The following is a 106,605-nucleotide window of genomic DNA, read 5'->3' as shown; positions in this document are numbered from 1 at the left end:
TCGTGTGCATCGAAAGCAGCCTGTGTGACGCGTGTAGTTTTACCTCAGACAGCAGCGCTGCTCTGTGCGGTTTCTGTTGTAACTGTATCTTCATCCACGTTGTAAACAGCGCCTTCATTGCTGCATCGGCCCAGTTTTTACCTCTAACGCCGGCATTTGTGATTGTCCTGCTCAGCTCAATATAATCGCATTTCGGATTGGATAGTAATCAGCTGGTCTCGTATTAAAATACACTGATTTGAATGGAAACCTGCTTCAGTTAAATTTATATCGTTTTAATGCAAAATTCGGATAATTAATAAAGTTATGGTCCCGTTCACAATTTCACAATGCAATTTCCACGTGTAAAATGCATGCTGTTAAATTTCAGACTTCAGTCATACTTAGTACAAGAACAAACAATAGCAAGTTTACCAGCTACACACTTTTATTTTAATCGACCGAGTAGTTTGAACTGTTTATATCATTATAACTCATTACTTAGCCTAGACTTTTATAATATATATAAAGATGTGAGCTAGCGAAATGTAACAGTACATTTAAGGCTATAGATCGATATGACATTCAAACAATACAGAGACAATACTGTGAGTCCTGCAGTATGTGAGCTGTCTCGGTGCCCGAGTTTATTGTGTTTACTCTGTGTTTACTCTGTTTATTGTGTTTACTCTGTGTTTACTCTGTTTATTGTGTTTACTCTGTGTTTATTGTGTGTTTACTCTGTGTTTATTCTGTTTATTCGGTGTTTACTCTGTTTATTGTGTGTTTATTCTGTGTTTATTCGGTGTTTATTGTGTGTTTATTCTGTGTTTATTCTGTGTTTACTCTGTTTATTGTGTGTTTACTCTGTGTTTATTCTGTGTTTATTCTGTGTTTACTCTGTTTATTGTGTGTTTACTCTGTGTTTATTCTGTGTTTATTCGGTGTTTACTCTGTTTATTGTGTGTTTACTCTGTGTTTACTCTGTGTTTACTCTGTTTATTGTGTGTTTACTCTGTGTTTATTCTGTGTTTATTCTGTGTTTACTCTGTTTATTGTGTGTTTACTCTGTGTTTATTCTGTGTTTATTCGGTGTTTACTCTGTTTATTGTGTGTTTACTCTGTGTTTATTCCACGTCTCTCAGTCACGCAGTCTCTGGGGGCGGGGCTTGAGTTGCGTCACACGCTGACGCTTTCCACCAGCCCAGGGCCCGGCGCGGCACAGTTACATTTAGGCCGCATTAGGCCGGGTCGAAAAGCGGGATTAGTTTTGACCCGGCCCTGGGCCGGCTTAAATCTATGACCCCGTTCACATGCGGTCTTCGGTAATGCCATTCTGTCAGGCAGCACAAACAGAGCTATTTCTGCACTTCAGTTAGTCCAAAATGCTGCTGCAAGAATCCTAACAAAAACAAAAAAACATGAACACATCACTCCATGATTGGCTTCTCTTCACTGGCTGCCAGTGCACTACAGGATAGACTTTAAAGTGCTCTTATTAACATTTAAAGCACTTAAGGGACTGGCACCTCCCTACCTAAAAGATCTCCTTATCAAATACACTCCAGGTCGGCCATTGAGATCACAGGAAGCCGGTTACTTAGTGCTCTCTAAAATACACAAGAAAAGCGCAGGTGGTAGAGCATTCAGTTATAGAGCCCCGAAGCTGTGGAACGATCTTCCAGCCAAAGTAAGAGATTCCCCCTCTGTCTTAGCCTTTAAATCATGTCTGAAGACTCATCTGTTCAGTCTCTGTTTTTCTAGCCCATAGTGCCGCCGGTGTGCCATGGACATGCAATTGCACAACTGTTTTTGGAAATGTCCTGCACTGCATGACCAGTATCTGAGCATGACTGCCTTCTTGTCTTCCAGCAAAAGCCCCCTCCGAGGGTCCAACGAGGCACCTCGTCCCCCACCATGGAAGTCTGATGAGGCACAACCCACCCCAGAGGCACCTCACCACAGAGGGTCAACGGGGCATCCACACCCAAGGTCTGACGAGCCATCGCAACCCAAAGCCAGCGAGAGGCCTCCTCCAGAGGGAAGAGCACAGCCAGCAGCACTGATAAAGAACTTTCTGATTTCCTTGCTGCTGTAATAACTATACTGCCTGGAGGGGAGGCAAGCATTAGGCCTAGGCCCTAAGCCGTGGACCCCCAGAGATTCATTTTCTCCTACATGTCATCCATAGGAGTTTTTTGTTTTTCTCTCCTCTGTGCCTAAATGGTTTATTTACTTAAATGTTCACTCACTTTATTATAGATCATGTAAAATGTTTACAGGTCTATATTTTATTGTATTGTATTTATGTATTTTATTTTGCTGTACGTTTGTTGTATGTTTACCAGTCTGTAAAGCGCTCTGTGGCTACCCTGCGAAGGGCGCTATACAAATAAAAATTGATTGATTTCATTGACATATGAGTTAGGCCGGCCCAAATCTCAAGTGTGAGTGTTAGTTTGGTTTGCTTTTTTTTGTTTTGTTTTGAAAATTGTAAATTGACAATTGACGGTGTGGAAGAAATAGAATGCAGGCTGTCAGAATACAATACAATAAAATACTCAGGATTCTCATCTGATCATGTAAGTAAAAACAAAAACAAAAAAAGTTAAATCCCGAAGTTGACTTTTTTGTATCTATTTTCGGCATATCCAAGTGTTACCATAATGTGTGGTATCTTGCATGTGGTATCTCAGACATGGAAAATCTCCAGTGCAGTAAGAAAGTTTGGTAATTTTTTTAACATCAGCTAATTGCATCTGTCTGATGTGATTTCACACATTTTATGTTCTTAGAGGTAGCCTAACATGCAGACCGCAATAATGCTTCAAATCCAAGGAGTCAAGCGTTATTGACCCCATGACCAAGTTCAGTTGTAACAGTATACAGGGTCAAATGTATCAAGTTGTGATAATTCATAAAATAATATAAATATAAATATATTTAATTCAGAAATGAAAATCTTAATTTATATATTGTTCTATACAGATAATAAACTTATTTTTTTCCAACAACATTTAAAACAATGTGTATGCTTTATTATATTCCTTAGATTGCATACAATCTCATGCAATGCTTTGTACAATTAAATGGATATTAGAAGAAGTCAAAGGTTTTGTCTATCTTGGACAATAAATCAGTACAGATAGAGATATTATGGAAGAAATCAAAAGAAAAGTGATGATGTTGAAAGGAAAACTACCCATTTGCCTTAAGATAAAAGTATTTGATCAATGAATACTACCAGTACTCACTTACGGTTGTGAAACCTGGTCACTATATGCAAATATTTTACATAAACTGCAAATAACAAAGAATCATGGAATGATGCATGCTTGGAATAACAAGAAGAGATAGAAAACTACATGAATGGATCTGAGACGTTGAAAATAATTGAAAGTTACAATGCTAAAATGGCAATGGGCCAGAGACATTGCAAGAACAACAGATCAATGATGGACAAAGGAAGTGAAGAACCCTTTCTTAAAAGTAGTGAAGGAGGCACGGAATGAACAGAATAGAATCTTTATTACGAGCTCGTTAGAGCGACATTGCGACAATCCCATTTGTCAGACTCAAAGGTTTATACACTTTTGGTTCATGAGCTGGGAACTCCCGTCCAGAAACAGATGTATTCGTTATCTTCGGTACATGTCCAGGTCTTAAATTGGTTTGCCTTAAATTGACGTTAGCATTGTCTGTAGTTTGCCTAAATTAAAGTCAATTCAGTTCAGCTGCTGAGTTGGTGAAAGTAAACAGGTTGTAGAAGGGAGATTTTGTCTAGGACTAGCAGTAATTCTGTTGCAGGAGGAGCCAGGTGGGGCCAGTTAGGTGTGAATTGGGGGTAGGTAGACAAAAGCTACTTAAAGCAGCTGTTGAGAAAGAGCTTTGCTGTTTCTCGCTGACAAAAGTTAGGCAGTTGACTAGCAGCAGGAACCAAGAGAAGTATAAAGAAACAAACAAACAAACAAAAAGTAACATTTAGAAGCATGTGGCCACTACAGTGTCAGGTTTGCAGAATTCATTTGTGAACGTTGTCGGCAGGTTGAAATCCTAGCGATCAAGGTTCGTGATCTTGAAGCTCAGCTTGTCGATCTGCGCTGTATTAGGGATATAGAAGAATTGGTCAATCAGCCCATGAGAGAGATGGTGTGCACGCCAAAACCTAGGAGAGTTGAGACCTTAGAGCAGGACAGCGTAGACAACTGCTGGGTTTCAGTAGGTCGTAACTGCAGAAAAGGGCATGCACAACCCCTAGAGACACCCCAAGAGCTTGAATTGCTCAACAGGTTCCAACTGCTGGACACCGAGTTGGACAGTGACAGCTCAGAGGGTGATGGGGGGGGCAGTTGAGCTCCAGAGCACCATGGTGCCCACTCCCCCCAGAAGAAGGAGGTAGTTACAGTAGGAGACTCAATTCTTAGAGGCGTAGATCACACAGTGTGTATTAGTGACAAGGAGACCCGCATGGTATCTTGCCTGCCTGGTGCTCAGGTTGCAGATCTCCCTAAACTAGCAGACAGGCTACTGGCCAAAGCCGGGGGGAATCCACTGGTCATGGTACACATTGGAACCAATGACATAGGAAAAGGTAGGACAGAGGTTCTGCAAGACAAATTTAAAGAGTTAGGAACAAAACTAAAGAGCAGAACCTCCACAGTAGTTTTTTCTGAAATACGTGCCAGGCCAGGGAGACAGGCTGAGATTAGAAAATTCAACACATGGTTGAAATCCTGGTGTAGGGAAGAGGGCTTTAGATTTATGGAGCATTGGTCTTTCTTCTGGGATAGATGGGACCTGTACAAACTGGACGGTCTACATCTAAACAGAAGGGGGGCTAATGCATTGGGAGAGCGTATGTGCAGTGAAATTGATAATCATTTAAACTAGGAACCAGGGGCGCAGGGAGCTCTGACAATGGGAGATGTTCCACTAAGGAAAGAAAACCAAGGGAAACTGTCAGTAGGAAAGTCCTGAAATGTTTGTACCTCAATGCCAGGAGTATAAGGAACAAGATGTTAGACTTGGAAGCCACAGTGCAGAAAATGATGGGGATGAATACAAGTTGGAAGGATACACACAGTTTAGGAGTGACAGGCAAAATCGAAGAGGGGGTGGGGTAGCATTATTTGTGAAAAATGACATTGAGGCAGAAGAACTTGTATTAGATCCCAGTAACAGAACAGAATCTTTGTGGGTTAAACTTTTGAACAAGAGATCTGGAGGATTAGCGGTAGGAGTGTGTTACAGGCCACCAAACTCAGATGTTCAGAAAGATGCTGCATTGTACAGTGTAATCAGGACTGCATGTAGCAAGGATGTGGCTGTTATAACGGGGGATTTCAATTTCCCAAACTTAGACTGGGAAAGCCCAGATGGTAAATGACTGCTTTCTAACTCAATTTGTCAGGGAACCAACCAGAGAGAGCGTATATATTGACTTCATCTTTTCAAATGACCAAGATAGAGTCAGGGGAACAGTAGTTAGAGAACCAATGGCAAATTGTTATCACAATATGGGAAGCTTTGAGGCATTCTTTCAAAAAACAAGGTCCAAGTCTAAAACAATGGTCTACAATTTTAGAAAAGCAAACCTTGAAGGTATGAGGCAGCACTTAGAAGAGGTAGACTGGAGCACACTGGATACAGAGTTAGTTGAAAATGAATGGGTATATTTTAAGAATATACTACTTGAGGCTCAGGAGCAATTTGTACCAAAAAGTAGCAAATTGAGGAACAAAAAACACTGGCCAAAATGGTTTAATAGAGGTATGCAAAAAAATATAAAGAGGAAGAAAATGTTGTATAGCACATACAAAAGGGATGGTGAAGAATCAAAATACATAGAATATGTTGAGCTGCAAAGAGATCTTAAGAAAGGGATCAGGAAAGCAAAGCGGGAAATAGAAAGAAACATAGCTCTTGGAGCTAAAACCAATGCAAAGAGCTTTTTTCAATATTACAACAGCAAGTGGTCAATAAAGGAGGAGGTGAAACAGATAAAGGGCAGAAATGGAGGTATCTTGGAAAATGAACAAGATGTGGCAAATACTCTAAATGAGTATTTCACAGAGGTTTTTACAAAAGAAAAAACAGATGACATGCCACAGGTTGACAATCAGTCCAGTCAAACCCTAAGAGAGATCAGGATAAATGAGGAGGAGGTACTAAAGGGACTAACAGAACAACAAACAAATCACCTGGGCCAGATGGAATATTTCCAACAGTACTTAAAGAAATTAGGGAAATTATTTATAGGCCGCTAACTCGATTATTCCAAATGACACTTAGAACAGGGGATGTGCCAACTGACTGGAAGACAGCAAATGTCATACCAATCCACAAGAAAGGGGACAAAACTGAGCCAGGAAATTACAGACCAATCAGTCTCACCTGCATCACCTGTAAAATGTTGGAAAAATTATTAGACAGAAAATAGAGGAGCATCTCAATGAAAACCATATGCTTGGAGATAGTCAACATGGGTTTAGACGAGGCAGATCATGTCTTACTAATTTATTAAAAAAAATTGAACATGCAACTGCAGCTGTAGATCACGTGAAAGCATATGATATGATATACTTAGATTTCCAAAAAGCTTTTGATAAGGTTCCACACCAAAGACTGATCCTCAAATTGGAAGCTGTAGGCATTCAGGGTAATGTAAGTAGATGGATTATGAACTGGCTGATGTATAGGAAACAGAGGGTGTCGATTAGAGGAGTCGCTTCTAACTGGAGTGAGGATGTTAGTGGAGTTCCACAGGGATCAGTACTAGGGCCTTTGCTTTTTCTAATCTATGTTAATGATCTGGACTCTGGGATAGTTAACAAATTTGTCAAATTTGCAGATGATACTAAAATAGGTGGCTCAGCAGATACAATCTTGGCAGCACAGGCTATTCAGAGGGACTTAGATAATATTCAGTTTTGGGCCGACACCTGGCAAATGAAATTCAATGTGGACAAGTGCAAGGTAATACATGCAGGTAACAAAAATGTCCACTATAATTACACTATGGGAGGTACAGATCTAGATGAAGTAACGCATGAGAAAGACCTAGGAGTCTATGTGGACTCCTCACTTTCTCCATCCAAGCAATGTGGGGAAGCAATAAAAAATGCAAACAGAATGCTAGGGTATATTGTCAAAAGTGTAGAATTTAAAACAAGGGAAGTAATGTTAAGGCTGTACAATGCGCTAGTTACTGGATACTGTGTACAGTTCTGGGCACCACACTTCAAGAAGGATATCGCTGCTTTAGAGGCAGTTCAGAGGAGAGCAACCAGACTTATTCCAGGTCTGAAGGGAAAGTCCTACTCGGAGAGACTGAGGGAACTGAACCTTTTCACACTGGAACAGAGGAGACTACGTGGGGACTTGATCCAAGTCTTCAAAATCATGAAAGGCTTCGACCACATCAATCCAGATGAGCTTTTCCAGATCAGCAGAGACACACGAACCCGGGGACACAAATGGAAATTGGGCTTCAAGGCATTCAAAACAGAAAACAGGAGACACTTCTTCACACAGAGAGTAGTCACAATCTGGAATAAACTACCCAGTGATGTGGTTGAAGCTGAAAGTTTGGGAACATTTAAAAATAGTCTGGATAGGATCCTTGGATCACTTAGATATTAATGAACACCAAACGAGCACGATGGGTCGAATGGCCCCCTCTCATTTGTAAACTTTCTTATGTTCTTATGTTCTTAATTTAGAAACAGAAAAAACACAAACGAATGCTAAGAAAAGAAGTCAGCAAAACCTTATCTTGCTGACCTAGTTGAATTTGCTAGTATTTTTAATACTGATGTTAAGACAAAATCATTTCCGTTAATATTAATCATTATACTGAATGCATCCCAAGATATGAAAAAATAACTACCACATAAAAAATGGGAAGTGGACATAATAGACTTTGCAGGTATGATGTGGAAAAAAGAAGCAGTAGATTGATGCAAATGGAAACATCTTGGGGAGATCTTCATCCAGCAGTGGATTGATTTTGGCTGATGGCGATTGAGATATCGAATTCTCTCAAAGCCTGCATGTAGTTTGCAACAAAGCACCTGAGTGATCCTGCATAAATGACAAGACCAAATTGAAAAGTTGTGGTCTAAATGCCAAGTGTGACATTTGGCGCAGACCTGTCACAGTACATCTCCCAGTCAACACCATCCATATTGTCAAATTGTGGTGGCAGCTCTGGGGATGCTTCTCCTCAGCAGGGACTGGAAAGCTTGTTAGGACTGAAGAAAAAGTGAATGGAGCAGAGTACAGGCAGTACTACAGGAAAAAATGTTTCAGTCTGCTAAAGACTTAAAACTGGGGTGCAAATTAAATTATCCAAAGCACAAAGCCAAAGCTGCACTGGAGTGGCTAAAGAGTACAAGAGTCCTAAAGCAATCCCCAAGCAACTTGAGAGAACTTGTGCAAATCTGATAATAAAGAATGGGCAAAAATTGCACCATACCGGTATGCACAGTTGGCAGAAACAATACTTTATTATTTGTTATTTTCCCTTGACGGTGTTGAAGAGTGTGAATCTGAATTCACTAGGACTGAACTCCCGAAACCTGGCTCCAATATTTGCATTGACCTAACCAGTGTAAATCTGAACTTCCTTTGCATTCTGGTGGAACTGTGGGACAGCTTTTATTCCCAGACAAAGGAAAATTACCAGTGCATGAGGAAGGAGGCTCCCAAGAACAGACAATACAGAAGGAATGCCTGAGGCTGAAGATCTGTGCCTGGTGAAAATTCAGAATACATGGATCAGAGCCAGGGTAGTCTTTAGGAAAGGCCAGGAGTATGGAGTGTTCCTTCTTGATCAAGGATGAGCATTTACTGCCCAGCACTGTAATGTAGCCTAGGGCAGGAATGTCTTTTTCCGTCTCCCCCTGAAGCTGAATTCTGTGTGCTGGTTAACGTTATGCCCTTGTCTCCTAAGACCAAAATGCCACCTTTGGCTTTAGACTTAATTGAGACAACTGTGGAAGGGATGGTTAAGGATGTGCTGCTGTATCAAAGGACCATTATTCTTGACATTCCCAGCAGCTCCCAAAATATGTGTGAGATGGTAATAGCTACAAAGATTCCAAATGAAATGTTTAATCTTTGTGTGGAGTCCTCATTCGAGTCACTCACTGGGTCTAGAGCAATCCCAAAACCTCAAAGAACTTGCTCTGATATAAGAAATGTACCAGTAGAGACCCAGGTGACCTGCAGCAGTGAATAAAAGACAGAGCAAAGTTACATCTACACACAGCTACTGGCAGGAACAGTGAAGGCAGTATATGTCAAAAAGGTAGAAAAAAAACCTTCCCCAATTTTTTTGCCTGCTTAGCAATTTTTCTCCAGGGCTAAAGAAATTTACAAGGAAGATGACACAGCACTATGAACCAGGCCTATGCCACAAGAAGCCAAGACCTGACACTGTGGGCTCCCCGTGTGCTTCGAGAAGAAGTGATGGCAGGTGGTACAGATCAGTTTTACAGAAGGTCCTCGTCTCTAAGAATGTGGTGGAGGTGAAGCATGTGTGTTCTGAATAGATCGAATGTGTTCCAGTCGATTACTTCAGACAGCCGGCTAGTGAATACAACTCAATACCTTGTGTAACCTATGTGTGTTCCATACTTGCCTTAATTGAGCAGGGTGCTGGATGGTCAGTCTCTCAGACTGACAACCTGAAGTACTTACTACTGCACCAGACAGTGGACGTAAAGTTTCGATTGGGTAAACATAAATAACTTGTTTACAATGAAAGAGACACGTGCTGGAAACTGAGAACATGCCAGCAGAGAACGCCATTACCAAGAACACAATTGTTATGGTTTAAGAAACCGACTCAGACAACGTAATTCAGGTGAACTCACTGAGCATTTATTGACTCCCGTTTACATCTCTCCATATTATTATTTTATTATTACTTATCCAGGGCGATAATAACATAAGTGCAAAACAAAGTGCAAATACAGTTCAATAAAGGCATCAATCATTACACATTCAATGTACATAAAACATAGCAATTCAAAATACATTTTACAACTTCCAATTTACAATTTACACAGGCAAGTACAGTAAGTGAGGTCCTACATCCTGGAGGGTAAAAGCTAAGTGCTGTCAAGATGTAGGGTCACAGTCAAGGGCTACAGGAAAGGGAGCAAGGAGGAAACAAATCAAAAACGCAAGAAGCATAATAAAACTGTGAAGTGCTATCTGACGGGGGTAAAAGGACTAATATTATAAGTACTGTCTTAAAAGATGCGTCTTGAGTAAGCGCCAGAATGAGGTCAAGGACTCTGCTGTTTTGACTTCGGTGGGCAGGTCGTTCCACCATTTAGGGGCCAGGGATGAGAAGGAGCAGCTCTGGAGGAAGGGGAGCGGAGAGGAGGTAGAGTTAGTCTTCTGGCACTGGAAGAGCGCAGTGGTCTGGAGGGGATGTACGGAGAGACGAGTGTCTCAAGGTAGCTTGGTGCAGTGTGGTTGAGACAGCAGTAGGTGAGGGTCAATGTCTTGAACTGAATGCGTGCCGGTATCGGGAGCCAGTGGAGGGAGCGGAGCAGTGGAGTAGCCTGTGCGAATCGGGACAGAGAGATTACCAGACGAGCCGCAGAGTTCTGGATGAGCTGGAGCGGCGGGTAGTAGTTGCAGGCAGGCCGGCTAGAATTGCAGAGGATCAAGGAGTGAGTGTTGGGACAGAAAGTCAGAGAGCTGATGGTGGACCGCCTGCTCGAGAGTCTTTGAGAGGAAGGGGAGTAGGGAGACAAGGCGGTAGCTCTGAGGAGAGGTGGCGTCAAGGGTTGGTTTCTTGAGGAGTGGGATGACAGCAGCTTGTTTAAATGCAGAGGGGAAACAGCCAGAGAGGAGGGAGGAGTTGAGGAGGGAGGAGATGAAGGGGAGAAGATCAGGAGCGGTCACTTGGAGGAGGTGAGAAGGGAGAGGGTCCAGGTCACACGTTGTAGGTTTGTGACGTAGGAGGAGAGCGGTGTAGCGTTATGTTGGGTGTATTTGGATAAGAGCATTTGGGCTCTGAGCTGAAGCACTGATCTAAAGAAGACCTCTCCCCCCCCAAAGTTATCAGATTTCCTTAGCTCATCAGCTTGGAACTGGTTTGCATCAAAGTGACAGTTTTGGGGAGGATGGCACCGAGAAGAGGCCAAATAGTTTGGAATTCTTCTATGAGATGTCTGGAGAAAGGGGCCTGTAGGTGATAAAAACTCTTTGAAATGGACGAAAGCCGAAATCCCGACATAGAGCTACGAACCCGGGCCAACCGGCATTTCCAAAAGATGGCATGGATTGACATCAGTCATAAATCAAGCCCCCCTCCAATAGGACACTGGGGGCTGAAACCGAAATCCAATCTCAAGAACTCAGGAACCAATCACCTATTGATCTGACACACTATAAGGAACAGCGGACAGTCTTTCTCTCTCTCTCTCTCACCTGAACCAGAAACTCGCTGCCACAGCTCAACCTGTAGCTCTGTTGCCAGAACCGGAACCAGAAACCAACCAAGTCTTTGCCGGCAACAGAAGAGTTAAACTGGGAGAAGGAGATTGAGCCGTACGAAGAATTCTTTTAAAGGACTTTATTAAATAAAGAACTTTACAGACTGCGCTGCCCGCCTGTGTCCACCTGATCAGTGGAGTTTTACAGCTGGACAATTGACTAAGTCGACTGAATACGAAAGTGTCAGTCATTTAAATAGCTATTTGAGTCTTAAGAAACTTGACCCTTGGAACAAACAGGGCCCTGCTTTCCTCAAAGACTTTGTCTTCAAGTAACTACGGTGGAACCCTGCTTACAAAGAAGATTTTGTGCACAACCTTGGAGCCTTCAATCCAGTGGAAAATCTGTTTGGAAACAACTCTACTTTCGCGAAACCCCAACCTCCAGGTGCATCAACTTGAGTGGAAGTTCTTGGACAAAGCCGAACCGGACTGCCTTTATTCCCAACCACACGGACCTCGTGCCGTGTGCTGTTATCTGAGCCCGAAGCCAGAGAGGCCTCTCTGCGACGAAGTTCAGATAAGTTTAACAGTTTGGAGTTTGTGATTCATGACATTTGAGAAATCAATTAGAAATGTTAATCTGTGATTCATAACTCTAGAATGTGTAATATCATTTAGTTTTCTTAAATATAAATGTGTGTTGCATTAAACTGTTTTGTTGATAATTGTAGAAATAAAATCTGTCAACGCCGAGAAATATCTTCTCATTCCTGTTTAACTGTTTAGTCTGAAATTGACACAAGTTAATAGACATTAGATTATTGGTGGCCCTGCCTATCCTTAATCATTGAATAATAATCAGTTAAGGGAAATTGTGGTAACAAGTAATAATAGGATCTTTCTCGGCACCTAAACGTAAATGAGACTGATATATATATATAACGAGAAGTTACCTGACATAAATACTAACCTGCGTAGTTATTTAATGTCTGACTAATAATACTAACGAGAGACTCACCTTCGTCTTACTAACCGGTATTGTAGTCAATGTGTTTATAACCTTTTTTGTTTAACGATTTGTGTTATCATATGCGATCCCATGGTCTTTGATTTGGTCACGGAAGTGATTTGTCTTTGACTTGTTGATCTAGAGTTGAATTTTAATTAGTTTTTCCCTTTTGTATAATTAGTGTAGTGCTACATTTAGTCTTTGTTTTGAATACATTTTACAATTTATATCTTTGGAATTGGTGTCTGCATCCAATTATTACAGAAATTGAGTTCTACAAGATTCCAGGATTCGTGATAAGGTGATACTATAAATTCACTTCTTTAATTAAAATTTATAATTGTACCTTACACTACAGCGGAAACTTCAGTATCTGAGAGAGGTGAGAATGAAGAAAAGGAAGCTTGATCGGAGGGAGGTTTGGGTGTGATAGGAGAGGAGGGGGGAGTGTTGAAGAGCCTGCGGATGTCTGCAATCTTGGAGGAGAAGGAGGCAAAATCATCAGCAGTGAGAGATGAGGGAGGAGGAGTGGGAGGGGGGGCAAGGAGGGAGGAGAAGGTGGAGAAGAGTTTGCGGGGGTTGTTGACAGTGGATTCGAAGAGTGATTGGAAGTAAAACTTCTTGGCTGAGGTGAGAGAGGACAAGAATGTAGACAGTAGAGAGCGGTAGACTTCGAGGGCAGCTGGGAGTTTGGTCCTTTTCCACTTCTGTTCAGCGGCATGCAGACTAGTTCGGGTTGAGCGGAAAACAGCAGAGAGCCAAGGCTGAGGAGGGGAGGGACGGGCAGGACGAGACGTGGGAGGACAGAGAGAGTCAAGGGAGGAGGTGAGGGAGGAGAACAAAGAGGAGGTAGCACTGTTGACAGATAGATGGGAAAAACAGTCAATGGAACGTAAGAGAGTGAGGGCAGTGGAGGCAAGGGTGGAGGGGGAGACAGAGCGGAGATTACAGCGGAAGATGACAGAGGGAGTGGGTGGAGTGGGGAGGGAGGGGAGGAAAAGGGAGAAGGAGATGAAGTGGTGGTCCGAGTCCGAGTGTTGAAGGGGAGCAGCCTCTAGAGAAGATGAGGTCTAGCTGGCGGCCAGCCCTGTGAGTGAGGGGAGACGGGGAGAGAGAGAAGTTAAAGGAGTGAAGGAGAGGAAGAAGTCTGGCACAGTGGGAAGGGTTGGAGAGGTGGATGTTGAAATCTCCCAGGAGGATGATAGGTGAGGACAGTGAGGGGAGGGAGGAGAGAAGAAAGTCAAGTTTATCCAGGAAGGAGGTGAGTGGACCAGGTGGACGGTAGAGAACTAGAAGGAAGAGGTGAGAGGGAGAGGTGATTTCCACTGCATGGTATTCAAAGCTGTGGGTCGTGATAGAGGAGAAAGAGAAGGGGGGGACAGAGAAGAGGAGAGAAGGGGAGAGCAGGAGCCCAGTTCCTCCTCCCCGCCCAATAAGACGAGGGGAGTGGGACAGGACGAACAGAGAGGATAAGGCAGCAGGGGTGGTAGAGTTATCCGGGGAGATCCATGTCTCGGTGAGAGCGAGGAAATCCAGAGAGTGGTGGGAGGTGAAGGCGGAGATGAAGTCGGCTTTGTTGGAAGCTGAGTGGCAGTTCCACAGGCCCCCAGAGAGGGGAGTACAGGGGAGGGAGGAGGAGGGGAGAGGCAGAGAGATGAGGTTAGAGGGATTAGGGAAGCAATGGCGTGCAGCTGCACGCCGAGAAGACGGAGAGAGCAGGACAGGAATCGGAGAGATCATCATGGTTGCCTGTTGTTGCTGTGCAGCGTTTCCTCGCAGTCTTCTCCTTGCTGGAGTCCCGCAGCTAGAGTCCCTGCCCTTTGGAGATGGGGTACTTCGGAAGGGGGGCACTGAAGGCTGCTGGTGCAGAGGTGTGGGGGGCGATTAAATACGTCACCTGTAACTAATTAGGACAGCGCACACATGTGTTGCGTTGAATGACACAAGGTTGGTCAGGATGTCCCTCCCTCCCATGCAGGACTGCTAATAGCACAATTAATGGCCGCTTAATATCTGAATACAGACAAAGACAGTGCCAGACACATGCAATTACACTGAACAATAGCTCGTAGTAATGCTAAATAAATGCTAAATAATCACAGGCTACAGTGTAACGCTTCTGATTACAGACAGGACGTGTCGAGTCGAGTGTGCTCCGTAAGTTGCTAAATTCACCAACAAACAGTCGCTGCTCTTACTACAAAACATGTGCAAGATATATAATTCATAGCTAAACAACAAACCACGTAACCAATCAATGAAACTCTTAACTAAACTAGGAAATGCGCGATACTTAGCTGCGGCGACTTGAGCGACTTCTCAGCTGGCTTGTCCGAGTGTCCAGTTACCTCCCTAGCAAGGTAACTCTGCCGTCAACCCTGCACGCACACTCCCTTACCGCAACTAACGTTACCAACGCAGTAAAACACGCCAGTCGTAAAACGGAACAAAGCACATAACAAATAAACATAACAGCAATATCTCAGGGACCTCAGACCTCATTCAGAGAGGGAGCTCAGGGGAATTCCACTGTCCCATCCCAAGTGGTTTGGAAGCAATGCTGGGAACACTAGTGCCACAAACTCTAAAACTGCCTTTGCCTTTGCATATACCCGCAGTGCAAGTTTCAGGTGGAAAAGCTACAGCAGGAATGGAAACCAATTGCAGCTTCAAAGAGTATTCCAATAGAAGTATCATAGCGGTACATGTGGCACATAAAGGTACAACAAAACTGCAGTCACTGATGCATGACCCTGGATCCTGCGCTCTCCTTCTCCCAGCACATCACCACGCTGACGCGCACCTGCAGATTCTTCCTGAGCAACATACGCCGGATCCGTCCCTTCCTCACCGACTACTCAACTCAGCTACTCGTCCAGTCCCTGGTCCTCTCCCGCCTGGATACTGCAACTCCCTCCTGGCCGGCCTGCCTGCATCCACTACCCGCCGCTCCAGCTCATCCACAACTCTGCGGCTCGTCTGGTGTCTCTCTGCCCCGATTCACACGCTACTCCACTGCTCCGCTCCCTGCACTGGCTCCCGATACCGGCACGCATTCAGTTCAAGACTTTGACCCTCACCTACCGCTGTCAGTCTCGACCTCACTGCACCAAGCTACCTTCAGTCCCTCGTCTCTCCATACATCCCCTCCAGACCACTGCGCTCCTCCAGTGCCAGAAGACTAACTCTGCCTCCTCTCCACTCTCCTTCCTCCAGAGCCGCTCCTTCTCATCCCTGACCCCTAAGTGGTGGAACGACCTGCCCACTGAAGTCAAAACCGCAGAGTCCTTGACCTCATTCCGGCACTTACTCAAGACGCATCTCTTCCGACAGCACTTGTTATATTAGTCCTCTATCCCTGCTAGATAGCACTTCAGCTTATTATGCTCCTCACGTTCTTGATTGTTTTCCTCCTTGCTCCCTTTCCCATAGCCCCTGACTGTGACCCTACATCTTGACAGCACTTAGCTTTCAACGTCCAGGATGTAGGAAGTCTCTTACTGTACTTGTGTAAATTGGAATTGGAATTTGTAAAATGTATTATTTTGAATCGCTATGTTTTAGCTAAGTTGAATTTGTAATGATTGATGTCTTGTACTTCTCTGTATTTTTGCACTTATGTTGTAAGTTGCCCTGGATAAGGGCGTCTGCCAAGAAATAAACATAATAATAATAATAATAATAATAATGACATTCAGGAATACTATGCCACTTTTCCTGACCCTTATCAGGCTACCCAAGATGCCTGTGTTGCCCGGAATCCATTCAGTGAACTATTTTAGAGCCCTGATTGTGGAACTCTACCAAGGTAAAATGAACATTAACTGTGCTTAAAAGAAAGCTGAATTCAGTAACACAGAGAAATGCAAGCAGTTTCAAACATGTTCCTGATGCTAAGTTGCAAGTGGCACCATACCCAGTAGCCCGCAGGAGGGATATGCGTTCTTCCACAATGTCATATTACAGGGAAGTGCCTGCTACATGGTGCATTACCCATAGGGGTACTCTTGCACAGAGTAAATCAGAGGTGCTGTCCTCACAGCCTCTTGCTGAACAGAGGGGAAGAGGAACCCCCCGTGTCTCTGACTGAGCTGCATGAACAGCACAGCCTGAAAGACGACCGACCAGAACACCTCCGGAAGCTTTGGAGAAGTGGCAAGTAATGGTTTCCATCTTTAGCACCTGTCACTCATTTCAATAGAACAGGAGAGGAATAAGAAAGTTCTGCTCTGTTTTACCTGCAGAAGCCTAAACTAAATGTCCCTCATCAACTTCAAAACTGTACCTTGTCCCTTTGGTTATTTCCAATGACTGATTTTCATGTGCTCGTAAGTAGCAACTAATAATTAGCAGTACAATTATGTTCACTTAAAAATCTGTATTTACAGTACAGTAAAATACATATTTACTTTGTTTTATTTTGCACCTTCAGTTGTATTGGTACTTAAATATGCAAAAGTGTAAATCAATGGTTCGCAATCCTGGTCCTGGAGGACCCCCTGCCCTGTCGGTTTTTGTTCCAACTGATCTCTGAACCCTTCAGAGGTCATTGAACCCTTAATTGAAGTAATACTTTGTTTACATTTGACTGTTTAATTGTGTAACTAATAAAAAGTTGGTTCCTTAATAAGTTCCTTATACAATTTTATACTTAACTTAAAACCCATAAAATAAAATAATGTAAAGGCTCTGAATTAGAAAATTAATAGTTAAAAATTAAAAATTAAATTAAAATTAAAAATTAAAACCAGCAGGTAGGGGGTCCTCCAGGACCAGCGTTGAGAACCACAAGTCAACACAATAAGTCAGGTTTCATTTTTAAATATTGGTGATTACAGCATATTGCCTAAAAATGACCTCTATTTGTTGGGAGTTTTAGGGTAGTGATTTCAAATTGAGTATGATGCTATATGCCAGCCAACCCTGATCCTGGAAAGCCTCAGGGTCTACAGGTTTTTGCTCTATCCAGATCTTTAACTGCTTAATTGAACCAGTTGTGGGACTTATTTAGGCAAAATGTCCCTGTGTTCAAGGTATCCATTGATTGGTAATTTAGAGAGACCTGCAAAACCTGCAGGATTACATCTCTCCAGGAACAGGAGAGTAAATTGCATATTTAAATTACGATGTTCATTGTTCATCTTTCAGGAATTCTCAACTGCAAACTATGCCCAAGGTAAATGGAATGAGACGTTGATTCTGAACTGAATTTCACTCATGGTCATATTTCTTGGTACCACTCCTTAAACCCTGATGCACATCTAGTTTATGTTCTCCATATGAAATTCTGTGGACATCATAGACTAATTTCCCAACAAGGTGTTTGTGTGAGGAAAGTGTAAAAAAAATGGTTTTGCTTGAGTTTGGTGTATTCAGGATTTATGCATTTATTTATAGATTTATATATATATATATATATATATATATATATATATATATATATATATATATATATATATATATATATATATATAATTTTTTTTTTTTTTTATAATTTTGGTACAAATGATTCTCCATAGTCTTAACCTTGAGACATACATGTGATGCAATGACTAATAAAATGACAATAGAAGCATCCCTGAAGATGTAGATAATTTAAAAATCTTTCACACTAGGGTGGCAAGAAGAAAGATTGAGGTATTCTGAACCCAAAGAGCATCATTAAAAAAAATCATGAAATGTAAATGCATATTTTTAATTTTTAAAAAAGCATTTAACGGGGACATCTACAGTCAAAGGCAGAGGTTCTGACGCTAACATTACCTGGCATAAGGGGTAAATATTGAAGATTAAATTACTAAAATTCTAAAACTAGCAAGATTACTGAATGACACTGGGAAAATCACAAATGCCTGAGCCCTATATAAAATCTTCTCCAAAGCACTTGCAGTGCATTCTGTGAATAAAGAATAAGTTGGTCATAATATCTCCCCGTCCCCAAAAAGTTAGAAAAACAGACACTTGCTTGGTCCAAATTAAATTTCTTCTTTTCCTTTTTTTAATCCAAAACATTTTAAATACCACTGAACAGTAAAAGCAATACAAAAATCATGCAAAACTTTAAAGCATTTTTTGTTCCCCCTCTCTTCTTCCTTACACCAAAACACGCCTGAGTTACCTGGTTGAAAACTCTACTGGAAACACAGCATTTAGAAGCCCATCAGTAAAATACTTAAGTAGCAAAGTTGCCTTCAAAATTTTCTGTACATTTTATTACTAGTGAAAACCCACCCTCGTTTCTGGAAAGGTATTAGTACAGACTAAACCTTGCTATAAATGACACGATAAACTGGGTATTTTAAAAGGATTATTCCCCTTGGTCTTTTTCAACCTTTAAAACAGCCCTTCTTACACCATCAATCTGCCATCTCCTTCAATGGCATGAATATTCCATGTAGTTTTAAAACGCATGCCAACATTCACAAGATATTACAGAACAGTCGTTTATTTTCAGAAAACCCAAGAACACATACTTTGCTAAGTAGTTTGGTGTACAATCTGTTCACAAACAAAAAGCAAAAAACAAAACTCATTCTAATGTTGATGTTGACATGTCCTTGTCCAGATGTTCTGAAACCAATCAGAGATTTAAAAATGTTATCTTGACAAAGCTGATAGTTCCTTCAGTCATTACAAACCTTAGGCAGAGAAACAAAATGGAAAAACTGTATAAAATCAAATAGCAACATTTAGGCCCTTTGAAACTACTTTGTAAAACTTAAACAATTCTCTGGAGGCTGAACAGTCACTCTTGTACCACGGCCCAAATGCTTTTGTTCCACAAAAGCACGTCCATAAGGAAGGCATTTCATATAAACAATACATCTTCTTGGGTGTGTGAACGAACTGATTTAAAATGGAGACGGGGGGGAAAAAAAAGACCTCTCAAACATTGTCATTAAAGGAAAGGACTAATAAAACGTGGAAAAAGCAGGGATGAAATTAGGATCTTGACAGTAAGTATTTCCTGTAGAAAGATGGATGAGGCTATATAAAAAGGTGCCATCTCAGATGCTCTGATCAGGGTGCAGTGGTGTCCCGTTATCTGGCTTAGCTGGTGCATTCAGAAGCAGTCTGCTCAATAGATCCTCCCTCGGCTGCGATTCCCTCGGCCGCCCCAGCCTCTTCCTCGGCCGCCTCTGAATCCTCCTCGCTGTTCTGCGGGCCGACACACAAAACAGGGGTTTTCAAGACTAGAGCTCTTATCAAATGCAGTCAATTTCTGATTTTGCAGAAAGTGGGAAATCAGGTCTGTGATAATTGGGTTCCTTATGTTATGACAAACGAATCAGAGACCACTCACCCAGTGTTTGGTAACATAAACAGACTAAGTCTTTGTAAAATTATAAATCATACAAACGATACTTATAACTGTTGCATGAAACTGTCTTTCCTTACACTAGTCTTGCTTAAGTCAATTACAGAATGCACTCTGCGAATTTTAAGACATTTGGGGAACAAAAGCAAAAACATGGCTGACGATTCTCCCTAATGGCAATGTTCACAGTAACTGAAAATCTGTGCTTTTAAGAACACATATACTTTTGGGGGACATTTTCAGAGGACAACTGACTAACTTGCATTAGACTAGTCCAATATAGTTTTTTGCAACCGGCCCCTAATCTTGCAGAGCCACAGTGATATGGTCTTTATCCAAATGGTTAACATCCAATTGTTGAGCTAAAATTAGTCACCTTGCCAGTGTTCAGACTCACAAGTGGCTGATGATTCAGAGAGGCCTGTAAAACATAAGATTGTGGCTCTTAAACAGAGCTGCCCCTAACTGCCATAGACATACACTTACCATAAGAGAAGTTGCCGATGGTGGCACTGTACTTCCCACTTGGAGGGTTGTAGATCTGCCGGGCATCTCTCTTGGGCAAAGGGGATGGTTTCTTCTGGGGGGTGCTGGTGGTCATGTCGTCACTTGATGTCCGCTTATGACTGTGGAGAAGAGGGACATTTTTTAAATAAATACCATAGATAGTTGACAGAGCTCAAATTCACCCAACACCATTTTAATTAAATTGTCATCGGCTTTTAGGTAATGTTTTTAAGTTCTACATGAGTTTTTCAAGTGTACTGTATTCAAAGTCATTAGTTAAATCTGACATTTAAATTTTGCTCTGCTGTGTATGTACATTATAATATACCTTATAATATAATTGTCGACCAAGCTTCAATTTGAGACATAGCACTAACACCTACACCATTAACAAATCCTGCACAAAATAAACTAGCAGACATCCCTACCTCGCAGCCTCTGCCTTCTGCACTGGCTTCCACGACAGTGTCACGGTACTCTTGTATGATGGAGGATTGTGGAAGAGGTCCTTAAGGTCAGAAAAACACACATGAGAAAGTAGCCAATCACAAAGTAGCACTTCGAAACATTCCTATACCTCTCATCTTGTATGTAAATGTCATCCTGTGCAGATAATTATTTTTGTTTAAAACTCCTTCAGTTACCAGGACACTTCAAAGCTAGTGGTGTCAGTTTCACAGCATGTACGTTATGCGTTACAGCATAACATGACACAGATCAGCTGCTGTAGGTCAGTTACAGCAGATCCTGGACAAAAACATTTTTAGAGAGAAAGGAGCTCATTGTTCAAATAACATTTTCACTGTCAAAATGTGTCATTTCAGTTTGTGCAGCCAGAATCCAAACTGCATGAGAGGACATCCCTTATACAATAAGATACACCCTGAACATGAGAACATTTATTTTAAATAAAGATTTGTATTAAAGTCATTCATGTGAAAAAGCTATTGTGTAAGCAAACATTGCAGTGGAACAAGTCAATAGTAGAATCTCCTATAATTTCTAACAATGGCTTTTTTTTTTTTTTTTTTTTTTTTTTACCATTTTAGACTATACACTTAACTCAAGCCTAATAACTAAGCACAGAACTTTCCTCCAACAATTTTTCTATTGTGTACTAAAATCAGGGTTTGGGTTCCAATTCCCTTTTTCAGAATAATTCCCAATGGAGGGGCTGTACTGGATTTGGAACCGAATTGAAAAAGGAGTTCATAACAGAATTGGAACTGAGAAACTGGATTTGACCCCAACCCTGACTAAAGTAGATTTAATTTACATTTGTAAATATTTTTTTTTATAAAGTTTAGAGAGATAATTGGAAAATGCCATCTCTACACAGCCATGTAATTCTCTACTTCTATTGTAAATCCAGAACAGACACCATGGTGCACTACCAGTTCACCTTGTACCTGTACGGGCACAGCTACTACAGCAGCATTTCAAAACCCACAGACATCAGAAATTCTGCACAGTATGCCTCATATCCCTTTACAAAATATCAATTTACCACAGCATCTCACAAATATAAACCAGTTCAATGACAATGTCAACAGAACATGAAACATGTATACGCACTTACCTTTATTAAAACATTGATGTTGTTGGTAATCTTCAAGGCAACAACTTTAATTTTGTTCTGAGAAGAGAAAAAAAAAATGTATATTTTTTTAATTTCTAAAATGTCCATATGTTAGTAACTACAAAATAAAAGCTTTCCTTGTAGATTTCAGGATAAGTTGTATATAGGCACACAATCCAGACATGTCAACACACAAACACACTTTCATTTAAAAAGGACAGACCAGAATACAGTAACAACCCACTTAAAGGACTCCATCCATCTTCAGAAATAGTATCAAATGTAATGTTTTCAAATAGACAATAGCAAATCTAAAATCATTAGCCACCCACACAGATGGTTATGGAGCAGTGGTCATTACCACTCATATGGAGAGCCATGAATTCTGGCATCTTCTATTGTTCATAGAATTTGTTGCAACAAGGAAGAAGTATGATTCACATTAAGATAGCCTACCTCTTCTGTCTTGAGGGCATCTCCAGTCTTTCCTTGCAAGGCAACTCTTAACTGCCTGATATAGACCTGTAGTCCCCGTGCAAAGTACTGGAGTCTGTGGAGAGGAATTGGATTTGTTTTTGGGTGAACACTGTAATAGATCCCAGTGTTATAAATGAACAAAAAGTGAATAAATCCCCCACTATGGACAAAAATGTATACTGTGGCTACTGGACTGAATACCACATTCCTCCACTCGGGATTTACCTGATTTTGAAGTCTTTCAGTCTTTCTGCATTGATTTTGTCAGTGAGGAAGTCTGGGAGTTTCTTGCCCAGCTGATGGAAACCAAACAGAAGGCATTCCACATAGCTGAACTGGAGCTTGGGCTCTTCGGTACCCGCATTCTCCCCATTCTCAGCCTCTTCCGGGGGTAAGGGCATGTATTCCTAAAAGATGGCACATAGAGGAACATTTTATATAGAGTCAGGGCTCCCATACCCCCAAGAATCATCAAAATCTGAGAGGCCTTCCACAGCCACAGTTTGAAGTGCATTTTGGGTGATTTGGAGATATGTGAAAAGTAATCACACCAAGATGAGGATCAAACCAAACAGACCGAGGCTATGAAGGCTCACATAACAGATATTGAACAACTTTCCGGATGTTGGGAACATATTTGCTAGGTTACATTAGGGCTGAATTATACGGGGAATTGTATGTTGAAGCTAAAAATATCATACCAGAAGTTTATCAAAGAGCATTGTTAAATTGGCCTCCAGTTTGTCCATGTCACCACAGAATGGACTCATCTCTGCCAGCAGTTTCAAAACCTGCACAAAAATCAAGTTTACATTGATGGTTAAAACCATGTCCTTTTTAGGTTATTGAGCTTATGAGGTAAAGAGTCAAAACGTTTGTATGCCCTCGGCAAAAAATAGAACAGAACTTGAACTGACTTACCCAACAAATGTATACCCAATTCTTGACAACCTACTAAATTTCCCCCAAAATACATAATGACACCTGCTTCATCAGATGTTGCAATTCTAATGATTTAGAAGACGTAATTTTACACTATCAGTAAGAAATGCTACTCAACTCTTCCAGCTGTGTTCCAGCCCAAATAATTTTGCAATGATGAAAGACTCTTTAATCTCACTACTCCCTTTCCTTAACAAAAACAAGCAGAAGCCTCTCACCACTAATGAATATGGTGTAGAACTATACATTATACTAACCTCCAGCTGAATGTCCAATTCAGCAACAGGGCTGGTGAGTGTGCTGAGATTGGGAAGGACGTGCTCACAGAAGTAGGTCACAAACTTTGTGGAATGTACATTTTTCTATGGAAGAAAATAAGTTATTAGCCTATATACTTTTTTCTTCACCCCACCATTAACAGTAATTAGTCTCAGACTGACACCCGGAAAGTTTGAAAGTATATTTTATGAAAATTACCAAAGCTACAAATCTAAAATACAATTAAATAAAAAATGACATAACATCTAAGGAGAGAAGCAAAAGGAAAAGTGTTTCTTTAGGGAGCCAATTAAGTTGGCTGAATGAAATACTGGAAAAAAATCAGTTTTTCATTCTTAAGTGTTTAATAGTTTACTTCAGTTTGTCATCAAGAGAATCTATGGTAAAACAGATACATATATAGTTCTAAGACCCTTCTGCAAATACACAGATGTAAATATTTACAGCAAACGATCAATTGTAGAGAACAAAATTGTTAACGTTTAGCATCTCTTGAAGGTGGGATTGAGATAGAACGGGTCTTCTCTCAATTTGCAAACTTCGTTTCGCCCAAGCAAATTGCTGAGAAAAAGTCCCAGATTCAGAGATGCTGCCGGGAACTCCCTTCTGTTCTGGAAAATCTTTTTATATGTTTCATGCATTTTTTAAGTGGGTGTGTGGGGGCAGTGTAAGAAAGCAGGGGAGGTCCTGAGCACAAGGCACAGAAACCAGATGTGGTCTTACAGAGAAAAGGGGTACAGCCTGGCGAGTGCACTGCAGTAGCCGATCCACACTGTCTGTGTCGGCGGGGTTCAGGTGCTGCTCCAGGTAGGCCTGCTCTGCCACCAGCTCCACCAGCTGCTGCCGCCCACTGACAGTCTGCAGGTTCTTCAGCGCCGACAGGATCTTCATCAACAGAACAAATTCCTCACCAGTCACGTCCTCAAGCACCTGAAACACAGTATCGACCACATGCTCTTCACAAAAAGGAGCACAAATAATAGACGGAAGGAAAAAAACTAAAACAAGCCTATCTACACTGGGTTCGTAACCGCTTATATTTATGCAAGAATAAAGTGAAGTTGAAGATTGGTCCAAGTATGATTTACTTTATATGGGTTAAGTCAGATAGAAAATGTATACAAAAACTGCACCACTACAATATGATGCAAGTACTTACATTCAATTACATTTATACCACATAAGTAATTAAAACAATGTAGCCTTACGGGTTAATTCTGTGTCAAAGCTACAATATTTGCAAACCATGCAATTTACTTTTCACAAAAGCCACGCCCACCTTAGTTACTGTTGCTATGCCCGTCAAGCTGTGCTTCTCTGTAAGCGGTAACTACTGTAACAGCCAAGCATGGAGGGGAAAGTAGCACATTACCGGTCAGTAAGTGATTGTTTTTGGAGTAATACCTCCGCGATATCCTCCAGATCGAGGCAAAAGGGATTGCAATATGCAGTGGAAGGATATGTTCAGAATATTCAAATCAACAAGGAAGGGGACACAACAATAATTGAAGCACAAGCATACAGATCTCAAAGCATGAGAAACCCCATAAACTAATCCTAAAATGCGACCAGCACAGCCTTGCGGAGCAGACATGCTCTTGCACTGCTGGGTAAGTTTTGTTTATACAGCTATTATAGAAATCTTGTCAGTCAACATAATCCTATCAACTTCAGCAGAAAGTCACCTGTTAAAGTTAGGCCTATGAGCAGCTGCGTGTCCAGAAAATGTTCAACGGGGCCATCCTTTCATCACTGCTCTGACGGAGTGTTGTTCACTATAGTGGGGGTGGGGGGTGCTGATGGTGTTTCATTCTTGCTAGCGGGGGGGGGGGGGGGGGGGGGCTGACAGCATTCATAGGGGGGCCACAGGTGAGGCCAGCCTCATTTTAGGGGGGGCCATGGCCACCCCAGGCCCCCCCCCAGACATGCCCCTGCCTACAAGTGCCACGACGTAACAAGCTAATATTACAGGTAGCTAGCTATCTAAAATTAGTAGTAGCAAGTTAGTCATATTAATGGTCACGTTAGCATAAATAACTAACATCAGCAGTAGATAACATTGTTGTCCAAGGAATAATAAATAAATAATAAAAAATCCCCCCTCTAAACTTCTGGGGTACCTGCTGTCGGATTTCACCATTGTGAGCCTTAATGACGAAAACTTCACGGACCTTTAACTAGTGACCGTTTGCTAAGGTAGGATTGGACATGGCCCATTTGGGGGTGTAGTTTTGAAAAAGGTCAATTGCATTGTCTCAATGTAAGTTGACTCATCCAGCAAACAAAGGGCAATTCACAATATAACTTCGAAGACCACGGGGAACATCTATGGTAAAAGCTTTTTGTGTTGTTGTGGTTTAAAATTGTGCATTGTTAACATTATTAAGGGATTTAGACAAAGATAAAGCTCGATTTCAAGAGGTGGCGCTGAAATGTCAAGCTTCCAACACACTTCCAGCTCAAGTGCTGTAATCAGTAAGTCATGTATGCAGCCCTGGCGTCTTACCCTCTTGGACTCTGTGAAGATATAATCCTCCACTTCCTTTGTCATCACCTCTTCAGGCATGGTCTTCAGCTTGGTGGAGAGGAACTTGATAGCCCGTTCCCGGACAATATCTTCCCCTTGAAGGATCTGAGTAAACAAGCCTCCCAGAGTCCCTGTAGAGCATTAGAGACACGGGATAAAATGGCAGTCAGAGATGTGGGAGGACGATCAGGACAATAAAAGATTATGGTACTATCCCAGCATAAACTAAAACAAATAGATTGCACTCAACAATTCAATGCATTGCAAAGTTTTGTTATTGCAGGTCTTACGTGTCAAGGCCATTGTGTATGTGAGGAAATGCTCATAGGCAAATGTGCAAGCTATTCTAGCAGTTCCACAGACCATTTCACAGCTCTTAGTGCAATGCAGATATTGTAAACATTTCTGGAAGAACATCCACAGCTTGGATGTTAAGATAGAGTGTCTCAAACATTACAAAACTGGAGATTACAGACAAATCACTTCTCATAGTACTAATTCAACCATTATACCCTTTGAATACATTTTAACTAATAAAATAAAAAAAATTGTATATAAAAAGACATACCTTTGGCATCCATCTTAAATATGGAGAGCAGTGCATTATTTACCAGGTTGAATTCTGCAGAATCATCTGTTGGGGTAGGGGAAAAGGGAAAAAAAAAAAAAAGGTAGTTGGCATTTAAAAAGGAAAGCATATCGTGTCTGCAATTGAAAAACTCACCAAACAAGCATGCTAAAGCTACAACGGTAAACCTAGACAGCAATCAGTGGAGTCCTCCTACCAGTGACGTGCCATTGTTTGGAGGGCACATGCATGAATATTTTCAATAAATTCAAAATTCGTTGAATTCTTCACAAAATACTTCACGGTCTACAGGCAAATGTAATACCCAAAGACAAATGCAACTGTACAAGCACCTCACACAAGTAAGAATAAACTTATTCAACTTGAAGCTTATAAAAAAAGCATATTCCTCAAATCGCTAAATAGATCATTTCCACTGGTGGCCTACAAAGCATATTCATCAGGGAGGTGGACTATGCAGAAAACAAACAAAGGTGGAAAATCTACATAAATTTACTTTAAATTCTTCCAAAGGCAAAGAAATTAAGCATGTGGAAAGGTTACCACAGACAGCCAGAGGGTGTACCTGATTGCAACAGCTGTGTCAATATGTCCGCCACTCTGGGAAGATTCTCCCCAGTGGCAAACTGAGGGAGCTCCTTGATGGCCTGGCGTCGGATCTAAGGTGGGGGAGGAAAGCAAAAGAAAAGCAGGAGTGCAGTTAGTTCTGCGGATAACACATGCAGACATTTAGCATGACAAGATATCCATTTCAATTGTTGTAAGCAGGTTACACCCCCCTCCATTAGCCTCTCATTAAACATCCACAGCTTTGTCTGCAACCCATTTGCTAACAGAGCACTCATACTAAGCTTTAGTGCAGATGGTTTTACATTTTTCACGACCAGCACCGCACGTGCTTTAACATGCTTCCTGAAATTGCCTTCCCATACATTAGAGATGCAGGGGGGTGGGAGAGTGGGTTGTAGTTCTTACAGAGACATCTTCATCCTCACAGAGGTCAAGCTGTGAGTTGATGGCGGCATCAGCCAACTCTGGGAAACTCTTGAAGAACTTGGGGATAAACTGGGCTGCCAACCGCTTTTCCTTCGGACCGCCTTTCACCCCATCCAAGATCACCTGGTAAGCATCTTTGTGCTGAGGAAGGAAACAGTCATCACCATACAACACTTAATGTGAGTGGCTCTCATTGCTAACAGAGCCCTGCCTTGGGAACAAATTAATGAAATGCTTCTAATCTAAACTAGCACATCCAACAGCCTAGACTGGGCAATTGCACAGTTAACCTGTCAAATTACAGTAACTGCACCGGTTAATCTCTGTACTAGAAACCAGGACTGAGGACTGAAATTCCCAGGTGGTAAATTAAAAAATAGGCTAGGACTTTACTTCAGGTCTTAGAAAACCGAGAATAATAGGTGGTTTACTTATCTTTATAAGAAGCTTCAGTCCTGCATGTAGACAGTACAGATAAGGAATTAAAGATGACTGAGCAAATATTTGAACGTGATCTCACATGATCACTGATTCTATGATTATGATAAAGACGAGGGCAACAAAGAGTAACAAAGTGTTTACAATACGATTTTCTCCCAATTGATTCCCAGGTAACGTGAAAAGTAAAAATAGGACCACCTCAATTTTAAAATCTGAATCAGGTGAAGAGTGCTGAGCAGTTATAATTAAAATCATAACAAATTACGTTAATCTACTTGCAACTTCAAATAATACATTTCGGTTACGGAACAGATGGTTCAAGTCCAGGTTAATACTATCGTCGATGCAAACAATGGGTCAGTAAGCGCCAGTGATTAAGGTCAGGAAAATTAGATCTTAATGCCACTTCTTTATTTAAAACTCCGTATTTACAGGCTGTATTTCGGCTTTTACAAAGTTTCTTGTGAAACTGTAAAGGATCACTGCGTGTTTCAAAAGATGCAGTAAAAGTGTGACAAGAAAATCCAGGGAGGCCTAGTCAGCCTATGAATCCTCGTCGTCGCAGGCGTCCTCGTAGCCATTTGTCGACGACCTTCCTCGGCATTGGCCTAGCTGCTCTTGCTCTCCAACCACCGACATGACATTTCTTACCTGGCTAATATTATCCTTGGCGTCTGCGAGGATTCCGTAGTTACGATATAGCTCTTCCACCGAGACCGCCATGAGCGTGTGTAGATACAGCAAGATATTTCAGGCGCTTCCCTCTCTGTCGTTTATCGGTTTTCTCTGTTCCGCAGCTTACTAAAGCCTTTCCCTTTTAATAACCTCTTTCTCTCCACACTGGTCAGGTCCTTACTGTCCCTTTCCGCCGAGATATCTCGGTAGGAGAATTTTCCAGAAAACGCCGCTCTAGGATACAATAGTTCCCAGTTTACGAATAACCCTTACAAACGTAATTCCGGTTCCGTCACTTCCTTTTGACATCGGAACTAAAAGCAAATCTGCTTCTGCGCATTAAGCGGGAAAAGTAAGACTTCATCTTCCAGCATTCCCCCGGAAAAGAAAGACTTCGTTTCCCAGCATTCCTCCGTTTAATAGTTGTCCATTCAGATTCCTAGAATAATTTATTTTTTCGGTTGAACGTTATCAAATAAGAAAATATATATTTTTAAATTCTGTATTTTCCCCAAACTTTGTATACATGAATTAATACATAAATACTAGTTCAACATAAATTCCTATCAATTAGGAATATGCTTGCCATTGTCGTTAATGTCATACACACCTCAAGCTGTAACACGTTATGACTTTTCTCTTAATGTAAATAATAATAATAATAATAATAATAATAATAATAATAATAATAATAATAATAATAATACTTAGAATTTGACATATTTAGACATTGTGGGTTTACATTATTATTAATGATTGGACACATACATTTCCTGGTTTGGATTTGTATCGATGTGATTTTTGGCATTTGTAACAGATATGAGGCATTCAAATTTCTACATAGGTTAAATGTAAAAAATAAACTTGTCCTTGGAAATACAATGTGAAATACAATTCAATTCAAGACACGAAACGGGTACATTTTTAAATACATTTTTGCTTTAATGTTCAAACTAGCGAGCGCCTGTGCGGTCCTCCGATGTAGGTGGCGCTCTAGCCGTCTTCTGAAATGGGTTTCTCTCTTATCCTCGACTGAACTTGCCTAGGAAGGAAGAGAAGTGTGTGCAGTCTTTACGTTTTCAGTGGGTAAGACTGGATCATTTTAACATGTGTTGTTTATTCCAAGAACGTTTGCTTTGATGGAAAGTGCTTTCGTTTTAATCTAGAAACAGGACTGTGTTTTACAGGACGTTGATTGTCTGGCGCTTCAGTCCGGTTTGTTTGATATGTAAAGTATTTAGTTCCGTTACCGCCTTACTGCAGGCGTCCTGCACCCTTTATTTCCACCTGAAAAGTTTGTATTTTCTTTAATCCCATATTCAGTGATTGTTTTTTTTTATTATTCAAATCGGATTCGAACTATAGATTGTTTCGGTCCGACTTTATACCACGAGCACATTATTAAAAAATGGTAAAGTCTTATAAACGGAAAAGCCATTTTCCTCCTCTGGCGTCCGATTTCTCGGAAAATCTCTACAGGGTTTGCACTGCTCTCGTAAACCGCTGTTCCGCTCAGGATCATTTGAAAATATCCCGAGTACTGCTGAGACGCACAGCAGCGCATTTCATGTCCATGTTACTGGTGCGATTTCTATCTCAGGACAGTGCAAGGTTGTCTAGTCTCCCTCTCTTTGGATTTCTTAGGATGAAACCGAATGTAACCGGGACCTTCCAAGTGGTGACAAACGAAGTGAAACTGAAAATGTAGGCGTATTTATCTGCCAGTCGTTATCTTTGAACATAACATTTCGAGCATATATTCCACACGTGCCTTGGAAAATGATACCATTACGAAATTGTCTAATAATAATAATAACCGCGGCTTTTAAACGGTGACTTCATTGATCAGTTAATTATTCGACTTCGGCGTGAGCAGGACTGGGTTAGTTTTGTGCGTTTCTTCTTCATTCGTGCAATCTGTGTAATAGAGATTGCATGTTACTCTGAACCGTCTGCAAACACGCAGGTGGCTGTGCACTACCTATGGGAAGTTCAGTCTGATTCCTCAACTGATGTGGAACAAAAACGGTTCCTCTTTGTGTTTGGCAGTATTACACACATAGGATTTAGCTTTTAAATGTTGCGTCCACACAAGTTCGCTTTAATGTCTGTTTTGCTTTTAAGTTCATGATGTACATCCTCAAATAAAACCGTACAAAGCACAACATGTTAAGATGTTATAAATACATGAGTTGGAATACAAAAAATAATATATGCCTGGCCTTCACCAGAGGATAGAGTGCGAACAGTTCACACGATAATATTTGCTGGATGTCAACAGATTACATGCATTATTAAAGGAGTAGATAGGGAAACGTTTGTAGAAACATGATTTATTATGAATTATTCTATATGTGCATTTTCATAAAACAATATTCATATTCAATTCAAAATTTCATATTCAGAACGTACAATATATGTAATGTTAAAAATAAGAACTGTGTGCAAGCTGACCATAAAAGGTCAAATTAACAGCATTTAATGAAAACCTAATTAGCCTCAAAACCCCCTTACATTTGCTTACAAGTATTGAGATGGTATAGCGTTTGATTGTTATATTGATGTCTGCAGCTTAGTTGTGTCATCTTGTAGCACTACAGCCTGTTGTCTTTCCCTGCCAGAGATCAGTTGTCAGTTTTCTCAAATGGAATGATCTAGTATTATTTCTTGATTCTTTTGCTTCTCTATGAATGTGCACATTTTTCACATTGCAAAACTATTTCAATTATGTACAAACATACCTATTTCTATGAAGTCTGAACCTGAAATTGAAAGATACAGGAAGAGTATTTGTAGTTTAATGTGCACCATATAGCATTAATACATTTTGAGTTGGTTCAAGGACTTTTTGATGGACCACTAGTTCTGATGCATGCACCCTGAATCTGCAGGACAATTTATTTAAATCTCAATAACAGGAATGTCAGGCTCAGTGCCACACTTTTGGTCTCTTGTTGCTCTAAATTATCTAGTTAATAATTTAGTTAGACCAATTCAAGAAATAAAGAGCTGAGCTGGAGCAGCACCATTAGACACTAGGGACCTACAGGACCAGAGATTTACGCCCTTGCACTACAATCTTTGCTTTCTTGGTTTCTCAGGTCTATGGACTGCATTGCCCAAAGCCTGACAGCCCCATAGGTGAAAGATCGAGACTTGGACAAGAATATAACTGGTTCTAACGCCAACAAGCTGACCGAGCCTTTCATCCACTCTCAAAAGGAAAAGAAGCTTATACATCTTCAGTGTGGAGGAGAAAGTCCATTTGTCAGTTCAAGATGAAACCTCAGCTATCCACTTTATGCTAAAAGTAATCATAGGTCTTCGCTAAAAATGCATATATGGTGTTGAAGCCTGAGAAGAACTTGTTCAGCTTTGATCCAAAACTGTGACAAAAATTATCATGAAACTAACACGGAACAAATTATCAACCAGGTAAAATAAATTGAAAGAACATGCAGACTCGATTGGACATGATTGCAGTGATTGTGTGTGTCTGAAAGGAGAAACGGACATTACAATGATCAGCTTGCTTCAGCTGTGCAGGGCAGGAGTAGACGTTTGAATCCAGAAGAAGAATTCACATACATCGCTGCATTTCAAAGGTGAGTGGTCTTTTTTTGTTTTGTTATGCCCATAGCAGAAGGGCACCCCGCAGGGCCGGAGTGGTTCAAGGGATAGATCCCAAAGCAGTGAGTGCAGGTTGGGTCCTGTAAGCCACCCCATTCAGGCTGAGATCTGAGAAGGAAATGTATGAGATGTTGGTATTATTCGTGTGGTATTTATACATTCATTAGTAATCGTTAGGGCCCTGTGCTTTCTGTGACTTTTTTTTTTCCAATAGTATTTCAATTCCCAATATGTTTCCTGCAGACACTCCATTTATAGTTATTCAATTCACAATTAAGAAATTTATATTTACGCTTTGTCTAATTTGAAAAGTAAAAACTAAATATTAATATAAAAGGCAAAGACATCACAAATAAAAAGCGTTTCCTTACACAAACACACACACAACAGTATCCAGCTGGAGTTCTGTACACTGATGTACAGAACTTATTTTGCACAGCTTACAATTTCATTGTACCACAGAAGTCAACAATAGAATATCATCAGAAAATCAAAGAGCTGTCAATCTCAGCCTTTCATTCTGTGAGACAGTGTCCTCCAAATGTAAAAAAAAGGTAAGGTGAAAGTTAAGAATGCGTACAAGATGTTTTTGTCAATGTGACAGTCATTGTTTTTGCAGATATCTCCCTGGTGGAAAAAAATATAAATCCAAACTACATGCATTTCTTAACCACGTAGGCCTAATAAATGCATTAGCAAATCCTATAGGGAGGTCAACTGGAAGGGAATATGTACCCCTGGTAAAGATCTCTGATGTCTGTAGTTACTGATAAGTCGACATACAAAATCAGTGTGTTTTCCACATTTTCCAAGGACCTTTGCGTACCTCCGAACCGCAGTATTGGCTGATAGTTAATTTGCGCTGAGTGATGGCATTTCATTGATGGCACAGGTCGTTTGTGTTAATTTGAATATGAGCAGATTTGTCTTCACTAATGCCAGTTACATGATCAAGGCATACAATGACATTCTTCGAAGTTTACTGCCTAATTCAGTACATTTATGTTGGCATTACAGGTTAATAGTCTTTGTCGGTTATATCTGAGCAAATTTTCTGTTAAAAGCTGTTGAAATGGTATTCTGCTGACTATCATGCCAAATGCATCTCTTTTTAATGCATTGTTAGTGGAAAATGCACATTTCACCAAACATTGAACTGTTGAAGGACCTCCAGAAATTGTGCAGTTTAAAATCCCAACACTCCCTGATTGCAACGATTGACAAGGGACTGGAGGATCTGATTGGGTGGTTTGGAAGCCCTGAAGTGAGAGTCCATCAAACATATAAAAAGCTGCACATAATGAATACCTACCAAGCAATGGCACAAGAGTTACTCATTCTATCGCAAAGAAAATGGCAATAGAATGACTGAATTCATTTTGGATTAAAAGTTGAAGAATTGTATACTAATTTACCTGAAAGTACAAGATATTGGATCAGTTACCAGATGCTGAAAGAAGGGTTCCTTTTTGTATCCCTGATTTTTTAAGAATTATGTCAATCTGTGAAAGAATGCAGGGTTAACCAAATGCAACTTAATGCACAGACATTTTCTGACAATGTGCTGCTTGCAAATAACCTTGCATTGTGATATTGTTTAAATGTTACAGCATTATGATTTCAATATTTGATACATTGTTTCAAATTGTGTTCTAATGAGTAAACTGAAAGATCCAAAATATTTATTTACACATTCTAAGAAATCTTATTGAATAAGACCTGCTGGTAAAAAAAGGCATACGTGCGTGTTTCTCCCTTTAAATCAATATCCGTGGCTGCTGCTGCATAATCATGTCAATGTGCCGTAATACAATGATTAATTGAGATTAAAGGTTGTGTAGACTATTTAAGTGGTTTAATTAAGCAGACTACATGACCACCTTGCACTTGGGATAAATGAAGCACAGCACAATAATGCAGGCTTAATACTAGTGCCCATTATTGTAAAGTGTGACCCTTTTTAGTCTGTTGTCAACATCTTGCACCTTGTTTGTACTAATGTATTGCAATTTCAGCTGGTCACCTCTAGATGGCAGTACAACTGCTGAAACACGAGGGGAAACTAGTGAGATTGAGTACGGTTACAGTGATTTGAAACTTGACGTGGCCTTTCCATAAATTGTGCTTCGCAGAGCTTTTATGCAAGTGTTGGAATTTAATCTTATTTTATTTGTTACATGCACCTATCAGTGAAGTGGCTATTTATTTTTCTTCCAAAAAAATGATTGTCAGTTCCAATACTAGGGCCCTTTGAAATCTGAGGAATCGCGGAATTCGGAGGAAAAAACTAAATTGGGCACCTGAGGACAAGCAAAATGTATTATGTATGTATTCCTTAAAAAAAAAGATTTTTGCACGTCTCAGCTACCATATAAGAACGTTATTTTAACTGAAAAAAACACTGCCTCATCTCATGCCACACTTCACTGCGCGACTACGACTACCACTACCAAGGTTTCTAAAAACAGTTTTAAACAGAAGAACATGTAATTTTCTGTCTGGCAGAGAACATACACAAACACAATATATTGAGTTAAAACTCCTTTATTCAAATGTTTATCATTTTAATCAAGTTCGGACCTCATAGAGATCCATCTCTTGTGCTATTTTATAAACAGGCTCATCATTTTAATATATTTCAGCAGAACCGCAAACTGTATTCATTGTCTTTGGGGGGGTGACAACAAGGGCCATGTTTTCTGTACAAACGACAGAAATGGAAGTGAAAATGGCATTTATAGTTGATCCTTAATTTAGTTGTCGTGAACATTTTGGTTGCTACTGAAGTGGAACTGCCGCATTCCAGACACATTTTCATCTTTTACTAAAAGTTAGTTTTAGGTGTTGGATTTGAGCTCCAAAAAGTTTATTAGTTTAAGTTTATTTAGGCACTGATCACAAGAGGACGATGTTGCATACAGTGCAGAAGTTACACTCTGTTATAAGCTAAATATTTAGGAATAAAGACGAAAAAAAAACTGCTTACACTCATAGGATTTATGCTAGTGATGGACAACGTAACATGACTGTGGCCCATTGTACATGTTCTCTCCAAAGTTCTCATCTTTACCAAACACCTTCATTTACACATTAATTATTACCCCGAACAATAGTAAAACAAACAATACCAGTACCGGACACTTGCATGAATTAATTGGGCTCCCCTTGTGATTGGCTGTGTGCATAGGCTGGAGGTTACAAAACAGACTAAATTGAACAACCCTGTTCCCAGAGAGCCACAACCCTGCAGGTTTGAAGTCTCCCTGAATCCTGAACCCCTGAAACCCTTGAACACAGGGTCTCTTTCCCCCATTTAAGCTGAATGTCTGAATTGGTTAATGGTTTCAATAACCCAAAAAGCTGAAGACACTGTCTGTCCAGCGCCAGGGTTGGCTTGCTCTAATATAGAGTGTCAGTACAGGAGAGGGGCCTAGGGGACACAAAATCTCCAGTGCAAACCAGTCTGTCTGTCTCTCCCTGTCAGGCTCTAACGATGAGCCAGTGTTGTGACCTGGAGAAGGACAGCATGGACAGTGCCTGCTGCGGGGCAATGCAGACAGGCTGTGCAGCGGCGGTGGACAAAGGGGACGGCGCCCTGAGCTCTACCGAGGGTGCCAACTACCACCAGAGCCTGCAAACCACAACCCACACGCAGGGCTATGACGTTGAGTTTGACCCGCCCCTGGAGAGCAAGTACGAGTGCCCCATCTGCCTGATGGCGCTGCGGGCAGCTGTACAGACACCGTGCGGGCATCGTTTCTGCCGCGGCTGCATCGAGAAATCCATCAAGTGAGTGTTGTTCCCCAAGTGCCAGGGTCTCTAATTTGTGATGTGGGTGTCTCTGGTAATAATTACCCTAAATCTTCCTTCTGCTCTATATTTGTAGAGATGCCGGTCAAAAGTGTCCCGTGGACAACGAGGTCCTTCTCGAAGACCAGCTTTTCCCAGACAATTTTGCCAAGCGAGAGATCCTCTCACTCACTGTGCGCTGCCCAAACCAGGGATGTGAGCATAAAATGGAGCTACGCCATTTGGAAGTAAACTGACCTCTATTTAGTTCTTGTTCTCTGCTTGATTGCTTCTCCTTACTTGGATGTTAGTCTTGTGGTGTTGTATCTGGCGTATCAGTATGAAGCTCATGGGAGTATTCATCCCATGCTGGTCAAGCTTTTGGAGCCTGATGTTATTAATGATTTGTTAGTCGATACAATTATTTTCTCACGAGTAAGACGAGCATTTTACATATTTGTCAGGTTTTACAGTTTTATTGTATTTCATTAAATGATTTATAGGTACTTTTGGCAAGTATTGTGTGTGAATGTAGAAGATATAAGTACGATTCAGCAACAACAATACTGATGTACAGGCCTTATACATTAGTAAATACTTCACAAGCTTTGGAAAAGCAGAGCCTTCTGACTCTTATGACTGACCCTTATGGTCAGTCTTATGACCTCCTGTTTTGGAGGTTAGTCAACAGGAGCACTGGACAAAAACAAATGATTCTGCTATTTGGATACTGTTTTCTGTCAAAGGGGGATATAATGTCTCTGACTGAAGTGAATGCCATTTTAAGCTGAAGAACAGCTGCAAGAATTTGTATTGGCTCGTCATCAAAATAGTGGGAAGACATTAACCTTCTAAGAGAGGAGAGGAATTCTTCACTTTCCCATGTTTTCAAGATTCATTTGATTCTCTCACCAGGTGAATCAGTTTCCCTCCTTCTTTCCCACACAGTGCTGACTAAAAAACACAAACTCTAGCATCTGTTCTTCAGTTTGGTATCGGCCTGAGCCTTTATGGCTGCTATAAACACAATTTCCTTGTTGATTGGAATACCCTGGTTCTGTGTAGGGGTTATTTGGTAAAATCAGTCAGCAGGCCATTGGGATGGGGGGAGTTCTTGGTAGACCTCACATGATCAGGTGTATTGAAGGAAGGTGGATGTCTCTATACTGCTTTACTGCCCACAACCCCCATCCCTTGCTGCAGAGTGACTGTCTTTGCTGTGTTGGCACCCTGTCTCATAGACTCACGTGGCACAGTGTATGTATGCTACCGTGGACTGCCCATTGTGCCATGGTCTTGTGTGGAAGAGCCAACTGCAAGAGCATCAGAACAAGGAGTGCCCCCGCCGCACCATTACCTGCCTAAATTGTGCCTCTCCAGTGGTGTATGAGGACAACAAGGTATGCACGTCACCACAACCCATGCAATCCAACCTGGCACTTTTCACCACTTCTATTTTTGATGTGTGATCATAGGGACAGAACTGGGCATCTGTTTTCCTATTTATTGAAAAGTCCTAATTTAAACTTGTATCTTTAACATTGCTTATCTGTGTCCGATAAAAGCCATTGAATGATGGTTTAAGGGGTAAAGTTGAATTTCTAGGCCAGTGATGCCAAATTCCAGTCTTAGGAATCCAGATTCACCTGATTATTTGCTCTGTTGGACTTATTCAAAGTACAGTACCTATACAACAGGGGACCATGTTTTGAGGACCAAGGGTACCAATCTTTTAAGCAACTTGAGAGGACTTGGGAATATGAATGAAACTGGTCCAGGATTGGTTCACTTGGGTAGAGATCAGAGGTAGAATGAAATGCCAGATGATGCTAAGGTCCAGAGCTGAGAGAGGCTGTTTAAAGAATTGGGAAAGACTGGAAGAATAACTCTCTCAATGAATAATGTACTGTACATAGTTTTTATAATATTTCTTGTTGACCTTCCAAAACAGATTTTTTTATACGTGGCTTGAATTGTATTTTAACAGTACCATGAGCTGGAGTGTCCTTTGGCGAATGTGGTGTGCGATTACTGCAGTGTGGAGATGATCCGAGACCAGGTAGGTTTGATGATCGTGTTTCAGTAGTTATTATATTGACGGTTAGGTGTAAACACTAAAGCACCATTGAATGTAATTATTACCAAAGTGGTTACTAGGGGAAAAAAATCCAGTGATCTTGTAGCTAAAGTCTTCTTTGATAGCCTTAATTAAACTGAATCAGCATTCCTTAATCGTATATGTGGCAGACATATTGGTGAATGTCCACTTTTAAGAGTTGGCAGAAGCTAATGTGTTGCGAACATTTATACCAATCCACTTGTAACTGCTACAACCCACATTCTGCAGCAGCAGCTCACTACACTGCATGAAATGGAAGAGAAGTTACATGACTAAGTGAGAGTGAGAGCCTGGTTTAGAATTTAGAATAGGTATGATGTAGGTTATCTAGTCTACTTGCTTGAGTAGTTATTTTGGATCTTAAAAGGTGTCCTTCAAAAAGACCACATCTGAATCATCCCAGTATTTTTAAATGTGTTCATATGATGCTGCTTTTTAAAATTCTTGAAGCAATAGGGATGGGTGCTTCCTACTGGTTTACCAATGCAGCACTACACTAGTTACTGTGCTAACCTGATGATATTTTTCATTTCTTACCTCCATTAAAGTTCTGACATAACCCAGCCTTGCATAACTTCTGAGATCTGGTTTGAGATTGGCTGCAGACATTGAACAGTGTAGTATTTCACGGTTTATATTTCAGCTGCAGTACCATTGTGACATGGATTGTCCCAAAGCTCCAGTGGCCTGCACATTTAGCTCCTTCGGCTGTCCTGAGAAGGTGAGTGTTCCTGTAGTCTTGAGTTTCTTGCCCTTTAGTCAGTCTTTCAAGTTGACCGGATAAATTGTCCTCCTTTTGGTGTTGTGCTGAACATTTTCATCCGACTTCTCCCTCCCCCCCGCAAGAATTTAGAAAAGACCAGCGTCCTCTTGAGAGAACTGCAGAACAATTTATTTATTGACTAAATGAAGACCATATCCCTAGATTTGAGTCCGGACAACTGAGCATTTTGGAAAAATGGACAGCTAAATTAGCAATTGGTCCCCTCCCTGTTGGTCTCTTTGAGAGCTTGTTTTTGGTGTGAGTTGGAGTCCTCAGTCCCATTGGGACAGGTTGAAGTTACAAACAAAGGTGAATTCCCCTGTGGTTCAGTTTGGTTTCAACAGAAGGCTCTTGTATTTGCAGATGCAGCGTAACAACCTGGCCCAGCACATGCAGGAGTACACGCAGATGCACATGCGCTATATGGCTGAGTCCCTGCGCAGTCTGAGTCTGAGTGGGAGCCTGCTGCCCACTCCGCTGGCCATGCCAAGCCCCCTGGCCCTGAGGGACACTTCGGCAGGAGCAGGGGCTGGGGTAGCTTTAGCATTAGGAGTGGGGACAGTGGGTGGATCTGCTGCCCCGCCCTGTGAGTGTGAGGAGGCCCTCCAGCATCAGCGGGAGACCATCCAGCAGCTAGAGGGGCGCTTGGTGAGGCAGGACCACCAGTTGCGAGAGCTGAGCATCAAGATGGACATGCAGAACGGGCAGGTGGGTGATCTGAAGAGGCAGGTGCGCGCGCTGGAGGAGAGCGTGCGGGAGCTGGAGGCGCAGCAGTGCAGCGGCATCTACATATGGAAGGTGGAGAACTTCTCCTCCTTTCTGCACACCCAGGAGGCCGGCCAGCCCGTGGTGATCCACAGCCCTGGCTTCTACACTGGCCGCCCTGGGTACAAGCTCTGCCTGCGCCTCCACCTGCAGACACCCACCGCCCCTCGGTGCGCCAACTACATCTCCCTCTTTGTGCACACCATGCAAGGCGAGTACGACAGCCAGCTCTCCTGGCCCTTCCAAGGAACCATCCGCCTCTCCATCCTGGACCAGATGGAGAACAACCACCACGTGGAAGTCATGGAGACCAAGCCCGACCTCCTGGCTTTCCAGCGGCCCACCATTCAGCGTAACCCCAAAGGCTTCGGCTATGTGACCTTTCTGCATCTGGCCGTGCTGAAGCAGAGGGAATTTGTCCGAGATGACACGTTGCTGGTGCGTTGTGAAGTCACCCCTCGCTTTGACATGAGCTGCATCCGGAGGGAGGGGTTCCAGCCCCGGGGCCCCGAGCCCTCAGTATAACAGTGCAAAGAGGGTGAGGTACAAGATAAGTTTTCATCAAACTTTCCAAAAAAACCTCCGGAAAAAAAAAGCCCTTGTTTTCAGTATTGACATCAGACCACTGAGAAATCAGTTATTTCCTGTGTGTGTGGTAAATGCTCTGTAGTGCTCAATACTGGGATGCATCTGATATGCAAAGAAAAGACTGAATACTTTTAAACTTCACTATGGATAACTGAGGGAATCAATGTATCTAATTAAAATATGTAGTAGTGGCATGGTACTAATTAAAAACATAATCTTTCAATTTACTGAGACACTTTTTTTTTTTTTTTCTTTTTTGTCCGAACTCTTGAATGTTTAATCCAAAGCCTCCTGAAAAAGGTATGTTCTGTTGTATTTTAATCTAGTCTGCTGCTACAGGGTACCTGGAACATGAAGCCTTACCCTTGGAATTCAGGTCTGAGCCTTCATTCAGTCCAGACTCTGTAGACAGGCAGCATCCACATATAAGCCTTTGAACATTTTCATTTCAAATAAACATTATTCATGGGATTTCAATTTAAAAGACCCTGATTTATGTTCTTTCTTACCTGTGTATGAAAGGGAACTGCCAGATAGTCTTAATCTTACATGGAAGAAATTTGCTAAAATGGCATACATTTTGGATGCTTTCACAGGTGAAACAAAGTTGTGAGCTTATCTGAAATCCAAATCATCAGAGGATTCTTACACATTCTTGTCTTTTGTTTAACTTATATATACACACACACACACTAAATCTTGGTAATTTTGAGCAGCCTGGAAAGTGACAGAACTGCAGAAAAAAATCCTTAAACTGTCCCCCAGGTTCCTTTCTCAATTGTTCTTTGCTAAGCCTGTAATATGGCTCGGCTCAGTTCAGATTGGAGCCAGCTTCTGCACTGCAGTTTGTCTGCTCTAGTTCAGCAAGGGTGTGTTCAAAAGTGTCAGCCTCTCTGTTGAGTTCTGTATAATTCCCCCTATGTGACTGACTGGGTGTACCTACCTTTGATACAAGGAAGCTCCTGTGCTCTGGGCTGAGTTTGTCACTTACTCAAATACAGTAATGTGGTATGTTCCTCTTGTGGCTTTTTCTTTGCTAGTGGAGATTTTAAAGGTTGCTTCATTACTGGCTCCTTTCCACATACAGCCAGGTGAAGCAACAGTTGGTGTCTCTTAGTCTGGAGTTCAGCTTGGGCTTCTGGCTGTTTAAGAACTGGTGGCTGGTGCTTCTAGAGGTGGTTGCTTGAAATAATAGTTGCTACACCTAAGATCTAAAGCAGGGTTCTCCAGCTCCACTACTTGTCCATTTGGAACGACTCTGTCAATTATGCAGCAGTAGGGGCCCTGTAGTCTGTTTATTCAAATTTTGTCTCGCATAATAAGAACGATGAGGAAGAAAATGTAAAGCCATGTTTGATATTTCAAAGAGCCTGATGTTAACCATGTATCGCTGCACATTAATGAATGTGATCCAGAACCTGGAAAAGTGCAAACATTTGCACCTATGTTAGGTTTTAGTATAAAGGAGGAGAATCGGGGGAGTCGCTGTTAACAGGAATTCATAAAATGGTCTTCAACCGACCCCAGGGGAGGGGACTTTACCAAGCTAAGTGGAGTACTGGTGTGGTATCTACAGTAAACAACCTTTATGTTAACAATGACAAAAAGGCTAATGAGGTCACTGTATACAGTTAGTTCCACAAATATTTGGACAAGGACACAGTTTAAATCTTTTTGGCTCTATATGCCACCCCAATGAATTTGAAATCAAGATGTGCTTTAAGTGTAGACTTTCGTCTTAAATTTGAGGGTAGTTACATCCAATTTGGGTGAACAGTGTAGGAATTGCACCCATTTTTATATGTGGTCCCCCCAGTTTTAGGGTCTCAAAAGTAATTGGACAAACTAACATAATCATGAATTATATCATGTATGTAAGTTTCAATACTTGGTTGCAAATCCTTTGCAGTCAATGACTGCCTGAAGTCTGGAACCCATAGACATCACCAGATGCTGGGTTTCTTCCCTGGTGATGCTCTGCCAGGCCTGCACTGCAGCTGTCTTTAGTTCCTGCTTGTTCTTGGGGTGTTTTGCCTTCAGTTTTGCCTTGGAAATCAAAACAAACCAATCAGAGAGATGCTCCAAGAACAAGCAGGAACTAAAGAAAGCTGCAGTACAGGCCTGGCAGAGCATCACAAGGGAAGAAACTACAGGCAGTCATTGACTGCAAAGGATTTGCCGCCAAGTATTGAAACTCACAATTTAATTTATGATTGTCAGTTTGTCCAAATACTTTTGAGCCCCTAAAATTGGGGGGACCACATATAAAAATGGGTGTAATTCCTACTGTTCACCCAATGTAGATGTAACTACCCTCATATTAAAGATGAAAGTCTATACTTAAAGAACATATTGATTGTTTCCTTTCTAATCCATTGTGGGGCATACAGAGCCAAAATGATTAAGTGTGTCCTTGTCCAAATATTTATGTACCTAACTATATATACATTTCTTTCTAATGCAAACTGAAGTTGAATGCTAGTATAGGCTGGGGGATTTTGCTCCCTCCATCTTAAGCGCTCATTCAGGTCAGATGCTGAGGCTGTTGGACAGAGCTACAATCACATACCCTACTGGAGGTGCGATTTGCACTGTACCAATGCTCATGCTGAGGTCTGTGAGAGAGGTGAGGATAATTCCCTGAAGTGCATCCCCAGAGCCTTTGCAGTGTTTTGGTTGCAGCTGCACTGAATATGCAATTTAATACAGCTATACTGTTCAGTACCTATAATGGTCCAAACACTATTGCACTAAAATATTTTATGAAAGATTTTAAGGTGGTAATATATATAATTGTTTTTCAAAATTGTGAAGAAAAAAAAAAGCAGAGCACCTACTTATTTTTATATACATATGTTATACACCCCAAATGTTTAAAGTGAATACTTGACTGCATTGTCATTTCTCATGCCTATTAAATGTGTAAGGGAAGTAAATGGGGAAATGAACATGTATGAAGTGGAGTCTGAAAATGTTCCAATGGTGAAAGGTTGCAGCACTGAGTACCTGTAGGCTGTATGATCAACAGTATGTTATTCTACTACATTTGTGATCAGTCTGTACCCCCAACTGAGCTAAAGCTTACCCATCATGCTTCACTATGTAACTTTAAGTGGGTCATCTGTAATATAACCCATTCCATGTCCAGGGCCTTGTCCTCTTCTGTAGTGAGTAGTGTGAATGTGCTGAGAGTCATGGGGACTGTCAGATGTGTCCAGTTAAGCAAATAATTTAATCAAATCTATTTAAAAAATGGCCTGAATGCTCCTGATCTAAAAGCATCTTCAGTCACACTGATCCCTCTGACTGACGCAAGCCAAAAGATTAATCCAAAGCCAGAAGGGGCATTGTTTTTCTTGTACACAGTCAGACTGGCTTTGGTAGGTCAGCCAACATTTGTATTTTTTTTGTAAATGTTTTTTTTTTTTTATGAAAGCCAGATGAAAGTGCTTTTCATCACAACAGAGCATGTTTATGTATAAAGACTGGATGTCATAAACCGTGGAATGTACTCGTCTGCTTCTGATACCTTGCGGTCATAGGTCTTCTAAATGTTCTGTTTGTTTGAATGCTTCTCCTTCGGCAAATTATTCTTTGATTTGTATTAGTGTGTGATTTTTTTTTATTTTTTCCCGTCTGGGGTTCTGAAATGTACACAAAGTTGGTTTACCTCAAAGACAGGGGCATTATAGAGCAGTTCATATATCAGAGTTTCAATAGTTTTCTTTGGTTAAGTGCTCCTCATGTCTCTTAAATACGGATGTATCGAAAATACTGACATCTATTTAAGAGTAAGGATGATCCTCCTCTATAACCATTAAAGCTGGTAAATGTATTTTTTGAGATGCTTTTTGAATGGATGATTTGAGTTTGAAGGCTGAGGCAGGACACAAATGCTGCCACCAACAACACGAAAGACTACACACTTCACATTCTGATAGCTGCACTGCTGGAATCAGGACTCGGAATAGGATGACAGCCACCATACAACTGCTACTGGAGTGTGTCCAGTAGAAAAGTCCATATGTATTATGGAGTATTGGAGCACAGATGCCATTTTAAAATTAGTCTCATCAAACTGTATTTGTCCAGTTATCCCCACAATATTTAAATGCCAGTGAAATAAATAGCAAATCACTGCAACAGTGTCTACTCCAGTCCTTACGTGTTTTATGAGGCTCTGTGTTTGTCTGCCAAGATTGCATACAGATCTATCTTTGTGGATCACTCTGAGAAGTAAATGGTCCTCCTCTTGACCTCCACCGCCAACATCTGCTGCATCTTATAGTCTGTAATTGAAATTAATTTTAGTTTTTCAAATATGAGTGTTCTTATTTACAATGTTCAAGCCATTTGAAGTTTCAGTGGTGGACCATTTTCCTTCTCCATCAGCATTACCGATGTCAGAAATGCACGTGGAATAATATGGAAATTGTTCTCAACCCCTGGATTCAGCAGTTAAATCAACAACTAAATGAAAGCCCTATGCTTTAGATATCTGTTCAAAATCCAGGGTGGGGGAGCGTGACAGATCACAAACACTTGAGGCTTTATTGCTCCTGAACTAGTGTGGGGACTGGATAAACCAAAATTGTTCATTTTAAAAGGTAATGGGTGATACTGATATAAATAAAATTCTTATAGTAGCAGTTCTATAAAATTAAGACACAAAATCTCAAGGTCTTTTCAGGTGTTTCTGTCACAATTTGTTAATAGAAACTTTTATTTTTATGAAAAATTACTTTATAAAATTCAAGTTAATATACCCCCCCCCAAAAAAAAAAAAAACAGTGTAAAGACCAGAATAAAGAATGGGTGCAAAATGCCAGTTGAAATAGGTTTGGTACCAGCTGGTGTAAATCAGACTTGCTCTGGCATTTACCCGATAACCGGAATCAGATGTTGAAGTTGAGTGTCTGATTCAGACCTAGCAAAAGAAAATGGAAAACTTTACAGTACTCTGTCCTAGTGCCTGGGGCATGACTTAATTTTTAATTTATTTATTTTTCCTGTTCCATAATATGACTTATCCTCTGGACATTCGGTTTGAATTAAATACGGTAATAATAATGTTAGCCAAGAAATAAGACTTTTAGTTAGGACCACCAACTTCGTGCTCCTTTTGTACACCTTTATAGGGATAGCAGATGCAACTCCCTACATGGGTTTTCCTTCAGCTTTGTTCAGTGGACCCTCAGGCCATTGATGAATTTACTTCCATTTCAATTTGAATCATCTGAAAGTTGCCATGCTTGTATTGGCATATTCTATCCCAAACTTGCCATCCTTCAGCCTCTGTGAAGTTAAGCAGCTCTATGTCTGGCAGCATTAATACATTGAAATCATCACTGTAATTTTCCTGATGCAAAGAAAGTTCCCAAACATGCCTGTTCCACATCCATTCCCATAGTAAGAGGTATGGCATGGAGACGCAGAGAATTTCAGCTCTTTGGCCTACAACAAAGAATGCTTAAAATACAATAAAAAACCAGCACACAGTCTTAACTCCAACCTCAGCACAGACATCAAAACTGTAAGGCAAATCTGGAAAGGAAACGACACACTGTTGCAAGGAGCCAGGCACAATGGAAAAAGATAGAGTGGCATGTTGCAGCTGTTAAGACATTAGCATCCTACAAGAAACAGTTAGATCAGGTCCTTGGAGCCATCGGACATTTACCAATCGGATAGGCATTGCACGTCTCTGATCTACACCTTTCATCTGCTGTGACAGTGTTGGGGCCGAGCCCATTGGCCTCGTGTAAGTTCAGTTAATAGGTCTGCTGGTGCTGTCCTAGCTGGGAGGGGCACAGCTGAGTTCAGAGGAGCCCTGCAGCGATATCAGGACCACGCCGTCAGGAGACTCTCCAATATGGGGCTCACTGACAAAATGCCGCTGCCCCATGGTACTGTCCTCCACCATCCCAGAGTGCATCATGGTGGCAACAGTGAGCAGCTGCAGGTCAGAATGCGCATTGGCTACAGTGTGGCGTCGGACCCCGCCCACCTTCTCCAGGTATGCCTCGCCTTCCTGCTCCACAAGGGGTGCCAGAGATGAATCCGGAGCATGCTGGGTAACCATAATCTCCGGCCCATAATGCAGTGAGCGCATAGCTTTTGATCGGGATGCCCGTCCACCTGCAGCATAAGCCAAAATGACAGTCAGTACTGGAGTATTTTTAGCCAAGACACATACACTCACTAACTGACACAGATGGTCCTTTATACAGGGGACTGGTGAAATTAAAGAAACATTAAGTCATTCACACTAGAAGATACATATAGCTGCCCGTACATATTTACAGTCAACATTGAAACTTCAGCAATAAAATCAATTTCAGAGAAACCTCTAGAATTTAGGCATTAAGATCCAGCAGCTGCTGTAAGTAACTGGAATATGACAGGGCTTACTTAGAAAGCAAGAGGTTTTGTTTTTGTCCAGGAAGTTTCCCAGGTATGGAGACACCATGACTTCAACGAGCTTCTCCAGTTGGTAGTACTCTTCACTGGGGCCGCTGGGCTCATGAATTCCCTGAAAGAGAGCATAACATTATAAGACATCAGGAAGGTTTACAAAACAGGAGGTTGTTTGATCAGTCCTGCACGTGTCATAGCAAGTAACTTAACACCAAATATCTATAGAAAGGCAAGAGAGACCTGCACACATTAGGGGTTGCAATACTGGCACATAAACAATAGGGGAAACTTAAAAATAAGCTAGATTTGAAAATCCTTCATAAATGCGATAGAACAGGAAAGCAATCCATCACACCTGTATTACGTAATGTTTGCAGATTCGGAAATCAAATCAACTTGGCCATGTTTTCTTTCTTCGGCTCTTAAGACTACGCATTAATTAAATCAATTATTTATCATTATTATGTAACCTGCATTTGTTTTGTTGTAAAGGAGACTCAGGGCTGGATACAGACTTGGAACCTATTCAAAGATAGGGGAGATTTAGGTAGACCACATTTTATTTTGGCCAAAAGACTTTATTTTTAGCGAATACCTGCAGTGGCAGTGACCAGTTCAGGGTCGGTTTTGCATAATGGGCCACTCACCTGCAGGACGAGCAGCATCTGGGTGATGGCAGGAGGGGTCTGGGCATCTAGCCCGGGGAGCAGCTCTCCCAAGGGCAGTTTCAGGAGGACCAAGTCTCTGAAACCCAGCAGAGCCATCTGTCTGACCGTCAGCTCCTGACCCTGAGCCACAGCAGCCACAGAGAGGGACAGATAAGAGAGTCTGAGAGCAGGACGGATTGGAGGCAGCCTCGGAGCAAACAGCTGGCATATGGGGGGCAGCAGGCTGTAAAAGCAAAAGCTCTGAGTCCTGGAAGGTCGATTCTCACAACTTTGCAAACTGTAAATCGAGGCCCCTGGAAAAAAACATGTTCTTTTCGCTGGGTATCAGTGAAATAGGGGTGTAAAATAGAATTTGCACAAACTAGGAGTGAGAACAGATACAGATTTAGGGTAACAATTTAAAGATCTAATTGATAAGTCAAGATATTTCAATGATGGTAAGCAGGTAACAGACATCACAAAGGGACTGTCTAAAAACCAGGAGAGAACATACTTCTCCTGTATTCAAATTCACAAACATAGGCTCACTTTCCTAGCCCTGTACATTTGAAAAAAAAAACATTTCTGGAAAGTGTGCTGTCAAAATTATGTTTGATTGCTGGCCCTTTAGGATGTGCTTCTCGATATGTATAACAAAGGGATTCTCTAGTCTGACTTGGAAGACAGGATGACTGGGGAATGTGAAATGTCTGGGGTCACAGGTAGCAGCAGCAGTGTGTGTATAGGAATCTGGATTGAATGCAGGAGCATGAATCACATTTGGAAAATGAAGAGCAAAAGCATTAAAGCCAATAAACATAAAATGAAAAGAAAAGAACTAGACATTGTGCCTTTTCATCATCATTACATATTCTTGAAGAACTGTTCAGGGATTATTAAGGGAGGGAGGAACATTAAATCCACTCCAGCTGAATGTCGTCAGTGGCTGCTGGCTTACTTGGACTGGGTAGAAGATGGCCTGCAGTGTGGGGAGGATCTCTGTGAAGAAGCGGTCCCACATTTCAGACAGAATCAGCAGCTGACTGTCACCTGGGAGATCATGGAAAATGCGATCATTTTTATCCCGTTAGATCGTAATAACAACACTGCACCTAGTCAGTCCTGTTCGTAATTTACAATTGATCTTATGGCCAAAACAACGGCTCCAGAACAGTCAGGGAGGCTGTCACAAGTTACACAGGCATGTAAAACTGCACATATTCAATCTGAAATGCATTAAAAATGGCTATGGTGGCGACAGATGGAAATTACAGTGAAGCTTCCTGTTAATATAACTCATGTCTGTGTCATACAGTGTCATTCGCTAGTGGCCTTTTGCCCTTCTTGATTTTTTTTTACTCGTCCCATTAATTTACAGACAGGAGGAGAGAGCATGTGTCCTCCTCTGTATGAAGCTTCTGAGGTTGAGCTGAGCCAGCGTGGTATCTAAAGCACGCCTGGCAACACCGCCCCTGGAGTGTCCTGTGTGTTCATTAACAGACTGCCAAAGGATGATTTCATTTAAGAGACCTGAAATATGTGAAAGACAATGTTTTGAAATGTAAGATTTTCTAAGGAGCATGGGGGGGGGGGCGAGATCACACCATATTTAGCCCTTTAACTAGGTCAGATCGACTGTGACAGACAATGGATTAGAGTCTGTTCATTTCTATTTTTTTAAAGAAGAAAAAGTTGAATAGTAACTGTCGTCTTGCTGGTGCGGGACAGAAGTTTTCTCTTTAGAAAATCTCAACCCAAATGACAAATTTTGAATATATATATATATATATATATATATATATATATATATATATATATATATATATCCTAAGCCACAGAGTTCATTTCAGTAATGTAGCAGGTTAATTTGAGTTTATATTTTATTTATTGTTTCAGTCACTATGAGCATCCGTCAAGTGTTAGATTCACTTCAGGACATTTGACATGAGTGTAGTCTCACAGCACATTTGTAAATAAAGTCCACAGAAAGGAATTTGATGGCCTTTACTCTTGCCACCAGTAAAGCAGATCAAGTATATTGGCAGAAGGCCTACCTTCATACAGCTGGATCTTCTCTGTGATGTGCACCAGCCCTTTGTTGAGGAGCTGATTCTACAAATCAAAACATGCTTAACTTTCAGCTTTCCACAAGCGCTCTGCGTGTATCAATGCTTTGTACACCAAGTCTTGTTGCACAAACGGCAAGTATGCAATGTTTAGAATTCCTAATTGGGGATCTATCACTTCTCTGATTAAGATATCATATGGCTCAATGTCCATTTTAATATTGGAAAACTGTAAAGGAATAAAACAGAAACAAGAAAAACAAATAATAAAACAATTTGCAGAAAGGGGAGGGAAAAAATATGGCTGGCCAATTGGATAGGTTTAAACATTTATCTTAATTTTCTTATACATTACGTTGCTTCCTCATTTTCATGTCACATGATAGTTAGAAGATCCTTTCCCAGCTAAGGAGTGGGTTGCCCAAACAAGGAGGGATCAAGAAAGAACAAGTACATCCAAGATTATGTTGTAAGAGCAGACACGTGCACCTTCCAAGACAACTTGACGAGACACCTTGGATTAATTGTTTGGCTTTTGTGTTTTGTCTAAAAACTAAGAGAGGACCATTCTTCTCCTGAATTAAAACTACAGGCTCACTTCCCTAGGCCTGTACTTTAGAAATAATCATTTCTAGAAATGTCATTGTCAAAATGATGTTGGATTGCAGGCCTTTTAAGATGTACTTTTCAGCACTGACGATATTCCTGACAAAGTGAATCATATACACAAGGTGAAAATGAAGGTACCACAATTATTTTGACCACCACATTAGTGACCTATTTGAAAAGAGAGTGTAAAGAAAACATTAAATTAAAGGATAAAATAATACCTGGAAATACTCTGTGATGAAAGATCCCAACTCTGTCTTCAGAAGCCACCTATGGAGATATGAAATGACATGTAAACTGACACGGCACTGGAAACATCAGTTTTATCATTACATCCAGAAACAGCTCAACAACATGAATGACTGTTCAGTTCTCTTTGATACGATCATTAAAAAACTCAGGGTGGAATAAATTCGTACAGACCTTACAGAGTTTACAGAGTTTACACAGTTTGGTGTCTGCATTCACACTGATCAGTCAAAAGCAATTTTATGTATAACAAGCTACTCTGAAATAGGAAAAAAAAGTATTTTACCTGATGCTCTCATTCAAGGTGTAAAGTTCGTTGGTCTGTAACCCTCCACCTTGGAACACTTTTATCACTGCTGAATGGACACTACCAAAATAAAGAGATTGCATTCAAGTTTGGACACAGTCTTTTGGGGTGAAAGGAGGCACAATATCATTAGTGAACAACAGTACCAATACATAAAGGAACAGAATGAGTTGTGTTTGTTATTCAGCATCTATGAAGGACTCTGTGAAAACATGCAATTGCCCTCAGCTTTGCTCAAGCTATATTTCTTTTTAATGCCAAATTGGTAAATAGAGCAGTATACCAGAATACTTAGATGGTTTTCTTCTGCTCTCATTACTTATATAGGTTATGGGTACAGTCCTAGGCTGTGCCACTAATGCCATGCCAAATTGTAATATAGCAGGGCTCTGCATATTCAATTCCTCACCCAATTCAATATTACTAGGAAAATATGGATATGATAACATTTTGGTTATGTGAATTTAATTCAACTATTAATTTACAACAGCATGCAGGGCAGTTAGGAACAGATTGAGCGAGCGATTTATAAAGCTGATACACATTTGGTTCAGTTCTCCAGTTTGGGGACTGGGAAAGAGGGCACCGGGAATGTGGTAATCAGGTTAAAACACACTTGGCATGTAAGATTATCAGCCACAGGTCTTTGTCCTGTGATACAATGCACTTCCAGCACTCGATTTCCCTTTGTATGAAACAATAACTTTTCTATACATTTCTGTATACTTTGTACTCCATCAGATCTATATGTTTCATAACACTGATCACAATGACAACCAGAAAACTGAAATGCCAAATATCCTGCGAAAGAAAACTCGGGGATGATATTAAGAAACATGGAAAAACTAGAATTGTACTCTTGAACTCACATATAAAACAATTGTTTTTGGCACATACATGGAAGTGTGGGTACTAATCCAGTTTTACTTTGGACTTTTTTTTTTTTTTACACAGCACCTAATGAGCTTTTGCATGTGCCTGGGATTCCTTCCCATCTTCATTCAGAATAATTTCCCCAGGAGATAAGAGCCTCCCTGACTGTTCTGGAGCACTGACCAGGTCTGGGAAGGAAGGAGTTAACAGTGTGTGCCACAGTCTGATCATTTTCCTGCCCCCATTCACTCACCCACCCAGCCAACCCCACAACAAACCAGAGAACATCCTGCCCAGTACAGATGCCTTTCCCACAAAGTCAGAAGTGCAGAGTGAGAATGTGTCTGACACATTTCCATCCGGAAAGGGAAGATGTCAGTGTTATGAAAACAGCTGGTTCAACAAAATTCCCTGCTTACATGTTTCTGCCCAAACATTATTTATCTGATTGTCTGATGGCAAACCCTTTTGTTGGCGAGGCACTGTAGCGCCTGTCTTAGGAGTTTTGTCTTTACATTATTTTTGTTTTGTTGTAAACTATGTACTTGTGGTTTGCTTCTTACAACATTACAGCCCTGCCTAGGTTAGCATTTCAGTGAAAACAGGTTCTCAGAAGTCATCCTGAAACTGGAGGAAATGACAAATGTTTTAGCAGTAATATCAGCAAACAAAATTACCAACGGTCTGAGACACTGAAGTACTTGCCAAGATGTTACGTTTATCAAACTTGTTTTATTTTTATTTTTTATTACTATTAAGAAAGTGTTAACGACCTGACTTCAGAGCTAAAGTTAGGGCTGGTGGCAGTGCAATCTCCTTAAAATGTTCACACTTACCATAAGCATTTCTGTATCAACATGCCTATTAAAAGAAAAATGGCCTTCATTGTCCAATTATTTTCTGCCAGCTTTGGATAATATTTCAGAACACAGGCCAAGATCAAACAGCTCAAATATTCATGGCAATTGACACATTAAGATGGAGGAAAGTGACTGGGTATATAGCTAGTGTGTCTGGATGAATACACGATGGGGGGGATGGGGGACAATTTGGAATGCAAAAATACATACATTTGTATGACATCACCCTCAAAGATTTTATTTCATGACCTCATTTGTTTGGTTTGCAAAATGAATGGAGGCTAAACCATTGCTTATCTGCAGACTGATATCTTGCTGAGCACAGCTACCAGGAGAATGGAGAAAGCAGAACAGTATGTAAAGGCAGCCAGCGCCCTGTTGGAAGTTGCAGGCAAATTTGGCAAATCCAGAAGTGAAAAAAACAGAAAAGAAAAAAAGAGGTTTGAGTGTAACACCAACTCCTGTATCAGTGCACACTCTACATTCAGGAATTGTAACATGTAAACTATTTACACTATGGTTTAAATTGTGAAAATATTTAACATTTTCCACTCATTTGGAAATACAGTTATTCAGCTTCATTTGAGAGATAATTAAATACTCTACACAACAGATAGAAGCAACACATAATCCACACAAATGCCTAGGGAAAAAAGGGGGGCATTTAATTTAGACTATTATTATTATTATTATTATTATTATTATTATTATTATTATATCCATATTTATAAGAAAAACAGAGCAATTGATGAGGGGTGTATTTGTTTTCTGATAAATCATTATCAGGCTATTTGTAAATTTACAATGTTGATGACGTCCCTTCACAGATAAGCATTGCCTTTTTCCATTTACTCAGGATATCTTAATGAGTCAAAAGCCAAAAGCCAAAATTGCAAATAGCACCTCCACTGGGATGTTTCTATTTTCATTCGAGAATGGTATAAAATGGAAACATTTTGCCTGTGGAATACACAGCATTATGGCCAATTCTCCAAGTCACTTTGAATATGATCGGTCAAATATCAGATGTCTTTAGACGAGAGAAAAAAAAAAAAAAAGCAACTGCATTTGTTTTACATCCTGGAGCTGTTTTTCAATGATTCATTAATCTGTCATTCTTATCCACACTGGTTAAAATCAGCTTGAAGTAGGAGACAGATTACATCACTTCCAACTCCTACAGGCTATTGCAATTACTCATCCAACCACCCTCCACCTGCAGTGAAAATGAATATTAAGTGGGTTTGGATGAGTCCTGTAGGCCTTGTTGTTAATTACACTTATTATAATATTCTATTCAGGGCTGAGTAATATCAGAAAAGAAAGCTTTATCTCGGTTCATTGCTGTGCACTATTACTGGGTTTCCTTGGGTGTGAATGTGCATTTGCCTGTATGGCAACACATGGGCTCAATGTAATTCATCCAGTTCATCCACTGTGAGTATCACTACATCACAGCTGTTGATTTTATTCCTGAACAAAGGGGACTTCTTTTGAAGTGATATCCATGGCTTGCAAGATTCAGTTAGATGTAAATCAGTGATGGTGACAATCGCAGCCCATCCTGTTGAGACTGCACAACTGCACAGCATTATAAATCAGCAAATATGCCTCACAATATTAAGAAGTAGACCAGAACATAGAATGTGAAACCTTTTCATCAGTGTTAGTGAATGCATTTCAAGTTTCCTCTAATAGTGGCCTTAACCTTGAAAACAATTCAAAAGTCTACTCAGTGTACACTATTTTGAAAAGAGATGGCAATGCAGTTGGGTCACATCAGGGAAGATAAAACAGGAGTATGCCAATCGGGCCTAAAACAGTTTGCCAGGAGAGGTTACAACTGTGCAGAAACAACAAGGTGTAATATGAAGGGTGAAGTATCCTGCTGGAAACTTAACAATTACACATATGTATAGGCCAAAAGATTCCTAGATTTATTATAAATGTGTTTTTATGAAACATCCATGAAAGGTTACAGAATGCCAATGGTTTATTCTATATAACTGATATTCATGATTATAGGTTTTCTACAGTGTAGGTAACTGTTTATTATAAGTGTAAGAAACTTCTAACGTATTTTGTAAAAATCAAATGGTCAAATGTCTACTTCCAATCTCTGTCCTGTTTTGATTAAAAATATCTTTAAAGAAGCAAAGCAGGATCATTGGCATGTTGTCCGTTTTCTGTGTTCCTACTCATTCTAATTTCAAGATGCACAAAAAGGCACAGTGACTCAATTTGCAAAGGTCACACTGTGGTCTTAGTCAACTATTAACATACTTAAAATACCCCCCCCCCCCAACATAAAAGAAAGTTGCTTAACTTACAGTTAAAGATAAGTGCCAAACATGACATGTGGGTGTAGACTGATTAATCAGATCATGTTTTCTGGATAATTGTGGATCTAAAAATGAAAAGCCCACATGGTATTTTTATAAATATCTCTGTATCTAAAAGTACCATACAATTTTGGAGGGGGCAAAAAATTACAATATTTACTTTTGTTTAATGAGCACTGTTTCATATCACATTTAAAATATATATATATAGATTTAAATCCTCTGAAAGAATCCAGACAGCACTTTCTCCCAGACCTCTGTTTAAATGGGGAAACCAGTCTTCTTGATTAAACCCTTTTGCACAGACACTTACATAGCATTTGTGAGTAAGATTTAATTCACACGTTATGTGCACCATATTGTTTCCATCCATGAGCAAATGTCTTTTTTTGTTGTTGTTGCTGCTGATAAAGACATTCATAACATCAAACATTTCTACACTCCCAAGCAAGCCTGAACTTGTCTATTTGCCTGCAACATATTACTAATGATTTTTTTATGTTTTAGTTTATTTCACACAGTGGGGTGTACGTTATATTCTGATTTCATTTTTGGTCAAACCATCTCATTGGGTTAAGGTAGTCCAGTGCCTACAAACAACAACAACAACACAAAACAACAAGTTATGATGAGAGTGGATGGGGAGGGCGGCACGTGTTCCAACCTGTTCCACACTGTGGTGTTGTTAAGCTGGATGGCTTGGGTGCTGGCGTGGAATCGGGGCAAGTCGGTCAGGACTGGCGAGCTCATGAATCGGGGACGAGGCCGGCGGAAGGAGCCCATCTTCAGTGTGAGCACCCAGAGCAGGGATACGGAGCTGCACGGAGACACGTAGAGTGGAGGGCAGGCCAAGGAGTGCTCCTGCAGACAGAGGACACATCAGAAATCACATGATCCCAGAATTCTGCTTCACAGAATGAACGGTTACACCAGGGGTTCCAACAGTCTGACTCTCAATAATGACTTTTGTCCCTAAATATGAATTATTGCTTATTTTAACAATCAAATCAATCATATGATATCTTTATTGTCTGCAAGGAACTTCATTTGTGTGAATGATGCAATACATACATATCACATAACACAAGTGTCTTCAACACAAAAATGAACATAAACAGATCACATCTTTATATATATATATATATATAAACGTATAGATAGAGTTATAATGTACACAGTTCAAACTACTCGGTCGATTAAAATAAAAGTGTGTAGCTGGTAAACTTGCTATTGTTTGCTCTTGTACTAAGTATGACTGAAGTCTGAAATTTAACAGCATGCATTTTACACGTGGAAATTGCATTGTGAAATTGTGAACGGGACCATAACTTTATTAATTATCCGAATTTTGCATTAAAACGATATAAATTTAACTGAAGCAGGTTTCCATTCAAATCAGTGTATTTTAATACGAGACCAGCTGATTACTATCCAATCCGAAATGCGATTATATTGAGCTGAGCAGGACAATCACAAATGCCGGCGTTAGAGGTAAAAACTGGGCCGATGCAGCAATGAAGGCGCTGTTTACAACGTGGATGAAGATACAGTTACAACAGAAACCGCACAGAGCAGCGCTGCTGTCTGAGGTAAAACTACACGCGTCACACAGGCTGCTTTCGATGGATATCAATCACTCGCCCGACCAACGTAAAAGGAAAATAAAAATGCAAAGATCAGACTTTAAAAATGACAACTAACGGAGAGGAGTCCAGCGAAAAGGTTGCTCGTTTTTCCGAGGAACTCAAGAAACACTGAGCAGCAGCTGGACTGCAGGAGACACAGCGAAGAGACGGACACTTTGAAGTCCTACTGTAATGTGTACTGTATGAGTGTGTGATACACATTTTCAGATTATAAAACTCGGTAGGCTATTGATAACTAATGCATACGATTACTTGTGATTTAATGTAGGTGTCTTACTAAAGTTGCTTCGCTTTCGGGTGGATTGTATAACAGCACTTTTAAACTTGCAGAACCGAAGATAGACATTTGAAAAGGGAAATATATACATTAGATTCCCATTGAAGCAGCAATTTTTTAAATGGTATTAAAAAGCTTCGGCTGCAAAGGGTTAAGATTACTTTCAAAGAAAATATAGAGCCGATCAATAGCATATATATATATATATATATATATATATATATATATATATATATAAAGTTGTGATTATAAATACATTGCATACACCTGTAATCAGACCTATTGTCCTGCGTAATTGGTTCGTTTGAGCGGATGTGTTTATTCCCGGCATGCATTTCGTTTAGGCCGCCTTTTCGCCCGCATATGTGACGCGCTGATGCGAACGGGGTCGCAGCCTCTGGCCTCAGGGCTTCAGCGGTGAAAGATTGAAGAGGCTCATAAAAATAATGTCAGATCTGGGCCTCAGAGATTAAGTCTTTGGGATCACATGGTTAAGAAAGTGGACCTAGGATGGCATTCACTACTTCTCAAAGTGTTACAGTTATTCCAACCAACAAAACAAAATGGAAAGTTTCTTCTTTCACTCGTAGACTAACGGACTAGTTAATTATTCCACATCACCTGACTGCAGTTAAAATGTTTTAATTTTAGTGAAACGCGTTTATTAACGCGTAATTCATTATCATGTCTCTGCCATTCAGCAGATTCTGCGAAACGGCAAATGGATTAATAATGCAAATTAGACCTTTTAAGGCAGTGATGACAGAACGAAAAGTCAAAAAGTAGGCAGCCCTAATTATAACATTGGCTCACTGCAATAACCATATTGCTAGAACAAGGACAGAAATATAGTGCAAAATTGGCTAAAGGAATATAAGTGTGTGTGTCAGTGATTACACTGCAGACACAGGTGTCCAAACAAGCCAACCTCCCCCCGCCCCATCATTACTGCATAGCAGGTTGAGGAAACACGACCAATGGTTCCAGGTTAACTGTGTAACTGTGTACACTCCAAACAGATTTTCAATTATCCAGACCCAAACCTGTGCTAAAGCTGTAGGGTCTTAGTTATTCACAAAGCAGCACAACCCATGCTATCTTTTTCTCTTGGTCATCGTGTTCCAACAGTGCGGAGTATAGGGATTAGTATAATCGGACCACAGGAAAAAACGCCTTCTTTTAAGAAACAATATTGTCTTCCAACAATTCAGAGCATGATAAATAGTAATTATGCCAGAGGGGGAAACCTATAAAACAGCATTTTTCAATCAATACAATATTCTACCACACTGTTTACTGAAATTATTTACAAACTAAATATCCTTACAGGCATTTTGCATTATATATCCCACTGATCATGCAACAGTGCACACTGGTCAACTCTCTAATCCAATTTACTTAAGAAGGTTTATTTATTTTCTTTCAGGGAAACAAATAAGATTAAACAATTATATGTTCTGACTGGATGTCTTGACGCAAGAACTAAAGAGCTGCATGAGGAATTTCAGTTTCTTGCAACTCTTAACTTACAGTAGCTTACAGTAAAAAATCTGCCAAACCAAATGATATAATTATATTCATGCATATATATATTCATGCAATATCCATCCTTAGCAAAGCAAATCTATTATCCAGATGAATTATTGCTGTTCTCAGCAAGCACAGATAAAATAGTGCAAGGCATTGAGGTGAAAGTGGCTAATTACACATAATTCTAACCCACTGATGAATACCATTTCTTGATCTGAAAAATACAGTGTAATTCTGAAACTACTCACCATGCACTCTAAAGGCAGGTTCTGTTTTGTGGCTTACCGGTTTCCTGTAATACCAAATGAAGCTTAGAGTGGTTTATATATAACCTACAACCCCAGGTTCACAGTAAACTGAACTGAACAAGATCAACACTGGATTGGGCATGAACAAGGAGACCTCCACAGAAATCAAGCAATGCTATCTGGTATGTTTGAAGAGGTTTGCGAACCCCCCAAGGTTGAAACAGATGGATTGATCCAGTTTACTTCACAAAAGTGTAAATCGCAAATTAAATCACCAAAAGACTGGTGGTGGTTGTAGAGAGGGCACAGTTTTGGCAGTGGTTAGTCCTCAGGTTTTAAATACAGTCGTTTGTGAAGACCTTAAGATGCCTATGTGACCATTTCTAATTAAATGTCACCAAATGTTAATGTTGCTGGTAGAGTGAAAAACAACCGCAGAGGCTTCTGCACACATGCATCACTATAACCACCTCAACGCAATCACTATGTTCAGCGCTAACCCACCACACGCCTCACTGCACCTCGGCTCCATGTTCGATAAACAGGAAAAGTCACACTGTAAGCCCGGCTGTCATTGCTGACTCACTGCTTACCACATTGCCAGTTTCTCACACCATCACCCCACCAGGACCCAGCCCTTACTGCTCACAGCTTTATCTCCACTGGGCTTGGACTGGCTCCATCTACACCCACACCCCCCCTTCACACTCCTCCAGCAAGAGTGCACACTAATCAGGCGCAGTAACCCAGAATAACCAACCGCCTTGAAACACAGCAACGTTTGACACTGCTGCTTCCATCCAGGGATACTTGCATTAATCAGCATGATGGGTGAGAAAGGGTTGTGACAAATGTGTTTTGCAGCAACCGTTTGCAATGAAAACTATTTCTAAATGTATATATTAAAGCAGCTGCTGTTTTGATAAAAAATGTTGGACCTTTTTCGATCCATTGCTTGATGAAGCCTCCCCAAGATATCTCCACTTGTGTCTCTTTTGCAGCTCCCACTGGCACAATTTATTATTTTATGTGGTCTTCTTCTAGGTCTTTTTCCTTCTCTTGTGATCCATTCTATTTTGTCTGTTCTTTCTGCAATGTGTCTGGCCCATTGCTATTTTTACATTTTCTCTTTCAAAGATGTCACATACTTTTGTTTATTCTGGGATACATGTTTTATTTTTTCGGTCTCGTTATTCCAAGCATGCATCTTTTCATGCTCCTTTGTGTCGATTCCAGGTTCTGTGTCATTGTATGTGTTTCAGGAATTCAGACAGCCCCAACAGACTTACGTAGTGGAAGGTAAATAAGAGTTTATTTTTGGCCTAGACTTGCATGATTAAGGAAACGATGACCAATTCAATCAATTCAATATGTAGGTTGAAACACAATCATTAACTGAAACAGAAACAGCTGTGTAGGAGGAATAAAACTGGGTGAGGAACAGACAAACTCAGCTAACAAGGAGAGGTTGCTGAAGACAGTTTACTGTCAAAAGTCACACCATGGCAAGACTGAGCACAGCAACAAGACACAAGGTACTTATTCTGCAACAGCAAGGCCTCTCCCAGGCAGACATTTCAAGGCAGACAGGGGTTTCCAGATGTGCTGTCCAAGCTCTTTTGAAGAAGCACAAATAAATGAGCAACGTTGAGGACCGTAGATGCAGTGGTCGGCCAAGGAAACTTACTGCAGCAGATGAAAGACACATCATGCTTACTTCCCTTCACAATCTGAAGATGTCCAGCAGTGCCATCAGCTCAGAATTGGCAGCAGGTGCTCTGAACTGATGAGTCAAAATGTGAAATATTTGGCTGTAGCAGAAGGCAGTTTGTTCGCTGAAGGGCTGGAGAGCGGTACACGAATGAGTGTCTGCAGGCAACAGTGAAGCATGGTGGAGGTTCCTTGCAAGTTTGGGGCTGCATTTCTGCAAATGGAGTTGGTCTCCTCAATGCTGAGAAGTACAGGCCCCAAATTTATTCTGCAGCATGACAATGACCCCAAACATACAGCTAAAGTTATTAAGAACTATCTTCAGCGTAAAGAAGAACAAGGAGTCCTGGAAGTGATGGTATGGCCCCCACAGAGCCCTGATCTCAACATCGAGTCTGTCTGGGATTACATGAAGCAACTGAGGCTGACTAATTCCACAGAAGAACTGTGGTTAGTTCTCTGAGATGTTTGGGCTAACCTACCTGCCGAGTTCCTTCAAAAACTGTGTGCAAGTGTACCTAGAAGAATTGATGCTGTTTTGATGGCAAAGGGTGGTCAAATCAAAAATGGATTTGATGTAGATTTTTCTTCTGTTCACTCACTTTGCATTTAGTTCATTGATAAATATAATCTATTAACATGTCTTTTTGAAAGCATTCTTACTTTACAGCATTTTTGTCCACACCTGCCTAAAACTTTTGCACAGTACTGTACATTGATCAAATACTCTTCTCTATGGGCAAACTGGTAGATTTTCTTTCAGTAGCATGCTGTTTCATCCAAATGCACTCCATCGCAATTTACTCTTCTTTAAATTTATTTCATATGATCTCCAACTGCACTGATTTGTTGTCCAAGGAAGACATAACAAACCTGCTTGATGGATAGATTGAGTCCATGGGCACAATGATCAAAGTGCATTTTTATATTGAGTTAAGTGCTTGTAATTAAATAGAGAGATATATGCAGAGATGAACAATGCATGTAATGTTTTCTAATATCTAATATTTTCTGGATTAGTTGCAGCTTGCACTTGTGATTTCTGGTATTACATGAAGTGGTTTCAATTCATTTGAAGGGGAAAGACTACTGCGCATACAGCATTTGAAGAACGCTGCTAAATGCATCGATCTCAAAACCCAAGGCCGTGCATGGGAACACCATGTATTAAACACACGCACTCGTGCACACACACAAACCGCTAACCATGAATTGCATTAGGTTTGTTTTGATGCTAGCTAGTTCTCTAAATAACTACTTTAATAGGAAGTAAGAACTGTTGTTTTGCTGTACAATAATAAAGTACATAGCACACAAATTACAATAATTTTGAAATGTCTTTCCCATTCTGATTTATTTGATGTTCACACTAATGCTGGATTGGAATTACATTATCTTTGGATATGTTACCACTGCCATCCACCGGAGTCAGTCTTCATGTCTGAAAAGGGTGAAAGAGACAGGTTCTACTGACAGCCATGCAGAGCAAAGGAATGGGATATAATGCCTGAAGATTTCAGCCCAATCTTTAAAGTCTGACCTCATGTGACCTGGCTACCAATTCTGGCCAGACGGAGTGGTCTTATCTGCTAAACTCCCTCACCCCACATCTGGACAAAAGACCAAATTTAAAACTGCCCAACTGATTCTCATCAAATACATCAAAGTTCAGCAGCAAGGGCTTAAAAGTACTTAAGTGCACTCTCCTAGGCACGTGGTCAGTGCTATTCCCCTCCAGTCTTAATTCTCTGACACTAAATATATCCAAATGTGTTCGCAGGATTAAGTGTATACACGTGGAGGCATGCCCAGTACATCCTAAGAAGTGGCCACTCTTGCTGCCAAGGAGAGCCCTATAACTGCAATATTATGTCACCTCTTAAATTTTAGCTTCTGTGTGTACGCACACTGAGCTGCATACACAGTTTCTCTCTGAGATCATAAAGTCCTCGCAAAACGCTTCCACCAACACTGCCCAAAATGGGTCACCCTCCCCACGACTTCACGACTCTGGGAATGCTTTGATCTGGCCCCATGTGCATGTAGATGTCACTACTCTCACACAGAGTGGGCCTGATTTGCAAAGCATTTTCTAATCAGTAGGGCAGTAGGTCTGTTTATTCGATTTACCGTAACATATGTAAAGCTTATCTTCTCATTAAAAAGGATTTGATATTGATTTGAATAAAAATGGCATTTGCATTAAATTTGGTGGTTTCACTCCATAGTAAATCATTTAGATTGAAATTGGGATCAGTAGGTGTTCTGGTTTGGGAGTTATAAGCAACAGAAAGTAACCGATTTTCAATTACTCTTTATGTCTATCCAAATAAAATGTTAAATCGCAAAGACTATAGTGCACCTAATGCTATTCGCTTTTAATTTGCTTCAAATTGGTGCTTTAAAGCAAACAGCTGATGGGGTGCCAAAACCCAAGGAATGGATACACTCGGATTAAATCAAAACCGAGCTTCCATTCACAAATAACCAGCCGGCTACTAAAAGTTTATTTTTGTCTTCAAGAAGCTTCATACTTCTGTCATGAAGGCCTGGCGTTCCATTTTGACATTGGCAGCTGGGAGGGATTTTTTTTTTTAATCCAGGCAATTGTCAATAATTATATAACAGTTCAATGGGAGAGTGTTTGACTAAATTAAACACAAATATAAAGTGGTGACAACAAAATGCTGTTGACAGTCTTTGAAAAGATTTAGTACATCTATATAACAAAAGCTCAGTTTTGGAACAGTGCACTGGCAATGGATAAACAGCCAACTGAGTCAGAGACACAAGCCAACTTGGTCAAGGAGGGATTCTCCCCTAATTATGCTCCAGTCTAGAACTTGCAGGCCTTGGGTTTCAAAAGTTATAATAACACCATACTTTTTTTGCACGCTTACTTATTATTATACAACGGACACTTTTTCAGAACACTGAGCCAATAAGCCTTTTGCATCTTCTTTGCAAAAAATGTAAACAAACTTTTTCCTCTTTCTGTGTCCTGCACAGTGATCCCCAGCCTTTGTCTGCTTTAACCTGGTTGCCAGGCAACACGGAAGAAGTATTTTGTGATCCTTGCTGTTTGGCAGAGAAAATTTAAATAAACAAAGCCGTACTGTGTAGTGCTCATGTGCACCTCCTCTTCCCTCCAAAACTACTGAACAGTTTGGGTTGAAGAAGCATGGATTGGTATCCTATTGCTCCCAGCAAATTGGGTGGCTAATTTCAGAATATCTGGATACCAACATAAGGTGCTTAGATTAATTTCTAAATTACTCTGAACAATCTATGTACACAATTCAAGACACTAGCTCACCACCCCTAAAGTTTTCAGATTTCTATTGTGGACACGAGCTAGTTCTGCTCTGGCTTTAGAGCGCACACAAAAAATGAAAGGATCTGAATGGTAGAGAAATATAGATTACATTTATGTTAAAGGAAAAATTGATGTAGTAACTAAGTACCCACCACTAACAAAATTCAAGACTTCAGCTGGGCCGAAAACTGGTGGAAAATCCCTGGTTCTGGAGGGCTATGGTTCTTAGAGGTTTGCTGGGCTCTCTTCAAATCCCCACCTGCTATCAACCTGGACAAAATGCTGAAGTGGTTCAATTAAGCAAATTGATAGTTTAGATAAGTCAAGTGAGAGCTTAGCTTATAAGACTCTGTAGCCCTCCAGGACCTGGGCTGCTCACTGGTGATATAATACGCTTAATTTGTGATTAATTACAATTGCAGTGTGTCTGAAAGGGACTGTCTGTGACATCGAGGTAAGCTGTAACCCAAGGATTCTGTGTAGTTTGTCTAAACAAGTGCACACCAGTTTACGCAAACCAAAACCAGTCAAACTCTCCCATGATCCCTCACTGCAGCATACAAGCAGCATGCAGTTCTTAAAGTATGCCAGCTCTCTGGCTGATCCCTACAAAGTTCAATCAGGGCTCAGTAGTAGATCTCTCACAGTGCAACACAGAATGGGCACCCTGAATGTGGCATCTGTGCAGGATTATTGGCTGCTTGTGTCCCTTAATGGTCAAGACAATGCAAAAGAGAGGTACAAAAAAGTGAGTGGGCACAAAATGATAGTTTTTTTTTTAGCATCATTTATTTTTATTATTTTGCTGTGCCAAGGCTAGGGATTTTCTTATTGTAAGGTGTGCAGGTTTATTAATAACCATTTTACCACAGGTTTTACAATACATAAGTATCTTAAAGGTAAAACTGAACCTATCCACCCACATAAACATTGGTGTAGCAGGTAGGATATTAAACCTACAACTTCAGTCTGACATTTATTTTCCACACTTGCTTGTGCTAGTAAAATACATTAACATAATTCCAAGCAAATATATGTAGGACCTAAAATAATCTATATTCCTTGACTGAATTGTAAAACATATAAAATGTAACATTAACATACCAGTTGGCAGAAAAAGCAATGATGACCAATTTCTTACTGATGGTTTAATAATCATATCTTAACTAAATAGAATGCAGCACAGGATCAGCACAAAACAGGGCAAATAGGCCATTATTCTGAGGTTAGTGATAGCTCTCTGGTTTCATAAAGGAAAGCGCCACAAAGGTTTCAAAAGTAGAACTGCCCAACAAATGGCACAAAATGAGCCTGTAACAGAGGTTATATAGGGAGATAGCAAAGAATTTGCTGCAGAGCTACACAAAACGTCAAAAGAAATTTAAAACTTTACAAAGCAGTCTGTGTTTTGACAGCAGTAAGCATGCATAGAAATTGCAAAACACAGACAAAATGTACTCTCTTATTATTACAGTGTGCTGCCACATTAAACTGGCAGCCTCAAAAAGTGGAGTTATCCAGTATTCCCACGTCACTATATTCCAATCTGCCTGGGTGTCTGTGCTGGGCCCTTCGAGACGCTGATGCACAACACCAACCTACGAGATACTGCAGTGTTGGAGTCTGCTATGTGTTGTGCACAGTATTTTACCACAGTCCTATGCTTTCTATGTATTATCAGATTCCATTGTTGTCTTGCAAAACTTTTTTCTAGGCAATTTTCCTACCATGCAAATTGATTCATATCTGTTAATCAAATTACAGTGGCTTTTTGTTTTGTAACATTAAACACACTAAAGAATGTTTGAAGACAGATATGTCTCTGGGCACACAAGATTGTAATCAGACACTTCTGCCAATGTAGAACGTGTTAAAACAGTGCTGAAACTTTCTGAGTTTGGGGAAGCATTTGTTTCTCTTTCAACAGACTGTGCCTCTCTTTGAGTATTGTTTAAACAGACAGATTGTTCCTTCTAATTGTACCTTTGAACTCTGCATAATGTTGCATTCCCAAAACCATATGAATTAACTCATAAAAAGTGGAACATGCCATCAGCTTGCATGAAACACTCCATACAAATTTAATTTTACAGCAGCAAAACCTCCAAGAAGTATTAAAATCAGACACTGTCATTTTAGGCATCGTGCCCAGCCAAGTCAATGAAACATTGTGTTTTTTGTTTTTGTGGATGTTAGAACTTCCCATTCTGCTTGGTCCCCTCACTGAATCAACAAAATGACACAAAACCATATTGCTAAGTAACAATCTTAGTCCACTACACTATCATAAAAATATCCTTGCACCAAATCTTGACTAGCTAATGGATTCTGGGTTCATCAGGATTGTCACCAGCTACACGAAGATCCAAGACTAAAACTAAAATGAATGCTGATTCCATTCACATAAGAAAACCATCATTCAATATTCAGTTCAATGTCTTCATACAGGATTCTACATTCTTGCACTGAGGTAAGGGTTGTAGGATCAAGCTATTCAGAAACTGCTGAAGCAGATTCCCTGAGACCCTTTGCAACTGGATGACATGGTCTGATTAATGAGCTACTAGCTACCAAACTAGAAAGACACATTTTGTCTCTATTTGCGACCTTTACTGTGTTCTTCAACAAAAGGAGCAAATGCTTAGTTTAGGTTACCTTTGAGGTCTTACACACACAACTTGTGTTCCTGCAATTCTAATTCTAACTAATTGTAACATTGGGACTAAACATTAAGAGGCCATTGATGGTCTCCACAGGTCCTCTTTGCTTTTCAGTAGCATGGTCTTCAGCAGGTCAATCCGGTGTGAGGTTTTCCGGAAACAGGAGAGCGGTACTATCCTGGGAAAGCACTGCATCAGCTGAGAAATTAAATTAAAGAGACACACACGCAAAACAAGCTGGAAGCGAGCATCACTCGTATGTGCGGTGTTGTCTATCGCACATATGCTTATCTAGATATTCTTAGTTTGACACACATAGGTAGAGCGTGATCCCGCCCCCGCCCTGCGCCCAGTGAAGCGCATGGCATCACTCATCTCCAACGTGTTCAATCTGCTGTCTGTCTGCACAGCAAACGTATCGTACTGGATAAAAACTACTTTTCTTCCTCTTTCTTTGAAGTGTTCGTTAGCCGGATATACAAACATAACACCATGAAATGTCTTTAAAAAAGAAAAGCAAAACGCATGCACTCACGGAATCGGTAAAACTTTGTTGAAAATGCATTACCACATTTCACTAAGAAATAACGTTTCACCCCCGGTGCATAGCCTAGAAGACGTTTATCTGGGTTGCTGTCCAACACACTACAGACCCAACACGTTAAATATGTCCTAATCCGAGAAAACATGTTCTTGTTTCAACTGTTACGGAGGCGATATTTGATACATTGTTGCAAATGAATCATCCATCCCAATAGCAATTTCGAATCGCCAGAAAGGGAAGTTTTGTTTCTTTGTTTCTTTTAAACCGCTCCGCGTTTCAATGATGTAAAAAGTAACGCACACGTTATAGCCCCGTGTAAATCCGTGAGAGGAGGGGGTTTCAATTCTGCCCCCCGTAACGAGTACTTCGCCCATCTAGCAGCATCACTTCTGCAAAACTGAGAACTAAAATTGAACGGAGAGCAATTATGGGCACAGCGGTCTCTTGGTGTGTCCCTTTCAGAAAACCATGCATTAAAATATCTTGAGCTCCCGAATATAAAAATAACAACAAAGTAAACAAGATTAAAACAAAAAACAAAAACACGAAAACTTCAAATGCAAAACGGAATTAAGTACAACTTACCGGCAGTTTTCTTCATAACGTTTCCATACTGGATGTGTTTCTCCTCTCGTAAGAGAGCCGAGCTCTGACCGCAGCCTCAGCCAGTCCCTCGCAGGATCATGCCGGTCGCCGAGATGACTGTCCAAGCAGAGGAAGTTCTCCGAGCACAGCTCTACTCTACCGATGCACCGACGTGTAAAGGAACTGGCAGTTATTCAGCCAGTAATGTCAAATGTGCAAATGTCATCTGATGATTTAAGGTGCTCTTGCGCCTTGAATAACGTTTAATGACTCGCAAAACATAATGCTCCGTCCACTCCAGCCACCCTACCCCCTGCATCTAAACCGTGCTCTCTGTTTCATTATTCATGAGTATTCCCTTTTTAAAGTCTATTTGCGTGATTGCACGTAGACCGAAGCTCACTGATGCTCAAACTGATACTTCCTTGTAGTGATCTGCACCCACTTTGAACTGATTCATTTATTATAACAAATCAAGGTCCGCACGTTGCCTTCAAACAGTGACGCCATCGCGTTAAAATATGCAATCTATACAACCTGCAAGTTGCAGACATAATGTTGGAATCTTATCAAATGTACAATGTGGGATTGTGATTTGAATTTTGTGTGTGTGTGTGTGTGTGTGTGTGAAAGTGCCTAAAAGCGATGTTTGCCGCCAACTGGTCGAATAAATACATACATTAAAAATAATATAAAATAGATCCAAAACAAAAGGTTTTCCTGGTCCAATGCTATTACGACTGGAAGGCCAACTTAATCGCACATGTCATTCCAACAGAAGTTGTCAGAGTGTATGAGATGCACCACCGATTCAAATAGATCCTTCCAACTGCATTTTGGTCATCAACATATAAAATAGGGTGCACTTTACACAGAGGGTAGTGGGTGTGTGGAACAAGCTCTTTAGCAATGTTCTTGAAGACATAGGATCAGGCAAAGCACTATACTGTTTTTGTGCAGTAGTGAGAGATATGGCATTATTGTCAAAGTAATTGACAGGTATTTTGTTTCATGACCAACAACAGTTAAATGGAAACAAGAACCATAGCTTGTCCCTGCTAATAACATAATCAAGAATATTACCTCTCTGACCCTGGGGGTTTTAGTGTTGTAGTGTTTTTGTCAAAATAGAGAAATATCAATCATAACAGAAGAGGTAGCATGCAAAGCCCTATAATCCAAAAGTTTATTACATTTCCCCCTTAATCCCTATGTTGTGAATTTTTCCCACGTGTTTTTTGGTGTTAGCAACCAATGGCAAACACTGCAAGAGTGCTTATGACTTTAAAGTTGAACTGGAAAAAAAAATAATCCTTTGTAATCCATAGTTTTTGAGAAAGTAATTAAACAAGTCTTCAGTGTAAACTGAGAAAGCTACAGAAGGTGGGGGTGAAATTTGGATATGGAAAGCTAAATCTGTCTGTTCCCTATTAGTAGGGCAACTTCATGACCTCATAACCCATGTGAGGCAGGACAGGTTTAAAAATACATTTTAATACAAGCATCAAACCTTTTGCAAAAGTTATAATGAGAAACACAATTAAAATGTAACTATTTTAGGAAATAACAAAACAAATGCACTAACAGAAACCTTTTAAACTGTGAGTGAATGACAAATACCAGAAGAAGCCAGAGAAAACTGTTCTGTTAAAACTGTAAATCTGTTCACTCCCTTCTGTTTCTGTTAATAACTAGAGTGGAGTTTCCCTGCAGTGACACCAAGGGAAATAGTACAATAATGAATAATAAAGACAGCCACTGCTGACATGTGGGTACATATATAACTAGGTATTTGAAAGAGGAAGTTATTTTGCTGTTTATGAAATCAGATATGTTAGAAGTGTATGAGGTTAGATAATGTTCACACAATGTAAGATAATTGTGGGCACTATAAAATGGGCAGAACTGTAATACTTGTCATGTTAAAATAACGGGTATCTGCTTTATTTACATTTAATACCATGTTAAGCATACAGCACATTTTGGTGGATCACTTAATCTATTTCTATTTCACAAAGTGCCTTTTCATTTCTCACAGCACAGTACAAAGCCAAGGGTCTTAGGTAACTATGAACCTGAAGTGAACTACAAATAAAAGTACCCACGGATGAAGTAAAGTAAACATAATAAATGTCACATACGTAAGTATAGGCCCCAGGCCCCACACCCATTTTTAGGATTTGGAATTTAATATACCAGCCTTCATATGCCTTCATTTAATATACCAGCTTTTGAAGTAGTGATTGTTAATCAACTTAAGGTCACTGGATTTATTCCTGTGGTGAACACAGGAGAGATATAGGCGACTTAAATGTGTCTTGTGAAATCTCTCACTAGCCACAAACCTCTATTGCACACTGCAAGACCATGTTGCACACAGTAGAAAAGTAGCACTGTAGAGGTGATTACTGCAGCTGACATTATTCACACAGCACTTGGGTACCCTGTAGGTACAGTCAGCATAGCTGCTCAGTACGCTGAGGAAACCCTGACTGAATCAAGCCCACCCAACACCAGGAGGCAATTGCATGCCATCCTGACTCAGCTGGGTGTGACACAGTCCAGATTAAAACCAGCACTCTCTGTAGTCTAAGGCCTCAAATTGTACCCCAGGTGAAGGTTTTAACTTGGTGAATTTAACAGTCAAGTGCTGGCTGTGACATTCAACAAGAAATTGTAAATGTTCACAACTGGGTTTGAATTAACCTTTCCTGGCAATAGAAGACACAACGGCTTTGAAAAGAGCACTGTGGTCATTTGACACAAGGTCTCATAGGTGGAGCTGTGTACAGGCACACAGAAAAAAAGCAGAGGGTGTGACATTTTGACCTGCCTTACACATTCCTGCTTTCCACTTCTAAAAGCAAAGAACATTCCATAACACATACTTTAAAAATTGAAGAGCCACCCGGTAGTGTGATGCCTCTGGATTTCTGAGGTGCTGCATTTGACTGCAGTATTTCAATTGCATCCGAATATATTTTTGACTATTGTCATTTATTTATTCATTTATTTTACTTTCTGGGCAACTGCAAGTGCAAAGCAATCAAGGTGTTGGTTGCTGACTATCAATACACCAGGCACACCACGTATCCCCCCACCCCCCCACCACCACACCAGAACAGCACTCTTTGGGTTTGTTACAATTATTTGCTTTATTCATCAAGTTTGCCTTGCCCCTATTTTCACAAACAGCATTGTGAGAATATCGAATGCTCACATGCTTGTATTTCTCACGAAGCTCTCACTGGACTCCCCAAGCACAGATGCTCCTGGAATGACTCACAATCTTCCAGTCTGTCCAGATCCACTTGACTTTACACCGGAGATGTCATAACTGGAACCCCACCAAGCCACTGAAGCTAACTAAATATTTCAAAGGCAATTAAAAGAAGAAAAGGTCACCAGAAAACCTACTTTGCTGTAAATCACAATGACCTGAACAGCCCATGATTTAATCAAAGGGGGTGAAGTATGCCGATACCTAACATGTCATATATTACTGCAAATAGAATGGAGACACACACAAAAAAAGGCAATACCATTAAAAAATATGTTTTTAGGCAGAACAAAAACAAAGTATATATTTAGATGGCTTCTAATGCCTCAGCTACCTTTGGGACAGCTAACTTTTCAATGGGAACAGATTAGGAAAAGGTGACCATGAAATGACATCGCCCGGTTAATAATTAGTCAGGTGTTATCACTACACAAGGCTTTATGATATGATAGCACAATCCGCCCCTCTCCATCACCAGCACTACCATATATCTGTGCCTAAAAATAAATTAGCAACATTTTGTTAAATGGTAAATGATTGTCGTAAAAGAAGATGTATTATTCTTAGCGTTTATTTCAACAGATGCGGTATTCTTCAATCTAGTCAAGTTACATATCACATTGCTCGAATTTTTTAAATAGAAGTGGTGATGTCTCATGTGCTGAGAAGGTGGTGGGAAGGGAAGACAGAGGTTTATATTGATGTTTTAACATAGAGTATTTGCGAGAAAGTAGTAGGGAACCTAACCACTATGTACATTGGACCTGCTGGATTCAAGCTATGGGCAGCCATTTTCATTTCAATTTCCTGATCTTTAAATTGAAAAATTTTCTGCCTGAAATACCCTGCTTTAGGTCTGTCACCAGTTATTAATGTGCCAACACATACAAGTAATAATTATATTATATCAGGGGCAAAACTGGTTCAATTCCAGACCATTGAAACAGCTCACCTAAATTAAAATGGTACATTATTATTGTTGTTGTTATTATTGTTCAACTTATTCATCCATTTACATATTGACTTATTTATTTATCTTTATTATTTGATTGTATTAGATTTGGTCTCATTAAAAGTCCTGCTATACCCTTGGCAACATGCGGTCTCTCGGGTCATGCAGTTCAGGAAGGAACAGCTGCTTTCACCAGATTTCATTCCCCCACCCCTCCCATCATTAAAACACATTAGAAGTGAAAATGGGCCTTTTCTGACAGATGGCTTCCCCGGTGTTGTGAAATATTTTGTGTCCCCTGGAATTTCTGTACTCCCCCATCCCGCCACTGCCACCAATCCTGACACAAATATCCAAAAGGCCAGGGCCAAATGTTTAACCATGAACCACCTTCTGCCTTCAGGTAGATTTTTAAAATGTAGATACGACAATTATATAATATAATATTGTAGTTTCTGCTCTATATCAATAACCCCTTGCTACCACTGAATGCCCTGTCTTTTGTACTTGTTTTTTGCTTGTGAACTAATCTTTATTCTTTACATATGACCTTGAAGGTATACCACATCAAGTCTGATCTGAGTAGGCTGACTGACTTGGAAACAGCCCTCCCAGACCCTAATAGCTCCAGACATACAGTTTTGGCATTCTTTCATTGAAATGCTGAAAGAAACACATTCAGCCCTGATCACACTGAGGGGACAGAAGTTTATGAGAGGTATACACAAGGCACTTGTACACATAGAGTTGTAGGTATGTTGAACAAATAACCTAATTTGTTGTTCAAACCTATTCCTTTAAGAATCAGCATGGATCAAATTGGAATTTGTAAATTGCATTATGCTTTGAACTGTACTGTATTCTTGCACTTTGTATAGCTCTTATGCTTTGTAAGTCGCCCTGGATAAGAGCGTCTGCAAATAAATAAATAAATAAATAAATAAATAAATAATCAATAAACTACAATAGGAACTCTGGTCCTTGAGGGCTGAAGTGTATTCAGGTGATTTCACATTTGCTTAATTTTTCACAAAATGCCTGGAAGTCTTTTTATATGGACGCTGTTAAGGGTACCAATACAAAGTTGTAAACAGGGGATCTCCTTGGCTTGGAGACTTCTGCTTGACAAGTTTGCTGGCTTGAAAGATTTATTCAGAAGCCCTCTCTCTAATTTGCAATCTTTGTTATGTTTTTGTTTTTTCTCAAATTGCTGCTCAGTATATTCATAACAGATGTCTGGAGGATGCATCTTGTCCTGCTCAGACCTTTATTTCACAGAACTCCTAGAGCTACACATAGGTGAAGGTACTTTAGGAGAGGAGGTATTCTGGACCTGGAACAAAGCCATAGTGCCTTGGCAACTGAATAATATCTGTCCGGCCAGGAACATCAAGGCGCTCAGGAATCTCTGCCATTAGAGCAGGACTTCCCAAAAGGAAACTCACATCTAAACTTAGGTTTCCTCACTCACAGGAAGCTGGAATCCAGTCAGCTTTCGACACAGAGACAGCAACCTGGCTTGTGTGTGTGGGGGGAGCAATATCCAGTTTTCTAAAGAGACAGTGAAATGACTTGCAGTGTAGGTGGGATAATGTTACACACACCGGGTCAGGTTTGGCCCAAATCTTTGGTTGGGAATGCACTGCCCTCCCAAGATTAAGTGGCAATGACCAACACCAAGCACAGACTGCACCCAGGTGCTCACTATGGTAAGGTCCTATGGTACTGAACAATGCATAATATAAGGCTGAAGACACAATCTCAAGGAAATACACAGTTATGTGCATACACCAGTCAACCTTATTTGTCTTTGCAAATGCTGTTATAAGCATCCCCTTTTTCAGAATCGAGGATCTGGGCTCTGTCAACTTACCTTGGGTGTGTAATAACACCCTCTTGAAGGTGGCAGTAGTGTAGTAGAGTGATTACTGACATGGTCTTGTAATGGAGGATTGTGAGGTAAGATCTTCTTACTTCTTACCCTTGAGCTAGGATTTAGCCCAGATTACTCCAATAAAGCACTATTAATGTTGTTGTTTTTTCCAAACAGTCTTATTTAAAATGTTTCTATTTTATGTTTACAGCTGATAGGTTACAATTTGCTGTTGAAGATTATGTACCCATGTGTAAATGTGGTAAAGGTTGCTATAAGTTACCAGATGGAGAAGAGGCATAAAGGAAAAACAATCCCTCTTTTATGTGGTTTACTCCTACACCTAAGGACATTTTTCAATCTGAATTATTGGACAAACATGAGTATTCACACAAAGGAAATACAGATATTCAAGCCAATCCTTCCACAGTCATTTTACAACTATTGGCAGGCATTCATTCTCCACGATTTTGACCAAAACAAAAGCCTTTTCAAATGCACTTCAGAAAGATATTAAACTGGAAGAAGACTGTAAAAACAAAAGTTATACATTTTAGGAAAAACAGATGAAAGATTGACTAAATATGTTTTTAGATTATTTTGTGTTCCATTAGAATTATTATAAATAAATACATAATAAAATGTATTAGAAAACCTATTAAAAAACGGGAAGCTTCACGGTCATGGGGTTTATTATTATTATTATTATTATTATTATTATTATTATTATAGTATCAGAGTTAGCCTACTATTTAGTTAAAAAGGCTAAGAAACATGGATGCAGGTCTGGGGGAAAAACGGTAACCTAAACATAGTTAACATACATTTTTACAGAGATATCTATTTTATAATAAAATACCCTGTTTGTATGTTGAAGATATTTACACTTCCTACTGCATCATGGCTGTAGTTGTACTTGTTATAGGTAATGTTATGGGCTACTAATGTGTTAACAGCACTGTTTACTCTCTTTTCAGTGATATGAACTATTGATAGGCAGATTATTTGTTTTACTGTTTTACTACTAAAGCAATGCAAATCTTTCAGGAGACATTTCAGATATGCACATGACCAATCAAAAGTTGTTTGGGATTTGTACAAAAATGCAGGCACCTTGTAGAAAACGGGTTTTTGACAGTTAATTGATTATTTGCGCCCTCTACAGGCCAATGCTATGGTTGCACACAAATTAGCTCCAATACACAAATAGCTGAACGCTGACATCAGTTGAAAAAAGCGAGGGCATTAAACATGCACGTTTTGTGTATATATTTGGCACATTATGCAAAAAGCACACATTTTATAACACAGAGCAATCGTTTTCACGGCATCTTCTTTCGTGCAAGGATACAAACGTACAGTAACTATATGCAGCTTACATTATTATTCAATGCTGACCATAAATACATTTCCCAGGAGCCTCGGGTTTGGACTGCGAACACGTGCCTCGGTCACATGGGTGTCGAGACTCAAGGGGGACAGTGAACATGGCGGCGCTCACACAGGCCCGTTTCCTCTCTCTGCAGCTGCTGCTGAAGGTACGTCTCCGCACAGATGATTATCTCAGGTGGTCGTTTGCTTGATTTCGTTAGGTCTCTGGATTTAATTGAGGCAGAAGCGCGCAAATATTAAAATGACACGAGTGTGTTTGCGTCTCTGCAAAGATATGCATACTGCTGCCTGTGGTTTCCTGATTCATTTCCCCTTGTACAATAATAATAATAATGGACTAGGATGTAGTCTTCTTTAAAATGAATTGGAAGGCAACAATAACAACCTTATCTTCTGTATTTCTGCTTAACGATTAATATTACACTGGATTAGCTGTGAAATTTCAATGCGAAAATGATCCAGTCAGTCAGATTTACCTCCTAAACCGAGTCAGAACAGTTTTAGCGTCAGCTATACAGTTAATGCAATGAGTATACCCCAAAATACGTGTTTTTCTTGTACTTATTTTGAATATATTGTAATTGTGTGACTGTCCTTAGGTATATTTATCTGGCTAATGTTGCAATCGTTTAACAACAGAAGTACCATGTGGTTTTATCTAATGCGATGAACAAGCACTGCAGACGTTGTGCAGGATAACAGTACATGCCACACATCCACAACCGTCACCAGAAAGTGTTATTCAGTAAATAATGGCTTTCATTTACATTTGTTTAACTATACATCATATTTGGTACTAGTGTGTAGGAATACTATGGTTTCGAATTAAGAATGTGAATTATGTTATATGCAGCTCTGGAAAAAATTGAGACCACTGCAAAATTATCAGTTTCTCTGGTTTTACTATTTATAGGTATGTGTTTGGGTAAAATGAACATTTTTGTTTTATTCTATAAACTACTGACAACTAAAAATATTAATGAAATGGAATGACTGCCATACAGGTAGAGATGCTGATTTAAGAAAAAATTGCAGTGGTCTATTAATTTTTTTCAGAGGGGTGTCTCTCTCATATATATATACATGTATGTATGTGTATGTTTGTTTATATAATGTGTGTGTGTATATATATATATATATATATATATATATATATATATATATATATATATATATATTACACATATAAACAAACATACACATACATACACACACAGAGAGAGAGAGAATCGCAAAAAGATCTTGAACATGTTGAGTGAAGAGAGATGAAATGCTGTCAAAACACCAAATCAAGAGTAAACTGTATTCAGCTGTGCTAAAATATAAGGAAACATTATTGAAGATGTAAGAAAGTTTAACAGGACCCTAATTAAAGAAATCATAGAAAATAATGGGAACATCAAAAATTCAAAACAACGCCTCCAAATATGAGAATGAAATCATTGCCCTGAAACTTGATGATGGCACAACAATACAAAACTGAGATGTGATTATCAGAAGAGTGGAACAATTCTGCAAACCTATATAGTAGTGATGACTGCAGTGAAGAAGAAAAAGAAGGTCTTCATTTCAACAACCCTCAGATGCAAGCAAAAAACTGGAACCTCAGTCTTCCTTGGATAACAAATCAGTGCAGATGGAGATATTATGGAAGACATCAAAAAAAGAACAAAAATGGGGTGGGGGGGCATTAGGAATAAATGACATGCTGTTGAAAGGAAATCTACCCATTTGCCTGAAAAGAAAAGTATTTGATCAGTGCATACTACCAGTGCTCACAAACCTGGTCACTAAATCCAACGTTACTGATACTGCTGATGATGCAAAGAAGCGTGTGTGTGTGTATATATATATAATATATAATGTGTGTATGTTATATATGTGTGTATGTTATATGCATATGTATGAATTATTCTTAATAAACTGTTGATCCTGTCAGGCTTCCTCCAAAGAGGTGGTGAGGCAGCTGTTTCAGGAGAGCTTCCCTTCTGCAGCTGTAGAGTCGAGGAGGCTGATTGACAGTGCAGCGGGGAGTCTGTCGGTCACCACAGAGGAGGCTCAGCAGGTAAGACTTTCATTTGCTGCCTATTTGGGCCCACCTGTGAATAAAACCAAGGAGAGCAGGATAACAATGTGGGTGCAGGTTGTGCATTTCCCCAGGTCAGTTGAATGTTGTTGTTTTTTTAATTCTTGGCCAACCTGTCCTGGTTAGTTATGGATATATACTAGATGCAGCTTGTATACAACCATGCAAAATTCTGCATTAAAGAGTTTCCAGGCCCGATCCTGGAAAGCCCCAACACAGCAGGTTTTAGCAGCCATTTATAAGCATTTGGAAATGTTGAATTCTTACTGATTAAACTGGTTGGGTACAATCATGAAATTTAGAGAGAATTTAGAACAGGGGTCCCCAACAGGTCGATTGCGAGCTAGCAGTCGATTTGCGGGACCTCTCTGAGGGGCTCGCCAAGCAATTTAGAAAATACAAGCAAAATCCCCCCCCTTTTGTGGATTTATCAGTTTTTCTGCTTTCTCTGTTCTAGGTGCTCAGGGCCTTGCACACTCTCTCTCATCATGTGGTGTTCCATGGGCTGGCATCTCCAGAGCAGATTCTTGCTGTCTTTCCAGAAAGCTTCCACTCCAGCCTCAAAAACCTGCTCACCAAGATCCTGCTGGAGCACAGGTACTGCAGACCCCTACACACCAGCCTGTACAATCACTGGGAATTTCTCTGCTCATTTTGTGAAGGCAAAGCTAAGTGCTAATCAAATGGTAGACCTTTGTAGCAACCAACCCAATTTTTTCCCAAACCCAATATTTTGTTTGTTTGTATGTATGGCTGAAGCTTCTGTATAATAGCAGATGCACCTGTTGTAAATTAGCTAATCGGGCCATGGCAGAACTGACTTAAAAGTAGGAGCTTTCTGGAAACAGAAAGCCCTCTGCTGTCCACACACTGAACTGCAATGATTTCTAGAGTGGTCATCAAACTCCACACACTGAAACCTCTGCACTCCAGTCTCCCTTTAGAAACTGTTGATATGCAATTCAGATCAATTCTTATTACCAAGGAGGATGTTTCCCTTCCCTCATACTGTTCTTCCTCCTGTGCACAAAAAGACAAAGCAGAAAAACCCAACTTTTAGAATATCATTCTATTTTTTCAAGGAATTGGTTAAACTTCTTACAACTATTGATTGAAAATCTCAAAGCTTGGCCAAATGCCAGAGATCAAAGTCAACAAGTCTTGTTGGTGTCAAGTTGAAACAACTTTGAGAATTCAAAAATGTTATTAAGCACCCACAGAATTTTCAGTGACTTCATAATACCATTTCACTGAAATATGACTAGGTCATCAATATTACTATGTTCAGATTTGTATTGTGAATGCTATTGTATTTAATTAATTAATTTTAGAGTTAGCTATCACTCCTTAAATAAAACAAAAGTCTCTCTGATCTCTGAGTCTGATCTCCCTTGAATCTCTTTAGAGTGAATTATTTTCTCATTAATGTTATCCATTTATGTTTCTGTATGTAATCAAATGTATTAAACCAAAAGTAAAAGTTATCATTCAGTATAGCTCCTAGATTTAGATGCTTTATAAGATGTTGTTTCATTGGAAGAGAGAGATCCCCAGCTGAACCGTTAAAATTAGAAAAAATTGCATTCATACCTTTTAACAATTTAACCAAAGCACTTTAGACTATATACATGTAGTCACATGTTTCAACCACTGTTTGTCTTATATCTCTTCTGCTTTTTGAACTCCTAGGTTCAGAATAAAATGTCACCTGCTCTATTGGATTTCACCTGGGGTTTTGAGTAACCCGTGCTGATGATTAAATGTTTTGATCATAATAGTTTGTTTATTGTAATTCTAAAAATAATTATAAGTTATAAAATAATAATATAATTGATCGTCCTTTGCTTTTTCCACCCGACCATTGAACATCTTTTCTCTCTTCCACAGCCCTACCTGGAGAAATGAAGCCGTGTCTAATCAAAGTAAGCTTAATACCCTTTCTTTTGTTTAAAGCTTCCCCTCACTTTAAATCGGTGATACTGAGATGGGAACAACATCATTAATGATAAAGCTCCTTTTGCACTTTTCAACTAAAGAGTGTATTTACACGGCCCATTCTTCATGACTTGAAAATATTCCCAGTTCTATTAAGTTCGTTTTCTAGGTTGGTATATCTGCAGGTTGGTTGGCGTGTCTCTAAGCGATCTTGCCTTCTTTTTGGTTGAAGTTTCGCTGCCTCAGTTAGTGGACATGGACTGGAGGGTGGATATCAAGACAGCCTCAGACTCCATGAACCGCATGGCAGTTCCCACCTGTCTGGTGCAGATGAAGGTACACTCGACAACTGTGTTTCTATGTTTCTACTTGGTGCCTAAGCGTTACTCGATGACAATACCGTGGCATTGCAGGCCTTTCTCCTCAAAGAAAGGCTTTATCTGACATCTGTAGCTGTTGTGCGTTCATTTCCCCTTGCTGTTGTGTCTTTAGGGGTCTTTTGGACAATTCATGCTTTCCATTACACTATCATCTCCTCAGCAGCTGACATCTACAAGAAGTTAAAAGCACTTCTTCAGAAGATGAGATCGCCAGGGTTCCCATTTTTGTCAGTCATGCTTCCAGTTGAAGCCGACTGCTTTCCTGCACAATGTTTGGTTCAAGTGAATGTGTATCGCTTGCATGCAAATTCCTGTTTAACTTGTTGTTTTATATTGTAAGTATTGTGTACGGTTTTTGTTTTGTTACTTTAAAAGCTTATTCAACTAGTCTAAATTTAGCAGTGAAACTGTAAATAAAGCCCTGATGCTCAGATTAAAAGAGCTTCTCCCTGTTTCAGGTGCAGGATGACCCCAGCCTGCGTGGCCCGGCTGCCCTGTCCACTGTGACTTTGGAGCTCAGCAAGGAGACTCTAGACACCATGCTGGATGGGCTGGGGAGGATACGAGACCAGCTGTCTGCTGTGGCGAGCAAATAAAGCTGGACCTGGATTCAGTATTAAGGACCTGTCCCCTTCATTAGCACATTGACTTCTGTGTGCCTAAGCGTGTTGTGCAACAGCCTTCAACTCCAGAGGAATACTAAAGGAAACTGAACTGAAGGTGTTTTGTGCTACTTGCCACTGTCATTGCTCGAACTCTGAGATGATCTACTGCCGAGGCTCCATTGACATCCTACTAGGCCTCCCCCTGCACACATCACACCCGCCTGGGACCAGGAGACTGTGTGTAGACAGTGTGTTGACCTGAGCTCATGTATTTCAATAAAACGGCAGGTTTAGTAACATTTCAACTAATAGTTCTGTTATTCAGAAAATGGAGCATTGGTGTATATATTTTCCATATCAACTGTTGGGTGAACTATGTATAACTAAACCTGCTAGATAAAATGCAGAACCAAAATAAATGCCCTTTTGAACGTTTCATAACTTTTTTAAAATTGATAATAGAAATTCGTCTGTATTTGGAGGTCAGCTAGATCTCTGTGGTCAGTGCTATAGGTTTTTGGCAGTTTTTCTTTATTACAATAACGGATCAAAGTAAGAACAGTCAAAAGTAAGCGAGGTCTTCACTTGTGCCAGTTTTTGTGGTTTTGTTTCTGATCCAAAAGCTGATCTTTCTCCAGTAAAGATAGGATAATAGCATCCAAGTTGTTTTGCTTCTCAGCTGGCTCCAGTTCGTCTAAAGTTCCTCCACAGGATTGACCTTTGACACCTAAGTATTTCTGATTTAAACTTAAGCAAAATCTCAGACACCCCGTACAATAAGTATTGATTATATTTTTCACTAGCAGTAAACTATATTTAGATAGTCTTTACTTTATACTAATAGAAATGTGTTTCTTCCAAGGTTTTGCATTTATATGATATGACATTGCATTTGTTGATTCCTTTAGATTTAACAAAATATTTGACTATATGGAGCTTCATTCGTTTTTCTTCTAACTTGAAATTTCTCTGAAGTTACTCATGAACTTTTTTAATTTTTTTTTTTTTTTTTTAATGTCCAGTTTTACAAATCTGAGATTTATTTGTGTGCACAGGTTTATAGTGGGTGACTCTCTGCTCAACTGGAATGTGTAAATAGCTGTGTCATATGCACATTTATTTTTGAATAGGTTGAAGTCTAATTGGATATTTTAAAAAGGACATAGAAATACATCTATACCACATTATGACAAAACATAAAAAATGTAGCTTTGTGCCTTTTAATAAAATGTAATTTAACAACATCTGTTTCTGAAACAATGTGACTCAGGAAGTGGTTCGTTTAGTTTAATTGTATTGTGTGACGTTTTGATGACCACTCTAGAAATCATTACAGTTGGAAATCAAAAGTGTACAGAATCCACAATGTATGAAGCACTACACACATTCACACTTCATGATGTGTATTCATACAGTATTCTGTGATTCATGAAGTTTCTTAATTATTGGTCATTGAATTATACATATTCATCAATTATCAATTGTTACCTCGGTAATTGGTATAGAATGACAGTTCAAGATGTACACATCCCCTGGTCTGACTCAGTTATATTAACTGGAATCTTCACTCTTTACAGTTTCCTCTGTGCTGAAGCAGTGTTTAATAAACTCTGAATATACAGATGGGTGACAAATTAGAGGAAAAACCAACATCAGGTGTCACAGTAAGGTGTTGGGCACCACAAGCTGCCAGAACAGAATAAAGACAACCTTACTATGTATTGAACCAATCAGAAAACCGTGAAAGTATAAGGGTGACTGACAGTAACCATCCATTCAAGATTGAATTGTGAAGGGCAGACAGTAAGATTAAAATACAGACACATTAGGGTGTATCTTCTTCTGATTATTATTATTATTATTAAAGTTTATAGCCTGGGCAGCTTTCAGTGCAGTTCAAGACTTATCTGAGCCCCCATCTCTCTCTCTCTCTCTGCACTGTGAAAGCTCTCATTTTGGACTCTGCACTGTGTCCAAGTCTTTGGTGTTTATAACTGTATATTGTGCCGTGTGAGTGTGTTCTATCTGCCTCCATAAAGTTGTATTCCTTATTACTTTGTGTCAAAGTTCACTGAGAGACAGAGACAGAGATTGCCCTGCTTAGAAACAAATCAGGTGAGTTTTTTCTTCTTTCACAATTTTACATATGAAACATGAATTAAGTGATTGAAATTAAACAGAGAAAGTGATTTCTGGATATTTCACATCTGAGGGTGATGATGTGACTGCTGGTCTGGAGGTGCTGGAGTCAGGTAAGTCTCTTCTTTCTCTCTACCCTTTCGTTTGTTCACTCACACCAGTCAGAACAAAAAAATTAAAAGAAATGGCTGAGTTATGTAAAGTAATGAGAGCAGAGTGCAAGAGCCTCTTTCTCTGAGCTGGATGGCATTAATAAAATGTCAGAATCACAAGTCACTGCTAACATGAAGACCTTCAATTATGTATCCTCCCAATGAAGAAACCTTTACTAAGCCAGGGTAAAGAAAAAAAATAGTGGTGAATTACAGTACAGCAAATGGATACATAAGGAGCATAAAATAAGTAAATTGTATCCACATTATTCACACTACACCATCTAATCCTGGGTTGAGTCGACCCAGGGTGACCCATCCCTGAGTTCAGCTCTGCTTGCATTCACATTTGCCTTGAGCTACAATATAAGGGTTCGCACATAGGATTCGCACATTTGGACACGACCGTTTCACACTACATATTATCAACACACGTCAATCAGAGCTCTTGATAAAATTGACAGGTTTTTTGCTTACCGGCCAATTGATCATGATTGTAAACTTGAACTTTTTTGTAATAATCTTTTTTTAGCTATTTTATTTTCTTGCGGCACAGAGATGCACTTCTGTCATACCTGGCACTCTGGATGGCAGCAGACAATTGTGTGAACACTTTTAAATTGTGTTTTGTTCCATCCATCTGTTGCTGATACCAACAGATGGCTGACCAACTTCTATTGTCAATTGTCAATTGTCTAGTGTGAAAGCTTATATAATTTAAGCTACTGAATGTCAGTATAGTGTAAGATGACTTTCATGCTGCATTCCGTTAACCCTGAGAAACACAGAGAGAGAGAGACTTGGAGAGATGGTAAGGCCAACGTTAAATTGGTTGTGCTTTGATATATCTCAAATCATAATTCTTCAGATATACAACAATGTATATATGTGATTTTCAGTCTTGACAAATGCAGAGCTTTTGTGATGAATTGAAATGGGTTAGACTGAATTAAAACAGTGGTGTTGCATAGACAAGGCTGTAAAATGTTTGTCCATAGGGGCTTGCCACGCTTCTCTTGGTATGGATCAGGGTCTGAGGGGAAATAGTGCAGACTTCTGTGCTCCACACTTCCCCTGTTCACCACCAGAGGTCATCATCACCTGAATACTAAACCCTCACATTCCCCAGCAATCAGCCAATTTACACTCAGCATCATGTGCATTTGCACCTTCAACACTCTGCTCCCATTGGACCTACACTACACATCTCTGTCCCCTGCTTCACTCTGCTCTGCATGTAAACCTCCCTTTTACTGCAGTTCAGTACTCAGTCTTGTTTGTGTCTAGGCTGCATTTCTAAGTATTACGCCCTTCTTCTATTGTCCTGTGTTCCTGGCCATTGCTAGTTCTTCTCTACTCTGCCCTCTGGATTACCCTCTGACTTCTTGTACGCCCCAATCGTCCGACCCTTTGCCTGTTAACCCGACTACACCTCTTGCTTCGTCTCCATTGTTTGCTAGCTCTTTGAGCTGGATTGTGACTTACCTGCTTCTTCTCACACTTGAGTTCTCCACTTCCCTGGCTGTTTGTGTAAGATAGTTATTACACATACTTAAAAACATGAAAAAAAAACAATGACACTAATATATGATGGAAAACAGTGCACGTGTTTAATTAATCTTCCAAGCACAATCCACATGACAAAGGCTCCCTAATAAAAGAAGCAATTACAAAACTGTTCTTGTGTTTGTAACAACTGCTGTTGTAATTCAGCCTTACCATTTTAAATTTGTCACTTAAAGTGCAACTTTGGGCATGACAGAAATTCACATGTAAACATAGCTGAAGCAATTTCAAGGAGGAGGAACTGTATTTTATTCTGGATTAGTGGATCACCATCCTGATGAAGATCTCTGGTAGATTGAAACGTTGTTTGTGCTAAAATACTTTGAATTTTTTGGAGCTGTAGTAAGTGTGTGGGTATTTCTTTTTTATTCCCTATTTGTGGAAATAAATTCTAGAAATCTGAATAGGAAAATGGGATGGATTTTGTGCAATATGTGGCCACACATCACACAAGACAGGCCACGCAGTCCAGCACTGTCCCTCAATAACCAGTCCTGCTCTCGTTAACAGAGACACCTGCACTGTAGAAAGGGAGCAGCAGCAGCTGGGCTGGACATCTGGAGGATCTTCTCTAATGGGGATGAAGAATGTCTGGGAAGATGTGGAGACACATACAGACATGGTGCAAAATAGTGTTATCTAGAGAGAAAGCAGATTTACTATGAAAAACAAGAAAGAAGCAGAGAGAGAGATGGCAACTGGCTCCTCCTCCCTCAGCAGTGAGTGTTACTGGTTTGTTTTTCTGTTTTATATTCCTCTAAACTTGTGGGGTGTCTGACCTCTGAACTGAATACAGCACCCTGCTATCACACTGTCGTGTCTGATTCCATTTCTGAAGAGGGATATAAATTGTTTTGTTTCTCTTTGACAGGGCAGATAAAGACTGCTTCCCATGAGGCACAGTGTCTCTCAGAGCTGAGGATTGTGCTGCTGGGGAGGAGATGGGCTGGGAAAAGTTCAGCAGGAAACACCATCCTGGGCAGAGAGCAGTTTAAAACTGGGGATGTGAGCGAGACTGTAACTTTGAATTGCCAGGGTGAAATAGCCAGGCAGTTAACTGTGGTTGACACACCAGGCTGGTGGGGTTCTGTACAACAGAATCCAGAGTGGGTTACAGAGGAGATTATGCGTAGTGTGTCTCTGTGCCCCCCGGGACCCAACGCTCTCCTACTGAACATTCCTGTGTGGCTCTTTTTCACAGAGATAGACAGGAGAGCAGTGCAGGAACACCTGGAGCTCTTTGGTGACAAAGTGTGGAAACACACTATAGTGCTGTTCACTGGAGCAGACTGTCTGAGAAACAGAACCATTGAGCAGCACATCGAGAATAAAGGGAAGGAGCTTCAGTGGCTTATTAAAAAATGTGGGAACAGGCATCATGTTCTCAACAACAGGATGATGGACGATCGCAATCAGGTCAAAGAGCTCCTGCAGAAAATTGAAGAGATGGTGGCAGGAAACAAGGGCAGATATTATGACACAGAAATGTTTCCAAAGAAGAAGGAAATCATAAAACCTAAAGGCAGTTTAGATCAGATTGGAAAGCAGCATGAAAAAAAGGAGAGCACGAGAGAAGAGGAGCTGAAGGAGAAGATGAGAAAGACCCTGAAGGAAGAGCAACTGAAGAAAGAGACAGATAAATCCACACTGCCTGTCAAAAGAAGGAGCAGGAAGACCCCTCTAATCCCTCCATCCTCTCCACCTCCTCCACTACCTCCATACAGTGAGTCTGACTTATATAGTATTACTGTGTAACTTCCTCTCCTCCTGAGTCTTATTGCTGACTCACTGATCTCACTGAGGAGAGGAGACAACAATCACGCCTACCCAAGGGCAACCCCTCACTGTATGGAGCTTCTCACAGAGTTTCTGGTGAGGGATAAAGCTCTTGGTCTCTGATAGATAGGGAAGAGATGGAGAGAAATTAGTGCATATATGAACACTTAGACAAGCATTTGAACAGTACTTGAGCATGCTTGAATATTCAAATATTTGCTCTCACTGGCTCTGTAGTCACTGGGGTACAGAACTGAGCTGTGGATTGAGAGCCTCCACACTCTGAACCCCTTGACAAGTTTTCATCAGTGTTGTCTAGACACTCTGTGTGATGTTGTGTTGTGTTTTGTTGCAGTGAGTGGAGGGGCAACTCCAGAGAGAAGCCCAGGAGAGACTCTGAGTCCAGATACTCCAGCGCCTCCCAGTGTCAATGGCAGCTACTACAGCAGCCAGATGTATCAGTCGGCAGAGTCCCAGATCAGACAAGAAGAGTTCCTGAAGGAGAAAGAGAGGAAACAGAGGGAAGAGGAAAGGCTGAGGGAGAAGCAGCGGAATGGAGTGCATAACTGCCTCCAGAGGATAGAGGGGGAGATCCAAAAGCGAAAGGAGATCAGAGCACTGGAGGAGCAGATATCAGTGCTGGAGCAGAGGCTGAGGAAGGAGAGGGATGAGGAGAGGAAGAGAGCACTGGAGGAGGAGCTGAGCAGAGAGCGAGAGCTGATAGGAAGGCTGAAGGGAGAGAGGGAGGGCATGAGGGAGGAGCGGGAGAGGAGAGAAGTGGAGGAGAGACACAGGAGGGAGAATGAGGAGCTCAGGCAAAGGTATGAGGAAAAGGCCAGAGAGGTGGAGAGATGCAGAGAGGAGATAAAGAGATACAAAGCAGAGATAGAGAGACTCAGTGTGATCGTGGACAGAGCCAGTATGATAGTAATACAGTCCCCTGCGGCAAGAGAGGTCCACAGCCAATTCAGGAGAGTAATGGAGGAGTTAAAGCAGAATTTTAAGGGGAAGGTCAAAGAAGACGCACAAAGTTGTACAATGGTCTTGTTTCTATAGGAGATGTAGGGTCTCAAACATATCATCTTCAATTTGGTTATCACTTGGGAGATGCACAGAATTAAAGAGGAATCTGTTGCTCCTCTAACTATCACGGGGAGACGCAGCAGGCTCTCAAGTGTCTGAACCCTTGTCAAATGCTCAGGCTTTACTCAGGCACTGTGTCACTACAGAGGATGCTCACACTGAGACACTGGACCATGCTTTGTGTCCAAGGATTTGTGTTCAAATTCATTAAGTACGTAGGGCAGTGGATGTTGTTATTCACACTGTTGCAAGAAAAATGTACACATGATGTATTCACTGAGGGTACCATTCACTCAAAAGTACACTGCAATGCTTTTGTAACAGCAAAATATGTACTTTGTTATAAGGGAATCATAGATTAAATATCTAGATTTTATATATATATATATATATATATATATATATATATATATAAAATCTGTGTTGCTCACAATAAAATAAATAAAATAATAATTCTGTCTCCTGTAAGAAGTCAGAATGCAATATGTACATTTTGCTTTGTGAAAGATAAGTTATTGGGCTGTGCGTGTGTGCACTTTCATGCATATTTTGCAGTTAATGTTTGACAGGCACACACAGTTACTATAATGTTGCCGCACTGCACAGTTAATATACTCTGAAAGGTGTTGTTTCTCGCTTATTTTACAGTTAACAATAATGAAGAAGTTAAATAATGAAACTGACACACACACATATATACACACATACAAACAACGACTGACAAACACAGAGAGTCTGATAAACATATACACACATCAGCATAGTAGTAGTAAAATAAGCAGATATGTCCAATACATCATGTGTGATGTTACATGATAACATATAGTTTGGTGTAACACTGTAAAAGCATATTCAAGTGAAATGTACCTTGGTAAAATATAGTAAAGTGTGTGGTGTACCATGGTAAAAACACTCATTTTCTAGACAGGTGTACTGTGGTAAAAACACCATAAACTGAAGTGTGGTGTACCATGGTATTAATAAAGTAACAAGTTGTATGTTGAACTTTGAGTTCGGAACCCTGCTTCAGAGTCCATAATAACCATTTACCCCCTCAGTGTTCGATCCTGCTGTCCCACACCCCCTCAGTGTTCGATCCTGCTGTCCCACACCCCCTCAGTGTTCGATCCTGCTGTCCCACACCCCCTCAGTGTTCGATCCTGCTGTCCCACACCCCCTCAGTGTTCGATCCTGCTGTCCCACACCCCCTCAGTTTCGATCCTGCTGTCCCACACCCCTCCTCAGGAACAGCTCCTGTTGTGAATCGGGGTTTTCGCTCTGCTCAACATCTCTTCTGCTCTGACTGCTGCTCCTCTCGGACACTAGATGGCGCTGTGTAGCTGCTCTCGCAGTGCAGTTGGAATGATCGTTACAATGGAAGAGTTACTGAACAGACTGTCTCACCGCAACACCATCAATAACAGCTCTGTTCCTTGACTCTGTGTCACAGTGCACTGAGGGAAAGAAAGAAGATACAAGTAATCTCAAGAGGGTGAACAAGAGGTGGTGAGTGGTTACTGATCTGTTTTTCCAGATGAGAGACTGAGGAACTGAACCTTTTCACCCTGGAACAGAGGAGACTACGTGGGGACTTGATCCAAGTCTTCAAAATCATGAAAGGCATCGACCACTACAAACCAGAGCAGCTTTTCCAGATCAGCAGGGACACACGGACCCGGGGACACAAATGGAAATTGGGCTTCAAGGCATTCAAGATGGAAAACAGGAGACACTTCTTCACACAGAGAGGCGTCACAATCTGAACAAACTCTCCAGCGATGTGGTTGAAGCCGAAAATTTGGGAACATTTAAAATCAGACTGGATAGGATCCTTGGATCACTTAGTTATTAATGGATACCAAACGAGCACGATGGGTCGAATGGCTTCCTCTTGATTGTAAACTTTATGTTCTTATGTCGATTCATAAACCAAGAGAAAAAAAATAATTTGCCATAAATTTCAAATTACCATAAAATGACAAACGGCTGAACAGAAAGTTCAAGAAAGTTTAAGAATGTTATGCTAACAGGCTCGGTAGCAAGATCTTAATCTTTTTGGTTTAAAAGAAAAATTGATGGATACATTTGTTTGTATTTAAAAGTGATTAAGCTTAAAGGGGGGGGAGTGTTGTAACCGTTTAATTTGTCCCTGTTACTGATCACTACTTTCAGAAGTATCATCCCCCCAGCCTTAGTTATGTCTTTCAGTATAATACTTTTGTATAGAAAATGGCACTGATACACTGTGGCTGTGCTAAAGTAAATAAGTTGGGTGTTCCAATAAAATACTAAAGGTTAAACCGTGTTTCTTTCCCTCAAGTTACCACAATTCTGAATAAACATTTACACAGGTCTGGAACAAGTCCTATCCATTCGTTTCGCAAGGCACAGACACCCCTTTGAGCGCTCCGAGTCACAGCAGCTCCACCAGTCTACCTTTTTCTTTAGTTGGCATTTAATAAATGCCATACTGAATAAAACTAGGTAAATGCATTTCCTTACATTTGTTTTCTGTGTTTTTTCTAGCTTTGTTTTAAGCCAAGCAACTTGTAAAACTAGAATTTCTTAATTCATTATTAGATGTTCTATACATTTTCATATATTTCATAAATAAACACATGCAAACCTGAGAAGTTTAATAATAGATTTTAGACTTTTAGATAATAACCAATTTTCCTGAGCGGAGGCTAATATGATGTGTATGTATATTGCAGGCAAGACAGAAATTTCTGAATGCAATTTGCATAGCCTGAAGACTTCAACCTCAACCATTGAGCCAAAATACTATCAACAGCTCAGCTCAGCTCAGCTAACACAAAAAACACCACACAAGAGTGTCACAGTTAGGTCAGGAAAAGTTTAATATGGAAAAAGCAACTTGTCTAGTAGAATCTTCCTGAGGAACAGACATCCATAATACATCTCTACCAAGGCAGGGTGTTACCCTTATAGTCCAGAAATCCTCCATGATCCTTTTCAGACAAGTTGTAAACCACAGAGAGAAGTGCAGAAATGCTCTCTTCTGCACTCAGATCAGCCTTTTTAAAAACAAAAACACACATGTATACAAGTTATTTATATAAATGAATAGAACATGAAACAGAACAGGTATCATTTCTACCCTAAGAGAATAATTTTGGTGTGTGATGCTATGATAGTAGGTCAGGACTAATCAGGTATAAATCAGATTTGAAGCCCGATTTAGTAATATTTTGGATCACAGCCCATCAGAGATGGATGGACTTTTGTGTTTTATTATTTTTTGTTTATTACTATATGCACTACCCATGATAACTTTCATGCAAAGGTGGCATTGCTAACCATGCTGTTCCTCATACTGCAAGAGCAAGTTGAGTTGGTATTAGGAGGTATAAGAAATAACTGTTTGACATTCATATTAAGGAAAATGTTACCATTCACAATGACACATTGAACACTCACAAATAAAGTTCTACCCTAATGTTATGAATACAGTATCAATACAGTGAACTCTACTTACCGTGACACTTGCAAATACTACACTGTATTTTGAGAATTTCTAGTAGTGCTCTACCAAAGGGTATGACATATCTACTTGGTACAATTCCAATTAAGCACTTCTGTGACCACTCTCAGATATACTCTCAATATAACCATGTTTACCTCATCCCCCGAAAGTGTCCAGGCAAGGGGAATCAAATGTTTTGGGAACCAAGTGTCTGTCTGCTACAGACTTCAAGACACAGAAAGAAAGGCAAAAACACACTGCATGAGCTAAAATGAACACACTCTGTACACTGTTCTGAATATACTCACGTCTGGGCCCCCCATATCGGTGCGCACCCAGCCCGGGTGCAGAACTGTACACAGAATCCCCTCAGTCATTAAGTCAGCAGCAAGAGATCTAGTCACCAGGTTCAGGGCTGCCTATGGGATAAGTCATACAAAAGAATAAGAATAATTATCATACATTTGCAGTGTATGTAAACAGTGATAGCAGTGGGGGATACACTGGGCCGAATTAAATAAAAATGATAGATTTTCTTTTGTAACTCTAATATAAGTACACAGTAAGATCCTTTTAAAAACATTGTTATTAATACATTTTGCAAAACTAATGTACCCTTAAGCCGATTTATACTTCTGCATAGATACGCGTATGCATATTCTGCGTAGCGACGCAGAGCAGGGGGTTCTGGGTAAGCGTAGCCCGTGGAAGCTGGCAGAGGAGCCGACGCGCACTCCTCGGAAATCTCAACAGCACGTCGTACCTCTCTACGGTCCTGTATGTCAAGCCAGCGCTGGTTGTTTGAGCAGGGAGATTCTGAGAACCTCAGCCAATCCCTCAGTGCTGGGGCGACTGATGTACAATGTGTGGCTGTAAGGGCTGCAGCAGGTCAGAAAAATTATGTGGTGACATACGAAAGTATTTAAAATGCATCTCCTCATTCATGAAATGCATTTTTCAAACTAGCAGACTGTACTGGCCTGGACATGTACAGAGGTCTCAAAACTATGGGGTGCCATTTGTGTCATTCATAATTTCGTGCACACAATGAATATTTTGTCCCTCAAAATGCACATTTTGTGCATTAAATTCACATTTCGTGAACATAATTCAAAATTTGTCCCATGTAATGCCTACTTATTTCGTGCTTGGCAATTTTGTGGAGGAAAAAGTAAAATGTACTTTGCTTTCCGTGGACGGAATGAACAGCCGAGTATTCATTATGTCCACAAAAAGATGTAAGGGAAAATACATTTTGTGCACCAGTCAACCTGCCTCCAGCCCTACACCTAATACAAAATAATTAGCATTAATGATCAAGCAGATAACTGATCAAGGCATTGATCCAGAGACCTGGGTTTGCAGTATGATCAAGATTGAATTCCAAAGGTTCCATACATCCCCTCCAGACCACTGCGCTCCTCCAGTGCCAGAAGACTAACTCTGCCTCCTCTCCACTCTCCTTCCTCCAGAACCGCTCCTTCTCATCCCTTGGCCCCTAAATGGTGGAACGACCTTCCCACTGAAGTCAAAACCGCAGAGTCCTTGACCTCCTTCTGGCGCTTACTCAAGACGCATCTTTTCAGACAGTACTTGTAATTTAGTCCTTTACTCTCCTGTAAGATAGCACTTTACAACGTTTTATCATAATACTTGCCTTGCATTACTACTTGTATTTTGATTTCCCCTTGCTCCCATGTCTGCACTCAGCTTTTACAATCCAGGATGTAAGACCTCGTATAGTATTCACTTGTAAATTGGAATTTGTAATGTTTGATGCCTTGTACTGAACTGTATTCTTGCACTTTGTATTGCGCTTATATTTTGTAAGTCGCCCTGGATAAGGGCGTCTGCCAATAAATAATTAATAATAATAATAAAGGAAAGTTAGAAACTTGCTGAGCCGATCAGGACAGGTAATACGGGCAAATCTAATACAACACATAATAGCAGTAATGAATATATGATGTGATGAAAATCGAGTGTTTCACAAATCAACATGATTATAAAGCTTTCCAAATTACTTATTGTATTGCAAAGACCAGATTGTAGGCTATATAATATTCATTATAGCCTACTGCATAAACTGCGCGTCAGTCAGTGGAGAAGTAAGTATTTATAGCTTACGTTTGAGAAGTTTACAGCTGAAACACTGTATATATAATTCAAATATTTAGGAACATAAGAGCGGATTTGCAGGAGAAATTCACATATGCAGAGAGATTTACTTTTGAATTTAAACAGCGGCTATGGTGGTTCTAGCGTTACGTCTCTAGCCAACTATAGCAAGACAATATAGATCTGCACATACAGGATGCAATATGGTAATTTGTATGTGTGTGGGTGTAGTTTCTGTAACATGTAATTAACGGTATGTGTTGACCCTAGGTGCACCGTAGAAAACGGAATTCGTTTTCTGTAAATTGTGATGTGGTAAAAGCGACACTGCCCCCTTTCCATGTGTCAGTTACATGCAAGCATGTTGGCAGACACCTATGCAAACGTATGTATGCATCTACGCAGAGACGCAGACGCAAAAATATAAATTAGGCTTTAGAATGATAGTGAAAGTTTTATGCACTGGGACCGTTAAACTTACTTGCTCCAAAAAACAAAAACAGTGCACACATGAATCCCTATTGTAAGCTATCGGCAGTGGAACTTTGTCTGTAACCTGAAGAGCACGGTGCAGGAATGCAGGACTGAATCATTCTGGAAAGAACAAGATGGTGCTAATTGAGAAAATTAATCACCTAAAACTCAGGAAAACATGCTCAGATAAATCTCTGACAACAATAAAAAAAGCTTCTCTAAGGCTCTCTCAGATGTCCTGTACCTTTGATGTTCTGTAGGAGTAGGACTTAAAGGCAGCCCCAGGTCCCCAGTTCAGGTGAATGGAGCCCAGCATGGAGGAGATGTTGATGACAGCCGCTCTGTGGATGCCCATTCCCGTGCCCTGTTCCGCTGCTTTCTTCAACAGCGGCAAAAATGCCTGTGCCAGAGAAAAAAGCAGTCCATAAAACACACCCTATCACAGGCACAGCAGACGCAAGCTGCTTTCTGAATTTTGTTCTATAATATCAAGAATATGTCTCAATATAATATATTATTGTGTACCCTGAAGCCATTTGAAAATAAGTGAGGTAATTGTTATGTCAATCACCACACATTTACAGTCCATTTTTTGCTGTTGTCGATGGAGAGTACCTTAGTTATCATAAGGGGAGAGACTGTGTTGGTTTCATAGGTTTTCATCATGGCTTCAGCCGTCGTCTCTTCCAAAGTGTCATTCAGGTTTATCGCAGCGTTGTTGATCAGACAGTTCAGCCCCTCATCTCCAAGCAGGGCCTCCACCTCTCGTGTTGCTTGCTCAATGCTGCTTTGATTTACAACATCTGGAAACAAACAAAAATACTCTTCTATTGCAATCAAAAAGTTAACGCTTGAACATTCGTTTAAACCACTTGCAAATTGCGCTTGGGAGGTTTTTAAGAAGGAAAAAATAACTTAACATTTGGTCCTTTAAAATGTGCACCAGATGTAGAATATTAAATATATTATATATTACAGTATTTCAGTAATTGCATACTCATTTTAACTTGTTCTATTAAAACTCAACAGAAACAGTACTGTGTTCCTTCAAAGTAGGTAGCATTCTCAACTAAAACACAAATCTTACTCACCCAGAGGAACAATATGTACAGCTTGGTGTTTATCAGCCAAGTCCCTTAGCTCCTATTATTAAAAACAAGGACAAATTATTAGAATTATACTTTCACATGGTTATTTAAAACTATTAAATCGTTTCTTGTACATTTAGATTAATTCATTACAGGACATTAATGTAGTATTTTGTTTTTGAATTTACGTAATAATAATAAAGGTCCATCTTTAAAACATCCTTAAACATATTAATTAACATATTGATGTGTAGCCTAATCTAGAACTGGGCGATATGACTTAAAAATAATTTTTAGAAGTTTGGGCGATACACGAGATATATGTCGATATTTCTTTTATTTCTCCAAACAAGCTACAAAATAAGACATTCAAACAACATTTTTTTCTTTAGTAATTACATATGCAAAACTAACAAATACCACATGTCAGGCTGTCATGGTAAATATGATTTTTGTTTCATCTGACTTACATTAAAACACCTGAGTAGGCCTACATTAAATACATAAAAAATAACAATACAAAAATGCCTATATGCCTATATGTATAATCAATGTGCAAAATAACTGTCAAACTACATTTTGACGAAAAATACGGAATACACTCAAGCCTATCAAAACTTGATACTCACAATATAAGTAGTTTGCATTTCACCCAAAATAATACATTAGCTTTTACTTGCAGGAGCACAAGACCCCCGTCTGTGACTTTCTTTAGGGCCATTAAGTGTTGGCTGTCTGTACAGTTACCAAAGAGCATTTTCTTCTAATAATCTTATTAATACTACTGTGCATAGACATAGGTTTATGGTGGGCGGTTGGGAGAATGTTAAACTCTCCCCACCAATAATTTATGCCTGGCTCCATAGGCAAAGGGGACGTGTCCCCCTGGCTAGATAAGAATATTGAGCCCCGCCCCAGCTCAACAACTGTTCTTTTAAAATGTGTATTTATCAATATTACTTGTATTTTGTATTTGTATAGTTCTTCATTTCAGAACAACACCCCCCACCCCAACCGATGGTAATACCAGCCACTGTAATACATTTGTCAATGGTATATCATACACTAGTCCTAGTCTGGCAATCTAGTGGGCATTGGAAACCTTGCAATACTAGCCATTAGGTCAGAAATTCACCTTAATCATGGATCATGCCCCACCAGTGGCATAGGTTTGGTTTCAGAATTGGGGGGGGGGACAAGTCTACTACACCTATGGAGTTGGGTACACATTATTGGGGGAGACTATTAAATGTTCTATCCACCCCCATCCCCCCCTAAACCTCCAACTACATGCACCACTGACTTGCATGTCCATACACAAACTTCAGAAAGGCTCCTGTTCCTCAGTTTGCAAATACTTAATTTCACTCTGGAAAACTGCACGCCCTTTCCCGCCATCAGTTATCTCAAACTGACTTCTGTTTTTATTTGAGATATCTTGAAATAGACAGGAAGTTCACATATGTGAGAGAGTCATCCTCCATAAACTAGATGCAGATGCAGATCTATTTATATGGTATGCTGCCACTGCTGCAGTGAGGAATTCACGGTTTTAATGAATGTGAGGATTGTGTTTTTATTATGCATGCACGCTGTCTTGATGTGGATACACTGGTTAAACGAGACATATAGGTTTTAATTATGCATGTATGACAAGCTGTAATCTCTTTGTTAACATTGGATTTGTAAAACATCTCCTGTGAGTGTTCCATCTGAAGACTTCTGATTCATTTGGACTCATCACTCCATAAGGCTTTCTTCCACTGGTTGTCACTGCATGTTTTATGGTCTTTTGTGTACTGCAATCTCTTCCGCTTGTTGCCTTTGCGTGATATTGGTTTCTTAGCTGCATACCACTTCTTGTAAGACTTCTACTTTGTTGCAAGATGACTCTGCCAGATGCTGAGCAAGCACTTAAAGTGACCTTTAAGTACTGTTCATCAGATGCAAACAGCTTTTTGGGTCTTCCACTGCGTTTTCTGTCTTCAGTTTCTTCAAATGTCTTTATGACTGCTTGAAAATCCAGTTAGGCGAGTTTCTGCTCACTGAGAATTGCCTTGTTGATACAAAACTATGCTTTTGTCTGTGTTAGCCTAGCCATTCCCAAACCTCTCCTCAAAGGCACCCCAGCCATTCCATGTATTTGTTAAATTCCACCACTAGCACACCTGTTGAAGGAGGTTTGGGAACAAGATATCAATTACCTTTTTGAAAACACAAGAAATTATTGTTACTTTTTATTGTATTAATGTTGATTTGTATTTATTGTTATGCGATAGTGTTTACGAGCAAATAAACACTTAGGCCTACTCCACAGATAAGTAGCTTTAAACAATTTTCTCCCCTGGCCTATGACTTTTGCAAAGTAGGCTACTGTATTTATATTGATTTTAAAAAGTTATACATGAAACATCATTACTTATTTTTGATAAATACATATAAAAAAATACACAAATACCCAAAGATACAACAATCAAAGACACACAATGTAGTGTATGGTCAGTATGTTCCTACCTGGCCAACACTCGACCTTGTGATAAGATCATATCTCTTAACAAACATGATCGTGCGTTAAAAATAACTTTCAATTCGGCAACGGTTCACATTGGATATTTCGTGTATCCACATTGTATTTCTCCATTCACTCTCATCAATAAATGAAAACCACACAAAAAGTAAAAGGTAACACTTCTCATTACTTATTTTTTGGAAAACCTGGAAACAGAAAGTAACCAATACTGATAATAATAATAATAATAATAATAATAATAATAATAATAATAGGAATCAACTTCACAGAGGTCCGGGAGCTGGGGGGATTTAGTATACTTCATTAATAAATTACATTGAATTGCATTTCAGAAATTGTCTACCACCACTCAGTAATTAAACCAACACTAACAGAACCGCACGACTGATCGCTGTGAAGTACGACATAATCAAATCATGCCGATTGCATTGGACATTAAAACATGATTACGGATATATGTATTTAGTGTGCAGACGCTCTTATCCAGGGCGACTTTACACATGTCCTGTGTTGAGTTTACCGTGATTAGGAGCGTTACATGCTAAAACGACTGTACTCGGAATCACGCTTTCTGCTCCTCAGTGTTTCACCTGGGCTGCTGCCGGCTCTCTGGCCGTGGCGATGACTGTGTCCGGTCTCCGGCCGCCTGTCACCAGGGCTTTGACCATCTGCAGCCCGAGGCCCCGGCTGGCCCCGGTGATCAGGACGGTGCGGCACTTATCCATGGTGGCTGAACGGCAATCGTGGATTCCTACAGTCGTCAGATTCGTCTTATTTTTAAAAATCACACCCATTTGTGAGGGGAGGGGAGCTGCGCGGTTGATGTCCTGGGGGACGGAGGGTTGCAAGCGGTGCTTCGCGGTGTCGTGACGACGCCTACCTGCATCCGCCAGCAATTACCTTGATTTCACACATGCGCTCCAGGGCTGCTTTAGACTTATTCATATAAAATACATGTTGTATTATACTGAGACATTAATCGCGATCGGGAGTTGGCTATGGTTTATATGAACTTGGTTGTCACTTTTGCATCCCCATGTCTGCCTTAGCACTGTAACTCTGGACTCCTAATGCACAATAAATGCGCGATCACGACCACACTCAGGTTGAGCTGGGACAGGGTTGCCACCTTTGAGAAACAAACAAACACATGTTTACGGATAAAGCCTTTAAATGGCTATATCTGGTGACTTCTGAGAACAAAATCCTGAGAGAATATACCTTTATTTTAAGTAAATATGAGGTCAAAAAGTGTTACAATTGAACAGATATTTTCTTTTTTGCCTTAGAGTGTAATGTTTAATTAGTAAACATCTTTATTCCTGCTCATTGTTGGGATACTTAAGGCTTAAATATTCACATATTGATCAAATTCATTACAACTATTTTTTTTACATATTTACACTGGATTCCAATATACTGTTCTAAATGTAATGTGTGCTTTGAGAGAAATACACATGTAAGACACATGTATGTATTATGTATTTCCTTGCCAGATGTGAACTTACAAATGCATGGAACACATGGAAATTGTTATAATGTACACCACTAAAACATACATGTTCTTTTATTGATGAGCTGACAAACTTTGAAATATTATATTTATACTTTGCCATATGAACCATGAAATCCATAAGATCACGCAATTCCTAGAGGCAATTCACTCCTCCTGATTAGGTGTCGCTCGCACATGCAGTGACCTTTGTCTCTGGAGACGCACAGGTCTTTGTCACTCAGCGCTCGTTGATTGTTTTGCAGCCGCGGCTGCTCCAGCGCAGGGGCTGCGCAGGGGCTGCGTTCACGACACTTCTCTGCGGCTAGATTGCAGACGGGAGTCTGCGTGTGACGTCACGGTCGGTGCAGACGGAGTGTCAGACTTAGGAGAACAAACATGCAGTCGCTGTTCAGAGAAGTCAGTCCTGTTCACAGAAGTCAATGCAATCGAGGTGCAATCGTGCTGCACCAGCTTCATACTTTACAGTGTAATCAGAAAATGGGCCATTTAATCATTTCATATCAGATTAGGTAGCTTTACGACCCTTTAAGAATATTTCATTAGTAGAATGTTGTATTCCTGCTCAATGTTGGGACACTTAAAGGTTAAATACTAACATACTGATCAAATTAATTACAATTTTTCTTTTTTGTACAATATTATGTTACACTGGTTTCGAATTTACATTAAATGTAAGATTTGTAAGAAATACACATGTAAAACATTTTGTATATTATTATGTATTTCCTTGCCAGGTGTGCAATTTACAAATGCACATAATACGTGAAAATTAGGTTAAAATGTATACATACACCACTAAAGCATGCATATTATTTTATTGTTGAACTGTCAATCTTTAAAATATTATATTTCTGTTGTACTTTGCCATATCTAGCATGAAATTCATAAGATCCTTCATGACGTGACTCAAGGCGATTCACACCACGACTAGGTGGCGCTGCCCATGCAGTGAGCTCTGTCAAATTCAATTCAAATTCAAATTCAAATTCAATTCAAAATCAAATTCAAAAAAAGCTTTATTGGCATGACAAGGTTACACCCGTTTTCCCAAAGCAAGTACAGGGAGCTCCACTTGCAAAACATAGAACAGTGCAGTGGGCAATAATACTGTGTACATACAATACACACAAGTTTACAGACATTACACACATTGATATACATCGAACACAACATTTACAAAATAATTCTGCATGAATTGGTATTATATATGTATACATAATATACAGAGTCTTTTACAATGTCTCTCTCAGCTTGTGGCAGGTAAGCACATAGTCAGCAGCCAGCTCTGCTGTATGTTCATCCTCTCCTAACAGCAGGAGTTTTATTTTGAGCTCTTGGATCCTGTGACCTGGGCTGAGAGTTTCGGGAGGTGCGTGTCCCTGGCTGTGGAGTATTTGGTTCAGTGCAGCAGTGCATCTCGTCCTCCACCGCCCCTTCCTGCTCACACTGTCCACACAGTCTCTCCTCTCTGGGCCTCCAGGTCTGCCTGTGTCGCCGTTTCTATTTCCAAGCTGTGGGCACTGAGTCTGTCTCTGGCTGATACGCACGTCTTTTCACACAGCGCTCGTTTGTTGTTTTGAAGCCGCGGCTGCACCAGCGCAGTCCCTCTTGAGCAGCTGCGCAGTTGTGCAGACTTTGCAGACTGTGGATGCGTCGCATTGTGACCAGAGTAGAGAGCTAACTTTACGTGCTTGCAATGTAACGATTTTACGGAACGGGTGGCACCCGTAGGTGGGGATGCCAAATACGGACTGGGTAAAACCCGGAAAGCCGGAACAATGGAAAGATTTACAAAGACGTCCAAAACGGAAAAATACAAATTCTGGGCTTTCAGAAACTTGTGTTTAAATTGAAAATATTGTATTACATAGTGTAAATAATATTAATACTTGAATACTAATACTACTACTACTACTACTACTACTACTACTACTACTACTACTACTACTACTAATAAAGAATACACATTTTCTACAATTTGGTAAACTGAACAGAATTTGTAAAAGTAGTAGTGGCGTTATGGTACAATAGTGCTACAATAGTTTCATGCTGAGGAACTATTTCTGGAACTGGGAGTACACCCCCAAACTGGTGTCCCCCATGCTACAAGGTCATATTTGAACATGCAATGTGAGCGTTCTGAGGCTGGAGTTCTAATATTTAAAAGAATGGCCCCAAAATAATTTCTGTCCCAATTGATAATATTAAGGGTCCTCTTTAAACATACAGTAGTTTCATGCTGGAGCACTGTTTGTGGAACTGGGAATAGACCCCCGAACTGAGCATGGATTTCTTTTATATTTTGTTGTTGCTGCACTAGTTCCCTCCTACTGCAGTAGGTCAGTGACTGCAGAGGGAAGAATGCGCAGCTGCAGTTTGGCCAGACGGTGACAGAATACATTCATACACCAGAGGCAGGAGACACTAATAAAAATGTGGCCGCTGCTTATCTCGCCCTGGGTGGTCACATGTATTTGGCTAGGGTTTACTTTGCTCGTATGGGTTCTCACAGAACAGATTGACTTAAAAATTCCACTCTGCTGTTCAAAAATAAATAAAACATCTACACGAGTGCCTTCCAAACCCAGTCCCAGGACGGTGTTTGGGCAGCAGTGTTATGGTTCATTGAAGGAATTCATACTTTGTCATTGCTACAGAAATTAGATGTACAGACACAGGAACGCTCTGGATCATAGCGCAGACACTAACCAGTCACTCTTTTCCAGGTTATACCTTTCTTTTAAGCAAGTTTCATACATTTATTATTATTATTATTATTTATTTATTAGCAGATGCTCTTATCCAGGGTGACTTACAAAATAGACTGCTCAACAAAAGTAAGGGAACACTTAAATCAATAATAGGATCTCGATGAACAAAATATATTAAAGATCAAAATCTTTACTGTACATTGTGTAATTAGTTGAGAACAAAATTACATAACAACGGTCAATGGAAACTGAAACCAACCGATTGAGGGCTGGATTTAAACTCTCACCAAAAATCAAAGTAAACAATTTAAATCACAGACTGTTACAACTTGCGTGAATTTCATCACGGCAACTCATAATGTGACTCAGTAGTGTGTATGTCCCCCCCCGACCAAAATCTGGGCATGCTCCTGATGAGACGGCGGATGGTGTCCTGGGGGATCTCCTCCCAGACCTGGATCAGGGCATCAGTGAGCTCCTGGACAGTCTGTGGTGCTACTTGGCGGTGTCGGATGCACCGATACATAACGTCCCAAAGGTTCTCAATTGGATTGAGGTCTGGGGAACGTGAGGGCCAGTCAATGCTTTCCTCATCCATGGACTGCCTACACACTCTGGCCACATGAGGCCGGGCATTGTCCTGCACTAGGAGGAACCCAGGGCCCACTGCACCAGTGTAAGGTCTGACGATGGGTCTGAGGATGTCATCCCGGTACCTAACAGCAGTCAGGATACCGCTGGCTAGCATGTGGAGGTCTGTGCGACCCTTCAAGGATATGCCTCCCCAGACCATCACTGACCCACCGCCAAACCGGTCATGATGGATGATGTTGCAGGCAGCATAATGTTCACCACTGCATCTCCAGACTCTGTCAAATGTGCTCAGTGTGAACCTGCTCTCATCTGTGAAGAGAACGGGGCGCCAATGGCAGACCTTCCAATTCTGGTGTTCTCTGGCGAATGCCAATCGAGCTGCACGGTGCTGGGCTGTGAGCACAGGTCCCACTAGAGGATGTCGGGCCCTCATGCCACCCTCATGGAGTCTGTTTCTGACAGTTTGGTCAGAGACATGCACACCAGTAGCCCGCTGGAGGTCATTTTGTAGGGCTCTTGGCAGTGCTCCTCCTGTTCCTCCTCGCACAAAGGAGCAGATACCGGTCCTGCTGCTGGGTTGATGCCCTTCTACGGCCCTGTCCAGCTCTCCTCGTGTAACGGCCTGTCTCCTGGTATCTCCTCCATGCTCTTGAGACACTGGGAGACACAACTAACCTTCTTGCGATGGCACATATGGATGTGCCATCCTGGAGTAGCTGGACTACCTGTGCAACCTGAATGGGCCACAGGTACCGCCTCATGCTACCAGTAGTGACAAAGACACTAGCAAAACTAGAGAAGAATCAGTCAGGAAGGATAAGGAGAGAGCAATTGTCTGTGGCCACCACCTGCAAAACCATTCTCTTTTTGGGGGTTGTCTTGCTGTTGCCTCTCCAGTGCACCTGTTGTCACTTTCATTTGCACCAAAACAGGTGACATTGATTCACAATCGCTTAGGCTTCCTAACTGGATTGATATCCCTGAAGTTTAATTGACTTGGTGTTATACTGTGATTATGTGTTCCCTTAATTGATTTGAGCAGTGCCTAAGCGCAATACAAAGTACAAAAAGTGAAAAAATACAGTGCAGTACAAGGCATAAAACATTGCAAATTCCAATTTACAAAATACAGTGCAATTCAAAGCATTATACATTTTACAAATTCCAATTTACACAAGTGTATACAATTAATGAGGTCTTACATCCTGGATTGTAAGAGCTGAGAGCAGACAAGATGTTAGGTCACAGTCAAGAGCCAAGGGAAAGGGAGCATAGGGGAAATCAAAATAACAATACGAGTACTAGTAACGCAAGGCAAATATTATGATAAAACATTGTAAAGTGCTATCTTACAGGAGAGTCAGAAAAGATGTGTCTTGAGTAATCGAAGGAGTCAGGGACCCTGCTGTTTTGACTTCAGTGGGAAGGCCATTCCATTACTTAGGGGCAAAGGATGAGAAGGAGCTGCTCTGGAGGCAGGGGAGTGGAGAGGAGGCAGATTTAATCTTCTGGTACCAGAAGACCGCAGTGGTCTGGGATGTATGGGGAGACGAGGGTCTGAAGGTAGCTTGGTGCAGTGTGGTTGAGACAGCGGTAGGTGAGGGTCAATGTCTTGAACTGAATGTGTGCCGGCATTGGGAGCCAGTGGAGGGAGTAGCATGTGCGAATTGGGGCAGAGAGAACACCAGGTGAGCCGCAGAGTTTTGGATGAGCTGGAGCGGGTGGGTAGTAGTTGCAGGCAGGCTGGCCAGGAGGGAGTTGCAGTAGTCCAGGCAGGAGAGGACCAGGGACTGGACGAGCAGCTGAGTTGAGTAGTTGGAGATGAAGGGTTGGATTTGGCGTATGTTGCTCAGGAAGAATCTGCAGGTGCGTGTCAGCATGGTGATGTGCTGAGTGCAGGAGAGCGCAGGATCGAGGGTGACTCCTTGGTTCTTAGCGGAAGAAGAAGGAGAGAGTGTTGTAGATTCCAAGGGGATTGAGATGGAGAGATCAGTAGAAAGTGAGGAAGAGGGGGGGAAAAAGAGGAGGTCCGATTTGGAGAGCTTGAGCTTGAGGTGGTGCTAGTGCATCCAGGCAGAGATAGCAGACAAACAGGAAGAGATGCAAGAGGGGATAAGAGGGTCAGAAGAGGGAAAAGACAGGAAGATCTGGGCATCATCTGCGTAGTAGTGGTAGGAGAAACCATGGGATGCGATGAGGGGGCCCAGGGAGCAAGTGTAGAGAGAGAACAAGAGGGTGCCCATGACGGAGCCTTGGGGTACGCCTGTGAGGAGAGGTTGGGGGGTGGATGAGGAATTTCGCAATCTTGAATCTTCCTCAGGAGAACCAGGTGAGAGCAGTTCCAAATATTCAAATTTCAGTGAAAGCAAAAGAGGAGATGAAGTTGGCCTTGTTGGAAGCTGAGTGGAAGTTCCACAGGCCTCCGGAGAGTTGAGTAGAGGGGAGGGATTAGGGAGGCAATGGCATGCAGGTGCATGGCGAGAGGAAGGAGAGAGCAAGACAGGAACTGGAGAAATCATCATGGCTTCTTGTTGTGCGTCGTCTACTCACAGGCTTCTCCTCGCTGGAGTCCCGCAGCTAGAGTCCCTGCCCTTTGGAGATGGGGCCCTTTTGAGTCCCCCAGCTAGAGTCCCTGCCCTTCGTAAGGGGGGCACTGAGGCTGCTGGCACTGACTGCTGGCGCAGAGGCCAGGGGGCTGTTAAATACTCCACCTGTAGCTGTGTTGTGTTGATTGACAAGGCTATCGTGATGGCACAATTCCTCCCAGGCATGAGTGTTAATCAATGGACGCTTTGAATCTGAATACAGATAAAGACCGTGCCAGACACACAGTTACACTGAACAATAGCTCACAACAATACTAAATAACAGCCTACAATGTAACCACTTCTGAATTACAGAAACTGCATGTCAGTTTAAGGACAAACTGCATTAAGTCAGTTGCTAATTTACGAACAAACAGTCGCTGTCATTACTACAATACAGGTGCAAAATATAGCTAACTAAAGAAGTAGCCACGTAAACAAAACGAATATCAAGCCGGGCCCCAAACTTACTCAGGAAATTCATCCCCAACAAAGCCCTCTGACTGGAGTTGCTATTAATTAAGAAACTATGATCAAGTGCCAAATTATCAAAATCAACTAAACCTATCCACACCCCCATTACATCCAAACAACTCCCATTTGCAAGATGTACTTTCCCATTATACTCCTTAACTTCTGACAGAGCACCCCAGTTGATCCTACAATTCTTTATTAATTAGAGAAACCTGAGCACCCGTATCCACCAAAAAACGGACACTCTTTACCCCTTATTGTTCCTTCCAAAAAGACCCCTGTACCAATATGGTCATATTTACTATAGGTCCTGCTTGACCCAAAATTTCCACTCATTCTAGTTGTCCTTGAAGACAATCCTTCCTCTCATGACCCTCTTTCCAGCACCAACAAACCTTAACCCACTGATCCCCTCTAGACATTTCTGTGCTAAACCGCCTCCTTGGAGGATTATACTCACCACATACTCCATAACCCCCTCTAGCACCTGTAGGAGGGAATTCTGATTCTTCAACTGTTGTACTTCCTTCTGCAACTACTCAATTTCTCCCAAAACTTTCCACATAACAGCTTCTTCACCAGAGGCACTAGGTAACTCAACTTGTATCTCCCTTACCCTAGACCAGTGGTTCCCAAACTTTTTGGCTGGCACCCCCCCTATACATTTGGGTCACAGCTTACGCCCCCCCTCATCTCACATGTTCATATTTATAGTACCATTTATATTTTTGAAAGCTCTAACTTAACAATGATGAATATACTTACATACTTGTTTGCATTTTCACTTTTCACACTTTTATTTGGCCATTTACATTTGTAAAACTGGAAACTTTCTATGCAGGACCTATTCTTACTCCATCTACTACTCACTCAAATTAATGAGATGGGTGAACCTGAATCAACTTAGTTACAGAAGATACAGTAACACCCTCTTTCCATTGTATAAGATTTTATCAGTTATTTAAAATATATATTGCGTCTTTGTTATACAAATTATTTAATTTAATAAACTTCTGCAGTGCCAACTTTTGAAAACTGACAAAGTATAAACACGTCTACACACATGGCACCCCAAATCTGCACATTCAAGGGAAGTGTAAAGTTTAGTTTTTTTCTTCCCCTACCTCTGAACTCCAGATGTTTTAACCATGGACTCTCTGACTCTTGCTTCAGTGTTGTCTTCACTGCCTCAGATGTGACTGATGTCAAACTGCAAAGTCATTTTTTTTTTTTTGTTAATGCGTTTCCAAAATATTGCAGCAGAAATTCCTGGCAAGCTTATTTCTCACTCGTTGACATTTTGGACCTGTAAGTTATTTGTGTGTTTTAATCTTACAGTAATTATCACCTTTCATAAACTGCTGTGTATTTTGGTCTGAAACTACCGTGAAGCGGCTCACATATGCTATGGCAATCCCCTATTCTGATTAGCCATGACTGTATATGGATGAATCCAATAATTGAAAACCAATTTCCATTCTTGTGAGTCATGACCATAAATTATTTGTAATGTATGTATGTGTGGAAAAAGTAATTTCACGGAGATAGGTCTATGCAAAAGTAATCAGTTTATCCAATGTGATTTCAGCGGGGGCTGCAATGAATAGATGTCAGATCCCCTTGTGGATTTCATGTGTCTCATCTTTACTTTTTACCTGTTCAGCTCTTTACCCATGCCCCCTCATAGAGGGTCTTGCACCCCCCAAGGGGGCACGCCCCACAGTTTGGGAAGCACTGCCCTAGACTCCATAAAAGTTGCTTCCTTCTCAAATTCAACAGTTATTTATATTTCTGTAGCCATATTAATGGCATCCCTGGTCAACGATCATTGTAATATGATGCTGGGCCAACAGATCTCTTATTGAGAACACCAAAGATGGATATGCTTTCTCAGCTGCTCTCTGCACAGAATTACCAAAATCCATAGCACTGTCCTTTTTTTTTACATTTCAAACTATGAAAACATGCCTTATCTGCCACTTCATCAACTGGGGGACACAAATATTTTACATAACTGAAACGATCATTAGGTGGAATGACCCTGTAGGTCTCATGTGCACTCTTTTTAAGCAAAACAACCAAAAAAACATAACTGTTGTTGCCTCATCCCAATAATTAATATCTGCAGCCTGCTCAAACTGTTCTAGACAAATCTCAAATTTCTACAGATGATTCATCAGAAACCTCAGCTCCGTCGCTTCACTTTTATCCTCCTGCTCAAGGGGTCAGCCCACACTTTGTCCTGGAACACAGCAGCTATGTAAGCCTTTGCACTTGTTAAGGCTCTGTTCACTACTGCACCTATATTAAAACATCCCGATCCTTCTCTTCCCTATGTGGTGGAAGTAGACGCCTCAGAATCTGGAGTAGGGACAGTTCTCTCTCAATGCCATGGCTCCCCAGCTAAACTATATCCCTGTGCTTTCTTTTCCATGCATCTCCTGCTGAACAAAATTATGATTTTGGAAACCGTGAGCTGTGAGCTATTAAAT

General features: G+C 40.6%; 6 protein-coding genes across 7 annotated transcripts; 3 read left to right on the top strand and 3 right to left on the bottom strand.

Moving 5' to 3' along the window:
• Positions 1-18,422: 18,422 nt before the first annotated feature.
• api5 (apoptosis inhibitor 5) lies at positions 18,423-29,081 on the bottom strand. Its single transcript, XM_066701016.1, has 14 exons — positions 28,754-29,081; positions 27,641-27,802; positions 27,231-27,324; positions 26,645-26,710; positions 26,056-26,207; positions 24,273-24,479; positions 23,528-23,632; positions 23,030-23,119; positions 22,554-22,735; positions 22,308-22,401; positions 21,852-21,908; positions 20,701-20,780; positions 20,252-20,391; positions 18,423-19,605 (listed from the first exon to the last, which is right to left on the bottom strand). Exons 1-14 carry the CDS (start codon positions 28,823-28,825, stop codon positions 19,526-19,528), a joined length of 1,581 nt encoding a protein of 526 aa, XP_066557113.1. The 5' UTR covers positions 28,826-29,081; the 3' UTR covers positions 18,423-19,525.
• A 687-nt stretch (positions 29,082-29,768) lies between these two features.
• traf6 (TNF receptor-associated factor 6) lies at positions 29,769-40,902 on the top strand. Of its 2 annotated transcripts, none has more exons than XM_066701014.1 (8): positions 29,769-29,863; positions 31,879-32,382; positions 35,892-36,196; positions 36,294-36,444; positions 37,438-37,596; positions 38,184-38,255; positions 38,959-39,036; positions 39,442-40,902. In XM_066701014.1, exons 3-8 carry the CDS (start codon positions 35,901-35,903, stop codon positions 40,366-40,368), a joined length of 1,683 nt encoding a protein of 560 aa, XP_066557111.1. In that variant the 5' UTR covers positions 29,769-29,863; positions 31,879-32,382; positions 35,892-35,900; the 3' UTR covers positions 40,369-40,902. The 2 variants fall into 2 exon arrangements, with proteins under 2 accessions (XP_066557111.1, XP_066557112.1); XM_066701015.1 differs by lacking the exon at positions 29,769-29,863 and adding an exon at positions 29,914-30,071.
• A 4,209-nt stretch (positions 40,903-45,111) lies between these two features.
• Positions 45,112-67,721, bottom strand: prr5l (proline rich 5 like). Its single transcript, XM_066701013.1, has 9 exons — positions 67,318-67,721; positions 55,466-55,662; positions 50,706-50,786; positions 50,392-50,440; positions 49,550-49,607; positions 48,454-48,545; positions 47,496-47,636; positions 46,843-46,963; positions 45,112-46,569 (listed from the first exon to the last, which is right to left on the bottom strand). Exons 2-9 carry the CDS (start codon positions 55,582-55,584, stop codon positions 46,226-46,228), a joined length of 1,005 nt encoding a protein of 334 aa, XP_066557110.1. The 5' UTR covers positions 55,585-55,662; positions 67,318-67,721; the 3' UTR covers positions 45,112-46,225.
• A 7,102-nt stretch (positions 67,722-74,823) lies between these two features.
• Positions 74,824-81,080, top strand: commd9 (COMM domain containing 9). Its single transcript, XM_066701011.1, has 6 exons — positions 74,824-74,960; positions 76,754-76,879; positions 77,358-77,497; positions 78,788-78,822; positions 79,068-79,171; positions 79,674-81,080. The coding sequence occupies exons 1-6, from the start codon at positions 74,910-74,912 to the stop codon at positions 79,809-79,811; spliced, it is 594 nt and encodes a 197-aa protein (XP_066557108.1). The 5' UTR covers positions 74,824-74,909; the 3' UTR covers positions 79,812-81,080.
• Positions 81,081-81,899: 819 nt separating this feature from the next.
• Positions 81,900-86,954, top strand: LOC136747797 (GTPase IMAP family member 4). The gene is made up of 4 exons (XM_066701010.1): positions 81,900-81,935; positions 84,188-84,396; positions 84,549-85,400; positions 85,809-86,954. Exons 2-4 carry the CDS (start codon positions 84,339-84,341, stop codon positions 86,507-86,509), a joined length of 1,611 nt encoding a protein of 536 aa, XP_066557107.1. The 5' UTR covers positions 81,900-81,935; positions 84,188-84,338; the 3' UTR covers positions 86,510-86,954.
• Positions 86,955-89,373: 2,419 nt separating this feature from the next.
• LOC136747794 (C-signal) lies at positions 89,374-97,106 on the bottom strand. The gene is made up of 6 exons (XM_066701008.1): positions 96,824-97,106; positions 93,707-93,758; positions 93,231-93,418; positions 92,860-93,015; positions 90,332-90,442; positions 89,374-89,574 (listed from the first exon to the last, which is right to left on the bottom strand). Exons 1-6 carry the CDS (start codon positions 97,025-97,027, stop codon positions 89,461-89,463), a joined length of 825 nt encoding a protein of 274 aa, XP_066557105.1. The 5' UTR covers positions 97,028-97,106; the 3' UTR covers positions 89,374-89,460.
• Between the last annotated feature and the right edge of the window lie 9,499 nt (positions 97,107-106,605).

Source organism: Amia ocellicauda, chromosome 4 (genome assembly GCF_036373705.1).
Source record: "Amia ocellicauda isolate fAmiCal2 chromosome 4, fAmiCal2.hap1, whole genome shotgun sequence".
NCBI lineage: Eukaryota > Metazoa > Chordata > Actinopteri > Amiiformes > Amiidae > Amia > Amia ocellicauda.
Note: the sequence above shows the minus strand (reverse complement) of the source record. Positions and strands in the feature narration are given on the sequence as shown.

Coding starts and splice junctions, on each gene's coding strand:
- prr5l (XM_066701013.1), bottom strand. CDS start 55,584: ATGGGCTCCTTCCGCCGGCCTCGTCCCCGATTCATGAGCTCGCCAGTC. Junction 50,787..55,465: donor AACACCACAGTGTGGAACAG/GTTGGAACACGT, acceptor TTATTTTGGTAG/TGTCCATTCAGCAGTGATAA. Junction 46,964..47,495: donor AGATGCTGCTCGTCCTGCAG/GTGAGTGGCCCA, acceptor GCTCTCTTTCAG/GGAATTCATGAGCCCAGCGG.
- traf6 (XM_066701014.1), top strand. CDS start 35,901: ATGAGCCAGTGTTGTGACCTGGAGAAGGACAGCATGGACAGTGCCTGC. Junction 36,445..37,437: donor TGGAGCTACGCCATTTGGAA/GTAAACTGACCT, acceptor CCTGTCTCATAG/ACTCACGTGGCACAGTGTAT. Junction 38,256..38,958: donor TGGAGATGATCCGAGACCAG/GTAGGTTTGATG, acceptor TTTATATTTCAG/CTGCAGTACCATTGTGACAT.
- commd9 (XM_066701011.1), top strand. CDS start 74,910: ATGGCGGCGCTCACACAGGCCCGTTTCCTCTCTCTGCAGCTGCTGCTG. Junction 74,961..76,753: donor CTCTGCAGCTGCTGCTGAAG/GTACGTCTCCGC, acceptor TGATCCTGTCAG/GCTTCCTCCAAAGAGGTGGT. Junction 77,498..78,787: donor AAGATCCTGCTGGAGCACAG/GTACTGCAGACC, acceptor TCTCTTCCACAG/CCCTACCTGGAGAAATGAAG.
- LOC136747794 (XM_066701008.1), bottom strand. CDS start 97,027: ATGGGTGTGATTTTTAAAAATAAGACGAATCTGACGACTGTAGGAATC. Junction 93,419..93,706: donor TGTACATATTGTTCCTCTGG/GTGAGTAAGATT, acceptor GTTTGTTTCCAG/ATGTTGTAAATCAAAGCAGC. Junction 93,016..93,230: donor CTCCCCTTATGATAACTAAG/GTACTCTCCATC, acceptor TCTCTGGCACAG/GCATTTTTGCCGCTGTTGAA.
- api5 (XM_066701016.1), bottom strand. CDS start 28,825: ATGGCGGTCTCGGTGGAAGAGCTATATCGTAACTACGGAATCCTCGCA. Junction 27,803..28,753: donor CCAAGGATAATATTAGCCAG/GTAAGAAATGTC, acceptor TTCCTTCCTCAG/CACAAAGATGCTTACCAGGT. Junction 23,633..24,272: donor AGGCTGTACCCCTTTTCTCT/GTAAGACCACAT, acceptor TTTCTTCCATAG/AAAAATGTACATTCCACAAA.
- LOC136747797 (XM_066701010.1), top strand. CDS start 84,339: ATGAAAAACAAGAAAGAAGCAGAGAGAGAGATGGCAACTGGCTCCTCC. Junction 84,397..84,548: donor TGGCTCCTCCTCCCTCAGCA/GTGAGTGTTACT, acceptor TCTCTTTGACAG/GGCAGATAAAGACTGCTTCC. Junction 85,401..85,808: donor TCCTCCACTACCTCCATACA/GTGAGTCTGACT, acceptor GTTTTGTTGCAG/TGAGTGGAGGGGCAACTCCA.